This window comes from Hyperolius riggenbachi, chromosome 8, assembly GCF_040937935.1.
Source record: "Hyperolius riggenbachi isolate aHypRig1 chromosome 8, aHypRig1.pri, whole genome shotgun sequence".
Taxonomy (NCBI): domain Eukaryota; kingdom Metazoa; phylum Chordata; class Amphibia; order Anura; family Hyperoliidae; genus Hyperolius; species Hyperolius riggenbachi.
Window position 1 is genome coordinate 77695799 of NC_090653.1, and position 144179 is coordinate 77839977.

Here is a 144179-nt window from a genome sequence, read left to right on the forward strand (position 1 = left end):
CACTCTAACCCTGTATTTACTTTCATGCTGTGCCAGAGTGACAGCATATCTGTACAGTACAGATAAGTTGACACTCTGGCGGTCCATGGCAGTGTCTGCTGTATTTTGGAGTGGATGCTACTCTTTGGCGACGCTACTGCTGCCTGAAAAAAGTCACTGTTTGGGTTTTTGTGGGCTAGACGCAGCTTTTTTATATATGTTACGGCCAGAACCCGAAGTGTGGCCATTTCTAGTTCTGGCCGGCCACTTCGGGTTCTGGCCGGCCAATATGCGAAGTGGCCGCAGCGCAGCGGCCAATGTGAGAAATGTAATGTTTACGCCGTCTCGCTGCGGCCAAATTGATGATAAAACTTGCTTAATTGAATGAAATATTGCCGGCGGCAATGTAATAGATGAAGCCGCCGGCTTTCGCACTGCCTCTCCCCGATCCCCCCTTCCCTCCTCTCCCCGCCTCCCATACAATACGTAGCAGCCGGCAGGGACATGCAGCTGGAGAGTCGTTCTTCGCAGCAGGGGCAGCAGAGCGGGGGAGGCTGCAGACATCGCTTCTGCCAGCACCCGCTCTGCAGGAACGGCAGGATTCCCCTGCCGCGATAAACGACTCTCCGGCTGCATGTCCCCGCCGGCTGCTACGTATTGTATGGGAGGCGGGGAGAGGAGGGAGGTGGGATCGGGGAGAGGCAGTGCGAAAGCCGGCGGCTTCATCTATTACATTGCCGCCGGCAATATTTCATTCAATTAAGCAAGTTTTGTCATCAATTTGGCCGCAGCGAGACGGCGTAAACAAAACATTTCTCACATTGGCCGCTGCGCTGCGGCCACTTCGCATATTGGCCGGCCAGAACCCGAAGTGGCCGGCCAGAACTAGAAGTGGCCACACTGCGGGTTCTGGCCGTAACATATATAGAACTCAACATTAAGCCCGTCCTCACAGAGGCGCTCACACGCTTTATGGACCTGAACCAGGTAAGAGGCTACTCTTGGCAGAGAGCCCGCTGATTGCTATTTTTGTGTCTGCAAAGGATACATGACATAGCACTTTAGATCCCTTCTATTGAATGTGATAAGCACTGCACTTTTGCCTATGGACAATCTTTTAAGCATTGCACTTTTATCTTATAGTCTAGTTCTTTGCACAGTCCAATTACTCCAAAAGGCAAAATGATTCACGTGATACTTTCTAGTTGCTTCGCATAAACTTGTATTCGCATTTCTATATTTTTTGAGCTAATGGTCCATATCTGTGGCTTATTGATATGCATGCTTGTAGATGCATGCAGTTTCCACAACACAAGGTTTTTTTATCTTAAAAATACTGAGTTGCTTCGCATAAATTTGTATTCGCATTTTTATATTTTTGAGATAATGGTCCATATCTGTGATATATTGATTTGCATGCTTGTATCTGTTACAGTTTTATATGCGCCTGTATTGCCTGATGAAGCGGGACTGTTGACTGCGAAACGCGTTGCGATTTTATGGAGCTGTGCATAAATTGTATATTTTTTACTCTGCATTTGAGTATATGTCCACTACCAGAAGGAGGTAAGTCCACCTTGACTTCCCTCTTTTTATCATTTTTAGAACATTGTTTTACTCTGCTTTGAGCCTCTGTTCGTACATATTACAGCACTGTTTGAAGATGCGGAGGAACTAGTGGGGAAATCACCTAAGCAGCGCATGTTTAAAGTCTCCTGTAAGTTCATCTAAGCTGTGGTAAATACGTAAAATGTTAAGAAAGACTAATAGATTCAGAGGGAGCAGAGGTAGTATAACAAACATGTACATCTAAAGGAATGTCGGAAAGCCCTCACAACATGGAAGAGAATGTAACAAAATACCTTACTCCACCAGTCACTGCACCTGTTCACGGTACCTGTGTGTGTGACAGTTGCACATTTGTAATACCAATCACTGCATACCTACCTGTTCAGTACACCTACCTACGTGAGCGCACGCAGTGTTATATACCACCAGTCATTGCACCTGTTCACGGTACCTGTGTGTGTGTGACAGCTGCACATTTGTCATGCTAATCACTGCATACCTACCTGTTCAGTGCACCTACCTACGTGAGTGCACGCAGTGTTATTTGCCAGTCACTGCACCTGTTCACGGTACCTGTGTGTGTGTGACAGCTGCACATTTGTAATACCATTCACTGCATACCTGTTCACTGCACCTGTTTGACTGCACATTGTATTAGTCAAGTCAGTGCATACACTTCATCCCCCCCCCCCCAATATGGGCAAAACGGGCAGAGGCAGGCCACCCGGCAGGTCTGTTCGAGGTCGTGCTGTCGTGATTTTGTGCGGCCCTGGACCAAAGTACAGTGTTCAGAAGGTGCGTGCCATCAACCCCCAAGATTGTCAGGACGTAGTTGACTATTTAACACAGAACACCTCATCTTCCTCAGCTTCCGCTCAGAAGTGTGACATATCTTCCTCCTCCTGCTCTGATTCTGGCACCTCACTTAACACTCAGTCGACCGCCACCATCAAAGTGCCATAACCCAGCTCAGCGGCGTGGAAATTTTTGTGTGTGACTGCCTCAGATGAGAGCAATGCCATCTGTACTCTCTGCCACCAAAAATTGAGCCGTGAAAAGACCAAGACCCGCGTAGGGACAACTTCCTTACAAAGGCACATGATGACAAAGCACAAACTGCAATGGGATGACCACCTGAGGAAAAGCAGCACACAAAAGCCTTTCTCATGGGAGATTATCAGTATTTTATTTTCGAAAGCCCTCCTTGCTAGGGATGATCAAAGATATGCAAATTCATCTGAGTTGATTCAAATTTACGCAATTTTTTTTTAAAAATGCAAATGTATACAGTTTGAAAATGGACCAATCAATTTAAACCCATGTTTAAATTGATTGGTACTTTTTCAAGCTGTATATATTTGCATAAAAATTTGCATAATTTCAGAAGTATTTGCATATCAATGATCATCCCTACTCTAGTTAACTGCCAGAATAATGTGCTCGAAAGTGCGCAAGGATCAGAGCTGTCAGATCATAATACCTAATGTAAGTGACAGCTACACAGGAAGTAAAAAAACGACAGTCCATTTAATCTGGGACAAGTGTGTGTATGTGTACAAATTTTTTTTACATTTTAAAATTTTTCGGCATAGTGCCATTTTAACCACTTGCCGACCGCACACTCATAACGTGCGTCGGCAAAGTGGCAGCTGCAGGACCAGCGACGCAGTACTGCGTCGCCAGCTGCAGCCTAATTAATCAGGAAGCAGCCGCTCGTACGAGCGGCTGCTTCCTGTCAAATCACGGCGGGGGGCTCCGTGAATAGCCTGCGGGCCGCCGATGGCGGCTCGCAGGCTAGATGTAAACACAAGCGGAAATAATCCGCTTTGTTTACATTTGTACGGCGCTGCTGCGCAGCAGCGCCGTAAGGCAGATCGGCGATCCCCGGCCAATCAGCGGCCGGGGATCGCCGCCATGTGACAGGAGACAGCCTGTCACTGGCTGCACAGGACGGATAGCGTCCTGTGCAGCCCGGCTTACCAAAGGGGGCCAGGTAGGAGAGGGAGGGGGAGCATTTCGCCGCGGAGGGGGGCTTTGAGGTGCCCCCCCCGCCAGCCACTCGCAGGCAGCAGAGATCAGACCCCCCCAGCACATCATCCCCATAGGGGGGAAAAAAGGGGGGCAATCTGATCTCCCTGCCTGCACCCTGATCTGTGCTGGGGGCTGCAGAGCCCACCCAGCACAGATCAATCAAACTAGCGCTGGTCCTTAAGGGGGGGTAAAGGGTGGGTCCTCAAGTGGTTAAAGGGGCACTACAGCGAAAAACTGTAAAATTTAAAATATGTGCAAACATATACAAATAAGATGTACATTTTTTTCCAGAATAAAATGAGCCATAAATTACTTTTCTCCTATGTTGCTGTCACTTACAGTAGGTAGTAGAAATCTGACAGAAGCGACAGGTTTTGGACTAGTCCATCTCTTCATTGGGGATTTTCAGCAAGACTTTTATTCTTTATAAAGATATTCCTGAAAAAGGATTTAAACAATGATGCTGGCCAGCTTCCCTGTTCCCTACACTGTTTTTTGGCAGTTGGACAGAGCAACTGCCATTCACTATGTGCTTTTGAAAATAAATATATCCCTGAGAATCCCCTATAAAGAGATGGACTAGTCCAAAACCTGTCACTTCTGTCAGATTTCTACTACTTCTGTAAGTGACAGCAACATAGGAGAAAAGTAATTTATGGCTCATTTTACTCTGGAAAAAATGTACTTCTTATATGTATATGTTTGCACACATTTTAAATTTTACAGTTTTTCGCTGTAGTGCCCCTTTAAAGAGACTCCGTAACAAAAATTGCATCCTGTTTTTTATCATCCTACAAGTTTCAAAAGCTATTCTAATCTGTTCTGGCTTACTGCAGCACTTTCTGCTATCACCATCTCTGTAATAAATCAACTTATCTCTTTCTTGTCAGACTTGTCAGGCCTGTGTCTGGAAGGCTGCCAAGTTCTTCAGTGTTGTAGTTCTGTGATGCATCTCCCCCATCCAGGCCCCTCTCTGCACACTGCCTGTGTATTATTTAGATTAGAGCAGCTTCTCTCTTCTCTCAAGCTGGATAAATCCTCCTCTGAGCTGGCTGGGCTTTCACATACAGAGGAATTACATACAGGCAGAGCTGTCTGCACTCTGCAGGAAGAAACAGCCTGACACTTCAGTGGAAGATAGCTGCAGGGGGAAAGAAACACACAAATGATCTCTTGAGATTCAAAAGGAAGGCTGTATACAGCCTGCTTGTGTATGGATGCATTTTCTATGTGTGGACATACTGTACATCAACCTACTTCCTGTTTTGGTGGCCATTTTGTTTTTTTATAAACAAACTTTTAAAAACTGTTTTTAACCACTTTTAATGCGGCGGGGAGCGGCAAAATTGTGACAGAGGGTAATAGGAGATGTCCCCTAACGCACTGGTATGTTTACTTTTGTGCGATTTTAACAATACAGATTCTCTTTAAGTGCACTACTACACAAATGTGCAGTAACAAGATCGGTTCCACATCTATTTGTCCCACATCTCACTGCCAATCCATGATAAATATTATTAAGGCAGGGAACACACTTGCAGAGGAGTTTTTCCTTGCTATTCCCAGGACTCAGTCTAGGGCTCAAACCCACTAGAGCGATTTTCTGAGCGTTCAGGGAGCGATTCAAACCGCTACCGATTTTCCTAAACGTTCAGCTGATGTTAATGGATGGTCAAAATTCCACTGGAGCGATTGCAATTACCAAATCGCAAAACGCAGGACATGCAGCATTTTTCGCGTTTAGCGTTAGCATTTCTGCAATGTAAAGTATATAAACGCTGGCGTAATCGCTCATCAAAACCTGCACAGAGCGATTTTGCTAGCGTTTTGAAGTTACTGCACACTGTAACAAAATTAAAATTAATTGAAAGGACCAATCAGAATTAAAACGCTAATCGCTACACAACTGCTGGCAAATAGAATACACTTTTTAAAATCGCTCATACAAAACGCTCATGAAATCGCTTGCAAACCGCTCATACAAAACGCTAGCGTTTTGTAGTGGGGTTCAGGCCTCAGTGTGGTTGTGATTTTCTTGCACAAGTTTTTGCAATCGTTCAGTGATTTTTTTTTTGGGGGGGGGGGGTGATGTGGCAAAATATATTGTAATTACAAAGGCGCAGGTCGTGCAGAAAAAAAAATCAAAGAATTGTGCGATTGAAAAATGTAGGATACAATGTGAACACAAAACGCAAACAAACGCTAATGACGCGCATATTGACATCAATAGCCAGTGCAGCTGTGTGTGTTTTGCTGTCAGCGGCAAAACGAGCGTAATTCCAGGAAGTGTGTTCCCTGCCTTAATAACAAAGGTTTCAAGACACGATTGATCAGATCTTAGCGTTTCAGAATTTTGCCCTATTTAGCTGAACTAAAAATAATAAGTAAAAACTGAGTACTCCTAGTGTGACTAATGTGATTTGAGTTCCGAGGCAGGTAATAAAGTGGACTGCATAGACTTTTTCATTTTTATTTATGGTGTTTCTTAAAGCACACCTAATCTACTGTATATGGATGCTGACATACTTATTTGCTTTTAAACAATGCACATTGCCTGGCTGCCCTGCTGATCCTCTGCCTCTCAGACATTTAGCCATAGACCCTGAACAAGCATGTAGACATAGCCGGCCTTTGATATGAGCGACCGGAGCGGTCGCTCAGGGCGCCGGCTTCCAAGGGGGCGCCTATAGCTGGTTACCTATACTGAGGGCACCTACACCTGATTTCTTATACTGGGGGCACCTATACCTGGCTACCTTTACTGAGAGCGCCAACACCTGGCTACCTGGAGGTACCTACGCCTGGCTACCTATGGGGGGGGGGGGGGATGGAGACCTTCAACTTACTTCCTATACTGGGGGCACCTATGCTTGGCAACCTATATTGAGGGCACCTACACATGAGATCCTATACTATGGCACCTATGCCTGGCTACCTACCTATACTGAGTCTGGGGGCGTTTATTTATTTATTTTTTTTTTTTTTTGGGGGGGGGGGGGGGGACACTGCGGCTATAACGCGGTGCAAATTGTCTTTCTTTGTCATTCTAAATGGTGGTGGTGGTGGTGGTGGTGGGGGGGGGGGCTAACTGTCCAACTGATTGTTTTTATTAACATTCCTGAAAGGTTCTAGCCTTCATTTTTAAGTATATTTAAGATAATGCACTCTTTCCATCCATTTGTGGTTATTAGTAGTATTTTTTCTATTTTACATATGTGACGTGTCACAGAGATCTGAGCAGAGCATTTGGTGTGATGTGTAACAACGTCAAAAAAGGTTGGAAGCCGCTGTCCTAAGAGATATCTCAGGAGAAAAGGAATTTCATATGGGCGTGCGTGCGTGCGTGTGTGTCTGCACGCATGCACGAAGAGGATGAAGGGGGGCACAAAAATCAGGTTTCGCTCAAGGTGCTGTGAAACCTAAGGCCGGCCCTGCGTGTAGATCAGGTGCACGGAGGTCTGGAACCCAATAGCAGCGCTTTTCTAAGTATTAGTGAATGATTTGAAAAGTTCTTGCTAATATAATGCTATTTGTGTGATCCCACTTGAAGGATGTTTTTTTTTAAACACACATCCAAGTTCATCTAAAAAAAAAAAAAACTGCTCTCATTTATTCAGTACTACAGAGTACCATGATAGCTGATGTTGACCCACAACCACTAGGACGGTATAAGGGGCTTAAAGAGACCGAAAAGCCCTCTAAGGCCTCGTTCACATTGTGCTCAGATCGCTTTAGCACTTTTTTACGCTTTTTTTCCCCCTTCCCGGTGATTACTGATCGTGCGCACAAATCGATTTTGTAAGCGTTTTGCGTTTTACCTACACCTTCCATTGCGGCAAATCGCCTCAAAAATGGCCCATGCCTTGCTTCTCTGAGCGGATCGGAAACTAACTGCTCACATGTGAACTCTCTCATAGAGAATCATTGCACAAGCGTTTTGAGGACAATTTTTGAAAATCGCTTGCGCTTAAAAAATGGCAAAAGCGCCTCTAATGTGAACGAGCCCTCATTATAATTTTGCCTTCTTAAAACAGAAGCTGTTTGCAATAATTCAGCTTTAAGTGAACAAGTAAGGTATATTCAGTCACTTTTTATATATTTGTATAAAAATTACAAAAACATTTTACAAATGTTTTTAAAATGTACTATAACGTCACTTTCTAGGTTTTCTAAACAAACGTTGGTTGTTATTGGATACATGTCCTCAAGGTGGCAGTGTGGTTTCTTTTATACTTCTAGTCTGTGAGTGTGTGAGGGCTGGTGCACACCAAAAACCTCTAGCAGATCTGCAAATGCTAGAGGTACTTGAAGCATTCTAAGCTATTTTCTGAACATGCCTAGTGTTTTTTGGAGCGTTTTTGTGTAGCAGATTTTATATTTTGTCACAGAAAGGACCCATTCACACTAGAGCGTTTTGCTGGTGATTTCGGCAAAACGCTCAAGTGCTAGCGCTTTTTAAAGCACTAGTGCTATAAAACCCTATAGGCCCGTTCTTGGGCGATTTGCATTAATCGCCAGCAATTAACGCAAATCGCCAAACGTGTAGCCTGCATAATTTCCCCCCACCTCTTGCTTCCACCCCATTCCTTTAGATTGTAATTTACCAAGGGCAGGGCTCTCACCCTTTTGTGTCATGGAATGTTATGAATTTAATTGCTTGCACTCTGTTAGACATTTATACATTTTAGTCATCATGTTAAATCAAATTGTAATCAGCAGTGCTGTATTGTGTATCAGTGTTCATATTTGATGTATATCATTGTCTGTATCATTATGTATCCCTTGTTTGTTTTCTTACATTGTACAGCGCCACGGAATATGTTGGCGCTTTATAAATAAATAAATAATAATAATAATTTTCAGGCGATTTCCCGGCAATCGCGTTTCAGTGCTAAACGCGTTCGTGGAAAAATTGCCGCAGTGTCCAGTGATTTTTTCCGCGTGTAATCGCAGAAAAATCACTCCCACAAAACGTTTTGCGCTTTTAAGTGTCAATAAGGCCTAAGGGCCCTTTTCCACCAGAGGCGATTGCGATGCTGAATCGCAAAAGCGCAAATCACTAGCGGTTTTTAAAATCGCTAGGGTTTGCTACACAACATAGGAATCGCGGTAGGTAATTTCCACTACCACGATTCGTTTTTTTACTAAAGCGTGATTGCACCGCGGATCGTTTTTTGCCGCGATTTTGCTATGCAGTGCATAGAAAAATCGCAATTGCCAGGAAAAATTAGGACTTTGCAGAATCGCAATCGCTAGCGTTTAGCGCAAATGCTAGCGATTGCTAGTGGAAAAGGGCCCATACACACTTGAGCGGGAATCGCGCAATTCCCGCTCAGCGCAAAAAGCTATCGGTTTTTAAAAACCGCCAGTCCATGTTAGCCTATGGCAGTGTTCTCACTGCCTCGTTTGCGGTTAGCGTTAACCGCAAACGTGTAACATGCAGTGTTTTACCGGCGATTAGCGATCGCGATTAGCATGCATAGCACTGCGCGTCATGCGCATGGATATACTACACACCAGATGCCCTAAAATGGGCTAAATGTCAAAAAAGAAAAAGCATAGAAAAAAATATATTGGTTCCATCTTCTAATGCAATACATGCAAAATCGACCAGGGGGACCAAATTTTGTGGAATGAATCCTGATGGTTAGAAAGGTCATGTGTGATCTGTTCATTAAGATATATTCTGTTTATGTTGTGAATCACTAATGAGCGGTCTATGCTAGGGGGCCTCTACAATTTTGCAATCACAGCTTTAGTGGCATTACAAAATTGCACAAGAAGACAATTCTGTGTCTTATTCAGCTGGGAGACATTCTAATAGAACAAGGCCTCCCAAGGTTCCGGGGAGACAAAAGTTCCAATAGCCTTAAGGTCCGTACACACACCGGACTGGAGGAAACAACGGGTCCGTTGTCACCTCCTGCTGGGCGTGTTTTCAGCAGACAGTCCGGCGTGTGTACAGTCTGTCGGGAGACTGATACGGCTATTTCTGAGCGATCCGCCTGGCGGATCGCTCAGAAACAGCTGTATCGGTCTGCAGACAGACTGTACACACGCCGGACAGTCGCTGGAACGCCCGCCCAGCGGGAGGTGACGACGGACCCGCCGTTTCCTCCAGTCCGGCGTGTGTACGGACCTTTAGATGCTAAACAAAAATTTGACCTACAAATCTCCCGAACAGAGGGACAGGAGGACCACCAACAATGGGCCTGGTCCCCTGGCTGATCACTATACATCTCTCATAGTGGTGAACCCCATGAAATGTATGTCCTTGGATTAGGCATAGAACAGGAATAACATTTGTTAGTTACACCTTTTAAAAATAAGTTGTCTTTCAAAAGCTACCGGCAGCAGAAGTGATAAATACTCTCTCCAGCCAGCTGGACCATATTCATCTTTGTAGAGGAAGTTGGAGAAGAGGTGGAATTTGCTAAAGCATGGGTTCACGAGCAGTGAGTTTCCATCCCATAATGCCCAGCATGACCTCTGAAGTCAGCTGAACACTGGCATTTGTGAGGCAGCATGTCCCCATGTGAATGCGCATTCATGTACAGCAATATGGGATGGACATTCACCATAGTGATTCCATGCTTTGGCAAATTCCATCCACTAGTCTAGTAATATGCAGAGAAACAGGCTATTAGCATTACAATGATGCAATGACAAGTGAGTTATCTCTAAAGACACAATAATGACTAGTTCATATAAATATGAATTTTAATAAGCACAGGCAACGTGTTTTGTGGGTCTACGCCCACTTTCTCAGGTAAAATACAGTGTCATAGGTGTACTCGAGCCAAGAAAGGAGCACCTGTGTTATCTCTAAAGATAACAATTGTGCCCAGTATAAGCTACTCACCAGTGTTTCCACAGCAGGGTGTGTGAAATTAGCCTCAGAAAATCCCTTTAAAGAGACACTGAAGCGAAAAAAAAATGATGATATTATGATTTGTATGTGTAGCACAGCTAAGAAATAAAACATTAAGATCAGATACATCAGTGTAATTGTTTCCAGTACAGGAAGAGTTGAGAAACTCCAGTTGTTATCTCTATGCAAACAAGCCATTAAGCTCTCCGACTAAGTTAGTCGTGGAGAGGGCTGTTATCTGACTTTTATTATCTCAACTGTTCCTGGACTATTTACTTTTCCTCTGCTAGAGGAGAGGTCATTACTTCACAGACTGCTCTGAAAGACTCATTTTGAATGCTGAGTGTTGTGTAATCTGCACATATTATAGAATAATGCAATGTTAGAAAAAACACTATATACCTGAAAATAAAAGTATGAGAATATTTTCTTTGCTGCTAATCTTCTATTAATTATTCATAGTACACAACCAATTCACTATATTGTCACGGACGGTTGCGGGGCCGCAGGCGCGTCCTGTAACCGCCCGTGAAGAAAAAGCGATCGCACTCGATTCCCTGCATCGATTGCGCTTCAGATCGATAGAATCTGGGTTGATTGTGTAGGAGGTCTGCAGTCTGTTCTCAGCAGAGAGAGAGCACCAGCCTAAATGCTGGATGGCTCTTTTGATATGCTAATGAGCCTGAGCCTAATCTGCCCCGGAGAGTCCCTGGCTTCAAGCTGTGCTGATGGCCCATCCATCAGGTATAAGGTGACAAGCACCATGGCAGAAGCAATCTAGTTGGGGGGAAAACCAGACCCGCTGGCTCCCTCCCAGCAGGGGAGGTGACACCTAGCTGGCTGCCCCAAACTTCAAAGAGCCTTTGCCTGGGAATAACCTGAGTCTCATAGCATATCCATAACTTCCCAGATCTGTCATATTTCTGGGGTTCCTGAGATGGCAGCTTCGCCAAACGTGGGGGAAGTGTAGCATGAGCCCCGGTGCTGGTTCTGAGGAAGTTTCAGAACATTCTGAGGTAAGGACTGCCAGTTAGGCAGTTTGAAAGTGCCCTGATGATACCACAGGGGTCCCACCCCTCATGTCTGGTATCAGGGCGCTGGGTAAATCGAGACAGACCTGAAAATGCTAATAAATCTGCCCTGACCTGTACGGTTCTGTGAGATAGAGCCCATATATGGGTAGATATGATTTCTAGTCCCCAGGACAAGGGGAGGGCTCATCTCATCTTCTAAGGGGGTGTGTGGCTCCCCGCCCTCACTCCCTCCTACTGAATCAGGGGCATAAGAATGGCAGAGGACCCAAACTCAGTGTCCTCCACCCTGAAAACATCTTGAACTCATCGGTGCCAGCTTGAGGATATGCTGGCATCCACCTGGTCTGAACTTTGATTGAAACCCAGAACTCTGTTTTTCCCACAAAAAGGACATCTTTCCAGGAACTAAGTATTTTTCTCCCTTCTTTTATTTTTTATATTGGCTATTACTGTTTTAATAATTGTTGATTTTAATAATTGTCTGTATATATTAATTATTTATATTGTGTGAATAAACGACTTTCTCCAAGTCATTCACTGTTCCGCTACCCTGCTTATCAGCACACACAGAACTGATCCCGGGTCTCTGAAGATACGCTACTGTTTGTTTGTTGTTGGCTAGACAGAATACCGTGTGTTTAACCGTTTTATTCGCAGGGCTAGTCAGTCAGTTAGTGGGCTCCACGGTCCCATGGTAACCGCGGTGGTGGCAGTTTACTCTGAACCAGTGGGTGAAGTTGTAATCACCCGTGTCTCACAGGCTCCCTTCTGAGTTGTCTGCGGCTAATTCTTAATGGTTCCTGCGCATTGACTGCGACCAGAGTTCGCACGATCTGTGCGCTGGCACTGTTTAGAAGGCTAAGTGCGGTCAGCCACTAGGGCTCCTGTGACAGTATATCATATTTTTTTTTTCGCTTCAGTGTCTCTTTAAACTCATCCCGTGATACACAGTGTATTCAGCATCAGAAATACTGTATTCATCAGCACTTTGCTTCTGGATCGCATTGGTTGAAATCTACATCCTGCAGGTGGCTGTGCGGCTCTGAAAAGACGTAAATTCCAATTTCCCCGCCGTGCACTACCACAAATCGCGTCGCTCCCTCCCCGCCGCAATTCACTTTACTCTGCCGTCTATATAACGGCAGAGCTCTGTGAGCTGGTCAGGAGCCGATTTCATTGGTTCCTGACTGCGAGATCCCTGTGAGCCAAACCCATTGGCTTACATTGATGGACAGGGTCAGGAGCCAATGAAATCAGCTCCAGACCGGTGCATAGAGCTCTGTTGCCATAGTGACGGCAGAGAAAGGGGCCTGCGGCGGGACCGGCGAGAGCGGCGATTCATCAGTAAGCACCGTTTTGTGGTACCAGCAGTCTCTTGTCCTTAAGGTGGGTACTAACGATCCAATTTCTAGTGAAAAATCATTTGAGCAATCAGATAATTCTGATAGGAAGGGAAATATTGTAATACATTGTTCACTACAGCATCAATGAACCAATCTTTGCTTCCTATCTATCAAAATCAAAATTTTGGTTTGACGAAAATCCAATCGGACGACGACAAATGTTTTTATAATTGTCCGTATTCAATTGTGCCCATTAACGGAGATTATTTACAACCAATCCTATCAGAATTATCTGATTGCTCAAATTATTTTTCGCTAGAAATTGGACCGTTAGGTATGCAAGGGGTTAAAGTATATTTTAAGTAAGGGAAATACACATGGGGGTACCTTTATTTAGTACATCCCAGAGTGCTGCTTTAATCTGATTTATAACGAGAGATGGCCAGAACGGTTCCCGGCGAACTTCCGTGGATCGCGTTGAACCGCAAACTTTTTCGGGAGTTTGATTCGCCCTCATAGTGCATCATTAGGGTCAACTTTGAACCTCTACATTACAGTCAGCAGGCACATTGTAGCCAATCAGGCTACACTCCCTCCTGGAGCCCCACCCCCCTTATAAAAGGCAGGCAGCGTCAGGCATTGGACTCACTCGTGTGGCTGCAGTAATTAGAGAAGGGATAGCTGCTGCAGACCCTCATAGAGAAAGCTTAGTTAGGCTCTTGTAGGCTTGTTAGCTTGCTCCTTGCTGATTCTTATTGCTAAAAAAGCACCCCTCAACAGCTCTTTTGAGAGCTAATCTTGTTCTTGTGATTTATTTATTTATTTTTTGTGTATGTGGCCCACTTGCATTATATACAGCCAGTGGTGCTCAGCAGAGCTCGAATATTCGAGTAGCTCGAACATTCGAGCTCTTTTTCAGCTATTCGAGCTCGGTATTCGAGCTCCGAATAGCTGCAGCTATTCGAATGGGCTATTCGAGTAAACGCGAATAGCCCATTCACTATTCGAGCTATTCGAGCAAACGGCGCTATTCGAGCTCGAATACCGAGCTCGAATAGCGTCATAGCCCAGATTGATGTCCTTAGAGCCAATCAGAGGGCTCCCAGGCCCTCTGACGGCAGCCAATCACAGAGGGGGACCCTGGCCAGCCCCTACTCTATAAATAGCGGCCGCCATGTTCCGTTTCTCCGTCCTTGCCTGAGACTTGCATAGAGAGAGAGTTGCTCCTTTGTGCTTTGGCTTAGCAAGAGCTCTATTGTGGTCATTTACCTAGCGTTTTTGCTCACATACACCTCCTATACACACCTATATTGTTGTTAGTTAGATAGACATTGTATTTTAGTTAGTAGCTTTTGTGTTACATAGAGAGAGACTCAGACAGCTGCTGCAGGCTTACAGCTTTAGGCCTCAGGGCCTTGCCTGTGTGGGCAGCTGTCCTCCTGTCCTCTGTTAGTTTATTTCTCATTGGTATTTAGACAGTATTAGATAGTATTAGACAGTATTTCTGCTGTCCTCTACTACTTAGTGATTGTATTTTGTATTGTAGTTATATACTGTAACTGTACTAGGACACTCACTGACTGTCACTGTTCATAGGCTAGCTCCTGCGTGTGCTTGCACTCACTGTCTGTGTACACACACTCTATTTCCTTCTGAATAGTTATATACTGTAACTGTACTAGGACACTCACTGACTGTCACTGTTCATAGGCTAGCTCCTGCGTGTGCTTGCACTCACTGTCTGTGTAGTACACACACTCTATTTCCTTCTGAATAGTTATATACTGTAACTGTACTAGGACACTCACTGACTGTCACTGTTCATAGGCTAGCTCCTGCGTGTGCTTGCACTCACTGTCTGTGTACACACACTCTATTTCCTTCTGAATAGTTATATACTGTAACTGTACTAGGACACTCACTGACTGTCACTGTTCATAGGCTAGCTCCTGCGTGTGCTTGCACTCACTGTCTGTGTACACACACTCTATTTCCTTCTGAATAGTTATATACTGTAACTGTACTAGGACACTCACTGACTGTCACTGTTCATAGGCTAGCTCCTGCGTGTGCTTGCACTCACTGTCTGTGTACACACACTCTATTTCCTTCTGAATAGTTATATACTGTAACTGTACTAGGACACTCACTGACTGTCACTGTTCATAGGCTAGCTCCTGCGTGTGCTTGCACTCACTGTCTGTGTAGTACACACACTCTATTTCCTTCTGAATAGTTATATACTGTAACTGTACTAGGACACTCACTGACTGTCACTGTTCATAGGCTAGCTCCTGCGTGTGCTTGCACTCACTGTCTGTGTAGTACACACACTCTATTTCCTTCTGAATAGTTATATACTGTAACTGTACTAGGACACTCACTGTCACTGTTCATAGGCTACTAGCTCCTGCGTGTGTGTGTGCACTCACTGTCTGTGTACTGTACACACACTCTATTTCCTTCTGATTACTGATTGATTATTGTAAATTCTACTTCCTGACAGTTACTACTTACTTACTGTAGTAGGGACACTCACTCAGTCACTGTTCATAGGCTAGCTCCTGCACGTGTGTGCGCGTGCGTGCACTCACTGTCTGTAGTGTACACACACTCTATTTCCTTGTGATTACTACTGATTATTGTAACTTCTAGTTGTACTTCCTGACTGTTACTACTTACTTACTGTACTAGGGACACTCACTCACTCTCTGTTCATAGGCCAGCTCCTGCGCGTGTTTGCGCGTGCGTGCACTCACTGTCTGTAGTGTACACACACTCTATTTCCTTGTGATTACTACTGATTATTGTAACTGCTAGTTGTACTTCCTGACTGTTACTACTTACTTACTGTACTAGGGAGTCGGGACACTCACTCAGTCACCTCACCCACCAACCCACTCCATTAAAGTACCCCACTTTTCACCCGCCCTTTTCAAAAACGTTTGTGTTTACGCCCAAAACATCGAAGAAGTGGCAGCCAGCGCGGTTTGGGCAAGGGGAAGGGCAGCAAGGGAATCAGGAGGAGAGGGAGCAGCATTGTGGCAAGCCGCGGGCGCGCCACCATGCACAGTTCCGCAGCAGCAGCAGCAGTGTCAGTGGCTAACATTCCTCCCATAGCCACTGGCCGTGGACGCCTTGGGCGCCGCCCAGCAGGAGCATCTGCAACTCACGCTGCAGAGACACAGCAGCAGCAGCAGCGTGTAGCACCTGCTCCGATTTTTCTCCAGCCGGGTCGGAAACGTCCCTTTGAGGAAAAGGATGCAGACACTGTGGTGCAACTGATGACGGAGGATGAGCAGCCCGCCATCAGCTCTGCATCCGAGGCCTCCACCCTCACCACCACCACCACCACCACCCCTGTTCGCAGCAGCCGCCCAGCAGGGCCTGGGGAGGAGGCCAGTTCACCGTCACTCGCCGACCTGTCATTCAGCAGTCTTTTGACCCCAGGCATCATGAGTAAATTGTCTGCTGTTGTTGGCGATCTTGAGGAGGAGATGCTGATGGGCACTTTGGGGGATGAGGGATTGGACAGCAAGACTGTGGAGACAGTCAAGCAGCCCATCCATGCATCAGGAGAGGAGTTTGGGGGGTCATCATCCCAGCAGGACATGTTTCAGGAGGGGGAGGATGATGATGACACGGTGACAGACAGAGACTGGGTGCAACCACCTCCAGGGGATGTCGTCCTCAGCAGCTCTGAGGAGGAGGAGGAGGATGCGCTTGTGGGCCTTGCAAGGAGGCGCATCATTGCAAGCATTGGCAGCAGTAGGCAGGTCCCACAGCCTGCTGGTGTCTCAGGCTCAGCAGCAGCAGCAGCAGCATCTGCCAGTACCACCACCAGCCGCACCCAAGCCCCCCCCCAACCACCACAGGGAGACAGGCAGCAGCGGTTCCATGCCGTAGGGGGTCGTTTTTGTCACCAATCTGGCGTTTTTTCACCATGCCCACAGTGTACAGCAAGTACGCCACTTGCAACCACTGTCAGCGGAAGTTGAGCAGAGGTGCAGATCCCTTAAAGTTCAGCACCAGCTCGCTCATCAACCACCTTGCTGCGAAACATTTCCACCAGCATGAGGAGTTCCAGAGGCTGAAGGCATCTGGTGCTGGCAGTGGCACCACACCCATCACTGCACAGCCTTCAGGAGCAGCAGCAGCAGCAACAGCAGCCACCCGCCCTCCTGCTCCTCCAGCAGCACCAGCAGGAGTGCGGAAACGCACTGCTCCTCCCCCCTCTGCAACTCCTGCCGCCGACACTGAGGCCTGTTCTGGCAGCCAGTCCTCAGTGGCCTCCTCTGCTGTGTCTGCTGATTCCCGTGCCAGCAAAAGGCCACGCCAGAGCCTTTTGAGCGAGTCCTTCCAGGGGGTGGTTAGGGCTCTGCCTCCCAGCAGCCGTCGCGTGCGGCAGCTGAACGGCTTGCTGGCACGGGCCATGTGCTCCCAACTCCTGCCTGACACGCTTGTGCAGGAGGGGAGCGACATGCGTGCGCTGCTTGCTTGCGCAGCCCCAGACTGGCAGCTCCCCAGCAGACACTTCTTCGCCCGCAAGGCCATTCCTGCACTGCACCGCTTTGTGATGGCCAATGTGGAGCGAGGGCTGGAGCACGCGGTTGGTGAAAGGGTCCACGTCACCATGGACTCCTGGAGCAGCCGCTTCGGGACAGGCCGCTACCTGTCCTTCACTGTCCACTGGGTCAGCTTGGTGGAAGGGGGTGAGGATAGGAGAGCAGCAGCGGGCACAGCAGCAGCAACACAGTGGGTGGTGCCCCCCCGCAGGGTCAGGGGAACTGCAGCAGGTTCCTCCGATCCTCTGCCATCCTCCGGCACACCTGGCCAAACCCCCCGCCTCAGCAGCAGCGTGAAGGCCCGCCACTGCCAAGCGCTGCTGCACTTGGTCAGCCTTGGGAAGACCAAGCTGATGGCAACCCATGTGTTGGCCAAACTCCAGGAGCAGGAGAGGATTTGGCTGACCCCCAGAGGCCTCAGAGTCGGAGAGGTGGTGGCCGACAATGGGGCCAATCTGGTTGCCGCAATAGACAGGGGAAACCTGACCCACATCCCCTGTCTTGCCCACGTGCTGAACCTGGTGGTGCAAAAGTTCTTGCGCACCTACCAGGGGATGGGCGAACTGCTGGAAACGGCAAGGAACGTTGTGCGTCACTTCCGGCGCTCGGCTGCAGCCTGTGCGAGCCTGGAAGACGTGCAAAAGGAGCTGGACCTGCCACGCCATCGGCTGATCCTTGACGTTCCGACTCGCTGGAACTCCACCCTGGCGATGTTGGAGCGTCTGGTTGAACAGAAGCACGCTGTCAACCAGTATCTTGCCCTGGCCACTGTTTCCGCCGCTCGGAGAAGGGACAAGACCAGCAACATCCCGTCCATCGTCCCCAATGATGACTGGAGGCACATGCAGCAGGTGTGCTTAGTGCTGGCTCCCTTTCTGCAGGCCACTAACATGGTGAGCAGGGACCATGCTATGGTCTGCGAGTGGGTGCCCCTGGTTTGTCTGCTGAACAGGGCCCTCGATGCTTTGCTGGAACAGGGAGCGGCAGCCTTGGACCAGCAGGAGCGGCAAGCAGCTGCACAGTCCACCTCTGAGGGGGAGGAGGAGGAGGACTTGGTGGAGGTCCCTGACCTTGCTGCTGATGAGGGGGATCAGCACAGCGCAGCTGAGTTGGTGCGGGGGTGGAGAGAGGATGAGGCGGCAGAGGAGGAGGATGAGGAGGACAGCACTGCCGTCGATGTGCCAGCACACGTGGCCCGCCTCTTCCCAATGGCAGCGCACATGCTGGCGTGCCTGCGCAAGGACCCCAGGGTTATCCAGATGAAGCAGAGGGAGGACATCTGGATCAGCATGATGTTGGACCCACGCCTCAAGGGGAAGTTGAGCCAGTTCCTGCCGCCTGCAGGAGGAGACCCAGCGCAACAAATAAGGAGCTTGCAGCAGGCCCTTGTTGAGCGCTTGGAGGAAGCCTTCCCCCAGCCTTCCACCCCCACTGTCCAGCAGCCAGCACAGAGGCAGCAGCAGGTGCCTGCATCCAGCAGCAAGCGCCCCACAGACCTGCTGTCTCTCAGCCACGAGCTCTACAGGACTGTAGAGGCTCCGGCAGCAGTGACTAGAGAGGAGGTGCATGATGCAGCAGCATCCTCCTCCGGTCACAGCCAGCGCCTGACCCGCATGGTGGCTGACTACATGGGGTCCTACAGCGGGCTTGACAGCGATGCCCCTGTTGATCCCATGGAGTATTGGGTCAAGCGCCTAGAGATCTGGAGCGAGCTGGCGCAGTACGCCCTGGAAGTGCTGTCCTGCCCCCCTTCCAGCGTGCTGTCCGAGCGCTGCTTCAGTGCAGCTGGTGGCGTGGTCACCGAGAAACGCTCACGTCTGTCTCACAAGTCTGTGGACAGACTGACGTTTCTCAAGATGAACCAGGCGTGGGTGGAAGGCGAGTTCCTGGCCCCTGTTGTCGGCGAGAGGGGGACATGAACTGGCTAAGAACCATCGTTAATGTGCCTTACCACCCTTTACCACCTCCTGGCTCCTGCTCACTAAGCCAGCCTGGTTCAGTTTGACTATTACGTCGCCTGCAGCCACACATTTTACACCTACAGTGGGCTGCTGTGTACTGCCCTTCTGCTGTCTGTCTGTGTTTCCCACTGCCAGGGTACACAGAATTACATTCTGCTGCCACTCTGCCACCAGCTATTACGTCAAACAATAGCTATATATCTGTGTAATTGGTTGTACAAACAAAACCAAAAAACCATAAAAAAAAAAAAAAAAAAGGTTTAATTTTTCTGAGGTGCCCGGGTTGAAAACTGTGTTGTCCCAGTTGTGTATTGGACATGATGTGGGCTGCACGACCGCTGTCTGGGACCTCCTGTTGTGTTTATTTACAGCCCTGGTATCACCGCTAGGTACCAGGGCTATTATGTCACGCTGCCTGCTTGCTGCCACACTCACACTACTCCTCCATTCCTCCTGCTGCTGCTGTCTGTCTGTGTTTCCCACTGCCAGGGTACACAGAATTACCTTCTGCTGCCACTCTGCCACCAGCTATTACGTCAAACAATAGCTGCTCACATTACTCCTCCATTCCTCCTGCTGCTGCTGCTGTCGGTCTGTGTTTCCCACTGCCAGGGTACACAGAATTACATTCTGCTGCCACTCTGCCACCAGCTATTACGTCAACCAATAGCTATATATCTGTGTAATTGGTTGTACAAACAAAACCAAAAAACCATAAAAAAAAAAAAAAAAAGGTTTAATTTTTCTGAGGTGCCCGGGTTGAAAACTGTGTTGTCCCAGTTGTGTATTGGACACGATGTGGGCTGCACGACCGCTGTCTGGGACCTCCTGTTGTGTTTATTTACAGCCCTGGTATCACCGCTAGGTACCAGGGCTATTATGTCACGCTGCCTGCCTCATTGACTGCCTGCTGCCACACACTCATCCTCCTCCTCCTGCTGCTGAATTTACCTCCTGCTGTCTGTGTGTTTCCACTGCCAGGGAGCACATACAATGGCGCTTCCAACATGCGTGCGCCACCAGCTATTTGTTACGCTCAAAAATAGCTGCATTTCTGTAAAAAAAAAAAATTGAAAAGAGAAATAAGTGAAGAAGAAGACGATATAGAAGAAGATGAAGAAGATGAAGAAGAAGAAGAAGAAGATGAAGAAGATGAAGAAGAAGAAGATGAAGAAGATGAAGAAGATGAAGAAGAAGAAGAAGAAGAAGAAGAAGAAGAAGAAGAAGGGGAAGAAGAAGAAGAAGATGAAGAAGAAGAAGAAGAAGAAGAAGGGGAAGAAGAAGAAGAAGATGAAGAAGAAGAAGAAGAAGAAGAAGAAGAAGAAGAAGAAGAAGAAGAAGAAGAAGAAGAAGAAGAAGAAGAAGAAGAAGAAGAAGAAAAAGAAGAAGAAGAAGAAGAAGAAGAAGAAGAAGAAGATGAAGAAGATGAAGAAGAAGATGAAGAAGATGAAGAAGAAGAAGATGAAGAAGATGAAGAAGATGCAGAAGAAGATGAAGAAGATGAAGAAGAAGAAGATGAAGAAGATGAAGAAGATGCAGAAGAAGGTGAAGAAGAAGAAGATGAAGAAGATGAAGAAGATGAAGAAGAAGAAGAAGAAGAAGATGATGATGAAGAAGATGAAGAAGATGATGATGAAGAAGATGAAGAAGAAGAAGAAGAAGAAGACAATATAGAAGAAGAAGATATAGAAGAAGAAGAAGATAGAAGATAAAGAAGAAGATAAAGAAGAAGAAGAAGAAGATACAGTACTGAACAAAATTCTGGACACAACTTCTCTTTTCACCTTTTTTTTTTTTTAAGGAACATCCCCACATAATCACTTGCTGTTGTTACTTGGAAAAAAAGATGTTTCTTGCATCATTCACCCTCAAAACAAGTGTTGGAAGCTATTTAAGGCCAATTCGAATAGTCAGCTCGAATAATGAGCTCGAATACCGACTCGAATAGTGAGCTCGAAGTCCGAGGTCGAATCGAATAGTAAAAATTATTCAACTCGAATATTCGACTGACCTCGAATAATTTACTATTCGAATTCGACCAAACTCGAATTTTAAAAAGGGGTATTTGAGCACCACTATATACAGCACTGTCAGTCAGTCGCAGCTGGCCTTTGGCACTTTAATTCCAACTGTGCCACTGCCAGGCCCAGCACATTCAGTGACTACCTGTGTGTGTGACAGGCAGCTGCAGATTTGTAATCCCATCCCAATCACTACACCTGTTAACTGTTCAGTACACCTACCTACCTACGTGAGCGCACGCATTGTTAATACCACCAGTCATTGCACCTGTTCACAGCGGTACCTGTGTGTGTGTGTGTGAGACAGGTGCACATTTGTAATACCCATCACTGCATATACTTACCTGTTGTGTTCAGTGCACCCACCTACCTACGTGAGTGCATGCAGTGTGATATTTAATACCACCAGTCACTGTACCTGTTCACGGTACGTGTGTGTGAGAAAGGTGCAAATTTGTAAAACCCATCACTGCATATACCTACCTGTTGTGTTCAGTGCACCCACCTACCTACGTGAGTGTGATATACCACTCCGTGCATACCTGTTAACTGTACCTGTGTGACTGCACATTGTATTAGTCAAGTCAGTGCATACCTTTCACTTCATGCCCATGATATGGACAAAATGGACAAAACAGGTAGAGGCAGAGGTAGAGGCAGACCCAGAGGAAGGCCACCCGGCAGGTCTGTGCGAGGTTGTGCTGATGTGATTTTGTGCAGCCTTGCACCAAAGTACAGTGCTCAGAAGAAGGCACGTCCCATCAACTCCCAAGATTGTCAGGTCGTGGTTGACTATTTAACACAGAACACCTCATCTTCCGCAGCCACCAGCGCTACTACAAGTACCACATCCGCTGCATTTGACTCTTCGCAGGAGTTATTTGGTGGGAAAATCACTGATGCACAGCCATTATTGTTACAACAAGCTGAAGGCGCTAAGCAAGTTACACCACCTCATATGTCTGAGTTAGGCGCAGAGCTGGGACAAGGTCCTCCAGCACCCAAGGCTGAGACACCAAAGTTCGCCCCTCCATCCCTCCCATCCCAGCCATCACACACTGATTGCTATTAGACTAAGAGGGCCACAGGGCCCACAACCTCCCCAACACCTTAATATCTAGTTATCTGGCTTGCAGTCACTGCTATGTATCCCCTTTTCTTATTTCTTTCTGCTTCATACACAATTAGGAATAACAGCTGAATGAATTGTGCGCCCCCTCCTACACTGCGCCCTGAGGCTGGAGTCTCTCCAGCCTATGCCTCGGCCCGGCCCTGGTTAGGCGACACTATAGGCGTAACGTGTGAGGAGGAGGAGGATGAAGTACCTGCTGTTGGTGCAGTTTATGAGGTGTCTGAGGCAAGCGAAGCTGGGCATGATGATTATGATGATGACGATGGTACGGATGCCACGTGGGTTCCCAATAGAGGAGATAAACAAGTGGACAGTTCAGAGGGGGAGTCAGAGAGGAGTAGGAGAACACGAGTTCCTGAAAGAAGCAGGGGGAGCTTGTTGTCAGAAACAGCTGGTGGCAGTGTCTGGCGCCATGTATCGCCACCTATGGACAGCCAGCCAACATGCCCTTTAACGTCAGCTGCTGATGCCACCATAGCGCCATCACCCCAGGGGCGCTCAGCGGTTTGGAAATTTTTTAATGTGTCTGGTTCAGATCAGAGCAATGCCATCTGTTCTCTCTGCCTCCAACAATTGAGCCGTGGAAAGGCCAACACCCACCTAGGGACAAGTGCCTTACAAAGGAACATGCAGAAAAGGTACAAACTGCAATGGGAAGAGCACCTGAGCAAAAGCAGCACACAAAAGAAAAGCCACCCTGCTTCTCCTCTTCCCCCTTCAGGTGCAGCATCTTCAGCCGCTTTCTCCCTTGCACCTTCACAGCCAGCCTCCTCCACTCTGCCTCTGACCTTAAGCGGTTCCTGCTCCTCTGCCCGCATCAGCCAGGTGTCTGTGAAGGAAATCTTTGAGCGGAAGAAGCCAATTTCTGCCAGTCACCCCCTTGCCCGGAATCTGACAGCTGGCTTGGCGGAACTGTTAGCTTGCCAGCTGTTACCATACCAGCTGGTGGACTCTGAGGCCTTCTGTAAATTTGTGGCCATTGTGACACCGTAGTGGAAGATACCAGGCCGCAATTATTTCTGTAAAAAGGCGATACTCAAACTGTACCGTGAAATTGAGAGGCAAGTGGTGTCATCTCTGGCACACAGCGTTGGGTCAAGGGTCCACCTGACCACAGATGCCTGGTCTGCAAGCATCCCATTGGGTCAACCTGGTGACCGCTGACAAGCAGGGAGTACGTGGCTGTGCAGCAGACCAACTTGTGACACCTCCACGGCTTGCAGGCAGGTCTCCTGCCACCTCTTCTCCTGCTACATCCTCTTCGCTGTCATCAGCCTCCTCCTCCTTGGCTGAGTGGCAGTTCAACTCTACTGGTGCTGCGATCTCTCCAGCTACACAGCCCCAGCTCCCCAGGGCCTATGCTGCATGCCAGGTATGATGGCGTCACGCCATCTTAGACATGTCTTGCCTCAAAGCGGAAAGTCACACTGGAGCAGCTCTCCTGGCTACTCTGAACAAACAGGTGGATCAGTGGCTGACCCCGCACCAGCTGGAGATCGGCAACGTGGTGTGTGACAACAGCGGCAATCTCATTTCCGCTTTGAATTTGGGAAAGCTGACACATGTATCCTGCATGGCACATGTGCTAAATCTAGTCATTCAAAGATTTGTGTCAAAGTACCCAAGCTTAGAGGACGTCCTGACGCAGGCCAGGAAGTTGTGTGGGCATTTCAGGTAGTCTTACACGGCCATGGCACACTTTGCCGATATTCAGCGGAGAAACAAGTTGCCGGTGAGACGCCTGATTTGCGATAGCCCGACTCGCTGGAATTCGACCCTTCTTATGTTCTCTCGACTGCTAGAACAGGAGAAAGCCGTCACCCAGTACCTCTACAACTACAGTAGAAGGACACACTCTGGGGAGATGGGGATGTTCTGGCCCAACAACTGGACACTCATGCGAAATGCATGCAGGCTCATGCGACCGTTTGAGGAGGTGACCAACCTGGTGAGTCGCAGTGAAGGCACCATCAACGACTTGATCCCGTACGCTTACTTCCTGGAGCATGCCGTGCGTAGAGTGGTGGATCAAGCTGTGGAGGAGCATGAACAGGAACAGTTACAGGAGGAAGCGTTGTGGGATCAATTCTCATCAGAACCAGATGTTTCCTTAACACCTGCGGCAGCACAGAAGAGGGAGGAGGAGGAAGAGTCGTGTAGGAAGAGGAGTCAGGCTCGGATGATGAGGAAGGTGTTTCTTTGGAGGAGGAGGAGGAGGCGGCGGCAGAACAACAACCGCAGCAGGCGTTGCAGGGGGATTGTGCTGCTCAACGTTCCTGTGGTATTTTTCGTGGCTGGGGGGAGGAGGAGGACTTACCTGACGTCACTGAGGAAGAGCAAGAGGAGATGGATAGTACGTCTGGATCCCAGAGGGCTACTGCCCGCCTGAAGACTAAGTCAGTCCCCACAAACAGCATCTCTGCCTGCACGCCGTGTGACTGCCTGCCCCAAGACTAAGTCGCTCCCCACACAGCACCTCTGCCCACTCCAGGTGGATTCCTATACTACTTTTTCTGGTGCGTGTACATGCCTGCCTAATTTTTCTGGCTGCACTGCAGCTGCAACAACAAAAGAAAAGGCATGTACATGTGCCAATTCCCCTTCGTGATCATTACCTTGCGATAGCCCGACTCGCTGGAATTCGACCATTCTTATGTTCTCTCGCCTGCTAGAACAGGAGAAAGCCGTCACCCAGTACCTCTACAACTACAGTAGAAGGACGCACTCTGGGGAGATGGGGATGTTCTGGCCCAACAACTGGACACTCATGCGAAGGGGCTTGCGTTTCATAATGAAGCAATGACCGACGGCGATATGAGTGTCTCTCTCTCTCTCGCGCGCGCGGGGGGGGGGGCGCACCCAAGATAATAAGGTCGTTGTTTCATTGTGGACAGACCAAATTTGATCAGCTGGACAGTCACTGTTCTATCATTGAGCTCCCACAGCCCGGCGACCATATGGGCTTGAAAGCCTGCACTCTCGCCATGGTGCGCACCAGTCCAGCATGGCCGTCACTACACAAACAGCTGTTTGCGGTGCGTTACACAGTGAGTTTGGTGTGTCAGTGCGAAGCAGTACTCTAATTACACTCCCTGATTGATGTATACACATGCAAGATGTTTTAGAGGGGAACTGAAGAGATAGGTATATGGAGGCTGCCATGTTTATTTCCTTTTAAGCAATACCAGTTGCCTGGCAGCCCTGCTGATCCTCTGCCTCTAATACTATTAGCCATAGCCCCTGAACAAGCATGCAGCAGATCAAGTGTTTCAGACTTTAAAGTCAGATCTGACAAGACTAGCAGCATGCTTGTTTCTGGTGTTATTTAGATACTACTGCAGAGAAATAGACCAGCAGGGATGCCAGCAGCCAGGCAACTGGTATTGATTAAAAGGAAATAAATATGGCAGCCTCCGTATACCTCTTACTTCAGTTCCCCTTTAAAGCACTTTAGGTTTGCAATTTAGCATTCAATGTGATTTCTGCCCTTAAAGTGAACCTAAAGCCGATAAAAAAAAATGAGATTAACTCACCTGGGGCCTCCCTCAGCCCCCTGCAGCCGATCGGTGCCCTCGCAGCTCCGCTCCGATGTCCCAGGACCCGCCGGCGAGCACTTCCGGTTTCGCCGTCACTCGCCGTCACCGGCCGACAGGCATGGGAACGCGAGTGATTGTTCGCGTTCCCAGCCTGTATATCGTCCCCTATGCTGCTATTGCGGCCTCCTGGCCGCAATAGCAGCATAGGGGGCGATATACAGGCTGGGAACGCGAACAATCACTCGCGTTCCCATGCCTGTCGGCCGGTGACGGCGAAACCGGAAGTGCTCACCGGCGGGTCCTGGGACATCGGAGCGGAGCTGCGAGGGCACCGATCGGCTGCAGGGGGCTGAGGGAGGCCCCAGGTGAGTTAATCTCATTTTTTTTTATCGGCTTTAGGTTCACTTTAATACGCTGCTTTGTATCAAATCCAGATTTTCCTCGGGACTTTTGGTGTCTATCCCACTCATCCATGCAAAAACTCAGATGTTAGACCCCCTTAAACATCTTTTCCACCACTTTAGTGGCCAGCATAAGTGTCTCTAGTTTTCAAAGTTCGCCTCCCCATTGAAGTCTATTGCGGTTCGTGAAAGTTCGCGCGAACCGAACTTTTGCGGAAGTTCGCGAACCAAAAATCGGAGGTTCGGGCCACCTCTATTTATAACTAATACGTTTTTCTAACTGGGAATGTAAGAACGGCACAAGTTTCCCTTCACATCATAAATTAATACATCTCTGGAGGAGAGCACAATAACATCAGTGTCTTATCTGTTATTGGGAGCTGAGAATTTTATGGGAGGACCCAGCTGAGATCACCAAAAAAGGTTTGGAGAAGGCAGTAATTAGGGGGAGAAGCACAAAGCTAGAGAGGAGATCACAGATACAGAGCGGAGGAGAAGCCAGATAAACGAGGAAATTATGAGCACAGGGAAATCACCTTGGCTTTCTTTTCCTCTAAAATTTATGGGAATTTTCATAGAACAGAATGTCCCTCCCATGGAAAAGAGTTTAATTTTGTCTCCTGACCTCTGACTCTGGGGATTATCCGGCTCTGCCGCTTATATTAACTTCTTGTGTACATGACGAAAGTTTTAGATTCTCTAGCTAGATACATTTTTCATTAAAAAAAAAATTCTGTTAGGGTTCTACATTCATTATCTACTCCTTTAATGACCTCATAGTGTCATAGGGATGTAGCTTTGTCTTACTGCCTGACAGCCAGTGCCAAATTCCTCCCATGTTTATTCTGTGGTTAGGCCTTGCATTCATATATATATGCCACTTACACAGCGATGGACATATTGATCCCAGATAAGTCACCATCATACAGATGTTTCAGGGTTGATGCTTTTAAGCCTTTTGGTATCTCCTGGTCTTGGCCACATCTCATCACCCCACCTCCCCTCTCTATGGAACCGAACAGGTTGATCAGTGTCTCTGCAGGAGTCATTCTTGAAACTGTTCCTCCTATGCTAAATGGTATTATTAGCACTTTTAATTGCTGCAGGTGTAAAAAAAGATGTGGTTTTTAGTATGCAAAGGATTAGTGGTAATAAGTGCTGATAAAACAGACTGCTAAACAACTACTCTGTGTCAAATATTGCAAGGCTAGCATAGGCATACACAGGGGGGGATTACAGCTGCCCAGAATCCCCCCTCAGACCAGGGCCAGTGCAGTGTCTGGGGACAGGCACAAGTTTAGACACCAGAATATCTGCAGGTATCCTGCAGCTCACAGCACTTCCCCCTTTCTTTCCCTGCTACAGTTGACTTTGGATGCAGCAGCAGTGTGTGTACAGAGCATGGAGCAGCAGTGTGTGTACAGAGCATGGAGCAGCAGTGTGTGTACAGAGCATGGAGCAGCAGTGTGTGTACAGAGCATGGAGCAGCAGTCTGTGCACGGAGCATGGAACAGCAGCGTGTGTACAGAGCATGGAGCAGCAGTGTGTGTACAGAGCATGGAGCAGCTCTGGGGAACTTAACAGCCATGTGTGAGCACAGCCCTGTGCCCTGCTGTGTGAATGATTCACTTTCCCCTTCATTAGCAATGTCGGCTCCAAACTGCTCCTGATCGATCCCGTTGTCGGTCGGAAGCATATCGGACATTTAAAAAAAAATTGTAAGAGCTTGCCAGACGGACGGGAAATTGCATTATGTGTACCCAGCATGATGTTCTACCATACCTTTCAGGAATCCCTCACTTGAAAATCCTGGGTTTGCCCCTGGCTAGAGTTAGGCTCCCATTTCCACAGATAAATCGAGAACTATACTGTATGTTGCCTCCAGAAGATTGCTACTGAATGTTAACTGTGCTGGCCTAGTTAGGTGGTAGGGAGAAAGGGAAAAATGTGTCATCACAGGGGTCACATGCTTGTTCATACACAGACCGCTCAAGATAGATGATCCTTTCATGGGTAGAGTGTGTTTCCTACCTAGTCATTACTGATGCCCAGGATCCTGATATGGACTTTCCCACTAATCTCTGCTAGGCAAAGCAAGGCTTTTCAGCACAGCTGGTTTGCCACCAACTCAGTTTTTCATTCTCTTCTCTTCTCACTGGTCACCTCTTCTTCCTCCAATATACAAGATTTCTCTTGATCCTATCCCCTCCTCTGGAACTCCCTCCCTCAACACATCCACCACTCACCCACACTTTTTAGGGGCAACCTAAAAACCCATCTCTCTAGGCAAGCATGCTCTCTCACTTAAGACACCCGGCCACTAACCACCATTTTACCATCTCATACACAGCTTCCCTTCACCTATTCATTAATGCTTTAGGCTGTAAGGCTGATAGGCCAAGGCTCTTTTTTGCTTTTGTCTTCTAATGCTGTGTAAAGTGCGTACAAATCATCCACACCTATGAAAAGATCTATAGTTGATTTGTTCACTTCATAAGCTGTAGTCCACTTTTGTCTTGTATATAGTTTACATTGTAATGTAATATCACGGAAGATGCTGGCAGCACTAAATAATAATAATAATAATAGATATGTATTCATAGTAATCTGAATTTCTACTTGATATCAAACAAGTAAGATGAGCCTAGAAGTGCTCTTTAATTGTATTATTTTTCCATTTACCAGCTCCTGTCAGGACCCAGGTTGAAAGGGCTCTAATAAGACTGTCTATTGTTTGGCTCCGTGGTCCTTGTGGAGTTCTCCACATATTCATAACTCTTTAGTACCTGCGCTGTAATGGACTCTACATCAATGCACTTGAAGCGTTGACGACTACAGACTTGCCATTACCTTGTTAGAGAATGAGGCAGAATGGTGGCAGTAGTGGTGATGATACTATTGCGGCTACTTACCACCAAGGTCCACCATAACAGGAAAGACAAAGTGGGGCATAAAAGCTTCTCTTCCATTTAATCCAGAGAAGTCCATTCTGGGAGAAATTTCTCCAGCTATTAAAGCAGATCCGAGATGAAAAACTAACTATGAGGGCCCATTCACACCTGAGCGGGAATCGCACGATTCCCGCTCGCGGCAAACCGCTAGCGGTTCTGCAAGAACCGCTACACATTGTAGCCAGTGGCCGTGTTCTCACTGCCGCGGTTGCGGTTAGCGATAACCGCAACCGCGTTGCATGCAGCGGTTTGCCGGCGACGAGCGTTCCGCGATTTGCGATCGTGATTAGCGTGCATAGCACGCTAATCGCGATCGCTCCAAAACCGCCGCAGTGTCCAGTGATTTTTCCGCGCTAATCGCGGGAAAATCACTCCCGCAGAACGCCGGCGGTAATCGCCGGCGTTCTGCGATTGTAAGTGTGAATGGGCCCTAACAAGTAACTTGTCTATATATCTTATCTAAAGTTTAGATAGTTTACACAGCAAATCTAGCTGCAAACAGCTTCCTGTGATACAATGACAACAGCCATGTTGTTTTGTAAACATTACATAGGGGCAGGCTTATCTGCATCTTGAGCAAAAAAACTAATCCCCCTTTCCTCCTCCCTCCTCCCCTCTGCCTCTGAAATATCTGACTAGTAATACCTCCCCCTCCTCCTGCCCAGACTGAGCTCCCATGAGCCCTTGCTACTGTCTGACAGTGCCTTGGCTCTCTGAAAACCTGTGGGCATGGCTTGTTTAGTTTATAGGGAAGTAGAGTATGAAAACAAAAACAAAAAAGTATTTGGCTTGAGGAATTCCCTATAAACAATAGGAAAGGAACACAATTATGCAATGAGCAAAAGTTCATCTCGGATCCACTTTAACTATTGACCGAGGTGTCAATACAACAAAGTCCGAATCATTGGTGGTGGTCTGTATAGTTCAGGGATGTCCAACTCCAGTCCTTGAGGGTCATATCCAGGCCAGTGTTTAGGGTGGACTGAGAAATGGAGAAATGTGTTCTACTTGGTGAACCCACAAATTTCCTTACAGTCACATCAATGAATTTGAGCTGTTACAAAAATGTGTGAGGACGTCAGTCTTTCAGGACTGGAGTTGGACATCTCTGATATAGTGTAATCCAGGGGCGTAGCAATAGGGGGTGCAGAGGTAGCGACCGCATCAGGGCCCTTGGGCCAGAGGGGCCCCAAAGGGTCCTCCAACAACTGCAGTATTAGCTTTCTATTGGTCCTTTGCTCATAATAATCACTTCTATAGATACTTTGCATAGTGGTAATCATTAACAAACTGTTCCCCATTCCCTTCTTGCACCTCTGACACTGTAGTTGACATTGGCAGGTTTTGCTGCGCCGTATCAATTGTTATGTATAGAGTGCTTGGGGGGGCCCATTGTAAAACTTGCATCGGGGCCCACAGCTCCTTAGCTACGCCACTGGTGTAATCACATCAATCCTCTACAGTTTTTTGACCGGCCCTCTTAGTCATCACTAGGAATGGTCAAGAGATGCAAAATAAAGTGATGCAGAATTATGCAGATATTTTATGCAAATGTTTGCAGCTTGAAAATGGACCAATGGAATCCAAACTCCACTCCATCTGATTCTTTTCTTTTTCAAGCTGCATACATTTGTATAATTCAGCATCTAATTGGCGGTCTCTAGTGATCCCTCAGGTTCATCCTAGCTGATATAGCTGACTGCTAAATGATAAAGAGAAGAAGAAGTTGCCAAATGACATATTATCTAAATGGTTGTCTAAAGCAAATCTGCAAATGTGGAATTCTTACAATGAAAGACACTGGCCCTTTTACTGTATACTGGCCAAGCCGTCAGTGCAGAGGGTGCCTGACCTTCTGATCTATATTTGGACCAGCAGCTTTGTGACAGGAAGTCTGCAGGTTCTATGTGAGGATGTGCTTCTTCTGCCCTCCAGCTCTAATGTTATGCACAACATGACCTTGCAGGTCCCTGTGGGTTTAGAAAACTTGTTACATGTAGTCTGACCAAGGCTAGATTTTTACTTTTTGTGCCCCTAGGCCAACTATGTTTAGAGATGGCCTGAACCTCCGATTTTCGGTTTGCGAACCTCGAACGCGAACGTCCGCAAAAGGTCGGTTCGTGCGAACGTTCCTGAACCGCAATAGACTTCAATGGGGAGGCGAACTTTGAAAACTAGAAACACTTATGCTGGCCACAAAAGTGATGGAAAAGATGTTTCAAGGGGTCTAACATCTGAGTTTTTGCATGGGTGAGTGGGATAGACGCCAAAAGTCCCGGGGAAAAATCTTTGACGCAAAGCAGCATTTTAAGGGCTGAAATCACATTGAATGCTAAATTGCACCTGTCACACACACAGGTAGTCACTGAATGTACTGGGCCTGGCAGTGGCACACACAGTAGGAATTACCAAGGCTGTCTATGCAACACAAGTGTCTGTGGGACACACACACACACACACACACACACACACACACACACACACACACACACACACACGACTAGCTCTCAAAAGAGCTGTTGACGGGTGCTTTTTTAGCAATAAGGTAGGTGGGTGCATTGAACACAACAGGTAGGTATATGCAGTGATGGGTATTACAAATGTGCACCTGTCACACACACATACCATGAACAGGTACAGTGACTGGTGGTATTAAATATCATACTGCATGCGCTTACGTAGGTAGGTGGGTGCACTGGACAACAGGTAGGTATATGCAGTGATGGGTATTACAATGTGCACCTGTCACACACAGACAGGTATCGGACAGGCACAGTGACACTGCGTGCGCTCACGTAGGTAGGTGGGTGCACTGTGAACATCAGGTAGGTATATGCAGTGATGGGTATTACAAAGTGCACCTGTCACAGACACAGGTAGTCACTGAATGTTCTAGGCCTGGCAGTGGCACACACAGTAGGAATTACCAAGGCTGTCTATGCAACACAAGTGTCAGTGGGACACACACACAAAAAAAAAAAAGATCACAAGAACAAGATTAGCTCTCAAAAGAGCTGTTGAGGGGTGTTATTTTAGCAATAAGAATCAGCAAGGAGCAAGCTAAGAAGCCTACAAGAGCCTAACTAAGCTTTCCCTATAGGTCTCTGCACAGCAGCTTTCCCTTATCTAATTACTGCAGACACACGAGTAAGTCCAATACCTGACGCTGCCTGCCTTTTATAAGGGGGGGGGGGGAGGCTCCAGGAGGGAGTGTAGCCTTATTGGCTACAATGTGCCTGCTGACTGTGATGTAGAGGGTCAAAGTTGACCCTCATGATGCACTATGGGGGTGAATCGAACTTCCAAAAAGTTTGAGGTTCTCTGCGAACACGAACCACCGAATTTCGCCGGCGAACCGTTCGGGCCATTTCTAACTATGTTATGTCTCCCCTTTCATGTACAACAGCCCCCTCCAATTCCATATGCTGCCCCATCTATGTGTATCATCCATGTACTGCAGTCCCTCTCCTTCATGAACAGCTCCTTTGGGCATCAGTTTTCCTTTTTCATGTGTTGCTCCCCATTTTCAGCCTCCTCTTTCATATGTAGCAACCTCTTTCATTTTCAGGTGTCCCCTTAGGCTACAGCCGCCCAAGGCCCGGGCCTTTGTGGCCTTTCCAGAAATCTGTCCCTGGGGCTGACTTAAGGTGGCCATACATCTATAGACTTGTCAGCTGCTCGATCGTCATATTTAATAATTATTATTGAATCTGATGAAAATTGGTGCTGCCAAGAGCAAGCCCGTGCTGGAAAATCTAGGGCCGACATGCTTGAACGATTGCGCGGCGGTAATGGCGTGCGATAATCACAAACGATGAACACCCCAGCCGCTGTCTCCTCTAATGTTTTATGTCCCTTTTCGCCTTACTGCCTGTGCAGTTATAGGTTATCTGTCACGCCATCCACGCTAAATGTCTGTGTCCTACTTATGCATTCAGGCCCCACCTGACTGCCGGCATCCAGCACATGTGACGTGACACACGCGCCCCATGTGCTATGACGCCGGCAACTGTGGAAGTACGAGAACACTCAGCGTGGATGGAGGTAGGTGAAGTATTAGCAGCGACTGTTCCTGCAAGATTTCCTGCTGAAATCGATCAGGAATTGGCCTGCGGTTTATGGCGGCCAACAGATATCTCTCCTATCAGATTCAATCAGAAAGAGATCTGTCTCTTGGTCAATCAGTTGACAAAATCGCTAGATTTACTTGCCTGGGTTGAACCTATCAGTCATGTTATGCTAGATACACACCATACAATTTTCTGGCAGATTTACCTGCCAGATCGATTATTTCCAACATGTCTGAATTTTCGATCGATTGTTCGATTTTCTGATTTTTTTTATTGTTTTTTTTTTATCATCGATTTTCATTCAGTTCTATGAAAATCAATAAAAAAAAACATCGAAAAAACTATTAAAACACGATTGGGAAATCGAAAAATTGATCGAAACTCAGATCGGACATGTTGGAAATAATCAATTTGGCAGGTAAATCTGCCAGAAAATTGTATGGTGTGTATCTAGCATAAGACTTGTATGACCTTTTGTCCATATCTGTTCATTTGGACAAAGGTATACTGACCTATCTGGCAGCCCAGAACACATATGTCATTATGATGACACGTTCAGTATCAGTATACATTATCTGTTTACTATTCATTGACATAGCTACAGAGCTCTGGGCCCAAGTGCACATTTCACAACAGCCCCCCCATCAGCATTGTATGTTAAAAGAATCACATGATACCGACCACTAATGCTTTCCAAGGGCAGGCACTGTATGAGTGAGGTGTAAGCAGAAGAAAAGGAAATGGTGATGTGTGAGGGCTCGTTTCCACTGTTGCGACGCGATTTCGGCCGCATTCCGACGCTTGTAAAAACGCATGCGGATGCGTTTCCACATGCGTTTTTACCCGCGATTTCGCATGCGATTTCGCATGGCAGGGTGCCATGCGAAATTAACCATGACACTGCCAGGGCTAAATAAAATTGAAAAAGGTGCGAAATCGCACGCGAAATCGCGGGTAAAAACGCATGTAACAAACGCATGCGTTTTTACTATTAAATACATTAGCGGCGATTCGCACGGATTCCCGACGCAGGCGAAATCGTTGGCTCTTTTGTGCGTTTTTTTCACGCTGAAAAAAACGCACCTCAACAACGCTACAGTGGAAACAGGCCCATCCACTTGTATTACATGTGCGGATCTGCATGCGTTGGACGCATGCAGATTCGCGATAGTGGAAACGAGCCCTCAATGATTACCACTATTTAAAGCACATAGGTGGCTCAGCTTTTTGGTCCGGATCAAAACCGGAGCCACCAATACTAATGTTTAAAATGGTGTCCATCTTCACACACTTTAAAAAACATATTTACACAAATCCTGGGCTCTAGTAAATTTCAGTTTTTAAGAAATATTAAAACACATAAAATACTAAAACATAAATGGAGGCCAATTCTGGGCGAAAAAAAAGGTTTCTGATTCTAAAATCTCTACTTTAAATAAGTTTTTCCAACTTAAGTTTGATGTTATGTTTACTTCCTACTTCTATTTTTTCACTTGCTAGGTGTTGAAATGGCATTTTGTGTGCAAAATGAAAAAACATCTCCTGGGACAAAACTCAGTAGAAAAGTTAATTGAAAGAATTCCTCTATGTACATCCCTGAAGAGATCCAGGATGCAGTTCAATTGCAAATGTAGACAAAAACTCACTCCAAGCAGGTAAACTATCACCCTGCGCCATACACAGTTTAATTGCTTATATAGTTGACAAATAAAGGCTGATGAAAAAGCAAATTCTAACTCTCCTTGTGCATTAAAATAATCAGCCTGAGGCCTCTTTAAAGCAAACCTGGAGTGTTTTTAAAAACAGATACTTACCTAAGGAGGGGGGGAGCTCTGGGTCCTATTCAGCCTTCCCTTAACTTTCCTGGTCCCCTCGGGAGGCTTCAGAAGTCTTTGGAAGTCCGAGTGCTCCTGAAGATGGGCAGCTCCATACTGTGCATGGCAAGTTAGCGAGAGAGCGTGCTCACACATGCACACTATGGAGCAGCCTGTCTTCAGGAGCACTTGGGCTACCGAAGACTTCTGAAGCCTCCTGCAGTGGAAGAGAGCAGGCTTCGACCCATTGGTTGGAGACTGCTAAAGGGGGAGACATCGCTGGAACGAGGGGACCAGGAGAGAAACTGGAAGGCTCTATAAGACCCAGAGCCTCCCTCTCTGTTTTCTTATTTCAAAAACACTTCAGGTTAACTTTAATGTGGGAGGCTGAACACAGAGAATTCACAGCCCATCAGCTGCTCCCTTGCACTGGCCGAGTGCTTGCTAGCTGTTGGTACCAGCGGTGAAGGAGCAACCCCCCCCCATGGAGTCACATCTGAGAGTGGCCACGGTTGTGCTCAGAGGAGACATGTTACAACGAGTTCTCTTTTGTCTGACAACGCTACCGCGTGTCATGTGCTCACAAGTGTGGTGTTACAAACATCGACAATCGGCTGCATTTTAATGGCGTTCCTGGCTAGTAATGGTCATGTCCAGGAGAACTTTGGAGAAGCATGTGGTTTGTTTTATCAGCTGATAGATTTGCAAAGCTCTGATGTGCTGTGATCACATCCTGTTTTAGCACATGATCATGACTAGCAAATTAAAGACTCACATATTTATCACCTGACCAAACCGATCTTATGCTTCTCCATGAGTTCTCTTAGACATGACCATCACTACTCCTGGCTGGCAGATGGAAGACTGAACTGCTCAGTTCTGTCCCCCATTTGGAAACAGTTGCATTTAGGTGTATTGGTGGGTAAGTCCTTTCCTTAGTTCCATGCATCCTTTATCGCCTACTACCTTTCTTTATCTTTATATCAGTTTCCGATCTTCTTTGTATTTTATTTTTTTAGCTTTCTAAAATTTTCATTCTGATATTTTTCAATTTAAGTCACAGTGGCTTCAATTCTAAGCATTTTCCTTACAGTGAATTCTAATTGTTCAGTCCAATAGACCAGTGTTCCTCAACCCTGTCCTCAAAGTCCACCAACAGTGCATGTTTTAGGTAGTTAATCAGCTCTGCCGAGACACTAATTACCTCACCTGTGCATGTTTGTGGTTTTCTGCAAAACATGTACTGTTGGTGGGCCTTGAGGACAGGGTTGGGGAATTTTGCAATAGACCAATTGGAAACCCCAGCAAAAAGATTCTAAGAAATTTCGATGGGGTGCTCTGTATTATTGCACAGTGGGTTCTAGACTGGCAAAAAAGCATTTTGTATTAGTTGGGGCTTCTCATTGGTTCATTGATCTCACCAGTCTCTGTTGTATTTTTTCAAATGTAAAGGTGCCCATACATCTAGCGATGTATGGGCAGATTTGACCAAGAGAGTAGAGACAAATCTCTTTATAATCGAATCTGATAAGCTTCCCATACACCACAGGCCGATATCCCAATCAATTACATGCTTAAGAATCCATAATCAGCCTTGTGCGCCACCTCGCCGATGTGCCTCCCTAATGCAAATGTCCCTCGTGCCCAGTGTAAATGTATACATTACCTCTCCGCGCCCTCCGCTTGTCCACCGCTGGCTTCTGGGATTATGTCTCTGCATCCAGTGAAGTCACATGCACGCCCTTACTAGGAATCCACGTGGGGTGTGCATGTATGCAGGGACGGAATCCCAGAACAAGCGGAGGCCGCGGAGAGGTAATGTATACATTTACACGCGGCACGGGGGACATTTACATTAGGGGGGACAGCGCCGGGGCTTTCGTCGCACTCGCCGATCATCGGGGAAATTGCACATCGTTACCACCACACACCCGATCGAGCAACAACTTGCAGCATGCGCGATCGAGAATGCAACCAATTTTCGCCCCCAAATTGGTCACATTGTCGGTCGGCATGTACTTGGCAGCACTGATTTTCATCCAATTCGATTATAATTGAATTGGATGGTCGATCGGCCGCCAAGTCGCCTGATATATGGCCACCTTAACACTATTGTGTCTTTAACTACACAGGGAGGCGCTCCTGCTTCTTGCAAGCCACTGTTGCCAGATTGACTTGAGGAAGCGGGCAAGACCCTGTGAAACATGTTGTCTATTTTAAGTGCTTGAATAAAATTTCTTTCCAGTTAACACTAAAGATGATCAATGATATGCAAATACTTCAGAGATTATGCATATTTATGCAAATTTGTATGCAAATATATGCAGCTTTAAATTGGACCAATCAGTTTAAAGCGGATCCGAGATGAAAAACTAACTATAGCAAGTAACTTGTCTATACATCTTATCTAAAGTTTAGATAGTTGACACAGCAAATTTAGCTGCAAACAGCTTCAATAGTTTGATTATTTATTCCTATGATGCAATGAGGGCAGCCATGTTCCGTTTGTCACAGGCTGAGGGCTGGAGATGCTATCAGCTTGCCTGTGTGTAATGTGACAAATTCAGTCCCCTCTCCTCCTCCCTCCTCCCCTCTGCCTCTGAAATCTCTGGCTAGTAACCTCCTCCTCCTCCTGCCCTGACTGAGCTCCCATAAGCCCTTGCTACAGTGCTAAGGCTCTCTGGAGAAGCTGTGGGCGAGGCTTGTTTAGTTTATAGGGAATTAGAGTATTAAAACAAAACAAAAAAAGTATTTGGCTTGAGGAATGCCCTATAAACTATATGAAAGGAACACAATTATGCAATGAGTAAAAGTTTATCTCAGACCTACTTTCAATCTGGGTGGGACTTGATTGGTCCATTTTCAAGCTGCATATATATGCATAAAAAATTACATACATTTGCATAAGTTAAAGTATTTGCATTTCTTTGATTATCCCTAGTTAACATTGGTTTGTTTCTTCTAGAGAGGTAAGACCAATGTGCTGATTTTTTTCGGGGGGGGGGGGGGGGAACCTCTCCTGATATGCACTAGCGGCCGGAGAAGCATCATCTCCTAGCACACACTAGCGGCTGGGGGCACGGTGGACATCGCAGGCCCTTTGAACCACAGCTTTGCAGCATTGGCAGCTACAAGATGGAAGCCCTCGTAGAGATGGGGGTTACCTAGCTGCCCCCGTAGGTAAGTTAATTTAACGCTGTCCCCCTCAAAGCACTCATTAGGTAAGTGAGGTTCGTTTTAAATATTTTTACATAAGAGGAGGTGCTCAGGTTACTTTAAGTTATAACATACCTCATTTGGGAGTTTGTCATTTTTTCATCTAGTCCTAAAGTACCTCAGAGGAGTGCAATCAACCAGTTGCTGTCCAGTAGATCCGGAAAACTGATCGGGGCAGTTCTCTCACCGTAGGCTCTGATGGTGGTTCCAAGTGCAGCCCACCTTTGTAAGTATAAAAAATGTATTTATAATTGCTCATTCTTTTGTTTCAATCATTTTTTATTAAGTTTTATAAAATAAAGAACATACAAGAAATAATATATGAACAGAATATCACATGAGATCAAATAAGAACTATCTTCTAAACAAGAATAGACAATGATCAACGATATTAAGAAAAATAACATTGGTGAAACACATTGATAACATATAACTGTTAAACACAGATACAATTGGCAAGTCAATTAACCAGGAAAAATATGTAAATGACAATTGTATTTCCGTGAGGATTAAAGCTAATAGAGATGCGATGTTTAAAAAAATATCTCTTACCCATTTGCTAAACCAAATTTGGTTGGGCAAGAGCATATTTCTGCTCATTTTACAGAGATAGTGCACCATTGGGCTCCTGGTTTTTCTCTCTTTAATGCACATCATTTGTATTTATTTGTACTTGTGTTGCTGCCGGTCATCCTGGTTGTACAATGTGCTGAACTGCAGCCAGTCAACGAAGAACACCTGATCTGAACGCTCCTTGTTCATTGAACTAGACGGTACTAGAGGATGAGGATTTTTTTTTATAAAATGGAAGATGGAAATGGTCCTTCCCATGTTCATCTTGCCTTTCAGACTCATTATGGGTTAACCTGGAGTAATATGAACCCAGTGCATAGTGCTGCCCACATATTTTTTTACATTTAAAAAAATGACACCACCCTTTAAGCTTGCAATACATCCATGGCAGCTATTCAGAAAAACAACTGTTTTTTTTTTTAGAATGCTTGCCAAGGCAGTGGGCTGTGCATAGTGTTGGGCGAACACCTGGATGTTCGGGTTCGGGCCGAACAGGCCGAACATGGGCCAGATGTTCGGCATGTTCGGCCTGAACGCCGAACTCAATAGAAGTCAATGGGACCCCCGAACATGCCCATTTTTGGGGCCCTATGGGGTCGCAGGCATAAGGGGGGAGCATGCCCCGATCGCGGGGGGGGTCGGAAATTCCCTGAAACTTTTTTTATGGGGAAGCGGGCAGAGGGGGGAGCGCTAGCGGAGGGGGTGGGGGGAATTTCCAACCCCCCCCGCGATAGGGGCATGCTCCCCCCTTATGCCTGCGACCCCATAGGGGGGCCGTATTGCGGCATGTTCGGGCGAACAGGGCCCTGTTCGGCCGAACAGGGGCCCTGTTCGGCCCTGTTCGGCGGCCATTCAGTAGTTCGGGGCGAACCCGAACTTAAAAGGCCGAACACCATCAGGTGTTCGGCCGAACTCGAACATCACCCGAACAGGGTGATGTTCTGCAGAACCCGAACAGTGGCGAACACTGTTCGCCCAACACTAGCTGTGCGCTCCAATCACACCACTCTCCTTACAGAATGCATGTTTTCTGTGATGTGTTTGATGCAACGTTTTAAGTGTAATTACTATAGCTTATGCTGCCAGTATTTAGCACATCTACTTATGCAGTCTTGGCTGTTATATTATTTACATCAAGAAATGCCTTAGCAAGTTGCCAGAATTTAACTTCCACCCCATGGTAATTTCAATGCAAAAAGGTCGGGATAATAAAGTTGTCATCGTTTAGTGTCCTGATCCTCCTTTATGTGGCTAAACCTAAGCTCACTCCTTGGTCTAAACCTAACTCTATCCACTCTCCCCCTATTTTGCCTAGCACTAACCTTAAAGCGGATCCGGTATGAAAAACTAACTATAACAAGTAACTTGTCTATATATCTTATCTAAAATTTAGATAGTTTACACAGAAAATCTAGAGCTGCAAACAGCTTTAAAAGAAAATGATGATTTCTTCCTGTGATACAATGACAGCAGCCATGTTGTTTGTAGACATTACACAGAGGCAGAAGTAATGCCCTAAGGTAACACCAAGCTTTCTCCTAAAGGTGGCCATACATCAGGCAACTTAGTGGCCGATCGACCATCCGATTCGCCCGGAGGCAGCGGAAGACAGTGGAGGACATGCGGTTGCCACGGATAGGTAATGTATAGTGCACTGGGGGAACATTGCACATTAGGGTGGACAGCGTTGGGCCAGCGAGGCGGCCGAATGCGGTGTGACAAGGCCGATTGAAGATCGATTTCAGCATGAAATTGATCAGGAATTGGCCTGCGGTGTATGGACAGCCAACAGATCTCCCTGTAATCAAATTTGATCAGAGAGAGATTTGTCTCGTTAATCGAATCTGCCCATCATCGATAGATGTATGGCTATCTTTAAATCATAGACTAACACAAACCTAACACACCCAAATATGTATCCCTAACATCTAATGGCCAGGCTGTTTTTGGGCATAAGCAATGCAGGCAATTAGTTAGGCCTCCGTCTGCTAGAGAGAGTGTTAAAGGGAACCAGAGACGCCGGAATCCTAAAAAGAAAAAAAGATTTTATACATACCTGGGGCTTCTTTCAGCCCCATAAGCCTGGATCGCTCCCACGCCGCCATCCTCCGCTTCCTGGATCGCCGGTACCGGGTCCCGTCACTTTCGGCCAAATGTCCGCATGAGCAGGGGCTCCGTCCATACCCTTACGCGTGCGGCTGCGCAGTATGCAGCTGCACGCATACGGGTATGCCGGGAGTCCGCGTGCTGCCGCCGACTGGCCGAAACTACGGGACCCGGTACCGCCGGATACAGGAAGCGGAGTAGGGCGGCGTGGGAGCGATCCGTGCGTATGGGGCTGGAGGAAGCCCCAGGTATGTATAAAATCTTCTTTCTGGGGCCTCTGGTTCCCTTTAAGAACTTCAAATAACGACACGAAGCACACTACTCTTTGTGGAAGTATTATATGAAGCTCCTTAGTCTATCTAGAAAAATATGTGATGGAACTGTGGGGCAAAATGTCAGGGTATATGCCAATGCCTATCCAGCCTGGTGATTTGTTGCATAAGCACTCACAAGTAGCATAACAATGGTACCCTCATTATTATAACAGTGCTGTGGCAGGTTCAGCTAATGCACCAATAATTCTATCATCTCTGTTTTGTATTGATTGTCTTGTTATTTTGCAAACAAAAAACAACTTTGAAATGAGGGAGAAAAGACAGGCTTGGCACCACTGTGGCTTTATTTGCCAATGATAAGCAGTCAATGCAAAAACAATTCAATACAAATAACTAGTGCAGTTATCATGGGGTCTGCCATTTGCATGTGGAACTGACCCTGGTGGCTTAGAGCAAACTACAGACATTTGAATGGTCATTTGAAGAGTGCCTTTACTGCATGTCTCCACCTGAGTGCCTACCCATCTCTTTTTCTGCTTCTCCCCAGACAAAAAACAACTTTTTCTGTCCCTGCCCATGAGTTTACAAAGTCCAATGTTACTTGGTCTTTATAGCAGATGCGATGGATCAATTAATGGACCAATATGTTAGGCAGAGGGATCACACTTATTAAAATCTGCAGCATTTGGGCCCCCGGAATCCAAGCAAGGGCACTATCTGTAAGGAGTTTGTATGTCCTTCATATATATATATATATATATATATATATATATATATATATATATATATATATTTATATATATAGCTTATTTTCAGGGGTTGTTACATAGTTACATAGTTATTTTGGCTGAAAAAAGACATACTGTGAGAATCTGCTCAGCTGCCTGTGCAGACAGGCAGCGTTTTGACCACTGTTCACGTCTGCATTCTGCAGGTCTCTTTAAGAGAGACTTTCTGTCAGTTCTGCAGCTTGTGTTGCTGAGGAATTTGCATACATTAGTCATGCAAATCCGTTACCTGCCTTCTTTTGATGACTGGCACTATAAAAGCATTCTGCTCCCAGAATGCTTTGCTGGACATTTCCCTTCCATGGTCTGTTCCTGATGGACACTGCTGGAGTGTCAGCCATTGCTATCTAGTATAGTTAATTCCTGGGGGTTGCTTTAGGCTCCCCTTCTAGTCCAGTCAGGTTGTATTATCTGTTTTGCCTGTTCCGTCTGTCTTGTGTTTGGATCGCACAAGCCCTAGCGTTAGCGGCTGTGGATCCTTCTGATTGAGTCTGTAGTGTAGGTTGGAACAGCGGTTGTTTCTGCCTACCTCATCTGTTCTGTCTGCCGTGTGTTTGGATCCTTCTGTTCTGTCTCCTGGGATCGCGCTAGCCACTTTTCGCTAGCGCTGGGGATCCTTCTGTTCTGTCTCCTGGGATCGCGCTAGCTACTTTTCGCTAGCGCTGGGGATCCTTCTGTTCTGTCTTCTGGGATCGCGCTAGCTACTTTTCGCTAGCGCTGGGAATCCTTCTGTTCTGTCTTCTGGGATCGCGCTAGCCACTTTTCGCTAGCGCTGGGGATCCTTCTGTTCTGCTACTCTGTACTTGGATCGCGCTAGCCACTTTTCGCTAGTGCTGTGGATCCTATCTCTCGCTTGTCCCTGTTTTCGTGTGTCTGTCTTGTCTGATTCGAAACGCTTGCTGTAGGCTCGGTGAGGTAACCGTTAAGCAAGCGCTCGCGTTCTCTGTTTCGCGTTTGTCTGTCTTTGGTTAGTTAGGCATGCTTGTCTCTGTTGTGCGTAACACGCGGAGACCGCGCACGAACGCGTGCACTGTTGCGAATGAGTGCGGTGTTCGCGTTCAGCTAGCATTTGTTATTTTCTTTATCTTTCTCTTTGTATGATTTGCTGTGCCTTTGCTACCCTTGTGCTTTGTCCTGCTCAGTCTTGTGTCGCTATTGGCAATCGCCATTCTTGCGATTGCGTTTCCTACTTCGTTTCCGCCGTTGTGTGTTCGCCGTCGCTGGGTGGCGACTAATTTGGTGGGCACACATTGGTTCTGTTCTTTTGCTCTGTTCCCTGTGGGCTATCCAGCCCTGCCTGATTGTACCTTGTCCCGGATCTGTACAATTCCCATTTGGCATCTGTGTCTGTGCAGCGGCTGTGTTCGCCTGCACTCCACAGCGCCATCTGCCGGTGGGAATTGCCCTCTGCGGGTGCATAGCACCTAGCCTGGGTGTCCGCAATAATACGCTTGTGGAGGAAATCCGCCGCGTCAGCGCACGTCTGGTGCGCTGACCACGGAGACGATTCCACAATCGTTACACATACGTCCATCGAGTTCAACCAGTACAAAGTACAACTCCAGCCGTCCCCCACATACCCCTGTTGATCCAGAGGAAGGCGAAAAAAACCCCACCAGGCATGGTCCAATTAGCCCCAAATGGGAAAAATTCCTTCCCGACTCCAGATGGCAATCAGATAAAATCCCTGGATCAACATCATTAGGCATAACCTAGTAATTGTAGCCATGGATGTCTTTCAACGCAAGGAAAGCATCTAAGCCCCCTTTAAATGCAGGTATAGAGTTTGCCATAACGACTTCCTGTGGCAATGCATTCCACATCTTAACCACTCTTACTGTAAAGAACCCTTTCCTAAATAAATGGCTAAAACGTTTTTCCTCCATGCGCAGCTCATGTCCTCTAGTCCTTTGAGAAGGCCTAGGGACAAAAAGCTCATCCGCCAAGCTATTATATTGCCCTCTAATGTATTTATACATGTTAATTAGATCTCCTCTAAGGCGTCTTTTCTCTAGACTAAATAAACCCAGTTTATCTAACCTTTCTTGGTAAGCGAGACCTTCCATCCCACATATCAATTTTGTAGCTCGTCTCTGCACCTGCTCTAAAACTGCAATATCTTTTTTGTAATGTGGTGCCCAGAACTGAATTCCATATTCCAGATGTGGCCTTACTAGAGAGTTAAACAGGGGCAATATTATGCTAACATCTCGAGTTTTTATTTCCCTTTTAATGCATCCCAAAATTTTGTTCGCTTTAGCTGCAGCGGCTTGGCATTGAGTACGATTATTTAACTTGTTGTCGATGAGTACTCCTAAGTCCTTCTCCAAGTTTGATGTTCCCAACTGTATCCCATTTATTTTGTATGGTGCTAGACCATTGGTACGACCAAAATGCATGACTTTACATTTGTCAACATTGAATTTCATCTGCCATGTATGTGCCCATATAGCCATCCTATCCAGATCCTGTTGCAATATGACACTATCTTCCTGAGAGTTGATGATTCTGCACAATTTTGTATCATCTGCAAAAATAGCAACATTGCTCACTACTGCATCTACTAGGTCATTAATAAATAAATTGAAGAGCACTGGACCCAGTACAGACCCCTGTGGGACCCCACTGCTAACAGTCTCCCATTTTGAGTACGATCCATTGACCACAACTCTTTGTTTTCTGTCAATAGCCAGTTCCCTATCCATGCACACAAACTCTTCCCCAGTCCTTGCATCCTCAACTTTTGCACCAGACTTCTGTGGGGAACAGTGTCGAAGGCCTTTGCAAAGTCCAAGTATATCACATCTACAGCATTCCAAATATCCATATTAGCATTCACTACCTCATAAAAGCTGAGCATGTTAGTCAAACAGGACCTGTCTTTAGTAAACCCATGTTGATGCTGAGAAATAAGATTATTTTCTACTATGAAGTCATGTATAGTATCTCTTAGTAACCCCTCAAATAGTTTGCATACAACTGATGTTAAGCTTACAGGTCTATAATTTCCTGGATCAGATTTTTTGCCCTTCTTAAATAATGGGAAAACGTGGGCTGTACGCCAATCCACTGGGACTCTGCTAGTTGCAAGAGAGTCACAAAAGATAAGATAAAGGGGCTTAGCTATAACTGAACTTAATTCTCTTAGGACCCGAGGATGCATGCCATCCGGGCCAGGTGCCTTGTCTATTTTTAATTTATTTAGTCTTGCCTTTACTTCTTCCTGCGTTAAGTATTTAATATTATAGTTAGAAGATTGAGACTCTTCTGCCTCTGTAATTTGCAACAGTGCTGTTTCCTTTGTGAAGACAGAAGCAAAGAAAGCATTTAATAACTCTGCCTTACCTTGGTCGTCCACCATTGAGTTCCCACCCTCATCCTTTAGGATTCCTATACAGTCAACCTTTCTTTTTTTAGAGTTGATGTACTTGTAAAACTTTTTTGGGTTAGATTTGATATCCCTAGCGATTTGATTTTCAGCTTCGATCTTTGCCAGCCTAATTTCTTTTTTTACAATTTTTATTGCACTCCTTATAATTGCTTAGTGCAGCCTCAGTCCCCTCCTGTTTTAGGACCTTATAGGCATTCTTTTTCCTCTTCATTTTATCCCTAACCTTTCTATTCATCCATAGAGGCCTTTTTTTATTCCTAGACATTTTATTTCCATATGGGATATACATACTACAATATTGATTGAGAATACGTTTAAAAGCTTGCCATTTCCCTTCAGTGTCGTCCCCTTGTAATACATTATCCCAGTTCACCAAACTTAGTGCCTGCCTAATTTGATTGAACTTTGCTTTTCTAAAATTCATAGTTTTAGTGGTCCTGTTGCCCCGTGGCCTATCAGTCACCAGTTCAAACGTTATCATGTTGTGATCACTATTTCCCAAATGTTCTTGAACCTGCACATTTGATACATGATCTGGTCTATTAGAAATGATCAGATCCAGTAACGCATTCCCCCTAGTTGGTTCCGTTACCATTTGAGTCAAGTAATTGTCCTGTAGTGCTGCCAGAAATCTGCTGCTTTTACCAGAATGGGTAGCCTCAATACCCCAGTCAATGTCTGGAAAGTTGAAGTCGCCAATAATTATGACCTCGTTTTTACTTGCAGCTTTTTCAATCTGCTGTAGTAATCGCAGTTCTGCAGCTTCATTAATAAGAGGTGGTCTGTAGCATACCCCAATAAGCAATTGGCAACTTTTATTTCCACCATGAATATTTACCCAAACGGACTCCACATCTTCGCAATCTTCATCTCATCGTTGAGGACAGCTGTAAAAGAATTCTTAACAAAGAGACAAACCCCTCCACCTTTTTTCCCTGTTCTATCCCTCCTAAACACATTGTATCCTTTTAAATTAGCTATCCAGTCATGGCTTTCATCCATCCATGTCTCGGTTATTCCCACAATGTCATAGCCTTTGTCATTCAGAATGAACTCTAGTTCGTCTATTTTATTTGCAAGGCTCCGAGCATTGGTTACCATGCACTTTATATTTTTACCAACACATTTACCATTTTTGTTTACACGAAATGGGCTACTTGAAGTTTTACCAACCTCCTTAATCTTTACACTGTCTCCACCCCCCCTCTCCACCCCCCATAATGTTAGGCTCCCACTGTCTTTTTACCTTATCTTGTCTACATATTGAGACTTTATCCTCCCGCCTCCCCCCAGATCCTAGTTTAAAATCTCCTCCAACCGTTTAGCCATCTTCTCCCCCAATGCAGCTGCACCCTCCCCATTAAGGTGCAGCCCATCCCTGCTGTAGAACCTGCAGCCGACTGCAAAGTCTGCCCAGTACTCCAGGAACCCAAACCCTTCCTTCCTACACCAATTTCTCAGCCACTTATTTAACTCCCTAAGCTCCCTCTGTCTCTCAGATGTAGCGCGTGGCACTGGCAGTATTTCAGAGAACACCACCTTGGAGGTCCTTGCTTTAAGTTTATCTCCAAGTACCTGAAAATCATTTTTGAGGACCTTCCATCTCCCACTAACTTTGTCATTGGTGCCAATGTGTACCATGACAGCTGGGTCTTCCCCAGCCCCACCCAATAATCTGTCAATTCTTTCCGCTACATGCCGAACCCGAGCACCCGGGAGGCAACAGACTGTACGGCATTCACGGTTTCTTCGACAGATTACCCTATCTGTGCGCCTAATAATTGAATCCCCTACCACCAGTACCTGTCTAGCCTTAGCTGCACTCCTATTCCCTTTCTCGTTACAGCAGTCTGCCCCTTGGTTGCTAAGGAGCACATCCTGCTGCAGCATTGCTACTCCAGAATCATCCTCCCCAATATTACGCAAACAAGCATACTTATTAGTGAGGGACAACTCGGGACTAGCCTCCCTGTCACTTTTTCCCCTACCCCTTCTAACTGTGACCCAACTAGCGGCTACCTCTGCTTCTTGCTCCGGCTTTACTCCACCCACCTCATCTTCACCGATTCCATCCAGTGTCTGGATCGTGAGATCCAAGCTCATCTCCATGTTGTGTATGCGTCTCAGTGTTGCGAGATGCTTATTTAGCTCTGCGACTTCCGCCTCTAACTGAGCAACACGCACACACCCAGGGCAACAGTAAACACCCTCAATCCGCTGATCAAGGCATGCATACATGTCACAGGATGTACACTGTACAGCATAGTCCAACATGATGACTATTGTGTGGGGAAATTTTATTTAAAGTAAACTGTGGTGGTAAAAGTTGAAACGGGAGAGGGAGTGAAGTTCGGGAGTGAGTGCAGCTGGGGTGGAAGAGGGGGAGGGGTGGAGGGGGAGTGAGTGAAGTTGGAGTGGAGGAGGGGGAGTGAGTAAGGTTGGGGTGGAGGAGGGGGAGTGGAGGAGGGGGAGTGAGTAAAGTTGGGGTGGAGGAGGGGGAGTGAGTGAAGCTGGGGCGGAGTCCTCAAAACTTAAAGACTACACCACAACGTGTTAGCACATCCTAACCAATGCAAAGAAGCGCAATATTGTTTAAATTTTTTTTTTTTTTTTTACCTGCTTTCTCTCACCTCTCTCTTTGTGCCTGTGTTGTAACGCCTGTTTTTAACGCCTATGCCACTTGTGTCGAAGCCACTTTTGTCGAAGCCACTTAGTGAGCAAGCCACAGACTGAGCAAGCTCAGTACTGAGTCCTGAAGCTGACCAAATACCTCCTGTTACAGCTAATCCCTCCCCCTAGCTAATTACCTGCCTGTTGCAAGCACACTAGAGGAAAAAAAAAATGTACTTTTAAAAACTTTTAAAACTAACACTTGCGGCTAGATATCTGATGAACTGCAACGCACAAGCCCACCAGATATCAAAGCAGCAAAACACAAATTTACAAACAACAGCAATATAATATAATCAGAGCTCACAATTCCCAGCAGTGAAGTGAAACAGCCCACCACCACTATTACGAAGTGTCTCTCAGCAGAACATTTCCTGTTCCTTTGTACTGTGATGTTCATGGATTTGAAAGTATGGTAATGTACTGATCAGGCACCTGCACTGTCTTCCCTGCACACAGCTCGCTGATAACCTTGCTGTGTGCTGGGATGACAGGATCAGTGCCCACTTGGCACTGTACTACTGTGTCCCCACTTACTGGCTGCCTCTTCCTCCTCTTTAACTTCCGCTAGGGCTTATTTTCAGGGTAGGGCTTATATTTCAAGCATTCTCAAAATTTCAGCTAGGGCTTATTTTCAGGGTAGGTCTTATTTTCAGAGAAAGAGGGTATATATATTGAAATTTGAATTTGGGGCCCCCAAATCCCAGCAGCATGATCTCAGCCACCAAAAAATTCTGTTTGTGAGCATACTGTCTTCTCACAGCTCCACTGACTGCTGCTATTTGTTGTAAAGTACAAGGACTTACGGCTACAGGTCAGGGATGGCTACTTAGGGCTAGTTCACACTTAATTTAAAAACGTATCCGTAGCTACGTTTTTTGTCCCGGACGAAAAACGTAGCCACGGATACCAATGTTAAAAATAGGAACAGCACACACTCAAGTTAAAAACGTATCCGCGTGCGATCCGCGGAATACGTTTTTAAACCCGGAACGCTGAGTCCGGACTTGCAGCATTTTTCACGGACCCGTATACACGTACGGGTAGTGAAAATCAATGGGGAAACGGGCCTCCCTCTTCACTGACATTTTGGGACACTGGAAACGGATCAGTTTCCAGTGTCCCATGGTGAAGGAGGGGGCCGCCATGCTGAAGGGGGTAGCAGCCAGGACGGGGGGCTGCGGGCAAAGCGGCGGCCAGGGGGGGTCACATCCACCCCCCCCTTGCTCACCTGGGTGCCCCCCTCCCCGCTCCCCCTCCAGCTCGCATATAATGTAATAATTTGTACCTAATGAAGTTCGGCGAGCCGGGCACTTCCGCCCACACCGCTCGCCGTCACTTCCTGCGATGCCGCCCACTGAAATACAGAGGGCGACATTGCAGGAAGTGACGGCGAGCGGTGTGGGCGGAAGTGCCCGGCTCGCCGAACTTCATTAGGTACAAATTATTACATTATATGCGAGCTGGAGGGGGAGCGGGGACGGGGGGCACCCAGGTGAGCAAGGGGGGGGGGGGATGTGACCCCCCTGGCCGCCGCTTTGCCCGCAGCCCCCCGTCCTGGCTGCTACCCCCTCTAGCAAAAAAAAAAACAAAAAACGCAAGCGGATCCAAAACGTGTGCTGCAAAAAAGGCAGCACGGATCCGTTTGCGTTCCGGGTTTTGAAAATCGGAGCCCGGACCGCGGATGCGTCCCGCACCCGGAGCTAGTGTGGCCCAGGCCTAAGGCTAGACAAGCAATTACAGTCAAGTAGGAAAGGCAGAAACTGGTATTGAATAGGATACATGACCCTTATATGGTAATCTGACGATCAAAATGCAAGGACACCATGAAAATAATTTTCTAACAATAACAGACTATTGGATTTCAACTACTATTGGATTTAAATTTTCCACATGAAAAGCAATATTGTCCTATTTCTGACACTGAAGGCAGTTATTTTTAAATCCATATGTGAATGCCAATAATTTAAAGTAACATGTATACCAGTAAGAATTGCATAACACCTAAAAATCAGTAACACGAATATATTTTCCTTTTAAACCAAAGAGAGAAGTGCAGCCAGTCTGAGTTTGTCTGAAATCTGATTGGATGATCAGAATTATTTTACATTTTCAGTGCTCCACATACTGCTTGATAAAGTGTATATTTAGCAGGCAAGAAATCCCTACAACTAAATATAGCAATCACTGTCTCTTTAAGAAAGTTCTGGGAAAGGGTTTAATTAGTGTGATTGACTGAGTATTAATCCCAGACAAGTCACTTATCCTCTTAGCTTTAAATAGGCGTATAAATCTCAGGATTACCATGACAGGAAACACACACTTCTTGGTCACCCTGGGAAACAAGTGCATAATAATCATTACCCGCTGTCATGTCACGAGATGTGATGGCTGTCATGAGCTAATGATGAGCTGGAGATTGGCCTGTATGAAGTAGAACACCGGCCTCACTACACAGCATTCAGTATTCTCAGATTCACACAGCAGCAGACAAAACTTGCAGGCCCATTTTACACTAGCAGGGTAAACCTGCGTGGCCTTACTCTATTTTACTGCAAGGGGCCACAAAATCAATGAAAGCCTATTGAGACCTTCACACTTATTTCGGTCCTTTGCTGTGCGCCGGAAGTATCCGATCCAACACAAGAGCAGCAGCGCGTTATCACAATTACGCAGTCCTTAGGGTAATGGAACTCTTTGGGTGACACACTTTGTGTAAACGATGAAGTGTGGTGTCTCACGGAGCGCATTCACTGTCCAACGGGAATCCCACTGATGAGATTCCTGCCCAGCAGGGAGTAGGTCACTGAGCGGGGGGCGGGGCTATGGATATGACCCTATTGGAGCATTCTGCCGCAGGGTCATATGAGTGTCATTTTTTGCGTTGTGGTGGAATGCGGCAGGGGCTTTGCATCCCACCACAATGCAAAAAATAGGTGTAAAACCGGCCGCAAGGTATTGTTATCTAAATACTAATAATCCAAATAATCCTTAGTGCCTCTGTGACTATATTGAGGCCTAGTGCACTGCAGTGGCGTAGCTAAGGAGCTGTGGGCCCTGATGCAAGTTTTACAATGGGGCCCCCCCATGCACTCTATACATAACAATTGATACGGCGCACTAAAAGCTGGCAATGGCAACTACAGTGTCAGAGGTGCAAGAAGGGGATGGGGATTAGTTTGTTAATGATTACCACTATTCAAAGTATATATAGAAATGATTATTATGAGCACAGGAGCAATATAGAGCTCATACTGTAGTTGAGGTAGGGCCATTCGGGGCCCCACTGGCCCAAGGGCCCCGATGCGGTCGCTACCTCTGCACCGCCTATTGCTACGCCCCTGAGTGCACACCAAAAACCGCTAGAGGATCCGCAAACGCTAGTGGTTTTTGAAGAGGTTTTTCAGAGCGATTCCAGGTATGTTTAGAGAGATTTTCTAAGTATTCTAGCGTTTTTTGGAGCGTTTCTGTGTAGCAGATTTTATATTCTGTTACAGTAAAGCTGTAACTGAACAGCTTCTGGAACAAAAATGCCTGGAAAACCGCTCTGATCTAGCACTTTTCAAAGCGATTTTCCTATACTTTACATTGAGGCAGAAACGCCTCAGAAAACCACAAAAATGTGTTTGCGTTTGTGGAAAAAACGAACCGCTCTGGTGTGCACCAGCCCATTGACTAACATTAGCCAATCGCTTTTCCCCCCCACACGCTTTAAAAAACGCTCAGAACTGCTCTTCTTGGTGTGCACCAGCCCTAATATCTATGTAGTGAATATACTTTTCATGGATACTTGAGGCAGTTCCTCATATCACACAGAAGTGGTAAGCTTGTACAATCAACATTTTTATCATCAGTGGGCACCTTTAGTGCTGTATACCATTCTCCATTCAGTTGTTACCTAGAAATGATGAGCCAGTGTGTTGGTGGGCACAGGCTGCAGCAGATTCTGTGAGCTTGCCTATGTCTCCGCCTCTCGTCAATGCGCTGCATGCTGTACTATGTCTTCCCAACACTTCCGCTTTCATAGCTAGAAGTTCAACCATGAAGGCGGAAGTGTCAGGAACAGGGCCAGATTTTTACTCTTTACCTCCCAATGGGACTGTCATCAGCCGCCCCCTTCAGTATAGGTTAGCGAGATGACCCCTACCCCCTTCCCTCCAATATAGCTAGCCAGATGACCACTCCTCCCATTATAGGTACCCAGATGACCCCTCCCCCCTTCCCTCTACTACAGGTAGCCTGATGACTCCCTCCCACCCCCCCTTTCAGTATATCTATCTAACCATCCTAGGCATTCTTCTACTTAGCAGGAGATGACCAGAAGACAATGCACCAGAGATAATGACCAGTCTCTACAGAAAATAATCGAATTATTCATTCTAATGCTGGGCATACATGGGTCGATCCGGCGGTCGATTAGCCGCCGGATCGACCCCCGCCGCGTCCCCGCTCGTCCGCGCATCGATCCCCGCAGGCGCTTCTAATCAGCCGCTCAATTCCTCGCTATTGTCCGCCGGCGGGGATCGAGCGGGGAATCTATCCGGCAGGTCATCGAACCTGTCGGATATTAGCCTTGCCAGAATGCCGTGTATGCCCAGCATTATGCTGGGCATACATGGGTCGATCCGGCGGCCGATTAGTCGCCGGATCGACACCTGCCGGGTCCCCGCTCGTCCTCGCGGATCGATCCCCGCTTGTCCCCGCGGACGCTCCTAATCAGCCGCTCGATTCCCCGCTATTGTCCGCCCGCGGGGATCGAGCCGGGAATCTATCCGGCAGGTCATCGGACCTGTCGGATATTATCAATCGAGCCATCAGGCTCGATTGATAAGCCTTGCCAGAATGCCGTGTATAACAGAAAAAGGCTCGTATACACGGCGGATTTTTTTAAACGACCCGTCGTTTGGACGTCCGGTCGTTCAATTGTCCAGACGTTAAATCGGGCATGTGTACAGTCCGTCGTTCAGCTGATAAGACTGGACTTGAACGATCCGCCAAACGAAGGGTCGTTTAAAAAATTCCGACGTGTGTACGAGCCTAAAATCTAACAGAAGAATCTAAAAGAAAATTGTATGATGTATTCCCAGCGGCCGCCCGGATCGATTCCCGCTCGTCCCTGCGGGCGCTTCTTTATCTTACGCTCGATTCCCTATTGTCCGTCCGCAGGTATCGAGCGGGGAGTCGATCCGCGCGGTCATCGGACCTGTCGGATATTATCAATCGAACCATCAGTGGCTCGATTGATAAGGAGCTATCGCTCCCTTTATTCCCAGCATAAGTAGGCTTAGATATCGGTATTGAATACCAATATTTTACTATCGGTAGTACTGGGTGCCCACATTCCATGCGCCTTTTTTCAGTAGATGCCATCATCACCACTCACTCAGTTTGTGATCAGGCGTAATCAATCACTCGCAGTATCGGTCTGTTGAATGGCTAAATTCCTTACTGAATATATGAACGGCTAGCAAAAAGCAATACTGAAAAATCTTATAAGAGCTGTGTCACCATCCTGAGGGTAATATCAGTCAGTATATCTCTGTATTAGATAAGAATTTCCAGGATGTGATGAATGTGTGCACAATATTCCTGCATGTAGCCATGGAGGGGTTACTGGCGATGTGACGTCAGGGTCTTTAGGGATTGCATAGTCAGGGCAGGGGAAGGTGAATGGCTCCTCCCTGCCTCTCTCTATCCTCTGCTGCATGAGTCAGAGCTGGCTGGAGTCTGCTGTGTGTGTGACAGGCAGGGGAGGAATCTGGAAGCGCTGTAGACGGAGGTGTCTGGCTGAGGACATCGCGCAGGTGACACAGGAGCGCTCAGTTCAGACAAGGCAGCTCCCATCCAGGTCAGTGATCGTGCTCCATACTGCTGCAGCTAGGCTGCATTATTCTGTCTGCATGGCTGTCTAGGGAGGGATCAGAGATGAGGCTATAGTCATGGCAGCAGTGGGATAATATATCTCTATGCTTTGGGTACTGTGTCTATGCAATGTATATATTTATGAATGTGTGTTTTTTTGTATAAATAATTGTGAGCACCATGGCCCCTCCCAGCATTGACTGCAGAAGGCTGGGCACATTCAATACATATGATCGATTGCAACTGAGAAATCTGGACCATGTACAGGTGCCCAATAACCTGTGGCATATTAATAGGGGATGCAGAGGTTGTGACCACCCGGGGCCCATGGAATAGAGGGGCTGCCCTTCATCCATCATATTAGCTTTTAATTGATGTTACACTGGTAATGAACACCTCTATGTGCATGGAACAGAAGTAATCCTTAACTTTAGTAATTTAAGTCCTTAAAGTAGTAATCCTTAACTGTCTTAGGTGTGTTTTGGGGATTAATATCAATAAGCGTGCTCGGGGCCCCATGTAAAACTCACACTGGGGCCCCAAGCTCCTTAGCGACGTCACTGTCAGTAACTGTACAGTTTTTGGCGCTAGTATGGTTTGAGACGAGCCAGTGTTGAAGTCCATCCAGGGGCGTAGCAATAGGGGGTGCAGAGGTAGCGACCGCATCGGGGCCCTTGGGCCAGAGGGGCCCCGAAGGGTTCACCCTCTATCACAGTATTAGCTCTCTGTTGGTCCTGTGCTGGTAATAATCACGTCTATAGATGCTTTGAATAGTAATAATCCTTAACAAACTGTTCCCCATCCCCTTCTTGCAATTCTGACACTGTGGTTGTCCTTAGCAGGTTTTGGTGCCCCATATCAATTGTTATATATAGAGTGCTTGGGGGGGCCCCATGTAAAACTTGCACCGGGGCCCACAGCTCCTTAGCTACGCCACTGAGTCCATCGGTAAATTCCGCTAATGTGATTGGGTGGGCAGCACTTTTTCCAACTTCAAGGCTTCGGATAGGTTGTTCAAATCATACACTCATACTATTTGGCCAATTAGAATGCTTCAGGTTGTAGACGTTGTTGTGATTGGCGGACTGTTACCTATGGACTTTCACACTAGCTCACCTCAACCATACTAGCTCCCAATTTTTAGCAAACGATTATATTTTTAATGAGATCATTCAAATTGAAAGAAAAGATAATATGTAATCTATCCAGACTAAAGAATCTAACTTGCCAACAAATACACACCAACAAAGATTGAATCTATGAAAAAAATCCACCAAGCGGAACAATCTGTTTCTTTAAAAAAAAAAAAAAAAAAAAAATCGATAATGCTATCGTTCAGAATCAATTGGGCCCATCAGCTTTCTTTGTTTTCATGCAATACAGTCTGAATAATCTGATTGAAAATACAATCGTTCACCAAAAATGTTGCCATTAATAGGCACCTTATGGCCGGTTTTCAGTTCCCTCTTTATGGTATCCATACACCATACAATGAGATTATATGTTGTTTGATCCAATTTGAACACATGTAAAGGTGCATACACACCTGTGACTTATGTCGCCCGTTGGGGATTGGGATCTGATTCCTTGGGGGCCAGCACTGTGCTGACGCGAAGTTAGCTGACAGTGCGTTCTGTTTCTATGCGGGGTAGGAGGGCTGATGATGCGTTGCATGCGTGACATCATATGGTGAGTGGGGGAGCAGCGTGCACAAAAATCTCCCGCCACTCGTCCAAGTTGATCCGTCTGACAGATCGCTTGCAGGTCGAGGGCTACTGTAAACACGCCGGATTATCAGGTGAGATGGTCGTTATTGGCCATCTCAGCTGACTTTAATCAAATGTGTGTATGGGGCCTAATTACGATCAACCTTCCAATCGATCGGATTTGATAGTATTGATTGTGCCAATTGACAACAGATGATCATTTCATAGCTCCCAACTGTCCCTTTTTCGGAGGGACAGTCCCTTTTTGGGAGCCCTGTTCCTCTTTCACCCTCATTTGTCCCTCTTTCAGGACTTTGTCCCTCTTTCTATGTAAATATATATATTTCTATACTAAAAATGTGTTTGACTCTAAATTGTTTTCCCAACCTTTAAATTGATATATTACTAATTTTAAAATGTTATTATAAAGGAAAATGAACCAGGATAGAAAGGACCAATGTGGTTTGAATTATAAAACAACATATTTTTCTTATGAAATCTTTATGGTATGCGTGACTATAGGCGTGGTGAGTGTGTGGACAGGGGTGTGGCTTAAGTGTCTCTTTTTCTCATCTCAAAAAGTTGGGTGGTATGTCATTTTATCAATCCATTTTGCAGAACGAGTCTATCTGAAATGATCAGATTGGTGCGCTAGTCCGGTATAGGGGACCCAGCAGGAAACCTCATAGGGAAAAGTTCTCCAATCACTTCACCTTCTAAAGCACGAAATGTTGTGATTGGTTGAATAGTGTGGGCATAGTTAACTACAACTACAGCCCTAAGGGCTGGAACCAGTGTGACCCTTGCATATTTATGGTCTGGTCCAATGTGACACATGCTGCTTTGTTTGTATGCACACTATATTGCAGAGCTCTAGGATTATGGATGGATGTCTAATAATAAGGATGATGACATGCTTGTGTGGAATCTCTCTACAGACTCTGTACTATGTGCATGCTTGCTTGACTTATTTTATATATAACCGCTATGTAATGTGATAACATGAAGAGCTGGACTGGGTTGACTGCGAGCTCTTTGGTCTGCCCCATTCTTTTCAGTACCCTGGCACTGTGTACTCGTCTGCCATACTAGAAATGAAGAATCTTAAAACTGAGGATTATACAAATTCTGCATTGACTAAAGCCTGCTGCACACCTTCAATTTTAATTGTCAAATGTTACCACCTCCATTTAGTATGCAGGATTTGGAATACAATGAGCCGATTGTGTAGGTAAACTATGCTGGGAATACACCATACAATTTTCTGTTCTTGTATTTAAAATTTTCTGTTAGAATGCATAATTAGATTATTTTCTGTAGAGAATGGTCATTATCTCTGGTGCATTGTCTTCTGTTTCTCTCCTGCTGAGTAGAACAATGCCTAAAGGTAGCCATAGGTATGCCTAAAGCCGCATCTACACGCTAGATGCGGCCGCGATGCTCCTTATCAATCGAGCCGCTGATGCGGCTCAATTGATAAGATCCGACAGGACGGATCTCCGCACCGCCGATTCCCTGCTCGCTCCCCGCTAGGGGACAATGGCAGGGAATCGAGCGGAAGATAAGCGGCGCGGGGACAAGCGGGAATCGAGCGGGTATTGACGCCGGCGGGGACGCGGAGGGCACGCGGAAGAGGCGATCCGGCGGCTAATCGAGCCGCCGGATCGCTGCAATGTCCCATTGTGTAGATGGGGCTTAAAGGTAGCCCGGCGGATCGCTCAGAAACGGCCATATCCGTACGCTGACAGACTGTACACACGCCGGACTGTCGCTGGAACGCCCACCCAGCGGGAGGTGACGACGGACCCGTCGTTGCCTCCAGTCCGGCGTGTGTACGGACCTATACACTGGTCGATTTGCCATCAGATTCGACCAACAGATAGATCCCTCTCTGATCGAATCTGATCAGAGAAGGATCGTATAGCTGCCTTTACTGCAAACAGACTGTGAATCGATTTCAGCCTAAAACTGATTCACCATCTGCTGAGCTGCCGCTGTCGCCGTCCCCCCCCTGCCCCGCATACATTACCTGAAGCCTGGTCCCGGGCATCTTCTCCGCATCACCTCCTGGCTCCCGGCTGGCATCTTCTCCGCATTACCTTCCGCATCACGACATCCGGCATCCACGTATAACTTTCTGTCACTCCAGTGACAGCGGAAGTTCAAATAGAGCGCCCTCTATTTGTACTTCCGCTGTCACTGCAGTGACACAGGAAGTTATACACGGATGTCGTAATGCGGAAGGTGATGGGAGAAGACGCCAGCCGGGAGGTGATGCGGAGAAGATGCCGGGAGCCAGCTTCAGGTAATGTATACCTGCGTCGATCGTACGCCGCTAGCGATACGCTCCCTACCCGCGGGCTATCGACGGTAATTTCCCGCACGGAGCGATCGATCTATTTCAGGACAAAATAGATCGAAATTTAGCGTTTAGCGTGAACTATGTGACAGCAGATTCGATCCCAGTGATCGAATCTGCTTCTGCTGTCAATCGGCGGGTAATCTGTCTAGTGTATGGCCAGCTTAATTGTTAGGCAGATAGATGGTAAGATAGATACATTTCCAACATGTTGAACTTTATCCATCTGGCAGGTAAATCTAACAGAAAATTGTATGGTGTATTCCCAGCAGTATATATGCCGGGCATACACGGCTGCGATTATGCGCCGGATTGAGCCGCTGGCTCGATGCCGGCGAATCGATCCCCGCGGGTGGCTGCTAATCAGCCGCTCGTTTCTTCTATTGTTCTTCCCACCGGTATCGAGCACACTATCAATCCGGCGGGGTATCGGACACATCGGATATTATCAGGCTCGATTGATAATCCTCCCCAGCAGCCGTGTACGCCCAGCATTAAACCTGGTACATGCTTTCCGTTATGATTGATTGGACAATCACTGAACAATTTTACCACCTCCATGTAGTATGAGGATTTTTACCTATGCAATCTGCTCATAGTATTCAACAGGGGCTGGTGCACACAGAGCGGGTTTATCGTCCGTTTTTGCAGCCGCTTGCGGCTGCGGATACGCTTGGTCAATGTATCTCAATGGGGTGGTTTACACCAGAGCGGGAGGCGTTTTGCTGAAACGCATACTCCCGGGGTGAGGCATTTTTTGGATTGCGGAGGCGTTTCTGCCTCCAATGTAAAGTATAGGAAAAACGCAAACCGCTCTGAAAAATGGCAGTTCAGAGCGGTTTTGCAGGCGTTTTTGTTACAGAAGCTGTTCAGTAACAGCTTTACTGTAACAATATATGAAATCTACTACACCAAAAATGCTTTACAAAACCGCAAAATGCTAGCTGAAACGCTACAGAAAAATAAGAAAAAGCGTTTCAAAATCTGCTAGCATTTTGCGGATCTGCGAGCGGGTTTTGGTGTGCACCAGGCCTATCTGTTGATCCTCATACTACATGGTGGTGGTAAAATTGGTCAGTGAAAGGGGCACTATGGCAAAAATGTTTAAAGAATAAATCTCGCTTCAGTGCTTATATTCAGCAGGGGCATGTGTGCCCCTGCTAAAATGCCGCTATCCCGCGGCTGAACGGGGGTCCCTTCACCCCCAAACCCTCCCCTGCCAAATCAACGACCAACTTGGTCGTAGATTTTGCTGCTCTTCAGGCAGGGCTAACGGCTGCAGCCCTGCCTCACAGAGCCGTCTATCAGCGGCGCATCGCCGCCTCTCCCCCGCCCCTCTCAGTGAAGGAAGACTGAGAGGGGCGGGGAGAGGCGGAGATACGCGCTGATAGACGCGCGTGAGGCAGGGCTGCAGCCATTAGCCCTGCCTGAATGCGGAAGTGATCCCCCACTGCACGGAGGGGATTTAGGAGGTAAGGGACCCCCGTTTAGTCGCGGGATAGCGGCGGTTTAAGCACTGAAGCGAGATTTATTCTCGCTTCAGTGTCTCTTTAAATATGTGCAAACATAGACAAATAAGAAGTATGTTTTTTTCCAGAGTAAAATTAGCCATAAATTACTTTTCTCCTATGTTGTTGTCACTTACAGTAGGTAGTAGAAAGCTGACGAAGTGACAGGTTTTGGACTAGTCCATCTCTTAGGGAATTCTCAGCAAAGCTTTTATTCTTTACTAGCCAACCTGCGTCGTAGCATACGCCGCATCTAACTATCTAATAGAGTACGTGCCTCAACCTTGAAGCAAGAAGAAGTAGGCTTTCCATGAGAAAATGTATGCGTGCTCAAACACCAAGTTTAACCCTAGCAAGTCTGGCTTTGCAAATCCGGCCTAATTGGCTATTCATGAGGCAATGCTCATGCAAATATGCATTTGCTTTCGCATGCCAAACTATGCAGGGTCCAAAAACCAATACCGCAAAGCGATCGCCCTGCGGGTATTAGTTCATGCTACATTAGCACTATCCAGGAGCGGCACGGGGAGAATTCGGAATGCCCCCATACAACCGGGGGACTGCGGGGTCCCAGGCTCTTACTGCCTGGGAACCACAGCGGCACCCCGGAGGGGGAGGCTGGGTGGCGCAGCTGCAACCCCCCCCCCCAAGTGTGGTCAGCGCCGGGGAGAGCCATCCGCACCCACCTCACAATATTAAAAACAGGCACTTACCTTAACGTCCATTGCGTTCTGCAACATGCACATTAACTTGGGGGCACCACATGAGAAAGGAGTGAAGCATGGGTCACCCCGAGCTTTAGAGCTCAGGGATGACTCACATACAACACTCCGGGGTGGGGGGAGGACAGGCGCAGACAACTCACTCCAGGGCTCACACCACCAGAGCAAGCCATCCACCACCTGCCTCCAAAGGATACAACTGCAAAAAATGCTTTCCATGAGAAAAATTTTGCGTGCTCAAACACCAAGTTTAACAATAGCAAGTCTGGCTTTCCAAATCTGGCCTAATTGGCTATTCATGAGGCAATGCTCATGCAAATATGCATTTGCTTTCGCATGACAAACTATGCAGGGTCAAAAAACCAATACTGCAAAGTGCTCTCTCGCTGCCTGGGAACCACAGCGCCACCCCGGAGTGGGAGGCTGGGTGGCGCAGCAGCCCCCCCCCCCCCCAAGCGTGGCCAGCGCTGGGGAGAGCCGTCCGCACCCACCTCCTAATATTAAAAACAGCCACTTACCTTAACGTCCATTGGGTTCTGCTACATGCGCATTAATTTTCTCATGGAAAGCATTTTGTGCAGTTTGTATCCTTTGGAGGCAGGTGGTGGATGGCTTGCTCTGGTGGTGTGAGCCCTGGAGTGAGTGCGCCTGTCCTCCCCCCCCCCCCCCCCCCCCCCCCCCCCCCCCCCTGGAGTGCTGTATGTGAGCCAGCCCTGAGCTCTAAAGCTCGGGGTGACCCATGCTTCTCTCCTTTCTCATGTGGTGCCCCCAAATTAATGCGCATGTAGCAGAACGCAATGGACGTTAAGGTAAGTGCCTGTTTTTAATATTGGGAGGTGGGTGCAGATGGCTCTCCCCGGCGCTGGCCACACTTGGGGGGGGGTCGTCCACGCCACCCAGCCTCCCCCTCCGGGGTGCCGCTGTGGTTTCCAGGCAGTGAGAAAGCCTGGGACCCTGTGGTCCCCCCAGTTGTATAAAAAGGGGCATTGGGAATCCTCCCCGTGGCGCTCCTGGAGGCCTGGAGCACACCAAAAACTGCTAGCAGATCCGCAAAATGCTAGCAGATTTTGAAACGCTTTTTCTTATTTTTCTGTAGCATTTCACCTAGCATTTTGCGGTTTTGTAAAGCGTTTTTGGTGTAGTAGATTTCATATATTGTTACAGTAAAGCTGTTACTGAACAGCTTCTGTAACAAAAACGCCTGCAAAACCGCTCTGAACTGCCGTTTTTCAGAGCGGTTTGCGTTTTTCCTATACTTTACATTGGAGGCAGAAACGCCTCCGCAATCCAAAAAATGCCTCACCTCGGGAGTATGCGTTTTAGCAAAACGCCTCCCGCTCTGGTGTGCACCAGCCCATTGAAATACATTACCCAAGCGTATCCGCAGCCGCAAGTGGATCGCAAAACGCTGCCAAACCGCTCTGGTGTGCACTAAGCCGGATAGTGCTAATGTAGCATGTAGCAGGGTGACTGCTTTGTGGTATTGGGTTGTGCATGCATTTGCATGAGCATTGCCTCATGAATAGCCAATTAGCCCAGATTTGCAATGTCAGACTTGCTAGAGTAAGGCCTCTTTTCCATGGACTGTGAATAGGCAGTGAAATGGCTCTCAAACTCTCACAACTGCTCACTGCTGCCTGGTAACTGCTTGCTGCTGCCTGGTAACTGCTTGCTGCTGCCTGGTAACTGCTTGCTGAGCACACAGCTCAACAGTCTGTGGAAAAGAGGCCCTAAACTTGGTGTTTGAGCACGCATAAATTTTCTCATGCAAAGTACTTCTTCTTCTTGTTTGAAGGTTGAGGCACTTAGTCTATTATATATAGATAGATAGATAGATAGATAGATAGATACAGATACTAGTCACCTTAGCCTGTTTAAAAACGGGCTAGGTCAGTCATTACTTCGCCACGCGCGCCTGTAATGCCCGCCACGGGCACACACGCCAGCTCCTTCTGGTCCCGTCCTCCGGCTCTCGGCACCGTCTGCAGTGTCTCTGCGTCTTGTCCTTGCACATGCGCAGTGCTAAAAAGCACTGACACAGGGACAAAAACGGACGCAGAGATACTTGCCAATTATATATAGAGATTCCCTAAAAGGGATATAAACAATGATGCTTGCCAACTTCCTTGCTCCCTACACAGTTTTTTGGCAGTTGGACAGAGCAACTGCGATTCACTAAGTGCTTTTGAACATAAATAAATACCTGAGAATCCCCCCATGAAGAGAAGGACTAGTCCAAAACCTGTCGCTTCTGTCAGATTTCTACTATCTACTGCAAGTGACAGCAACATAGGAGAAAAGTAATTTATGGCTCATTTTACTCTGGAAAAAATGTACTTATTTGTTTGCACATTTTTTAAATGTTACACTTTTTAGCCATAGTGCCCCTTTTTTAAAGGTGTGTGTTTAGGCTTAACAATGAAACCAGTTAAATCACATGTGGGAATTACCGGATAGCTGGCAGCTGATTAACAACTTGCATCCCTTTTTATTTAATTTTTTTAAGTACTGGCGATTTTCAAAATCGCCCAGAAAGCGCTTGTGCAAGGATTCCCTATCAGAGTTCACATCTGAGCGGTTTGTTTCCGATCCGCTCAGCAAAGTACTGCCTGTACCATATTTGAGGTGATTCCGCCTCATTGGAAGGTATAGGAAAAACTCAAAACGCTCACAAAATTGCTTTGTGCAGCAATTGCGTTCATATTTGTAAGAATAAATACATTGTATTTATTATTTTCCTGGTCAAAGAGTACACTTCCTGACTTGCGTCAGGGAGTGAATTAAAAAAAACGCCTGGGAAAAGCTCTAAGAAAAGCGCTTTTAACAAAACTGCTTCGCCCACCAAAGCTCCGGGAGATGAAAAAAAAGCCTCTAAAAAAAGCCCAACGTGGACGGATATGCGAGCGGAAAGCAATGAGAACAAGGCCTTAAGGTCTGTACCCATTACACAATTTTTGAAATGATTTTTTGAGCGACGAGTGATCGTTTTTCTGCGATCTTGCAACATGGGTACAGTTATGCGCTTTTGCAAACAATGTGTGGTCGGCGACGATTGTCACGGCGGATCTTTAAGACTCTGACTCCCGCACAAAGTGGTGCGATCGCCTGAAGTCGTTTGTGTCTGTCATGTGCAGTTGTGTAAACCCACCGGCAGGAAAGTAGATCTGGGAACGCTCATCGTCGCGGGACGTTGCTGGGATCAATCTTCCTGCCTTGTGAGGGGAGTATTCAGCTTCAGTTTCCTAACAATTTCGGCTGTGTCACTATTGATACATTAATAACTTTTTATTACTTATGCCACCAAAGTACTACATATATTTTTTTATTTTTTTTTTCCCGGGACAAACTACCCTTTCTTTGGGTCATAATTTTTTTCCAACAACTGTTTGGAAAGGAAGGTTAGGTGTAAATGCAAAAAATACACATTTTTACATGTTTCACTCGCCCTAATTTTCACATGACAAGTGCCACAGTTGTTAAACACCTCAAAATACATTATATGGCTCATCCTGATTAAAAATGACACCAGGGGCTTGATTCACAAAGCGGTGCTAACTGTTAGCATGCCTGTGAAAACCCCCTTAGCACGTCTAAACAAGCTTTTCGCGCGGTAAAACTTTATGCGCGCAGGGCGCTCCGCGCGAAGTGCCCATTTACCTCCTTAGCGGTAACCCCGTGTGTGACACTGGGTAAGCCGCCGGAGGGCGCCGCTCAGGCCCTGCTGGGCCGATTTGCATAATTTTTTTTTTTTTTTTTTTGCTGGACGCAGCTAGCACTTTGTTAGCTGCACCAGCACACTGATCGCCGCCGCCCCCTGCCCGATTGCCGCTATCTGTTGCGGCGCGCGGGTCCAGGAGCCAGTGGTGGAGAGCAGAGCTGCGGCGAGGGACATAGCGGCTGCCAGGTACTGGAAGAAGGCCCGAGTAAGTAGTACTCTGGATAGCATTACTTTCTTGATGACTCCTTTAACCAAAGCAGATATTATGCCTCCAACACAGCATGTGCAAATACTATGCCCCCAATGCAGCATTTCCAGATAGTAAAAAAAAGACCTCTTCGCGCCAGACAGTGAAGCATACCCAGGGGACAACCTGTCGTCCAATTGGACAGCAGTGTCAACTGATGCAGAATTGGATTGGAAGCTAGCGAATGACTGATTGCTGGCTTCCCTGTGGATTGGTGGTGCCAGCACTGCTATTCTATATGTGAGCCACCGATATTTTAAGATGCAGTGGACTGCATCAATACATTGTGAGTGGAGGGTCGGTGAAAAAGCCTCAGGGGGCTGCATTCGGCCCGCGGGCCTTAAGGTGCGTACACACATGCGACTATAGTCGTTTGTAACGATCGTTCCCCGATCTTTACCAACGACGATCGTTACAAAAAACGAACCAACGACTATTAAGGCAAACGACGAACGAGGCAAATCGCTACAAAACAAAGTTCTGTCTTGGCGGATTTTTACCACCGACGATCGTTAGCAAAAGTGGTACATCGTTGGAAACGATCGTTCGTACCAGGCTGGACATGCGTATTTCACTTTTTCTCCAAGGAACTTTACAATTTTATGCGCAGGCGCATTAAGTGCTTTTACGTGGTGTAACGTTCGTTCTAACGATGTGATCGTTACACACTTTTTACAACTAACTTTACTTCGGTCGTTCTTTCGTCAATTAAAAGTTCGTTCGTCGTCCTCAACGAACGATCGTTGTCGCATGTGTGTACGTAGCATTAGTTTGAGGACCACTGGGCTAAACACTCTAGATACATACAGGGTGCATTTCTATGTGTTTTCCTTCTGTCCTGTGCAAGAGTTCAGGTCCACTTTAAGTTAAAAAAATGTTTTAGCTCAACACTTATTACAAGTTGAATCACATGAAGCTGTATTTATGATAATGGAGCAAAGTTTTATATAAGTTGCTGATTCTTGTAACCACTGCCCAGAATGTTCCATAAAATCGTGAAATTTGATTTGCCTGCCTGGGTATCTTCTCCGCATTCCAAATAAAGAGACAGCAATCACATGTCTTGTGTGATGAACGGATTGGAGTCCATTTCAGGGATGTGACATAGATTGTTGTTATACGGAAAGCATAGCAGCTACTTGGAGCAAGCCGCTGTCACATGTGGTTGTAGTAAATCAAATGAGAAACCCTTAAGGGCAAGCACAAGAATGTCACAGGATAAACCATTAACTACATGGAAAGCTTCTGAGCTTGCTTGCTTGTCTTTCTTCCAATGTAAAGTTTATATTTACTTTATTAGTTAAAGTTCATGGCTTAACAGTGGGGTGCAGAAGGTACATTTGCATCCAGATATTGTCTACTCTTCATATAGATAGGATACATTGACCAACAATCTTTTGAGTGAAGGACCTTTTGAATTGCCCAACAATTGATTGTTTACCTCCGAAACCCAACCCTCTAGAGTGGAAATTTTCTGTGAGCATTGGAAGGGAAGGGTGGTAACCATGGCAATGAATTAAGAAATTCCATCATTAACACACAAAATGTTCAAAGTTTGCTGGCTGAATCAGGGCAAGTAGATTTAGTCCTGTTGAGTCTGTGGGCGAGGGCCCATTCACACTAGAGAGATTAGCGGGTGATTCCCGCTAATCGCCAAAGAGCTAGCACAATTGTACCCCTATGGCAGTGATCTCACTGCCGCAGTTGTCGCTGCAGTTGTTGCGATTAACGTCAATTGCAAAACTTATTACCTGCAGCATTTTCTCGCAATTCTGGAGTGATCGCGATACAGTGCTTATAGGAGCGCTGATTGCGATTGCCCTGAACCGCCAGTGTACAGTGATTTTTACCGTGCTAATCGCGGTAAAATTACCCGCGCAAAATGGTAGCGCGTGCAAGGCCTCGTTAACCTCTTGAGCCCCTCCGAGGGAGCCAAGACTATACTCTGTACAGCGCTGCATAAGATGTCAGCGCTATATAAATACTATTATAAAGAATTACTTAAAAAAACAGCCTGTCAGTGCCGATCATTGGCTGGCAGGCTGATGGCTGGATCCTGCTGTGCACGCTGACCGAAGCTCGCTCCTGTCAAGTCTTGTTCCTCGCGAGATGACGCATATATACGTCACGGAGGAACAGAGCCGCAGACCTGCCGCCATTCTGCGTTAGGCGGTCTGCAACAGGTAAAAGCAGGTGGTTTAAATGTTTTGGCTGGTCAATGTAAAAGCACAAACATGATCACTGGTTACAACAATGTGGTGTTATGTGAGTGTTTCTCAGTCCAGCGAGTTGACAATGGTACACGACAAATGATCTATAGGCACTGTTAAGTACTTGTTAGCATATAGTGCCTTGTTGTGCCAGGTGATCTTGTTCCTGGAATTTCTGAGGTTACAGGGGCACATTTTTTCCTTTACTGAATCACAGAATAATCAGACAGCCTGTGGTATTCTACAGTAAATACTGTTAACTCTTGTCTTCGGTAAATAATAGGCATGTATGTTCATAGTTACATACATCATTAGTTGAAATAAGTTATTGTTAGAGTCAACAGTTTATCAACTTCAGCTGTTCTGATACAAAGCAGGGAAAACTATTTCCCCTCCCCGATGGACAAACCTAGCAAATGTTTTGTAACAAGTGGTAAAAAGTCAAGCACACTCAAACTTGGGCTATGGGCTGACATATTTATTTCCTTTTAAAAAATACCAGTTGCCTGACAGTTCTGATGATCTCTCTGGCATCAGTAGTGTCTGAATCACACACCTGAAACAAGCATGCAGCTAATCCAGTCAGTTGTCAGTCAGAGGCTAGGCAATAGGGATGATCAAAGAGATGCAAATTCTTCCGAGTTTATGCAAATATATGCAGCTTCAAAATGGACCAATCAATTTTAACCTGGGTTTAAATTGAGTGGTCCATTTTCAAACTGCATATATTTGCATAAAAAATGCATCAACTCGGAAGAATATGCATTTCATTGATCATCCCTACTTAGCAATTTCCTCGCCCCTTCCATAGTAACAGAACGCATCACTAGCCTTCAGATCTGTCCTGAAATTGGCCCTGAAATTTCGCCTGAGGGATCGAGTCCCGACCCCACAAAGCAGCAGTAATTGTGCAGGTGTACTATTCACCTTTAGGCCTCTTTTCCACGGACTGTTGAGCTGTGTGCTCAGCAACCAGCAGTTACCAGGCAGCAACCAGCAGTTACCAGGCAGCAACCAGCAGTTACCAGGCAGCAACCAGCAGTTCATCAATTTTTCAAAATACTGCGATCGCTCCTTCTAATCTCAAAGCATCAATCTCTGCCAGCATTACAAGGAAACACCTTAGGATGGGGAAAAAAAAACATATATGGTGTAGCCTGTTAAAATATCTATTCTATCACCTTTATGTGGCAGGCATTCATAAACATACAAGGTGTGAGAAACACAGAAGGGGATCCACCACCTGCGGGCTCAGGCGCCCCCCCCCCCCCCCATATATCCCCGCTCACCAGAAATTCGCCTTTAGTCAACAACCAATGTCTGCCACCTGGGCATTTCCTCATGGATAAATCTGCAACCAAACTTAGAGAAATGCACTATGTGTAAAACCAACTTTAATACTTAGATTAAAAGTAAGTAATGCCCGTACATTAAAACAAAACAATAACAGCATTGTATATCACCATCCCCTCGGGTAAGGCAGGATTCAGCGTCTCGCGTCTCCCCAGCCTTCACGCCACCTCATAGACTCAGCTCGTATGTCCTGTAGCTCCGCCCTACCAGTTTCGTCATGTCACATGACTCATCAGGAGCCCCTGTAAGGCAGGATTCAGCGTCTCGCGTCTCCCCAGCCTTCACGCCGCCTCAAAGACTCAGCTCGTATGTCCTGTAGCTGCGCCCTACCGGTTTCGTCATGTCACATGACTCATCAGGAGCCCCTGTAAGGCAGGATTCAGCGTCTCGCGTCTCCCCAGCCTTCACGCCGCCTCAGACTCAGCTCGTATGTCCTGTAGCTCCGCCCTACCAGTTTCGTCATGTCACATGACTCATCAGGAGCCCCTGTAAGGCAGGATTCAGCGTCTCGCGTCTCCCCAGCCTTCACGCCGCCTCATAGACTCAGCTCGTATGTCCTGTAGCTCCGCCCTACCGGTTTCGTCATGTCACATGACTCATCAGGAGCCCCTGATGAGTCATGTGACATGACGAAACTGGTAGGTCGGAGCTACAGGACATACGAGCTGAGTCTATGAGGCGGCGTGAAGGCTGGGGAGACGCGAGACGCTGAATCCTGCCTTACCCGAGGGGATGGTGATATACAATGCTGTTATTGTTTTGTTTTAATGTACGGGCATTACTTACTTTTAATCTAAGTATTAAAGTTGGTTTTACACAGTGCATTTCTCTAAGTTTGGTTGCAGATTTTTCCATGAGGAAATGCCCAGGTGGCAGACATTGGTTGTTGACTAAAGGCGAATTTCTGGTGAGCGGGGATATATGGGGGGGGGGGGGGGGGGGAGCGCCTGAGCCCGCAGGTGGTGGATCCCCTTCTGTGTTTCTCACACCTTGTATGTTTATGAATGCCTGCCACATAAGAGTGATAGAATAGATCTTTTAACAGGCTACACCATATATGTTTTTTTTTCCCCATCCTAAGGTGTTTCCTTGTAATGCTGGCAGAGATTGATGCTTTAAGATTAGAAGGAGCGAATGCAGTATTTTGAAAAATTGATGGACTGTTACAGATTGGTAATCTGCAAATAAAGCGATCCACAGAGGAAGGGGAATCGGTGGATATATGTACTGTGGTATTAGTGAAGGGTAAAGCACAGCACAAGATACATTGTATTTTATTTAGCAACCAGCAGTTACCAGGCAGCAACCAGCAGTTACCAGGCAGCAACCAGCAGTTGTGAGAGTTTGAGAGGCATTTCACTGCCTATCAACAGTCCGTGGAAAAGAGGCCCTACTGTCCCTAGCATTTATACCCATGAATACTATACATTGTGAAGAACGGAGCTGTTGAGATTCTACTTGTTCTATTGTCAAGTGGTGAAGAACAGGGCAACCAACCCTCATTAGCCATCATGGTCCCAGGTTATCTGCTTGATACTGTCAGACAACACTCACTGCTAAGGATTATGGGAACTGTAGTCCTGTGTCGCTCAGACAATTGGTATGAGCAATATGATAGGATATTGCAGTGTGGTTAGAATTATGACATCAGGACATTCAAAACTGGTCTGAAGTATTTGATCTAATTTTTTTTTTTTTAAGTATATGTCAGGAATGTGTATGGGGTATTTTTTTTTTTTTTTTACTTTCCACAAACTATTCCTGGATTCAGTTAATTCCCCCTAATCCTTAATTACAAGTGAGACCTCCCATCCTCTGCATCACTTTCATCTCCAGTCCAGAAAACACAATGGTTTAGGAAGTGATGTACTTTACTAAATCGTGTTATCTGGGAATATTTATTGTAGTGTGTTTCCTGATATGACTCACCATACGCTGGCAGTGATGCTGCAACCAAACATTATGAGCTGTTAGTGATGTCACCTCTCAGACGTCTCCTCCAATCACAGTGCTGCCAGCAGTAGGGAAATAGGGGGTTTCCACTTTCATTTAATTTTGAGTTGCCCATTTCTCTGCAATAATAATGAAATATACAGTGGGTTGCAAAAGTATTCGGCCCCCTTGAAGTTTTCCACATTTTGTCACATTACTGCCACAAACATGCATTAATTTTATTGGAATTCCATGCGAAAGACCAATACAAAGTGGTGTATATGTGAGGAGTGGATCGAAAATCATTCATCATTCCAAACATTTTTTTACAAATAACTGCAAAGTGGGGTGTGCGTAATTATTCGGCCCCCTGAGTCAATACTTTGTAGAACCACCTTTTGCTGCAATTGCAGCTGCCAGTCTTTTTAGGGTATGTCTCTACCAGCTTTGCTCATCTAGAGACTGAAATCCTTGCCCATTCTTCTTTGCCAAACAGCTCCAGCTCTGTCAGATTAGATGGGCAGCGTTTGTGAGCAGCAGTTTTCAGATCTTGCCACGGATTCTCTATTGGATTTAGATCTGGACTTTGACTGGGCCATTCTAACACATTGATATGTTTTTTGTTTTAACCATTCCATTGTTGCCCTGGCTTTATGTTTAGGGTCATTGTCCTGCTGGAAGGTGAACATCCGCCCCAGTCTCAAGTCTTTTGCAGACTCCAAGAGGTTTTCTTCCAAGATTGCCCTGTATTTGGCTCCATCCATCTTCCCATCAACTCTGACCAGCTTCCCTGTCCCTGCTGAAGAGATGCACCCCCCGAGCATGATGCTGCCACCACCATATTTGACAGTGGGGATGGTGTGTTCAGAGTGATGTGCAGTGTTAGTTTTCCGCCACACATAGCGTTTTGCATTTTGGACAAAAAGTTCCATTTTGGTCTCATCTGTCCAGAGCACCTTCTTCCACATGGTTGCTGTGTCCCCCACATGGCTTGTGGCAAACTGCAAACGGGACTTCTTATGCTTTCTGTTAACAATGCCTTTCTTCTTGCCACTCTTCCATAAAGGCCAACTTTGTGCAGTGTACGAATAATAGTTGTCCTATGGACAGAGTCTCCCACCTGAGCTGTAGATCTCTGCAGCTCGTCCAGAGTCACCATTGGCCTCTTGACTGCATTTCTGATCAGCGCTCTACTTGTTCGGCCTGTGAGTTTAGGTGGATGGCCTTGTCTTGGTAGGTTTACAGTTGTGCCATACTCCATTTCTGAATGATCGCTTGAACAGTGCTCTGTGGGATGTTTAAGGCTTTGGAAATCGTTTTGTAGCCGAAGCCTGCTTTAAATTTCTCAATAACTTTATCCCTGACCTGTCTAGTGTGTTCTTTGGACTTCACTGTTGTTGCTCCCAATATTCTCTTAGACAACCTCTGAGGCCGTCACAGAGCAGCTGTATTTGTACTGACATTAGATTACACACAGGTGCACTCTATTTAGTCATTAGCACTCATCAGGCAATGTCTATAGGCAACTGACTGCACTCAGATCAAAGGGGGCCGAATAATTATGCACATCCCACTTTGCAGTTATTTATTTGTAAAAAATGTTTGGAATCCTGTATGATTTCCGTTCCACTTCTCACGTGGGCACCACTTTGGGCTCCATTCATAAAAAACTTGTGGCGTAAATACTCGTAGAGGTAAAATACCGCAGCAGTATTTTACACTTCTGGGTGGTCATTCAAAAAAATCTTGCCAGCTGCGATGCAAGAGCGGAGATCTCCCACTGAAAGCTGGCGGTAAGCTGTCGGAAGGCATGCGGAAACACTTCAGCCGGCAGAGTCCCTCCGTGCACTGCTCTCTCTGGGAGGTCTGTCCCATTCACTTGTATGTAATCCGCAAAATCAGAGGAAGCGGTATTTCCCGTCCACATACCGCTTCCTCTAAACTTTATGAATGGCCATTTTGTTACTTTTTTCTAGATAAATCTAGAAAAACACTGGAGAAGGTGGAAATTTCTCGCTCTGCTGGGGGATTGTAGATTGTCATGCGGGAACAGCTTTTATGAATGCCCACTTTGCTAAATGGTCGGGAAAATCCGCTGTTTTGAGCGGAAAACTTGCGGTAACGGTTTATCAATAGAGCCAATTGTATTGGTCTTTCACGTGGAATTCCAATGAAATTGATTCATGTTTGTGGCAGTAATGTGACAAAATGTGGAAAACTTCAAGGGGGCCGAATACTTTTGCAACCCACTGTAATTTGTAAAGCGCTTTTCTCCCATAGGACTCAAAGGTCATAGATACAGTATGTAAAAGACAAGATGTGGAGCAGATTAAAGGACCACGCCAGAGAATAAAGTAAGCAGTTAAATCCTGACAGAACCGACAGGTTTTGGACTATTCCATCTCCTCATGGGGGATTCTCAGGGTTTTCTTTGTTTTCAAAAGCATTTCCTCAATCGCAGTTGTTAAGTCTAACTGACAACATAGGGCTCTATTCTCAAAGACTTCCCGCATGCGGTAAAGTACATGCGGGAAGTTTGCACCCAAAATACCGTAAAGTTTGCATTCTCTAAATTTTCCGCATGTTTTTCCCGCATGCGGAAAAAGTGTGGTAAAAGTGCGGGATTCATGCGGAGAACTTTCCGCAAAAGTCGGTATTTTCCGCAATAAAAGATCAATTCTCAAAAATGTTCAGGCGCATCATTTCGTCGTTAATTACCGAATTTTTATCACCTACAAGTAGTAGGTGATATATTCCGCATCCCATTGACTTTAATGAAGTGTGGAGGCTTAAGGGCTGTGCTTGGTGGACTTTAACTTTTTTTTTTTAAACACTTTTTCATGCAACCTTTTTACCGCATGATTCCCGCATGAATAATGGCTGTTTCCGCATCTTTTTTCCCGCATGCGGCAAACATGCGGAAAATGTTAGTGAATGCTAAAAAAATGCGGAGTTTACCGCTGGCGGGAATTTACCGGTAAAATTTTGCGGTACTTTTGGCTCTTTGAGAATAGAGCCCAATGTGTGCAAGTGAGTCGGGAGGCTGGCTGATATGTTACTATTTTTGCAGTTTAAGTGCCATTGAGGAAATGCTGTTAAAAAAACAAAGAAAACCCTGGCTAGTCCAAAAGTTGTCGCTTTTAACTGCTTACTTTTTTTTGCTGGAGTGGTCCTTTAAGAGAGCTGCAGCCCAGCTTGGGTTTGCTCAGTAGCCTCCTACCGCTAGTAAATTAGCTGTTCTGAAACTCATACATGCTGCTGTTTTACCAGTAATTTATAATTATTTTCCAGCATTTATCTAGTGCTGACATGTCTTCTAAGGCCCTGTTCACACTTGCGTTTTGGCAAGTAAACGGACCGGATCCTGATCGGATCCTGACCTGATCCTGATCAGAACCGTACGGTTACGATCCGGATCCGGTCCGTTTGTATCAGGCATGCATCAGGCTGCCATCTGGATCCGTGGGCAAAAAATAGTTAAATTTTAAATAAAAAAATTTTGGGGTCAGCAGAAGGTGCACCTGGTGCACCTGTAGAATCAGGTTCCTCCGCTGTAGGCCTCACCTCCGACATTCTGCCAAACAGCTCCAGCACGTCTGTCACTGCTGCTCCACTCCAGACATGCTTGGCCCATGTGTCCCCATCCGAAATGGCCGCTTGGATACGCCTAGGAAGTGGGGTAGAACGTCAGGTTTTTGTAGGAAGTGTGTTCTGTGCCTTCCGTTCCCCATTGGTTTCTGTGTTCCGGATGGTGCAGTCAGGCTCAGGTCCGGCTCCGGTCCGGGTGCGTGGGCCGGAGATCCGGACCCAAAAAATAGTGCATGTTGGAAAAGAGTCCGGATCCGTACTGTATGGAACGGACACGTGTGAACGTCCGCATAGACATTACATTGCTATGCGGAACGTACGTTCCGTTTGTACAGTATGCGGTCCGGATCAGATCCGGAAAATCCGGATAGCGAACGCTAATGTGAACCGGGCCTAAAGGGACTCGCAGAGGTTCCTGTCAGGGATGTTACTACTGCTAGGGTTAGGTAATGGGCGGTCCAGATATGCCAAGCTGATTGATTCCTATCTGATTGGAATCCGATTGGGTGTTGATCAATTCGTACAGCACATGGCAAATTCAATTTCAATAGATTTCAGCGGAAATCTATTGAGCATCAGTCAACCCGAAGGTGTTGTATTGCAGTGCAGCACTGTGGGCCATCAATGCCCCACTAATCCTACCACGCCCCATCAGACAGACAGACAGTTTTTACCACTATCAAATATGTTGAGATAATTGATCACTGGCATATTTGATCAAAGTGATTGAATTGGCTGAAAAAAATCAATGTGTGTATGGCCAGGCTTGTGGGGGTTGAGGTAAGTGTTGAACAAAAGGGAATGGGGACGTTTTGGGTGAGGCTAGGTTGGGGAGTACATTTTAAAAGGGCGTAGAATAACAGTAGTAGAATATTGTTACATTTACAGATTCTCTACTACAGTCATATGGTAAAATATCGGTAATATTTACAAATATTTTATTAAGCCCTAACCTCTCTCTACTCTTGCACAGAACCCTCCGCTAGGGGTGCCTAACCCTTAAATCCCCTACTGGTTGGTGCCTTAACCCAAACCCCACCCTTGATCAACTAACCTTAAAGGGAACCTAAACTAAGGGATATGGAATATTTCCTTTTCAACAATACCAGTTGCTTATCAATCCTGCTGATATCTTTGGCTGCAGTAGTGGCTGAATCACACACCTGAAACAAGCATGCAGCTAATCCAGTCTGACGTCAGTCAGAGCACCTGATCTGCATGCTTGTTCAGGGGCTGTGGCTAAAAGTATTAGAGACACAGGATCAGGAGGACAGTCAGGCAACTGGTATTATTTTAAAAGGAAAAATCCACATCCTTCTCAGTTAGGTTCTCTTTAATCTCTCTCACCTAACCTTAAAGTCGACCTGAACTCTTGCACAAGACAGAAGGAAAACCTAGAGAGATCGACCCTGTATGTATTTAGAAAGTTTAGCCTGTCTAAATCTCCCTCATCTGTGACTAATCACCACAGTAATTTGATCTCTTAACTGTGTCAGCCCAGGAATCTCCTCTGCCACAGCAGAGCAGCTAATTTGTAAACACAGGATGTTACCAGGGATATGTCTACTTCATATTAGTAGATACACTGCAGATTTATTGCAGCATTTGTATAAGCTGTAATAAACGTTTTTCTTTAAGGCTGCTTTCACAGTGGGACGTTACAGGCTGACGTTAGAGCAGCCTGTAACACAGCCCAACTCACTAATGAAAAATCAATGGGCTGTTCACAGTGCCCACGTTGCGTTACATTGTAATGCTCCACGTTCTATGAAAGTGCAGCATGCTGTGCGTTATACACGGTTTTAGCAGCGTTAGACTGTTTGCAAATGCTCAGTAATGTTGTTTTATTGTTTTTGTGTGCAGGAGAGGAGGAGGGGAGAGTCCGCTATTTTGCCCAGCCACATGGCTAATTAATATTCACTGCAATGCCTTCTCTTCCTGCTAGCAATGATTCATATGAATCATTCTCTGCCTGCTAGCAATGATTCATATGAATCATTGTCGGTTCTATCGAACGAAAACGGCGCACCAAGAGCCGCATAACGTGGCTCTATGTAGCGTCCACCTTTAGCACCACCATGCGTTGTGTTAGGGGAACGTTATACGACCTTTACGTCCCCTGCAACGCAACGTCCTACTGTGTAAGAGCCCTAAAGGTCATTATGCTGTTGCGTATCTTTTATTGCAGAGAGGAAATTCTAAAAACAGATCCACTTTAACACCCCCTTCCTAGCCATGATCTGCATGGTGGGCAGCCCCGACACTCATTATAGCAGACGCCCTTTTCAATGGCTCCGAGGCTGGGGGCTTGGCGTCTGGTTAGGCTATCATAAGTAGGGATGGTCAATGATAGTCAAGTTTATGCAGGATTATGTAAATCGAATCCTGCCAAGGTAGAATTTGATTGCTCTATTTTCAAGCTGCATACATTTGCATACAAAATGTGGATAATCTTGGATCACCTCGTTGACATCCCTAATCAGCTGCAATAGCTATCGGGGTTTATTTTTACATTACTCTTATCAGACTGTTTACAGCTTGAGTGCTACTCCTTATTGAAAGATTGCCACTGTCTCTCCTGTTCTTCCATCGCTTATTGTGAGTGCTTCCACATTGTCAGTTATCTCTGTTTTGTGTCCACTTCAACACATTCACCTTTCCTGATGGTCAGAATACTGGACAACCTGATAAGGAGCCAACAGTGGTCCAAGAAAGAAAGAAACAAGTGCAATGAATACAATGATTGCCCAAACACTTTTGCTATGTAATCTGCTTGTCCTTGTCCACCCAATACAATGACAGTATAATCTTTGCTCTGCTGGTCCGCAGTGATGTGGCTGGAGCCTGGGGCAGATGCGCTCCCTATAGGCTATGTGGGGAACGCATCCACCTGGCCTGGGATTATCGCGAGCTGCACAGAAGTGGTATCTGCATATTGTCACGGATCCCATGAATGATCCGTTGCAGCCTGACAATTGTGAATGGCTCCTATATATAACATAGTAGCCGTTCACTCTCCGCTTAGCTCAAGTGGGAGCAGAGCCTAATGCTTATGGGCTCTTTTAGGGCTTATTTCCACGGGCAGTTAAACTATGTGCTCAGTAAGCTGTTACCAGGTAGCAGTGTGCAGTTGCCAAGCAGCAGCAAGCAGTTGTGAGCGTTTGAAAGGATTTTCACTACCTATCAACTGCTCGTGGAAATGAGGCCTAATGCTGGATACACACGGTGCGTTCGTGCACTCGATTTTCCCGTCGATTCCCGTCGATTAGTTTATTTCCAACATGTCCGATTTGGATTTCGATGGATCGTTAGGTCGATTCGGCATACTTTGCATGCGAATCGACCTAACGATCCATCGAAATCCAAATCGGACATGTTGGAAATAAACTAATCGACGGGAATCGAAGGGAAAATCGAGTGCACGAACGCACCGTGTGTATCCAGCATTAGGCCCATTTTATGGCCCCTATGGCTAAGGGCCCTTTTCCACGATCAGTTGATAGGCAGTGAAATGCCTCTTACACTCAACTGCTTGCTGCTGCCTGGTTACTGCTCACTGCTGCCTGGTAACTGCTTGCTGAGCACACAGTTCAACTGCCCATGGAAAAGGACCCTTAAAGTATTAAAGGCTTTAATACTAGCGGATTAGCGGTACAGCCAGGCAACTGGTTTTGCTTAAGCCCTCTTTTCCATGGATATTTGAACTGTGTGGTTTTTAAAAACCACTAGCCAATGTAAGCCTGTGGCAGTGTTCTCACTGCCACGTTTGCGGTTAGCGTTAACCGCAAATGCGTAACATGCAGCATAGCATGCATAGCACCACTAATCGCGATCGCTCCCAAAACGCTGCAGTGTCCAGTGATTTTTTTTTTTTTGCTGCGTTAATCGCAGAAAAATCACTCCAGCAAAACGCTAGTGGTAATCGCTGGCGTTTTGCGGTTTTAGGTGTGAATGGGGCCTGAGGTTTTCAAATCACAAATCGCTCAGAAAAGCGCTTCTAGTGGGTTCCAGGCCTGAGAAATGTCTTTTCCAGTTATAACAGCTTTTTAAAGAGAACCAGAGACGTTGGACAAAAGATTTTATACATACCTGGGGCTTCCTCCAGCCCCATAATCCTGGATCGCTCCCACGCCGCCGCCGTCCTCCGCTGCCTCTATCCGCTGGTACCGGGTCCCGTACTATCGGCCAGTTGAGCCAGTCGACGCAAGCGCAGTGCGTCACTGCCGGCGGACGTGGCCAATTGTACGCAAGAACTAGGACTCCCTCCATATCCTTACGCATGCGCCTCCATACTACGCAGGCGCATGCGTAAGGATATGGAGGGAGTCCCTGCTCTTGCGTACAATTGGCCGCGTCCGCCGGAAGTAACGGGACCCGGTAGCGGCGATAGAGGCAGCGGAGGACGGCGGCGTGGGAGCGATCCAGGCTTATGGGGCTGGAGGAAGCCCCAGGTATGTATAAAAGCTTCTTCATTTTTTTAATACAGTTCGTCTCTGGTTCCCTTTAAACATGAAGCATAGCTTAAAACAAGTGTCTTGCATCGATCTACGGGTATCTTAGCCCAGGGGTCCCCAACCTTTTTGAGCCCGGGGCCCACTATCCTGACCAAATTTTTCCCGGGGCCCCCCTTGTGGGGTGGGGGGCAGCTCCCCCTTTTTTTCCCCCGATTTTGAGTGTAGTATATAGGTAAGTAGGTATCTAGGTATAGTTGCCCCCAGTATAGGAAGCTAACAGTTGCCCCTGTATAAGGACTATAGTTGCCCCAGTATAGTTAGTTAGGTAGTATAGTTAGCCCAGTACAGCCAGTACAGTTAGCCCAGTACAGCCAGTACAGTTAGCCCAGTACAGCCAGTACAGTTAGCCCAGTACAGCCAGTACAGTTAGCCCAGTACAGCCAGTACAGTTAGCCCAGTACAGCCAGTACAGTTAGCCCAGTACAGCCAGTACAGTTAGCCCAGTACAGCCAGTACAGTTAGCCCAGTACAGCCAGTACAGTTAGCCCAGTATAGCTGCCCCAGTGTAGCTAGGAGAGGTGCCCTCCCCCCCGTGGCTGCCGCTCCTGTTACCTTATGAGCGGGTGGTCGCTTCCTTCCTTATATTCCCCATAGCTCCTCTCCTCTTGCAGCATCTCGTATTACAGCAGCGCTTCCCGCGCGGCTGCTGTAAGGAAGGAAAGGAAGCAGGGCAGCGGCTTCCTGTAGCGGCGATCGCCGTTACCATGGGAACCGCTGCTCTGCCTCCTTCCCTCCTTACAGCAGCTGCACAGGAAGCGCTGCTGTAATAAGAAATGCTGCAAAGTGGAGAGGAGCTATGGGGAATATAAGGAAGGAAGTGGCCGCCCGCTCATAAGGTAACAGGAGCAGCGGCCGCCAGGGGGGGGGGCTGGGGAGAGAGGCCAGATCCGCCGCAGCCCCCCAGAAATCTGCCCGCGGGTTGGGGACCTCTGTCTTAGCCCATTCTTCAAGGGCAAAAGGCTACAGTTCAGTCACATTCTTATGGCCCATACTCACGGGCTACAATTGTCGCCGCAACACGCGGCGCGTGCGTGTTGCGGCGACAGGTCGCCCGTGAGTATGCGCCGTTGCACGGGCGCGCACCCCGAACTGTCGCTCGTCGCTGATGTCGCCAGGCGATTGGACTGCTCAATCGCCTGGCGACAGTTGCAGCCGCAATTCAGCCGCAACTGTCGCTAGTCTGCGTGAGTACGCGGACTAGCGACAGCAACCTCCATTGAGGAATACGGAGCTTCCGGCGGGGGGAGGAGGAACGTCGGCGACAGCTTCCATCGCGCCGCTGGTCCCTCTTCCGCGTGTGTACGCGGAGGGACCTGGCGAGGAGCTGTCGCCGACCTGTCGCCCACACGCTCACGTGTGCTGGCGACAGGCCCAAAAAGTTGCCCGTGAGTATGGGCCATAAGGCTTGCGTGCTGCAATTGCTTTCTTTAAGTCCCACCAGAGGTTCTCAACCGGATTTAAGTCTGGTGACTGCGATGGCCACTCCAAAATGTTCCAGCCTTTAATCTGCAACCATGCTCTAGTGGACTTGAAGGTATGCTTGGGATCATTGTCCTGTTGAAAGGTCCAGCGTCTCCCAAGCCTCAGGTTTGTGACGGGCTACATCACATTTTCATCCAATATCTCCTGGTATTGAAGAGAATTCATGGAACCTTGCACACGCTGAAGCTTCCCTGTACCTGCAGAAGCAAAACAGCCCCAAAGCATGATTAACCCCCCGTCATGCTTCACAGTAGGCAAGGTGTTCTTTTCTTCATAGGCCTTGTTCTTCCTCCTCCAAACATAGCGTTGATCCATGGGCCCAAACACTTCTAATTTTGTTTCATCAGTCCACAGAAAACTATCCCAAGACTTTTGTGGTACCTTAGGACTCCTACGCATGCTAGCCAATCTCCAGCCGAGATTGTTGTTCATGCCTTCTTGGCTGAGAATCTAGTGTGTTTACAGCTGCTTATGGTATTGTTTAGTAATTCCTCCTGTGCGATCGCTTAACAATGAGCAATAAACAAGCCTATTGTGCCTATACTTACCTTGAATCTGCTCTCTTAGGCACCCCCCCCCCCCCATTATCTGTTCCTACACTGATTGGCTGTAGGTTAGCAGCGTGTCTGTACAGTGCTTGCTCCCCATAATGCCTCCCCGCATTCAAGGTAGTTAAGGTTGACATACATCCAGCGTGCATACTCTGCATACTTTTGTCCAAGGTCACACAAATGACTTCTGCTCTAAATCACTTGTTACCATCTATTTCAACCATGATTACAAAGACTATAGTGTTCATATCTATGTAAAATATTTGCTTTTTTTTGTAAGTATTTGTCAAGCGCTGGGTAGGAATGTAAAGCATAGAGGGGAACTGAGAGCTGCTTTTTAATGATCATACTAAGTATTTCTGGTAATGTGCTCATATTAGGGGGGGAAATCCCGTACTGGGAAATCCTGTTCCCAAAAATGTTGCAATAATCGTGTTTGTCCCAGCAGCCTTTATCATCGGATTAACATGAAGACATCACTATTTAGTAACATAATCCTGGGTAAGCCCTGTGTGTTTTTTCTGGTGGTGATACACCGAAGTGCACTATAGTCTAATCACATGACGGATGATTTAAAGCATACCTGAACTGACATGGACGAAACTTTGTTAAAGTTGATGTGGGCAGGTAGTGCACAGCAATTTTACCGTTACTAGCACGGGGGCAACCCATTAGCTCCATACGCGTTACTGGGTTAAAGGAGACCTGAACTCTTGCACAGGACAGAAGGTAAACATGGAGAAATGCACCCTAAGGGCTCATTCACACTGCGTTCCGCTCGCGTTGGGCTTTTTGTTTGTTGTCTTGTTTTTTGTTTTTTTACACTATATATTTTTATTTTTTTTATTCCCGGCGCTTAGGTGGGTGTTCTGTTTTTGTGAAAAGCGCTTTTCTGAGCGGTTTTGTAATTCATTCCCTGATGCAAGTCAGGAAGTGAACTCTTTGACCCGGAAAAGAATAAATACAATGTATTTATTCTTAAAAATGTGAATGCAATCTCTGCACAAAGCAATTTTGTGAGCGTTTTTCCTATACCTTCCATTGAGGCAAAATTGGCCCAAAATAAGGCACCGCTTTGCTGCACGCTCAGCGCACGACCCGCGCTGATATGAACCTTCTCATGGAGATTCATTGCACAAGCGTTTTTTTGGGGGCGATTCTAAAAATCGTCTGCGCGGGAAAAGAGGCTGAAAACGTCCCTAGTGTTTTTTTCTGTGTAGGTAGTAGGTTTAAATAACCAGATCTCTTTCAATTATATACCAAAAATCTATAGAGTTGTTTTAAAAGTGAAAGTTCACTGAAAAAAATGCTATGCCATTTATTGGTGTTAAACACATCATTCTTTCATTTTCTTTTAATTCCAGTTTACAGAACACTGTGGTTGCATAAAGGGCAATTCATTTTAAGCAGAAAATGCAGAAAAATGGTTTTCATACTATTTTTTTTAATGCCCAATACAGTAGTGATTCTCTCTCAGATGACATTACTTAAGGACAAAAGCAAGTTCCTCCCAGGTCATAGAGCAGCATTACTAGAAGCTGTCATTGCTTGGATATAGTACATAGCTAAATAAGTAATTTATTAATTATGTTTTTGGGAAAAAAATAAGCTCTTCTGTGGTAAAGTTTACCCTAAATGGATTTAAAAAAAAAGTTAACTACTGACATCAGTAGAGGGAAGCCTCTAGACATTCCAGAGGCTTTCCCAACCTTTTTACGCCTCTCCAATCCTGCACTGGGACCCTCTGAAAATATTTAACATTAAAGTGTACCAGAGACAGGATAATTGGGTGCATTTATACTTACCTGGGGCTCTCGCCAGCCCCATGAGGTGTGTGGGCTCCTCCGCCATCCTCTCCGGCTGCTCCATTCTCTGGATATCCCTAATCTGGCCAGTTGCGGCCAGTCGTGTGCTTCTGCGCATGCATGGCCGCGGTAACGCGACAGAGTGCACGTGCGGCCGGACCACGCATGTGCAGAAGAGTGCGGCTGGCCAGATTACTGGGAGGGATATCCAGTTCACGGAGCAGCCAGAGAGAACAGCTAGGGAGCCCAGGCACCTCATGAGGCTGGAGGAAGCCCCAGGTAAGTACAAATGAACCCAATTATCCTGTCCCTGGTTCCCTCTAATGTCGAATGTTGCTTGTGGCTGCTCTCTCTCCTTGTCTGTATGGTATCCTCCATCTTTCCCTGGGAAATCCACACATGCTGCAATTTTGTTTTCAGCAATCTTCCAAAGCATATTATAAGCAAGGGAAAGACTGTATCCAACCATTACAATAACTGATATAACTGAGGGGTTTATTTTGATCACACTGAAGATGTACTTCAACTTCTTGTTTCCTGGATTGACATACACTGAGGGAGGGAAGTAGAGGTCCATTTCTTCTCTGTGTATCACTGCTGTAAGATCAGCCAAGCCACACAGAACCAGCAGTAAGTGGCTATTATTCCTGTGCGTCTCCCGTCAGCATTTCCGTGCAGGAAGATGGGTTACATTATATGTATTGGTCTCCAGTCTCCTGTCTCCTCTTCCAGATCCTCCAGCCAAGAATGTGTCAGCGCTGGGTGAGGCCCACCATCTGTCAGACCATCCCTGGTGCTAAACTCCAGCTGACTCTGTGGGGAAGGTCCAGGGTGAAGATTGGAAACAGAACACTAGCGTTCTGTCTGCTTTCTTACAGCTCTTTTATTGCAGCAATCTGTATGAGTCTTATAATGTGTGAGTGATCTTGACTTTCTCTTCTATAGATGCTGGTGGCTGGCTGATGCTCACTTATGTCATTACCTTGTATAGTCCAGTTATAGCTACTGACCAGTAATGTAGTAGGAAGGTATAACCTGCTATTAGAGAAGTTACAGTGTGGCAGTTATACACTGCAATGAAACCACTGACAGGTGAAATGAATAACAATGATTATCTCCTTATAATACCACCTGTCAAGAGGTGGGACGTTTATTGGCCAACAACTGACCAGCCAGTTCTTTAAAGTGGATCCAAGATAAACTTTTACTCATTGCATAATTGTGTTCCTTTCATATAGTTTATAGGACATTCCTCAAGCCATATACTTTTTTGTTTTTGTTTTAATACTCTAATTCCCTAGAAACTATACAAGCCTCGCCCACAGGTTTTCAGAGAGCCTTGGCATTTTTAGACAGTAGCAGGGGCTTATGGGAGCTCAGTCTGGGCAGGAGGAGGGGGAGTTGTTGCTAGCCAGAGATTTCAGAGGCAGATGGGATAAGGGGGAATTAGGTTTTCACAGGCTGAGGGCTGGAGATGCAGAGCAGCTTTCCTGTGTGTAATGTTTACAAACAGAACATGGCCGCTGTCATTGTATCACAGGTAGAAATACGGTAATCATTTTCTGTTGAAGCTGTTTGCAGCTAGATTTGCTGTGTAAACTAATCTAAACTTTAGATAAGATATATAGACAAGTTACTTGTTATAGTTAGTTTTTCATCTCAGATCCGCATTAAAGTGTGCCTGAAGTGACATGATGAGATAAACATGGGTAAATATAGTACCAATCCTAGTAAGAACTTTCCTGTGTTTCCTACATCAAAGTGACGGATATTGTTGCTATGGGGAGAGATGATGGTGATGTGCACAACAGAACGGTTTCCAACGGGCAGGGCAAGGAGGGGAACAATGCGCTCAGCACATGTGTTGATCTCACTAAAGGTACGTACACACCTTTTGACTCATGACTCCCTCCTGGGATTGGGATCTGATCCCCTTGAGCAACATCGCTGGTCCGGCCCATACAGACATGTGTCAGCTGTGTAGCTGACAATGCATTCTGCTGCTATGCTGGGGGGAGGGATGACGGAGCAGCACATGCGTAACCTCACGAGGCGGGCAGTGGATCAGCGTTTACAAAGAAGTTGGCCATCGCTCTGCCAAGTTAATCTGCTCAATGGATTGCTTGTGGAATGGTGGTCGGGGCCGCTGTACACACGCCTGTACATCAGCATGTACAAGGCTTGAAACATCCGGAATATTAACCACTTGAGGACCCACCCTTTACCCCCCCTTAAGGACCAGCGCTGATTTATGTGATCTGTGCTGGGTGGGCTCTGCAGCCCCCAGCACAGATCAGCTGGCATGCAGAGCGATCAGATCGCCCCCCTTTTTTCCCCCCTATGGGGACGATGTGCAGGGGGGTCTGATCGCTCCTGCTGGTGGCATGTTGCGGGGGGGGGGACCTCAAAGCCCCCCTCCGTGGCGACATTCACCCCCCTCCCTCTCCTACCTGTCCCCCCCTCGGTGATCGGGGCTGCACAGGACGCTATCCGTCCTGTGCAGCCTGTGACAGGATGTCGGCTGTCACATGGCGGCGATCCCCGGCCGCTGATTGGCCGGGATCGCCGATCTGCCTTACGGCGCTGCTGCGCAGCAGCGCCGTACAATGTAAACAAAGGAGACAAATGTCTCCTGCGTTTACATTTAGTCTGCGAGCCGCGATCAGTGGCTCGCAGGCCATTCACCGAGACCCGCTCCGTTATCTAACAGGAAACGGCCGCTCGCGCGAGCAGCCTTTCCTGATTAATTAGGGAGGCACCTGGCGACGTAGAGCTGCGTCGCTGGTCCTCCAGCTACCACTTTGCCGCCGCACGGTATGAGTGTGCGGTCGGCAAGTGGTTAAAGAGTACCTCCAGCCAGGATCTGGGGGTTGGGAAATGTCTGTCGCACGGTTAATGACTTTTTTCCTTCAAAGGACATCCGTTACTGTGGTCTGCCCCAGCTCAGAGCTGGACCATGATTGGTGGCTGCCGAGCTGGGGGCTGGCTGCGGCAATGAGGGGTGGCTGCAGAGCTTCGGATGTCTTTGGAAAAATGGCTTCGACTGGTATGACAAGACAAATAACATTTATGTCGTGCTTTTCTCCTGATGGATTCAAAGTGCCAGAGCAGCAGCCACTAGGGCGAGCTCTATAGGCAGTAGCAGTGTTAAGCTGGCCACTAACAGTCCAATTTCTAGTGAAAAATCGTTCGAGCGATCAGAAATTCTGATCGGACGAAAAATCGTTCACTACACCATCAACTAACCAATCTTTGCTTCCTATCTATCACGACCACCAAGAAAATCCAAATTTTCGTTCGACGAAAATTCATTCGGGCGACATTTTTTTCACTCGTTCATAATTGATTGTGTCCACCAATAGAGATTATTTACAACCAATTCGATCAGAATTTCTGATCGCTCGAACGATTTTTCGCTAGAAATTGGACCGTTAGTGGCCAGCTTTAGGGAGACTTGCCAAAGGTCTCCTTCTGAATAGGTGCTGGCTTACTGAACAGGCAGAGCCGAGATTCGAACCCTGGTCTCCTGTGTCAGAGGCAGAGCCCTTAACCATTACACTATCCAGCCACCATGCAGTCTTCAATGTGGTTTTTAGGTGCAGGACTCCAGTAGCCCCCTTAACTGCAATGTTCAAGTAACTGATTCCCCTTTAAATGAATTGTATACTTTATATAATGACCCATATGATTCTACATCCAGACTTTTCCAGACGGTGACTGAACTCCAGTGCAGAGCCAAATTCCAGACTGTACCATCTATCACTGAGATTCTGTGTCTGTTAAATGCACTGCTAGGCTCCAGTTAGTGCAGTCATCCCTAAACTGACATTAAACTGTGTAATGAAGTTATGCAGCTATAACAGTTACAGTATATTGCTTCTTATTTGTTCTGCGCAGTTGCTCTGTCACTGCAACTACTGTGCATGATCATTTCTTGTTTTAAGCCTACGATGTATGGCTTGGCATTTGAGGGGTTAAAGTTCCTGGCCTCCTCCATCTGCTTTCCTAATGCATAGGGCCTATTGGGGGTCTGCTAAGGGGTCTGAGGTGAGAGTTCAGTCTCTTCTCACAGTCCCCTGGAAGCTGCATTCTTATTAAGCCATCTATCAGCAGCTCCTCTCCACAAGACAAACATGAGGCACCCCATTGGAGCAGCCTATGAGGCGGCAGCACAGGATTCTCTCCGCTCTCTAATCATTCCAATCCAGGAGGAAACAGGAAGTGCTTGTTTACTCCCTTCTGTAGGGACAACATCCAGCTTCCAGTAACACACAGTTACTGGTCTGAGGAATGTGTAGCAATAAATTTAAATGTAAACTGTATGAATACTGCAAACCGTTTGCTGGAGATTTTTCTGTAGTATCCAATAGGATTCCTACCATCTTCTCTTCTATTTTCATTCCTATCTGAGATTCTACATTGTGGTTTTGAGCAGTTGCGGAGCTAAGGAACTTTGGGTCCCAGTGCAAGCTTTACATTGAGCCCCCCAAGCTTTCTACATCAAAGTCCCCAGTATCTGGCACCGGTGGGAGTCGCCTCATGCTGTATACATGTTATTGCTGAAATAACACAACACTCCCCTCTCATGCAGCATAAAATACTTAGTGGCTTTCCGGCATCTTCTGTGCATGGTTCCGGGCGTCTAACCTGATCCGTGTTGGGTTATGTGACACACCGGGAGCCGTGCATGGACGCCAGAAAGCTGCTTGGAGCTACAGGAAGATGGCGCTGGAGGCTCGGTAAGTATTTTTCTCCCCCCCCCCCCCCTTCCCAAAACGCAGTTCCAGTGATGCCCTCAGGCATGCCGGTTAGTTGAGAATTCTGGTTGCATGAGTTCCTGATAAGGGGGACTTCGCTGTATACGTAGCAATTCATATGGAGCAACAAAACCTACCAAAAGGTGCCCATACACTAACGCGATTTCCTGCCGATAGACAGCAGATTCGATCACTGTGATTGAATCTGCTGTGAAATCGATAACGCAAATGGGGACCGATCGACAGATTTCCATCCAAAATCAATCGATTCCATCGATCTGCCCGGGGTAAAATTTCGCTCTATTGCCGGCGGGTCAGAAGCACGTCGTTAGCGGCGTTCGATGCGGTGACGACCGACGCAGTAATACATCACCTCTCTGGCCAGCACCTCCCAAAAATATTCTGGCAAGTGTCGTGTTCAATCTTCATCTTATATCACACACAATTGTCACATAGTTACATAGTTTGGTTGAAAAAATACATCTGTCCAAATCCAACCAGGAGAAAATAAGTTTAAAAACTAGGTACATTTCTCTCCCTCACGTATCCCAGTTGTTCCAGAAGAAGGCAAACAACCCTTACAAGGCGTGGCCTAAATAGCCTGCACCAAATTAAGTTTCCAAAATATTTTTATTGAAAGTGCATAGAAAGAGGCATCAGAAAGCATAACAAATAACATACAGATAAAATATCTGACCTTACTCAGCTGAATGCGTCATGTTATTGGCAAGAGAACATTCAGGCATATAATACAATACAATAACATTTCTATAGCGCTTTTCTCCCATAGGACTCAAAGCGCTTAGGCTCTCTCAGATTCAGTAATTAGTAGGATGAAGTATTCACACAACAAAAGTTATATTTCTGCAAATGCCAGACTGAACAGGTGGGTTTTCAGTCTGGATTTAAACACGTCCAGGGATGGGGCTGTCCTGATCTGTTGAGGTAAGGAGTTCCAAAACGTAGGGGCAGCATGACAGAAGGCTCTCGGACCAAAAGTTTCCAAGTGGACTCTGGGTATGACTAGATTATTAGAACCTGTGGATCTGAGAATGCGGGGATTGCTACGCAGCTGTAACATATCTTTCATGTATCCAGGGCCTAGATTATTCAGGGATTTAAATGTCAGTAGGCCGATCTTGAATAGGACCCTCCATTCTATAGGTAGCTTGGCATGGCAAAATACACAGATGGTTTCACAATCGTCAAGTGCAAATATTGAAAAGGTGAAAATGAACGCTGCCAAGAATGTAGTCCAGTAAATGATCTGGATGTATAGATAATGTGATGAAATCCCAGGTTGTTAACGTGGTGTCCCAGATAGAGTAGCCATAGGTCCCACGGTTTATGGAAGAAGGGCCCTCTGTCATTAATTTTAGCTGATATATTTTTAGATAACATAATTGAGTCTATTTGTTTGACGATGGCTGAAAATAACTTACACCAAATGTTTCTACACCCGAGACCTTGTAACTGTTATGATCTTACCTAGCTGGGGTTCCCACTGTGTGTCAGGGGCTTCCGGTAGCGGCATCCCCGCAGACTTATGTGCCCACCAGCAGCTCTTTAGGGTGGGCCTGTGACCACGTGACAATCTTATACCTTCCGGCACAGACGCTGGCAGGTAATGGTGGGTCTGGTTGTTGTGGCAGCCTATTGGCTGCTGAGTGGGCATTCCCTTTTGATTGGTCCAAATTGCTATTTAGCTATGTGACTGACTTGTGCACCTCGGCCATGATAGCGATTAGTTGTACTACTGCTGGGTGTGTTTTTGAATGCCATTAAGTTCCGACCTCTTGCTTGACCCTTGACCTACGCTTTTGGATTGCCGCCTATGTTGACCCATGCTTTGTCTAAGTCTTGCCTGATCTTTTTGATTAGCTGTTTGACTGCTGGAATCCCTGTGTATGACCTTTGGCTAGTTTTTGACCTCCAGTTTGTCTACTTCCTGGATTGATAGTCACCTGACCTTTGTGTATGACCCTGACTTGTGTGACCTTTCTACCTGCCTGTGTTCCATCTAGTGGGGTTGTGGTGGTACCTTTGCTTTCTCCGAGACTGAGTGGAGACGTGCCACATAGGGGGAAGAATGCGGTAGAGATTGGGGCATAGAGACTGAATAAAAAGTAGAGTATCTGCCAGGCCATACACTAAAACACTAACGAGTTACATGACCTCAGGTGTAGATAATAAATAATTCATAAGCAAATACATGCATGAATGACACTTCTGAAGTGCACGTACCCAGAATGCACCTGGCTGTACACAGCTGGGTGGGGTCACAGGCATCCAGGGAGTGCAGAGTGGGGCGGGGCATACGCCAATCCCCTTGCCTTTCATTCGACAGTTATGAATGGCACAATAGGGAGGAGCCCATGCTCAGTCTAAAACTATGTGCTGGCGTTGTGGCTCTGTAGCTCTGCCAGAGCATTCTGAAAAGAGCTCAAATCTTTAATTTGCAGAAGAGCAGCTGTGTAAATGATAAATGCTTATTTATTTCTATGGAATTCTGACCACTGGTTTTCTGAATTTGGTTAGTGGAAGCTGATGTTAGAACTGGAAAGTTATCCACCGGAATAACGAGTGTAAAACGGTTTAGCGAAATTTGGGTGCACCGTGCGCTGCCATAGGTCGTAATGTGAATCGCGCTGTTGCAGTGCTCAGAGAGTAATTTGTGTGGCGTAAAAAAATAAGACTGAGCCCAAATTACTATAAAACAGCGTAATTCGGTTGCCAGCAATAACTGGAAGCCAAATTTACGTCTCTTCCTGGAGTCCACGGCGGCCTGGAGAAAGAATAGTAATTAACGCTGCTGTCACTTTTGCAGGAGCCGGTAAGCAGTTTTTCAGCTTTGCCCTGCGCCCAAATTTCCCAGCGCTTCAGTTACATGGGTGCCTGAAATACACCTATAGTGTGAGTGAAATGATGGCAGTGTAATGGGGATGAAAATAACATACAGGACATATATATTTATAACCCAGTCAGTGCACTGTCATGGTATATTTCTGGCTGCAGAATCTGCTGATAGTGCAGTGTGACTAATCTCCCTCTCTATATATACATACATTGCTATAGTATACAGTCTGTGCCCTCTAGGCAGGTGTAATCCTCAATCACAGGCTCAGCTACAGCGCTGGAGATTATTATACAAGCCCTTTCCCTTACTGTTTACAGTTTCATTGCAGGCTGATGAGTCTCTTCCAGGACCAGCTTTAAAGCAGCAGGGTCAGCTATACTATGCCAGGAAAAAGAAACCTATATAAGTAGATAACTACTTGTTCTACTTAGATAACAGATGCATTGTACTGTCCACAGTTTTATTTCAGTTAATTTTATATAGTAAATAAAGAGAATTCTGTTTCTGGCATTTGCCATCTTGATTCCCTCAGACTGAAGCAATCCTGATGTAATTTCCTCCCTTACTTTTTTTTTTCTCTTTGAATCTGCACTGTCATAGCTTGCTTGCTTTGTAAACATGTGAGCACAGAATGGATCAGGTTTCAGCAGCTTCACAATGAACTGCCCTCAGCCAATCAGTGAGGAGCAGCAATGTGGGAGGGGTGATGACAAGCTTCCTTCTGCTCGGCAATGTACCAAATAGAGGCAGGCTGATTGAGATATGATTTTATTGCAGCAGATATGATTTATTGCAGCAGTGTTTGCAGTGCAGGGTGAGGTTCCAGGCTGCATAATGAACACAGTGCAGTGGGTAAATGGAATTTATTAGTGTGGCTGACAATCCCTCTTTAAAATGCAACTAAAGCCATAGTTCAGGCTAACCTCTCTTTAATGCATATTCTGTGGAGTATATCATAACTTGCAGTACACACAGTTTGTGCTGCACAAGAACAGTGTTTTCTCTTTTTTTTATTTTCTGTCAGGCTGGGTTTGCAATGCTCTGTTTTTGTGTGAATGTCTCTTGGGTAATCTGAATCCATCTGTAAACTGTCTAAAATTCTACCCGTACCCCACCAACGCCCAGAAGAAGTCAGGAATTGGCTGAGGGACACCAGCCAGTCATTCAGAGTGAACAGAGAGCTTACCCTGGCCACCTTCTCTGTGCTGCTGAACTCTCTGTGGCCAGCTCTGCAACACTATAGCACTGAAGAGTCTCACCATCACTTCCTGTTTAGTACCTCAGTACTCTGTGTGTAATTAAGCATTTACAATTCCCACACCCTCCCCAGTGTGCTTATTTGAGAAAAAAAGTTCAATAAAATAGCAGTGAGTTGTTGTCAGCAAAGTGGATTGGGCAGGGAACAGGGCTATGGTACGGGCATATGGAAAACCACTGGGCCTCAAAAACCATCTCACACAGGCACAGATGTTCCACCAGTATTAGGTAGCCCCCTCCCCAGTTTAGATGGCTAGATTTGCCCCCAGTGTTATGTAGTCCCCTCCCAAGTATTGATAGTTAAATTTACTCCGTGTCTGTAGCCCCCTCTCCCCAGTTAGCTAAATGTATCCCCAGTGTTCTGTATCCAGGTTAGCTAGCTAGATGTGCCCCCAGTGATCTGAAGCCCCTCTCCCAGGTTAGGCAGCTAGATGTACCCCCAGCCTTCTGTAGCCCCCCTCCCAGGTTAGCTAGCTAGATGTGCCCCAGTGATGTGTAGCGCCCTGACCCCCCCCATTCCCCCCCCCCCCCCCCCAGGTTAGGCAGCTAGATGTAGCCTCCCTCCCCCCATCCCCAGTCAGCCTTAACACCCTGGGTCTGGCATCTTCTATTTCCTTTCAGTTGAGCAGCATGCAGCAGGGTTTTTCAGCACAGAGCTGTTCAGAGGAAGCACAACTGATGTTGAAAAATATGCCTATCTTATAATAGATATAGTAATTTTATTAGGTATGAAGAGTTGACTTCAATCATAATGGACTCTAGTATGTTGCAGGGGTATCAAGCAGTTGATGAGATAGCCGGTGCACAATTGCAGCCATATGACGGCATCTGTAACAATAATGTTTAAAAAAAAAAAATGAAATTACCTGTTAGAGATAAATGGGTGATTGTCTACTCCTCACTGACCTCTCTACTTCGGCTCCACTCCCCCTTTCGTCACCTTGCTTGCACCCATCACATGGATGCCGGAATAACACTGTTTATGTAGAAAAAGGAAGAGAAACAGATTGAATACGGAGATGTCCACCACCTCATTGGTGCAGCTATAGTGCTGGAGTGATTAAAGCGGGATTGTCACCATAAAAATCAAATTTCAACAGCAACTGGTCTGAGTGTATTAAGTGATAAAGATGCTAATCCTGCATTCAAAACTTTTTCTGCTGTGATGACTTGGAGTTATCACATACTTAAGGAGCACTGGCCCTTTAGTAGTCAGTGCCAAACAGTTGTATGCTGGGGGTTCTTTTTATCTATAATCTATTCCTCCTCTTCCCTTATTTCCCTGCCAGCTGCCTATCTGAAACCTGACCCCCTGCTCACTTGTGTTTACAAGCAAGGCTGAGGAGACTCAGCGATTGGAGGAGAAAAGAAAAAAGTAAAGGGCAGAAATGACATCAGTATTTAGCCTAAACTGTGGGCAAAAGACATGGCCCCACCAGGAATAGAATTCTCTTCATTTACTATATAAAATTCACTGAAATCAAAACGTGGACAGTACAATACATGTGTTATGTAAGTAGATCAAGTATTTATGTACTTATATATATGTGTTTTTTTCCCCTGGCATAGTATGGCTAATCCTACTGCTTTAAAGAGAACCAGGGACGAAGCACCCTCATGTATTTTATTACATTTATCAGTGGGAACATGACAGTAAACACCTACCCTGCTTTTAGTTTAAAATCTTCTCTGCTTAATCTGTCTATAATCAGCTGTGATAAGAATCCCTGACTGAGTCAGTCGAGGTTTGACCTGGAATCATTATAGCTGAGTCACTCTTTTGTGGAGTCTTTTCAAGCCCAAGCCTTCCCCCTCCTGGATCAGATTTCCTGCTTTACATACTGAGAGCTCTGATGACATGGGAGGGGCTGCTGCTGCAGGAAAAATCTCTGAAACAGACAAGTGTGGCTGTGTGATCTGTGTGCTCTGTCTGTGCAGCCAGTCATCATTATTATCTACTGTATGCAGTTTCATTACTATGAGAGACACTTCCTACAGGCAGCCACACAGCATACCAGAATATGAAGTTGAAAGCACACAGATGAAATGCTGCAGCAGCAGCTCTGCTTGTCTATAGTCTCATAGAGGCTAGACAGCACATCCAGAATACCTCATAACCTGGAAGCAGATGGGATATGAGCCGGCGGCCATATTGGATATTTCCTGGAGCAATAATGGATAAAAAGCACTCAAAAAGGCACACCAGAGTGGCAAAATTATCGGGTAGAGCATTTATTCTTTACAAGCTATCAACTGATATATTTATTTTGTGTGAATTGTTCATCTCTGGTTCCCTTTAAGAACTAATTATTTTTATGGTCACATCCTGTTTATAGAGGGAAGGAAACCAGCAGTGATTAGGAACAGATCCTCTCTAAAATTAAACTTCCACCTGAAAAGCTAAGGTGATGAAAAGCACAGGAGATATGTCTGTGAATTCCCAGTCTTGGAACGGTGAGGTGGAGGGGGACAGGGAAGCTTCTGGTAGTTCCAGAGGCTTTAAGTATCTGTTTTTTTTCCCCCCTAAATATCTCACAGGTTTGCTTTAAAGTGACACTGAAGCCCCCCCAAAAAATAATTATGATATAATGAATTGGTTGTGTAGTACGGATAATTAATAGAACATTCGTAGCAAAGAAAATAGTCTCATTTTTATTTTCAGTTTTTTTAATAACATTGCATCATTCTCTAATATTTTTTTCAGTTTACACAGTACGCTCAGCATGCTAAATGATTTCACAGAGCAGGCTAATGCTCTTTTGAACTTTCCTCTGCAGAAAAAACAAAATACAGTGACAAAATGTTGAGATAATAAGCTTCAGAAGACAGAGCTCTCTGCTTTGAGCATTTGAGCATTCAGTGAAAATCTTTTGCATAGATAACTGGAGTTTCTTAAAGGGAAGATCCACGGAGTTGTTTAAAAAAAAACAAAAAAATTCGAATCCACTTACCTGGGGCTACCTCCAGCCCATGGCAGGCAGGACGTGCCCTTGACCCCGCTCCGCAGGCTCCCGGTCTTCTCCGGTGGCTCACCCGACCTGGCCAGGCCGGCTTCCTGGTCGGGCTTCTCCTTGCGCTCTAACGTGCGTCTCACGCGGTCACGCTGACGTCATCGGACGTCCTACGGACTGTACTGCGCATGCGTACAGCCTGGAGGACGTCCGATGATGTCAGCGTGACCGCGTGAGACGCATGTTGGAGCGCACAAGAGCCCGACTTGGAAGCTGGCCTGGCCAGGTCGGGTGAGCCACCGGAGAAGACCGGGAACCTCCCGGAGCGGCATCGAGGGCACGTCCTGCCTGCCACGAGTTGGAGGAAGCCCCAGGTAAGTGGATTACTATTTGTATTGCTCCGTGAACCCTCCCTTTTAACTCTTCCTGTACTGGAAACAATATTAGACTCCTATCTCTGCTGCTAATGTTGTATTTCTTAGATGTACTACACATACAAATCATTATGTCATAAGTTTATTTTCACTTTAACTGATGTAAGCATGACTGTTGCTTCAAGATCCAAATAATGTAATATTTTTTGTAAATCAGGTGCTTCTCAAACTGGGTGCTGCAGCACCCTGGTGCACTGCAAGCACCTCGTAGGGGTGCCCTGGCATTCATCCCCATCCTTTATGCACTGACATCAGGTAATGCATCTGCACATTGATACACAAAGTGCGGGTTAGTGACCACATCGAGGGGGGGATGCCGCCTAATGGGGGTCACTAACTACTTAAAGAAGATGTAGTCACTGGCCCCTAGAGTGACAAAATAAACATCACTAGCTACTTGGAAGGAGGGGAATGCTGCCTAATGTGTTTCACTAGTTGCAGGGGAAAGGGGGGGGGTCTAGCTTATTGGTAAGGGGGGGTCATAATAGCATTTCAGTAGTTGTTTTTGCCGGGGTGTCTTGAAAAAATTTCAAAGCCATCAAGTCGCCCTAAAAGAGTTTGAGAGCCACTGGTATAAAGTATTCCTTGAAAAGTGGACCTGAACTCTTGCACAGGACAGAAGGAAAATACAGAGAAATGCACCCTGTATGTATTTAGAGAGTTCAACCTGTCTAATTCCCCATCATCTCTGTCTAATTACCACTGTAATTTGATATCTTCAGCTATGTCAGCTCAGGAATATCTTCTTCCACAGCACAGCTGCTAATTTGTAAACACAGGATGTTAACCCCATGCCTGCTCCCAAGAAAGCAGGAAGTTGGCACACTACAGATTTATTGCTGGATTTGTATCAGCTGTAACAAATGTTTTTCTTTAAAGGTTATTATGCTGTTGCGTATCTTTTAGAGCAGAGAGGAAGTTCTGAGTTCAGGTACTGTCATGATATAGCAGCTAGTTATGATGTTGGGATAATACAGAAACATATTTTCCGTTTGCTGTGTATTGTGTCAGATGTGTATGGCAGCTGGCTTCAGGGTATAATTGGTCACCTGGCTGATGGAAATGGGAGTTTCTGTATGTCAATATAAATCCATTCAGTGTCCAGCAGGGAAGCTACCATTGTCTGCATTGAATAGACCAGTTACATTGAATAGGCAAAGGAACCTGGACATTTAATTAGGAAATTACTACCTAGCCTCTAACAAGGTAACTCTTCATTAGACAATTACCCGACCACTTTGAAGCCTATACAGGTGATCGGCTGCCTGTTGGTCTGAATATTGGGCTGGAAGTGTTTGAATTGCTTTGAAGTCTGTACGTGTAAACAGGATACTTGTTGTTCTGAAAATACAATCGGACTAATTGAGTCTGCAAAGTTCACAGTGGGACAGGAAAGCCTTGGAATCTGCATGTCACAGCTAGCCCAGATGTGACAGGGGGCTCGGCAGATGGTGATATCACACTTTGGGGAAAATTGCATTAGTTGTGGGACTGAACATCAATTGCCCCGGGCAACAAATCGGTCTATAAGAGCCAGCATAAGACCTTCACAAATCATGTTCTCTTGGAGGTAGCGCATAGCTAGAGATGATTCTGAGCGAATCAGAAATTTGTGTCTTCCCACGACCAAGGTAGACCTCGTACTGGTAACGTTTATTCCCGTTTTTATTTTTATGCAAACTGTCTTGTGTATCTTTGTAATTTTTACTTTGCTTTGTAAATCCTTCTGTATATATTCTTGTCTGCGCTGTTCCACTTTTTGGAATATTAAATATTTATTTAATAAGCCTGACTTCTGATGTACTAACGGCTCATAGCCTGGAAAGAGACTGCAGTGTAATTTGTGCTACAAGTTCAGTGCCTGATTGTGCCTTGCTACTGTACGATTGTATTGTGTGGGTGGCGTTCCCGTATTTGGCCTAAGCGCGAAGCTGACCCAAATATGAAAACGCTGGAGTGCAGAACACTCGACAGCAGAGTGGGAATTATCGAAGTCTAGCAGCAGTTAATGGTGGCATTGAGAAGTGTTTCGAGGAGCAACAGCCTTGTGTTAGCTTGAATAAGGCTGCTTCCCCTCTCGATCAGGTCAAACCGAATCTGCAGACGTGCCGCGGGGCCGGTTCCTGACAGGTACTGTTTAAAGGATACCCGAACTGACATGTAACATGATGAGATAGACATGTGTATGTACAGTGTCTAGCACACAAATAACTATGCTATGTTCTTTTTTTTTTCTTTCTCTGCCTGAAAGAGTTAAATATCAGGTATGTAAGTGGCTGACTCAGTCCTGACTTAGACAGGAAGTGACTACAGTGTGACCCTCACTGATAAGAAATTCCCCTTTTTTACCTCTTTCTTGCTCTCAGAAGCCATTTTCTGCTAGGAAAGTGTTTTATAGTTGGAATTTCTTATCAGTGAGGGTCACACTGTAGTCACTTCCTGTCTGAGTCAGGACTGAGTCAGCCACTTGCATACCTGATATTTAACTCTTTCAGGCAGAGAAAGAAAAAAAGGAACACAGCATAGTTATTTGTGTGCTAGGCACTGTACATACACATGTCTATCTTATCATGTTACATGTCAGTTCGGGTATCCTTTAAGGAAAAGTCTGATCTGAAACAAAATAATGAATTTAGGAGGAAGTAAATGTTTTTAATTAAAGACAGAGACAGAACTGGGGCTAATGTGTTAAACAAAAACGTGTTAAACACAACTGGACATTCACCAGCTTCTCATTCTCAACCGCAGATATGAAATCCTGGCTGGTTTAGTGCGGTCGCGTATAATCTGCAGTGATTCTGGTCTATTCATGCTGGTGTAAAATCCGGACTATTGCTGATCGGTGTGACAGGCGGGAGGGAAGCCATACTGCAGCCAGGTTAGGAGGGGAAGGAGGAGGCAAAGGGTGGAGTGAGATCGCAGCTCTGTGAGGCTCAGCTGAGCGCAGAGTGCATAGAGTGATGCTTTTTATGAGCTGTCACAGGAAATATGAAGTTACAACAGATGGGAGTGTGTTTTACTAAATGCAGCCACCTGGGCTTATGTCATTCCAATTCTCCAGGCCTGTCCCACTTAAGGAAGGAAAAGGACATATATGCCCTGAAATGAGTCCTTCATGTTGATGGAAGGAAGCATCTGGGAGGTTAGTGCCATCTAATATAATCTGAGATCAGCCCTACAGCCATCTGTCTGCCAGGGCCTTCCAGGTCTTGTAGGAGGAGAGATGTGTACAGCTGTCTTCAGCAGCCCAGCACTGGCTGATAGTCTTTTGTGTAGGCTAGCAAGCATGTACAATGTAGTGTGTGTCATGTGACACCTTTGTTGTCAATGAGACTGGTAAACGGGACACCCCCATATCAAGACTAGCCAAACTGTACAATATAGGGGGTGTCAATCAAATACAAAAGGGGCCGAAATTGAACACACAAGGACCTAGTTGTGGTCAACCTCAATGTCTACTTGTTACCTTCCTCCCTTATAAAGTTCCCTACTGTCCAATAGCCCACCTCCAACCCCTATACAGTTCCCTGGTGTCTAGTGGCCTCCAACATGCCCTATACAGTTCCCTGGAGTCTAGTGGTCCTCCTCCCTCCCCTATACAGTTCCCTGGTGTCTAGTGGCCCCAGTGTCGGACTGGGAGGTAGAATAGCTGAGGAAATTCCCCTGCTGGCCAAGCAGTAGAAAGGGCTGGAACCCACTAAAGCGATTTTGTGAGCGTTTAGGGAGCGATTATCCCTCCTAATAGAAACCTGTAGCAAGTCTTCACTATGAGCAGCAACACCTGATTGCTGCTGATTGGCCAGCAAGTAGATTTCCTCAGTTTTTCCGCCTCACAGTCCGACACTGAGTGGCCCCCACCGTACAATTTAATGGCTTTGAGGGCCAGATTTAGCTTACGGGCCGGAGTTTGATATGTATGATCTAGCTATCCACACTGTAAAGATGCTGTTTATACAATCTGGCCAAAGAACTGTATCTTATAGCATTGCTAAAGCAAAGCACTCACTTGTCACCTAAAGCAATTGCTGGTCATTGTTTCAGATGGCAGTTTTGGACCAAGCACTTTACAATTCTGCTACTTGTCTCCCAGCCGGTCAGCACATTCTGTTCTATGGAGAGGGTAGAGCTAGTAGTGTCTCCAGGGAAATCCACAGAATAATAATGGTTGAGGATGAGCATTCCAACTTATGGTGAACCTACCCATAGGACAGGAAGTACGTCACCAGGATTCCCGTCGTTTCTCTGCCATTTTTATTTCCTTTTGGCTAGTTACACACCAGGACGTTGCGTTTAGGGGACGTTATAGGGCACATAACGTGCCCCTAACGCAACGCCTGGTGCTCTCTGGTGTGGACGTCGGAGTGAGCCGCGTTGTGCAGCTTACTCTGGCGTCCGTGATGCGTACTCTTGGACACATGCGGCATCACGTGGTCCCGCCCGGCCAATCGCCGCACAGAGCGGCCACTCCAAGAAGAAAACACTGCACGTCACTGAGTGCAGTGAATATTAATTAGCCATGTGCCTGGCCGCTCTCCCCTCCTCCCCAACATTACTGAGCATGTGCAAGCAGTCTAACGCGGCTTAGCCGCGGAGAACGCACAGCATGCAGCACTTTGCTGCGTTACAATGTAACGCAACGTGGGCAGTGTGAACAGCCCACTTGTGTTACATTGCTGTGCTTTGGGGGAGCGTTACAGGCTGCACTAACGTGCGCCTGTAACGTCCCTGTGTGCAAGAAGCCTTGAACAATACCAGTCACCTGGCTATCCTGCTGCTCATTCTGGCTGCAGTAGTGTGAATGCCACACCTGAAGCAAGCAAGCAGCTAATCCAGTCAGAAACATCTGATCTGGATGCATGTTCAGGCTCTATGGTTAAAAATAATACAAGCAGAGGATCAGCAGAACGTCCAGGCAATCTGCATTGCTTAAAAGGATATGTCAGCCTCCATATCTCTCTCACTTCAGGATCCTTTCAAGTATAGCTTTTTCTGTGGCTAATAGTGCAATCATTTTAATAGTCACAGCATTAATTGTGGCCTGTCTATGCCTATGTAAGGATAGATCTTCTTCAGTCAGTGTTATCAGAATGTGGCTTGTTGTGTAGGTGAAAGTACTAATGCTGGATAAGCGAGATGAAAGTGACTGTGACAGGCGATGGCTCTGTGACTCTGGGAGGAGCTATCCATCCTGTTTGTGTGAGGGGAAGGAAGCTTATCCCAAAGGCCCTGATTTCCCCCGGAAATCTATTAATACAAATCCCTTGTAATGAGCATGTACCGGAGTTATTTTTATCACTGTACCCATCTTCTCTGATTAAACAGAGATTATTTTGTAATAATACAGTACATTTTTTCGATAGCACAGTGGACAGCGCGTCCCTTTCTGCTCGTGTGTTTCCTCTTGGAGTTATCTGATTGGCGGCTCTGATTTGCAGAACAAGTCTCCATAAAAACAATGACTGATTTATTTATGCAGAGACCTGTAGTAATGTGCCTCACCATAAGAAGAATTCCGTTATAATCTTTCAGGGCTCAGGATCAGAGGCGTAGCTATGGATGGGCAAGGGGGAACATATGTCCCTGGGCGCAGCACTGTGAGGGCACTCAGTACAGTAACTGCACCCCGAAGTCCAGGAGAGGCGGCTCGCTAACTGGCTGAGCCACTGCTTCTCTCCCTCCCTCTACAGAGAAGTGCAGAAGCATTAATAGCAGCAGAAAAAGTGGGGCACATCTGGCTATCTAAAGGGGAGGGGGGGCTCATCTGGCTATCTGAACCGGAGCAGGGGGCACATTAAGCTATCTAAACAGGAGGAAGAGTGGCACATATGACTATACATGCATAGCATTTGTACATTTGACTCCACCCATGACCATGACCACATACTGTTTCGTGGCAATGCCCATTTTGTCCAGAGAGGGGGCGCAAAAACTGTCTATGTCCCCGGGTGCTGAAAACACTAGCTACGCCTCTGCTCAGGATGTTCTGCATGATGAACTGCAAACCTTCTTATATTGATATTTATTATTGTGGTCTGCAGGGGAGGTCTGGGTCCATTGGGTTTGGTGGGCAAACACAACTAGGAGTAGAGGCCAGAAGTGTGTGGTGCCAAATGTGTCTAGTGTGTCACTGCTTCCTATTGCCCTCCATTAGGGATGGTAAAATGCAGATTTCCGATTCCGAAGGGATTCTACATTTTGACGTGTGGCATTCCCAGTTCTGCAGAAATCGGAATTTCTTATTTATTTTCATTATTAATAAGGCTGCTTTCACAGTGAGACGTTACAGGCGCAGGTTGGTGCAGCCTGTAACGCAGCCCACCGCACAGTAATGAAAAATCAATGGGCTGTTCACAGTGCCCACGTTGCGTTACATTGTAACGCAGGACGTCAGTTGAATGTGCTGCATGCTATGGCGTTATGCGCGGCTAAGCCGCGTTTGACTGTGCAACATGCTCAGTAGTGTTGGAGGAGGAGGTCTTCCCTCCTCCTCGGCCAGGCACATGGCTAATTAATATTCACTGCACGGTGTGACGTGCAGTGTTTACTTCCTGGTGCGCTCTGTGCGGCGATTGGCTAGCGGGACCACGTGATGCCGCATGCGTCCAAGAGTACGCATCGCGGCATCACAGACGCCAGAGTGAGCTGCACAACGCGGCTCACTCTGACGTCCACATCTAAGAGCACCAGGCGTTGCGTTAGGGGCACATTATGCGACCATAACGTCCCCTAAAACGCAACATCTTGGTGTGTTAGTAGCTTAAAGTTTGTTGATTTCCAAATGATTGTTTCTGGTGTGATTCAGACACCACTGCAGCCTAATAGATCATCAGGACTGCCAGGCAACTGGTATTGCTTAAAAGGAAATATATATGGCCACCTCCATATTCTTCTCACTTCAGTTGTCGTTTAACCCATTGCCTGCCTAGCACGAACCTAGTATGCTATGACAGGCAAACGCTTTAACTGCCAAAATGTACCGTGTATGTTGGCATTTTCCCCCTCTGGAAGCTGTGGGGAGGGGGGCCGATATCATTCCTCCCTCCCTCTCCATGGGCCCGCTCCTGTGCCTCCCTGCAGAGCTGGAGCAGTGGTCGGTGTGTAATTATCTCACCCAATCACTCGCTCAATTCGATGTGTCCACGCTGGTAGCCATCTCCTCTCTTCTTCCTGTTTCCCTGTATGATGTGTGATTACTACGCGTCATACAGAGATTGGCTGGCCACAGAGGTGCCTGCTGCTGGAGGGGACACTGCATGGAGAAAGCGATCAGGTGAGCTACACACCGCACCGCTGCTCCAGCTCTGAAGGGGGGCACAGGAGGGGGGCCCATGGAGAAGGAGGGAGGATGATGTTGACCCCCCTCCCCCAGTGTCGCCTTTATCTGGCTACCTATACTGGCTGCACCTACATCTGGCTATCTATACTGTCTGGACCTATAGCTGGCTACCTATACTAGGGACTCCTATGTCTGGCTACCTATACTGGCTGCACCTAAACCTGACCACCTGTACTGTGGGCATCTATTCTTGGCTACATATACTGGCTGCACCTATATCTGGCTACCTGTACTGGCTGACGGCACCTATTCCAGGCTACCTATACTGGCTGCACTTGTATCTGGCTACTTGTACTGGCGGCAACTAGACCTGGCTACCTATACATATTTTATATCGTTGGATTCAGCAGAATCCGGGCTTTTATAAACGGTAACAATTTGGCAGTAAATGTAATTTTTGTTTAACCCATTCGTGTTCCGTCGTTTTCACTTGAGAAATGTTAACCTCCCATTCATTAGCCTATAACTTTATCACTACTTTTAACAATGAACTGATCTATATCTTGTTTTTTTCGCCACCAATTAGGCTTTCTTTGGGGGGTACATTTTGCTAAGAGCCACTTTACTGTAAATGCATTTTAACAGGAAGAATAAGAAAAAAACGGAAAAAAATTATTATTTCTCAGTTTTCAGCCATTATAGTTTTAAAATAATACATGCCTCCATAATTAAAACTCACGTATTGTATTTGCCCATATGTCCCGGATATTACACCATTAAAATTATGTCTCTATCACAATGTATGGCGACAATATTTTATTTGGAAATAAAGGTGCATTTTTTTCCGTTTTGCATCTATCACTATTTGCAAGTTTAAAATAAAAAAAATATAGAAATATTTCATCTTTACATTGATATTTAAAAAGTTTAGACCCTTAGGTAAATATTTACATTTTTTTTTTTTATAGTAAACCTTTTATTTGGGTAGTTTTGGGAGGATGGGAGGTAAACAATAGGTTTATAATGTAAATGTGTGTTAATTTTCATTTTTTTTTTTACTTTTAGTTGTAGTATTACTTTTTGGCCACAAGATGGCGGCCATGAGTTTGTTTACATGACGTCACTCTAAGCGTAACACACGCTTAGAGCGACGCATGGGGGTGGTAACAGCCAGAAAAGGCGCAGCTTCCGAGAGAAGCTGTTGCTTTTTCAGCGGGGGAGAGCAATCAGTGATCGGGCACCATAGCCCGATTCACTGACTGCCTGGCTAACAAACCGCGGGCCGGGAGCGCGCGTGTACGCGCGCGATCGGCCGCGGGAGCGCGCATGGTTCCTGGACGTAGTTTCTACGTCCAGGAACCAAAATAGGTTAAAAAAAAAAAAATTGAAAAATATTTTTTTTTACTTAGCTTTTTTTAACATATTTCACTCAAATTTTGTTATATCTCCAGAAAAAGTAAAACATTTTGTTTCAGTGTTCAAGCCAATTTATTATGTAAAAAACAATATATGTTACCTATTTCAAGTAAACCTAATGAGTGCAAAATGTCTCAAAATTGCTAGGCAGTAGATGTTCGCATTTAGGACAATCTGCTGGCAGGGAAAGGGTTAAAGGACAACTGTAGTGAGCGGTATATGGAGGCTGCCGTATTCATTTCCTTTTAAGCAATACCAGTTGCCTGATCATCCTGCTGGTCTATTAGGCTGCAATAGTGTCTGAATCAGACCAGAAACAAGCATGCAGCTAATCTTGTCAGATCTGACAATAATGTCAGAAACACCTGATCTGCTGCATTCTTGTTCAGGGTCTATGGCTAAAAGTATTAGAGGCAGATGATCAGCAGGACAGCCAGGCAACTGGTATTGTTTAAAAGGAAGTAAATATGGCAGCCTTCATATCCCACTCACTACAATTGTCCTTTAAGGCAAATGTTTGTGATGACATGGTCTGAATTGAAGTATTGTTACCCTAAAGGATAAGGACAGCTACACACAAGCACATATCCATAATTAAACTGGTGCCAGACAAGAGGATGGAAGTGACCACCTCACCATTATGGTAGATTTTATTTAAAGAGGACCTGAACTCTTGCACAGGACACAAGGAAAAACATAACAGAAATGCACCCTGTATGCATTTAAAGAGTTTAGCCTGTGTAATTCCCCCTTATTTGTGTCTAATCACAAGTTGTAATTTGATCCCCCCCCTGTGTCGTATGACTGCCTATGGCAGATAAGCCCATTTGAAAGTACAGGCTGTAAACAATATGTGTGCTTCCCTAAAACAGGAAGTAGAAACGGTGCAGATCTTTTAGGATTTGTATCAGCTGTAACAAAGAAACGTTTTTTTGTTTTAAAGGTTAATATGCTGTTGTGTATCTTTTAGAGCAGAGAGGAGTTCTGAGTTAAGGTAACCTCTGGCTGCCCTGGATTTATGTTCTTAAGAAGACATGTATGCTATGTGCATAGTGGTGTTTGAACCTGGAAATTTTTAGAAGGATTTAGGATTCGGTATATTTAGGACATGCCAAGATTAATGTATGCATTTCTCTTTCAGATTCAAAGGAAGACGTTTTAAAAAAGATATTTTATTCCATTGAAGACTGCATCCATCAATGTATTTGATCACTTTGCCAATACTTCTGGTGGAATTAATTTAGCAGAGTTAAACTTTAGTCATCCCTGCCACTAAAAGATGCCAGCAAAAACGCCAATTTATCTGAAGACCTCCACTCCAAAGCGAGGAAAAAAGCCAAAGCTGCGAGATGTTTTGTCGAGGGAGATGATCAGTCCTCCTCTTGGAGATTTCAGACACAGTGCCCACATAGGTCCTGAGGGACAAGAGGACATGTTTGGAGAACTGTCCTTTTTGCAAGGAAAGTATGATTTGCTTCCAAACTTGAGCCGCAAGACCGATCTCAGTCTGGACCAAGAGTTTCACTCTCATGACGGAGATGGCAGCTTCCGCCCATTCCTCAAAAATGCAATGTCTCTTCCGGTCTTCACTGGAACTCAAAGTTCAGAAAGAGCCCCACCAAAACCTCCAAGGCTCCACCTGGAAGAAGTTCCAAGCCAGCGTTCCATGTCCATCAGCTATGGGGAAGGATGTTTTCGTAGAGAAGAAGAGTTGTCCTTCTCCTCTATCTCACAAGAGGAAAGCAGCAGGAACCTGGGAACCTCAACTTGCTCTTCTGAGGGTTCCATCACTGGAAGCAGCATGTTTACCCAAACACACGGGACAGATGAATCTCAAAACCAGACAAACTGTGCAGACAACCAGAACTCAGAGGCTCCATACGAGTCCTTGTTTGGGCTTGAGCTGGACCTTGGACCATCCATCTTGGATGATGTGCTGCGGATAATGGATGACTATAAGGCCTCATGATTGTGGAAATGCCATCAGTTTTATATAGTCATGTATGGATGCTATTTATTAGTACAAGGATGCTACACAAAGGACAAGGGGGTAAAAAAACAACAATAGAGAAGTATCAGTATCTGACATTGCCTATTATTGATCTTTACCATGACTACAGTATTTTATATCCGCACAAAGGACATTGCAATATATAATATAATTAACTCATTGCTGATATGGACATAAAAGGTTATTATTTATGATCGTTTCTTTTTTTAACAGCTGAATGAGAACTAACAGTTGATACTTTTAATACTATGGGAAAGGTGTTACTGAAGAAGTTAAAATACCCATCAGTCACCTGATCTGGTCACATTTGGCTGGACCAGGCGATGATCTCATGACTGTGGTTACCTGGATAAACAGCTGGCCATCTCACTGACTCGGCAGGCTTTATGCTCTGTGTTTTACATTTCAGTTCAGCTGAGTTCATAATAACCGAGATATACATATGTAATGTTGTACAGCAGGTCATGCAGACTGTTATTTGCCAACCGACAGTAATAAGATCATGTACGGAAATGTATGGCACATGCTTCAAATTTAAAGGCCAGCTTCAGGCAAACCAGCCCATATGCAATTAACTTTTTCTCCTGAGTTTTCTCCTAGGTGATATTATATCATACCATGTAAATATAAGGCCTTTTAAGTCACCAGGAAGAAAGAAAAGCCTCAAAATGATTTTAACAGTACTTTTCGTCTACTTTTTGATAGTTGTTGAAAAGTTATTTTAATGGGAAGATGAAACTGTATCTCCTAGGAGAAAACTTAGGAGAAAAAGTTCATTGCATATGGGCCTCAGTCTTAGAACCTAGAAAACCGGGTGCTCGGATGTTGCCTCTGTGTGTGTGAAATGAGGCTTGTTTTAGGAATGCAGTGTTGATATCAAGCAGCCCATCACAAGGGGGTCTATGGTGCAGAAAACAAACGTGCATCTGACCCAGGTACTTTTTAGGTTAAGGCTGCTTACACACCAAGACGTTACAGGCGCACGTTAGTGCGCCTGTAACGCTCCCCCAACGCACAGCAATGTAACACAAGTGGGCTGTTCACACAGCCCACGTTGCGTTACATGTAATGCTGCACGTTCGGTGCAAAGTGCAGCATGCTACAGCGTTGGAGCGGCTATAGCCGCGTTAGACTGTTTGCACATGCGCAGTGGGGGGCGGAGAGGAGGCGGGGAGAGCCAGCTACAGTAGCCGCGCACATGGCTACTTAATATTCACTGCACTGGCGGCAGCTGATTGGCCGGTGGGACCACGTGATGCGGAGTGTCTCGCTCCGCATCACGTGGTCCCGCTGGCCAATCAGCGCCACTCTGGGAGACATTATAGGAATCGAGCCGCCTAACGCGGCTCACTCTACCGTCGGCTCTTGCAGCACCATACGTTGTGTTAGGTGCACGTTATGCGACCTTAACGTGGCACCTAACACAACGTCTTGGTGTGCAAGAAGCCTTAATTTACACATAAATCTGTACATTTCTGGTCCAGGCCAGTCCTGTCCAATTCTGTCAGTTTTGGATCAGTTTTTTGTTAGTTTTACCTGACTGGACCGGAAATGTACATCTTTTTTGTGTTAACACACCCATAAAAAACCAATACAGAACGGACAGGACCGAACCGCAAATGTACAGATTTATGTGTGGACGCAGCCATAGAAACGCATGCAAAACTGTTGCCAACTGTCAAAAACTAACAGGACAGCATTGGACACCTAGTGAACCCAGCCTAAAAGGGACTCTGAGTGCCTACACAGAACTAGGAAGGCATTTTGTGCCTGGATACTGGGTCTAAAAGAAAATGACCTGTGCATGGCCTTCAAACTAAGAAAACGTCTGTTCTAATTAGGGATGGTCAATGAGATGCAAATAATGTTGAGTTGATGCAGCATTATGCAATTTTTTTATGCAAATTGTTGTGGCTTGAAAACGGACCAATCAAATCCTGCTGAGGTAAAATTCGATTGGTCAATGTTTAAGCTGCATACATTTGCACATACAATTTGCATAATCCTGCATCCACTTGTAATTATTTGCATCTCGTTGACCATCCCTAGTTCCAGTTATACTGTGCAAGCCTGTGTTTTCAATTAACCCTTACTATCTGAGAGTGCATTGTCCACTGTAGCTCTTGATGTCCAATATATGTATGGTATGTGATATTTTCTGACGTGGCATCAGCCTCTTCATACTAAGGGCTAGTGCACACCTAAAAGCGCTAGCAGAATCGGAAACGCTAAGCGTTTTTTGGAAGCAATTTTTCTGAGCGGTTTCAGGCATGTGCCTAGCGATTTTCTAGGTATGTCTAGCGATTTTTGGAGCATTTTGGTTTAGCAATTTTTAATTTTTTGTACAGTTTGAGCTGGAAGTGAACAGCTTTTTCAAAACAATTTGGAAAAATCGCTCTGTTCTAGCGTTTTTAGAGCGATTTTTCCACTTTCCTATACTTAAAGAGAATCTGTACTGCCTGATTTTGTACAGTAAAAAAAACATACCAATCGAGTCACTGTGATCTCCTGGATCCCTCCTTGCTATTGCCCCCGCTCCCTGCCGCAATCCTGGCTTTTAATCGCCAGTTTAGGCAGTGTTTACAAACAAAAAACATGGCCACTAACCAGGAAGTGATGCTCGTGTGTGTGTGTGTGTGTATATATATATATTATGTTACAGTATACTACAAATTTTTATTACATTGTGAATTATATGCAATTCAGTCTGGGATTAGCATGTGACAGGCAGCAGCTCCTTCCCCCCTCAGCCTCACAAACTCAGAAAACTGAGAGCAGAGACCTGTCTGTGAGGGATAAACAAAGCACACACACAGAGCCTGCAGGGGGCTTGGAGGAGATGTGCATAACTTCTCCCTATCACAGCAGAGGCAGCACACTCCTCTCTGGGCCAACAAAGCTTGACAAAGAAAAGATTAGATATATTACAGAGAAAGTGCAGCTAGAAAAGGCTGCAGTAAGCCAGACCACATTAGAACAGGTATAGGAACTTCTAGGATAGAAGAAATAAGGCTGAAATTTTTGTTACAGAGTCTCTTTAACACTGAGAGTGAATCACCTCAGAAATACTGCAGGACCCGCGTTTGCGTTCGGGAAAAAAAATGGTGTGATCCATCCCATACAAATACATTAGCCAAGTGCTTTTCAAAGCACTGGCGTCAGAAGCGCTCTTGGTGTGCACCAGCCCTCAGTCTGTTTTCAAGTTCAAAGTGTCTTTGAACCCCTCGAGCCCTGTGTTGCGCCATGTAATATAAATATTACATGGGTGCCTTTGGGCTCCCTGTGCTGCCGGGTCCATTCCTGCAGTCAGGCCCTTAAGCCAGACACTTTTTTATCCTGATTAACACCATGCTGCTCTGTGTGATTATCCCACACACTTTCGTTGTGGGGTGGAGCTACAGTGCACAAGCCGGAGCCTGCCCCCTAGCTGATGGATGAGTTGCACTAGTGTGAGGAGGTAGAGATGCTACCAACTCCCCCTGCTACAGCACACAAAGATCACCCCTTCCCCATGTCAAATTAAGAGCTGGTGGGGGGAGGGGGGGGGGTGGTATTGTGTTCTTGGAAAAAGTTTGGCAAGGGTTAGCACAATACAGAGAGAGGATGGTAAAGAAAGTAGTGTCGCCGGAAGATGAAATGCTGAGCAGGTTATGAATCGGGAAGGTCCGTTAGATGCAAAGAATTCTGAGTTGCTGCAGCTTAAACACAGACCAGATCAGGTCAGATGCTGCTGCAGCATTTGATTGGTCCATTTTCAAGCTTCATATAGTTACATAAAATTGCATCAACTTTGCATTACTTGTATCCCCTTAGTTATGAATAAGAAAGTAGTGTGGTACCGTATGTTGGTTGCTTAGAATGTTATGTTGGGCTTAACGGACAACTGAAGCGAGAGGGATATGGAGGCTGCCTTATTTATTTCCCTTTAAACAATACCAGTTTCTTGGCAGCCCTGCTGATCTATTTAGCTGCAGTAGTGTCTGAACTACACCAGGAACAAGCATGCAGCTAATCAACTCTAAGGAGTAACTCTAGCCATAAATACTAGAGATGGTCAGTGAAATGCAATAATACTAGCTTGTGTACTAGCAGTATGGTGCATGTACCTAACAGCGGTGCAGCTAGAGACCATGGGACCCCATTGCAAAACTTTCATGGGGACCTCAGATATAGGCACTCATGCATAGGGCAGAGGCAGGTGTCATTGCTTGTATGAGTTAATGGGGCAATTTCCATTCTCATGCAATTAACACTGCACATAGTTCATGGGCACTGAGACAGTCAGAGTACCACCTGGGCCCCTTCTGCTCCTGGGCCCCATAGCAGCTGCTATGGCTATTGCTATGCCCCTGGTACCTAACCATCCCTATATCAGTTGTTCTGAGTTTTACAGTGTAGGTTTATTTTACAAGGGACTGTACCCTAAAAACCCATTTGAAGTTCGGGTCACATGACCCTTTGTTTTGTACGTGCAGAAAGGTAATTCTGAACTCAGATTATGTGCGCACACAAAGCAGAACTTATTCAGTTCACAATCCTGATCATTTATGACGGACTAGAATTCAGATGTAAGGGTAGTGCCTTTCCTGCCGATGGAGGAGGAAGCGTGATCTGAAATGGAGGCCTGATTAATAATACCATTGTGTTGCACTATAGAATTTGCCCCATTTCACACGGCTGCAGCAGGCGTTGCATTCAGGTAAGCTGGCTGTCAGGACATGGCTTCATGCTCGGATCTGGTGCAGATCAGTGAAATCTAAAACCGCATTTCTGCATGTCTTCTGTTCTTTGCAGTCGTGTCTGGTGCTTCAGTCACATGTCAGGAGCAAGCAGATTATGTCACATGACTAGGAGAGGAAAATACATTTTGAGTTGATGCAGCATTATGGAACTTTTGTATGTACATTATTCCAGCTTAAAAATTAACCAATCAAATCCTGCTAAGAAAAAATTCAATTGGTCCATTTTCAAGCTGTATACATTTGCATACAAAATTTTCATAATCCTGCATCAACTGAAAATTAATTGCATCTCATTGATCATCTCTACTTAGTACATACATAGGTTATACGGGATTGTTCCAGGCACAGCTGAGCACATGTAATCAGCGTCTTGTGTAGTGCAGTATGATCTAGACTGCGGATACTGGGGTGGCAAACACCAATATCACAGTATGTGCTTTACACACCCCACTACACTAACCCTATCCTTCCTACGTACCCTAATGATGACCTTTACCCTTTTATGCTCAATGCTAACCTTTACCCCATATTAACCGCTTGACGACCACAGTGCTAACCCCCCCCCCCCCCCCCCCCAACGACCAGGCTGTTTTTTGCAGTACTGGTTGTGCAGGCTTTTCAGCCTCCTGCACAGCCCAGCTATGGAGCCCAGCGATCGGACTTGCCTTCTTTTTTTGTCCTTAAGGGGACATGCCGCCGGAGGTGTCCGATCACTGCGGCAGTTTATTATTTTTTTCTTCAGCCTCATCGAGGTTCTGTCTCTCCCCATCCCCCTCCCTCTTCTTTCTCCCTCCCCTCCACCTATAGAATTGAACAGGACGGCGATCTGTCCTGTTCCACCTCTCCTAGGCATTGGCCTATGAGCGGACGGCGCTCCCCGGCCAATCAGAGGCCGGGGATCGCTGATCTTGTACAGCGCTGCCGGAGACCGCAGCACTGTACAGATGTAAACAAAGGGGATTTCTTTCCCCTTTAGTTTACAAACCGCCTGCTAGCAGCGATCGGCGGCTAGCAGGCTAATCACAGAACTCCGTTCTGTGAAGTGGCAGGGAACGATCGCGCCCGGGAAACTGCAGCCCCAGGACTTGACGGCAATCGGCGTTAGGCGGTCCTGAGGCTGTCCCCGCGGCCACGCCCATCGTTGTTAGGCGGTCCCCAGGTAGTTAGAGGCACTGTAGTGACATATAGTACAATGCAGTAAGCTATTCCTAGCTCTATATACTTCTGTATATTATGTAACCCCAGCTTCCCAGTGATGCTTAGCCCAGGCTTTTTAGCCATGCATAATTCTCCTTGTACAGCATTCTGGGAGACCAGCAGTATGTTTTCTGGCTTCATAATTCTCAATAACCAAACATTCCTCAGAGATCACCTGACAGGACTAAAGATGTCACCACCTGTGATAAATGTCACATATAAATCATGCAGAGGAAAGATTTCACAGTGAGCAAACACTGACTAAATAATCTATAAATGAATATCGTGAACAAAAAAAAGCAATTTCATTCATTAGGTTATTTGCACTACAGTTAATTCCTAACCAATAAACACCACACTTTCCCAGTAAACCTAACTATATCTTTCTCCTAAACATCTTCACTGACAAAATGTTAACTCTAACCCCAACCTTTCACTGGAGTCTAAGCCCAACCTTTCACTGGAGTCTAAGCCCAACCTTTCACTGGAGTCTAAGCCCAACCTTTCACTGGAGTCTAAGCCCAACCTTTCACTGGAGTCTAAGCCCAACCTTTCACTGGAGTCTAAGCCCAACCTTTCACTGGAGTCTAAGCCCAACCTTTCACTGGAGTCTAAGCCCAACCTTTCACTGGAGTCTAACCCCAACCTTAACCCATTAAACATTCCTTAACACAAACCTTCACGTTGAACCTATACTATATTGATTCTTTTACCTAACTGTAACCAATAGTCCTAGATTAACCCTGACCCAACTCTAACAAACACCTTGATCTTTACACTACGCTTTTCTGACCACAACACACTAAAGCCCCAACACTAATCTCTGACCTAAAGGCCAGGGTCACACTTAGCAGAATTGTATGAGTTTTCCCCATAGAACATAGTGGAAAACTCATGCGAATCTGCTAAGTGTGACCCTGGCCAAACACTTTCCAAGACCCTAACACTAACCTCTCAATAACTTTAAAGGGAAAAGCAAGACCGATACGCAGGACAAATAAAGCAGGAAGCTGGTACATCCAATATGTATCTTTATTCGTTTTGTGTATAACAATGCCAACATTTTGGAGCCACGTTGGACCCCTTTATCAAGGCAACATTTGACAGGTCTGCTGCCTGTCAGAATCTCATTGCGTCCTGCAAGTGCTGAGAGGAGCTGACTCCCATTCTTTTCAATTTGATATTACATATTGAGTGACACAATGCAGTAGACAGATGATTGCCTACGAGCAAATGTCGCCTTGATAAAGGGGTCCTACGTGGCTCCAAAACGTTGGCGGTTTTATACACAAAACAAAAAAAGATACATATTGAATGTGCCAGCTTACTGCTTTATTTGAAGAGTTACAGAGGGCATTATCCCTTTTTTTTCACCTGTAGCACTCCAGTAGTGAGTGCGAGGCAACACTAACTTTTTGATGAGATCAGCAGGACAGCCAGGCAACTGGTATTGTTTAAGAAGAAATAAGTATGGCAGCTTCCATGTACAAGCTCACTTTAAAATGAACTTTGCCTAGTGCGGGGAGTGCTGATATTTTAGTGCTTTGCCAAGGCTGTTAAATTTTCTACATTGCATAGTAACATGGCATTGTGCTACATTGCTTGGGTTTAAGGGCGTGTTTCTTTCCACTAGCCGCAGCCGCGGGTGTCTTCCGATTGTCGTCCAGATGTGGTTGTCACTGGATGCTAAGGGGAATCTGATGCGTGCTACAGCAATCCATTTTTAACCTTTGAATTGCACATTGAATTGCAGCGCAATGGCTCACCCACATTCAATGGAAACTACTCCATTGAAATACATTGGTTGCAGTGCCATTGCGGAAAATTGTGATACGAATCAGCGTCTAGTGGAAACTGGCCCTAAACGGGAATTAAATTACCCTTGTAGTAAAAAGATAAGTGTAAAAAGAAAAAAATCACGACTTCCTGGTAAAATAGTCAAATCACCTAGTGTGTATATAAACATTTTTGCGCATGCAGATTTTTAGATGAGCGACTAGTAGAGTCAGGCTGAAGATTAACCAATATAAATGAAGCCTGCTCAGGAAAGTGCATTTTATCCTGAAAATAGATGTGGCAGGGGTGATAAGGAGGAATAGTGCTATACTCCTATAGAATGTTAATAAATGTGTAATCTGGATGTGGACAAGGTTGTAAAGCTGATCACTGGTCTCTGATTGGCGGATTGATTTTATCGACTTGAGTATCGTTATCCTTAACCTAACATATCTGATGAGGTGAGGCAGGAAAATGTCCACATATTTAGAAGGCAGATGAAGTTCCAGCGGTACCACAAATGTGTAACTTTAACCCCGTGTATCTAGAAAAGGGCACAATGACTTTTTTTGAATTGTGTATTTTTGTTTTGTTTTTTTTTGTCAGGGGAGCACTTTCAGTGAATTTGTAGCAGAATGATTTTTGTTTCAATTTTGGATGGGTGAAGGAAGAAAGGGAGGAAAAAAAAAATCCATTTTACGTGTTTCCATTTCTGAAGTGATGGAATCGCGCCATCCAAGACAGAGAGAAAAAGACACTCAAAGGCCCAGTGCACACCGAGCGTTTTTTGATGCGATCCGCCGGCCGCATCCGCCTGTCAAACCGCTCGGTTAATGTATCTCAATGAGATGGTGCACACCGGAGGTTTGAGGATTGTAGCAAACCGCAAACGTGCCTCCTGCTGCACGTTTGCGGTTTGCAGAAGCGTTTCTGCCTCAATGTAAAGGATAGGAAAAACGCCAACCGCTCTGAAAAAACGCTACGGAGCGGTTTACCAAGCGTTTTTATTACAGAAGCTGTTCAGTACAGCTTTTACTGTAACAATTTGTGTAACATGCTACACAAAAAATGCACCCAAAACCGCTAGGCATGTTTAGAAATCCGCTCTAAACATGCCTAGAATCGCTTTGAAATCTGCTCCCAAAACCGCTAGCGTTTTGCAGATCTGCTAGCGGTTTTGGTGTGCACTGTGTGTGTTCCTCAACCCTGTTCTCAAGGCCCACCAACAGTGCATGTTTTGTGGAAATCCACAGAGCTAATCTGCTCTGCTGAGACACTAATTACCTCACCTGTGCATGTTTGTGGTTTTCTGCAAAACCTGTACTGTTGGTGGGCCTTGAGGACAGAGTTGGGGAACTCTGCTCTAAAAGGGCCTATACACTGGTTGATTTCAGCGATCAATCAATTCCATAGAATCGATCGATCGATCAAAAATCGATTCTATCAAATTCCCCATTCGATCGATTTGATCTATCTGACATGATGGAAAATCTAGGTTGATCTACTGCTGGCAGCAGATCGATGGCCCATAGAGTTGCAATTGGATCTAATCCGATCGTCGAATCTGCTGCAAATCTATTAGTGTATAGCCACCTTTAGGTTGTTTGCAAAGTGTTAAACACTTTCTATTGCTGTTGTGGCCACAGTACCACATTAAAAAAACGTGTTTTCTTGGTTTGGCTACAAAGATGAATGTTCTGTTCAGTTATCGCTGTTTTGCTTCAGACCCTTTATTATTTTAATGATAACCACATAATCCTTTGGGATAACGCCTCATTTCCTCCCGCTATGAAATAGAACTAATGGTTTCAGTCACCGTCAGATGTTGGGTTGCAGAGCTCACTAAGCATTTATGGAAACCAGTAATAGTAGTAGCTGGCTGATATCAAAATATTTATTTTACATTCTCGCACATCCTTTAAGACTCCCTCATCATCAACGTCATTTAGCAACCACAACATCCTCTATGTGTTTTCACCATGGCAACTGGTCCGGTCTCCATTTCATACTGCCCTCTGTTGGGCTGCATTGGTAATGCTCCAAGTTTCGTCTTGTAAATAAACATTACTTTTTCTAATTTTACATTCTATGGATGTTCAGGCAGAATCAAATCAAAGTTATTCTTGTTTTGCAATCTTTGTAATGATGATTTTATATCCAATGCATTTTTTCTATGTTCTGGTGAGTTGGGGGGAAACAGAGGTTTACTACCCATTTGGATGTATAAATGCTAAATGATTACTTGTCTGCCAGTTGCAATAAATAGTCATGATTTTCTATATACTGTTGTATTTATTGTTTATATGGGTTTACGGCCCTGCCTTTATCTATAAATCCTGATGGGACTATGCACAATTCAACTATGCATCCACAGGGATGGATTTCTGGAGAGGCCACAAAGGGCCGGCCTTGGGCGGCTGCAGCCCGAGGGCTTTCATTGTCACCTTCTCAAAGAAACACTTTAGGCTTCTTTCCCACCAAGACGTTGCGTTTTAGGGGACGTTATAGGTCGCATAACGTGCCCCTAACGCAACGCCTGGTGGTGCTGGACGAGGACGCTGCGTTATGCAGCTCTTGGTGCGCCTTTTTTGTGCAATGTGATGCGGAGACCACGTGATCCGCATCGTGGTCCTGCCGGCCAATCGCCGCACAGAGCGGCCGCTCCAGGAAGTAAACCCTGCACGTCACTGAATGCAGTGAATATTAATTAGCCATGTGGCTGGCCACGGAGGAGGAGGGGAGACCTCCTCCTCCAACATCACTGAGCATGTGCAAGCAGTCTAACGCGGCTTAGCACAGAATGCAGCACTTTTTTAGAACGTGCTGCGTTACAACATAACGCAACGTGGGCACTGTGAACAGCCCATTGATTTTTCATTGCTGTGCGGTGGGCTGCATTACAGGCTGCACTAACGTGCGCCTGTAACGTCCCACTGTGAAAGCAGCCCAAGTCATCTCTGTTTATATCACTAATTGGGCTTGATTCACCGGTTCACACGGATGCTTGGCGGCGTCTACTGCCAAGCGTTCGGGACCCATCGGCTAAACACTACCATGCAAGTGAATGGGAGCGTTTAGCATTGCGCGGTTACCGTTGATTGCATAAACGAGGCGTTCCGATCCCGATTTAATGTGTCGTTTCGGCCGTCCCTAGAAGCCGCATGCGATGTCCAGGGACGGCTAGCCGACGCGGCTTCATGTCCCTCTGCGGGGACGAGAAGCGACGATCTCCGTACTGCCGCCACCGAACGGGACCTCAGGACGACGCGACTTCCTGGCCGCCCCAACGCCGCCTGCCGTCCGTGTGAACTGGCCCTAAGTCAAATAGCATGCCCTTTAGAGTTAACACACCTTAGCGAGCGCTATGAACTTTGATTGGCCCAATAGGCTGCCTGTCACTTGACAGGAAATGTGACAGGCAGCCTATTGGACCAATCAAAGTGCGGGGATAACGTCCTTTAAAGTGAATGGACCTGCAGGGGCTCAGGGCAGGACGAGTGGAGCTCTCGTCATTGCCAATTAACAGGCATAAGTTCATAGCGCTCTTTATGCTACTCTGATAAGGCACCTTAACTCTGATAAGGCACCTTAACTCTGATAATGCATGCTATTTGTCTTAGTGAATCAAGCCCATTGTGTTTTGTAAACTTAATCATTTTTTTAATAGATTAAAAATTAAATATTGAAGCCCTAGTTGATCCAATCTGATTTTTACATTGTTGGTGAAGATGAACTGGCAAATAAGCACTTCCTCTCACAGCGTTTATATTTGAAGCAGCAGTTATAGAGAAATTAGCTATGGAAATGTCAGTTATGTGACCCAGAGATCCTTCCTACAAGCATGGAGCTAGCAGCAGAGTGGGTGTTCCCAGATAGCGAACAGCTCTCTGAGGCCTGGAACCCACTAAAAAAGTGCTATCACAATTGCTAGCGATTTGTGATAGCATTTTGCAAGGGATTTTGTCTTCCTTCCACCTATACAATTCATTAGAATGAAAATGCTCCCAAAATGCTGCATGTCCTGTGATTTCCTTAAAGTGTACCAGAGCTGTAAAATGACAAAGATTTATACATGCCTGGGGCTTCCTCCAGCTGCGATCGCTCCTACGCCGCCGTCCTCCACTGCCCGCAGCTTCGGGAGCCGGGTCCCCGCACTTCCGTCAGTCGGAGCCAGTCTGGCGTAAGAGAAGCGCTTCCTCTACGTATCTCAGCATCTGCAGGAGAGATACGCAAAGAGCGCACTTCTCCTGCGTAGCTGGCCTCGACTGATGTCAGTGGCGGGCAACAGAGGACGGCGGCGTTGGAGCTGATGGGGCTGGAGGAAGGCCCAGGTATGTATAAAATCTTTGTCATTTTACAGCTCTGAGTCCCTTTAATCGCAATCGCTCCAGTGGAATCTGTCTCATTCATTTACATTGGCAGAGCGTTTAGGGAAATCGCTAGCAATTGAAAGCGCTCCCTAAATGCTAAAAAAAAAATAATGCTGTAGTGGGTTCCAGGCCTGTGTGCTGCAAGATTTAGGCTGTAGACACTTTGAGCGCTTTCTGAAAGTTTTTCTTATCCTTGGCACTTTCTGAGAATTAAAAAAAAAAAAAAGCCCTCCCATTGACTTACATTAAAATTGCCGCGAACGCGATTTTTTTAAAAAAGCGCTGAGGGTCAGAAAAGCTCTTAAAAAGCGCTTCCAGTGTGTCTACAGCCTTACTCTTTGTGGCCAGCACTGTAGCTCAGCAGGTTTTTATCATGTGACAGCTGTAGCTACAGAGCAGGTCACAAAGTGTTAATCTATCAGCAGAGGGAGATGGTGGATGGGAACAGGTGATCTGTGCTCATAACTTCTCACTGGTACCTTTGTGTGGGTGATGATGTTAGGTATATGCGATGGCGTGTAGACAGCTTTGAGTAAGTTCACACTATATGCATTGTGTTGCTGCATGTGAATACATCGCTCATACAATGGGCATATTCACATCACTGTGTCGTAATGGATCACGATAACCTAACCTACTTCCTACATGGCTTTTCTGGATGACTGGCAAGAATGTGCACAATAATATGAATAGCAATTATTCATGCAGATTAAAAAGGCGTGTGCATTTTAATCTGCAGCGTATGCCTTGCATTATACCAGCATCATAGGGCGAGTGTCATACAATGCAAAGTGAGAAGGTAACCTTTTTCTCCAGAAAATGTGCACTGTTATCTCACATGAAGCCACAGGAGCAGGCCAGAAGGCATTTTAAAGGGAACCTAAACTGAGAAGGATATGGATTTTTCCTTTTAAAAGAATACCAGTTGCCTGAATCTCCTGCTGATCCTGTGTCTCTAATACTTTCAGCCACAGCACATCAACAAGCATACAGATCAGGTGCTCTGACTGAAGTCAGACTGGATTAGCTGCATGCTTGTTTTAGGTCTGTGATTGAGCCACTGCAGCTAAAGAGATCATCAGGACTGCCAGGCAACTGGTATTGTTTAAAAGGAAACATTCATATCCCTCTCAGTTTAGGTTCCCTTTAAATCTATTTCACGCAAAAAGTACAGATGTGCCATGCACAGAACATTGCAACTCCTATATGGCAAATGTAACTTGTCATATATGAGTTGCAAAGCAGAAGGTATTTGTGATTATTTAGGTTGGAGTGAGCATATTATTATTATTATTATTATTATTATTATTATTATTATTAATTATTGTATTTATAAAGCACCAACATATTACACAGCATATGAGGTCTCCCACAATGCATCACTGCTGAATATGCTAATGTGTCCCCCCTTTGTTGTCCCTGAAAGTTAACCACACCTCCAGAACTGCTGGAATGCAATGATGTGTCAGCTTGTTAAGATTAATGAGCCAAACTAATCCAACATGCATACTGAGGGCTGGTTCAGATGGACGTCTGTGTGGCGTCGCGTTTGGGGGCGTTGCAGCGGCTGCGCGGTCAGGCTTTCAGTAGCCTTCGCGTCGCGTTCTAATGCGGTCACGTTTTTTCTTCCCCTAGGGCAGCCTTTCTCAACCTTTCTACAATGGAGGAACCCTGCAAATACCTTTTGGATCTCAAGGAACCCCTGCAAACAATTTTTTGATCTCGAGGAACCCCTGCAGTTATTTTGCAGGAGGCATGGTCTTTTAAAAGTATGTGTGGCTGTTTATTTCACTACCCCTATTACACTGCCACTCATTATACTGCCTCCTAAGCCCCTAATTTAGTGCTTCTTGTTACAGTACCACCTATTATAGTGTGCTCTATTATACATCCCCACGATGTGGGAAAATGCCAAGGAACCCCTGCAGAGTACTCAAGGAACCCTGGGGTTCCAGGGAACCCTGGTTGAGAAAGCCTGCCCTAGGGGGACATTAGCCATCACGGTTGGCCGCCCCCTGGAAGCTACATGTCGCTACCAGGGGCAGCTCGAACGCTAACGAAAATCGGGACCCGTTTACCGTGACGTTCCGAACGCTTGCGGTAAACGCTCCGCAAGCGTCCGTCTGAACCAGCCCTGACTGTTTCAGACTGGTTGGTACTCATCAGTCCATTGCATGTATTATTTGGCTCTAAACTAAAACACACAGTCCACCCTAGTGGCGGGAATTGCGAAAAAAATTGTGTTAAAAAAAGCCCAAAGCTAACGCGATTGGAATGCAATGTGGACAAGGCCTAACAGAGCAAAATATAGAAGAATCTTGCCTATTTATTTATTTATTGTATTTATAAAGCGCCAACATACTACACAGCGCTGGACAATAAATAGGGATACAGACAATATTTAGGGGTGACATACAGCAAAATGACAATACCTGAATACAAGAAAGACCAGATCATGCAGCACAGTATGAGTACAAGGTAATGCTTAGTCAGTCACTGGAGGGGAGCATGGAGATTAGGCAAGTTAGGGAGTACATTTGAAATCGGCGCTGGTAGACTTGGGCGCAGGATCCAGCTGTTATATGGCTGATCCTGCTTCTGCACAAGTCCGGGCCGATTTAATTACTATTCCCCCTCCAGGCCACCATGGATAGTGGGGGAATGAAATAATTCAGCTTCCAGCGATTGCTGGAGGCCGAATTATGTTCTTAAGCAACCTCGGCTTCCTCTTCTGATGGAGCAGACGTTACTCACTGAGCGCTGCAATAGGAATGATTCCTATTGTAGTCTATGGAGGCGCCGGCTGCGCCCAAATCTAGCAGCGCTGAAAAGCACTACTCCGAAGTTAGGTTCACTCAGATGCATAGCATGGGTGCACAGTAATGGAGGTGCATGATCAGGTAGGACACAAAGTGAGGAGGACCCTGCCCAAAGGCTTACAATCTAGAGGGAAGAGGTAAGGACACCGAAGGTAGGGGACCAAAGTTTCAGCTGCGGGTTTACAGCACTTGTGAGGGGTAGTAGGCCAGAGTGAAAAGGTGATTTTTGAGGGCTTTCTTGAAGATGTTGAAGGAGGGGGCTGCCCTAATGGGTGGAGGTAGGGAGTTCCATAGTGTTGGAGCAGCTCTTGAGAAATCCTGGAAGCGTGCATGCGACCGGGTGATGCGGGGGGCGGTTAGGCAAAGTTCATTGGTAGAGTGGAGTGAGCGGCTGGGTGTGTACCTCTGAGTAAGATCGGAAATGTAGGTTGGACAGGTTTTGTGGACGGATTTGTAGGTCAGACACAGTATCTTGAATCTGATTCTGGACTGGATAGGAAGCCAGTGGAGGGATTCTAGGAGGGGAGCCGCCCTGGTGGAGCGATGGGAGGAGTGGCTAATTCTGGCTGCTGCATTCATGATGGACTGCAGTGGGGCCGTTCGGGTCATAGGGAGACCAGACAGCAGGGCATTGCAGTAGTCAAGGCGGGAAATTATGAGGGCATGGATGAGGAGTTTGGTGGTGGCAGAGGTCAGGAAAGGGCGAATCTTACAGATGTTATGAAGGTGGAAGTTGCAGGACTTTGTGAGGTTTTGGATGTGGGAAGTGAAGGAGAGTGCGGAGTCCTGGGTGACACCCAGACAGCGGGCTTGAGAGGTAGGGCGAATGGTAGTGTAGATACAATGAAGATACAAAGTCGGCACTGCTGCTTGTTGTGCATTTATTGCTGGATGTTGCTGTCATCACATTTCGTGCAGGATATAAAAAAAAAAAAAAAAAAAAAATTTCACATACCGTGCAAAAGAGGCTTGTAGCTGTGAGCTGGTGGTGGGCGCTGGGTGTAGGAATAGCCTTCCTACACCCAGCGCCCACCACCAGCTCACAGCTACAAGCCTCTTTTGCACGGTATGTGAAATTTTTTTTTTTTTTTTTTTTTTTTATATCCTGCACGAAATGTGATGACAGCAACATCCAGCAATAAATGCACAACAAGCAGCAGTGCCGACTTTGTATCTTCATTGTATCTACCTGAACTTTGTCTATCCCAGTCAGAGCACGCTGGACGTGCCATAAGAGTCTAACTCACTACAGCCCTGCAGGTCCTTCACAAGAGCAGATGTAAAGTCTATGCAGTGCCGACCCCTCTCTTCTCCCCCTCCATTGCCCTCTCAGCGAATGGTAGTGTGGTTAAGCGACAGTGGCGTAGCTAAGGAGCTGTGGGCCCCGGTGCAAGTTTTACATGGGGCCCCCCCAAGCACTCTATATATAACAATTGATATGGGGCACCAAAACCTGCTAAGGACAACCACAGTGTCAGAATTGCAAGAAGGGGATAGGGAACAGTTTGTTAAGGATTATTACTATTCAAAGCATCTATAGACGTGATTATTACCAGCACAGGACCAACAGAGAGCTAATACTGTGATAGAGGGTGAACCCTTCGGGGCCCCTCTGGCCCAAGGGCCCCGATGCGGTCGCTACCTCTGCACCCCCTATTGCTACGCCCCTGTTAAGCGACATGCACATCTGGGAGGTTTATGGATGTCTGGGGTGGGAAGATCATAAATTACGTTTTGTCTAGATTTAGTTTCAGGAACCTAGCGGACATGCAGGAGGAGATGGCTGATAGGAAGGAGGAGAGCTTGTCCATGGTAGTGGGGGATATGTCAGGGGTGTGGAGGTAGATCTGGGTGCTATCTGCATACAGATGATAGTTAAAACCCATGGAGGAGATAACCTTGCCAATGGAGGATGTGTATAGGGAGAACACATAGGGTGCCTTGACAAATACTGCATATTCATTTTAGTTAAGACACTGCCTGAATTAATAAATACTGTTGGGTCAACAAAAGAGATTCAACCAACACAGCTGTCTGAGTTTAGACATAATGAGGAGGTAATCTGGGAAGGGAATGTAAAATAAGCGGGGTATGGAGGCTGACATTTATTTCCTTTCCTGAACAAGCATGCAGTTCAGATTTTCTGACCCAAGTCTGACCTGATTAGCTGCATGCTTGTTTCAGGTGTGTGATTCAGGCACTACTGCAACCAAAGAGATCAGCAGAATGGTCAGGCAATTTGCATTCACTTCAGATTGCCTTTAAGATTGGTGGACGGGAAACTAAAGCGATCAGGTTTCAAACAAGGCTTTTGCTTGTCCTCTGAAATGGAACCTGAAGTGAGAAGGATATGGTGGCTGCCATTTTGATTTCCTTTTAAACAATACCTGTTGCCTGGCAGTCCTGCCGATCTCTTTGGCTGCAGTAGTGTCTGGTGAGTAACACTTCATAATTTTGTGGAAGAACCGTATGCATAACCTCTTTAGCTTTCACTTTCTCTTTAAGGTGGTCACACACTATACAATTTTTTATATTTCAAGAATTACAATCAATCTTTCCAATTGTAACATTTGAAAAATCTGACCAATGTATCACAAACACGCGCTCTTCATATTAATACACACACACAGCACTTGGTCCTGTTTATCGGAAATTATATATATACTTCCAGAATAGTCCAGAGGGGGGCAGCATTGCTTCATGACAGCTTTATGTCCATCCTGGTGAAGTGACTGGATGTTTTCCTGGACGGTTCCTAACCACAAGCATAAGGAATATTTATAGTGTCAAGACATTTTGCAGAGCTCTAATACAAAACTTCAGACTTGATTATTAAACCCGAAAATGTCTGGAGAGGATTATTGCCCCTATAAATGTGCTGAGACTAGAAGAGGGGGATAGGAGGCGGCAGAGTCTTATATCTGTGAACTGAGAGCCTGGTCATTTTATCATGTCAGCCCAGGTCAGCTTAATAGTTCCCTATTGCTGTATGCACGGTCTGTAGTGGATTACTAAACTTATTTCTGAGGAGGAGAGGCAGACTGTGTGATGGGAAGCAGGAAATTTGGGCGCATGAGGCAGGTGGACAAAAAGGGCGCCGCCATTCACTCCCATAATAAATATCGTTTAACCACTTCCCAACTGAGGGGTTTTACCCCCTGACCACCAGAGCAATTTTCACCTTTCAGCGCTCCTTCCATTCATTTGTCTATAATTTTATCATTACTTATCGCAATGAAATAAACTATATCTTGTTTTTTTCGCCACCAATTAGGCTTTCTTTAGGTGGGACATTATGCCAAGAATAATTTTATTCTAAATGTGTTTTAATGGGAAAATAGGAAAAAATGTGGGAAAAAATGTATTATTTTTCAGTTTTCGGCCTTTATAGTTTTTAAATAATGCATGCTACTGTAATTAAAACCCATTAAATGTATATGCCTATTTATCCCGGTTATAAAACCGTTTAAATTATGTCCCTATCACAATGTTTGCCGCCAATATTTTAGTTGGAAATAAAGGTGCATTTTTTTCAGTTTTGCGTCCATCCCTAATTACAAGCCCATAGTTTATAAAGTAACAGTGTTATACCCTCTTGACATAAATATTTAAAAAGTTCAGTCCCTAAGGTAACTATTTGTTGTTTTTTTTATTGTAAATTTTTTATTTTTTTTTTAATTACAAAAAAAAAAATTGGGGAGTGTGGGAGGTAAGGAGTTAATTTTTTGTGTAAAACAAGTTTATTTTTGTGTAAAAAATGGTTAGGGTGTAGTTTTACTATTTGGCCACAAGATGGCAACATTACCAATTTGTTTCATGCGACCTGCAAGCGTCCTTCCGGACGCTTGCAGGAAGTAGAAAGAGGCTGGGACTTTGTTATTTTTTCACAATGATCGCGCTGCTCAGCCGAGCGGCAGCAGATCATTGCGGGGCTTAGATCAACGAACGGGAATGGATTTTCCCGTTCATTGATCTCTGAGCGGGCGGCGGCGTGTTTACTAGCGGCGGGCGGCGTGTTTACGAGCGGGAGCGCGGACAGCGGCGGGAGTGCGCAAAGTACGGATTTCTCCGTCCCTGGGGGTGAAAGGATGGAAAAAGGGGCGGAGAAATCCGTACGCGCGGGGATAAAGTGGTTAATGGGCGCCCAACAGGAAAAAAGGGCGCCAGAGAAAAATAACGTTTTAAAAGCGGCGCCCGGAGACTTTTAATGTTTTATAACTGCTTCTCATGATTACACATTATTTAATGATTTATAATTTTTTTAAACATTATTTTTAAACGAAAAACCGTAAATTTTTTTTAAAACATTATTTTTAAACAAAAAAATGCACAATATTTGTTTACAACGTTATTAATGCTTATCACAGGGGGGTCTTAGGTTTAGGCATCACCAGGAGGGTCTTAGGTTTAGGCACCACCAGGGGGGTCTTAGGTTTAGGCATCACCAGGAGGGTCTTAGGTTTAGGCACCACCAGGGGGGGGTCTTAGGTTTAGGCACCACCAGGGGGGGGGTCTTAGGTTTAGGCACCACCAGGGGGTCTTAGGTTTAGGCACCACTAGGGGGGGTCTTAGGTTTAGGCACCACCAGGGGGTCTTAGGTTTAGGCACCACCAGGGGGTCTTAGGTTTAGGCACCACCAGGGGGGTCTTAGGTTTAGGCACCACCAGGGGGTCTAGGGGTTAGGGATAGGTACAGGGAGGGTTCTGTGTGTGAGTAGGGTTAGGTATAGCTTTAGTAACATTCTTATTAATGTTTTATAAAACGTTATTATAAATTTCACTTTTTAAACAGGGAAGATTAACGTTTTTACAATTGCCGATTTCATACACATTATTTAATGATTTATAACTTTATAAAACATTATTTTTAAACGAAATATAGCACAATTTTTTTTAAATGTTATTCATGCTTATCGTTTAAAACCCTGCGCCCTTTTTTCCCGGCGCCCTTTTTTAACGTACGCGTGTGATGTTCTCCCAATGACGCAGGTCTAGTGCATGTTGAAAGTGCAATATTAAAAAAGTAACTCAATTTTCTTAATTGATCAAGTTTATTTCAGGGCTATAAATTTTAGAATGTAGGGCTAGTTCACAGCGCTCAGTTGCGCTGCAGAATAATTCTGCATGTCAACTTACTGCCCATATGATTCTATGAGCCTGTTCACAGTACTGATTACGTTATTCTAACTCACTGCATGCAGGCTTTGTATTTAAAGGATACCCGAAGTGACATATGACATGATGGGTATGTACCGTGCCTAGCACACAAATAACTAACTATGCTGTGTTCCTTCTCTGTCTGAAAGAGTTAAATATCAGGTATGTAAGTGGTTGACTCAGTCCTGACTCAGACAGGAAGTGACTACAGTGTGACCCTCACTTATAAGAAATTCCAACTATAAAAACGCTTTCCTAGCAGAAAATGGCTTCTGAGAGCAAGAAAGAGATGAAAGGGGAATTTCTTATCAGTGAGGGTCACACTGTAGTCATTTCCTGTCTGAGTCAGGACTGAGTCAACCACTTACATACCTGATATTTCAGGGATCGTTTCCACTATCGCGAATCCGCATGCGTCCAATGCATGCGGATTCGCACATGGTATGCAAGTGGATGGGCCTGTTTCCACTGTTGCGTTGGTGATGTGCGTTTTTTTCAGCGGGGAAAAAACGCACAAAAGAGCCAACGATTTTGCCTGAGAGTGGAATGCATGCGAACCGCATGCAATGTATTTAATAGGGAAATCGCATGCGTTTTCCCCATGCGTTTTTTGCCGCGAATTCGCATAGGTACGATGTAAATTCACACAGGCAGTGACATGGTTAAAATCGCATTTACCCTCACCTATGCGAATTCGCATGCGAATTTGCGGCAAAAAACGCATGTGGAATCGCATCCGCATGCGATTTCATCAGCGGTGGAATCCAGGCGAATCTGCACCGCAGATAGTGGAAACGAGCCCTCACTCTTTCAGACAGAGAAAGAAAAAAAGAGCACAGCATAGTTATTTGTGTGCTAGGCACTGTACATACCCATGTCTACCTCATCATGTCACATGTCACTTCGGGTATCCTTTAAGTTTATGTCCAGTTTCCATTGCAGTCCGCACACATTATAATGCGTGCATTATGCAACTGGCCACTGTGTATCCAGCCTTATGGCTGGCGCACACCACGCAATTTTCCTCTAGATAGGTGGATCCAATCGATAATTTCTGACAGGCTCCGATCTGATTTAATATTGTTTTTCTGATCGATTTTCTAATCTCTTCTATACAAAATCGATCAGAAAACCTGTAGGAAATTATCAATTTGAGCTGTCTATCTGATGGGAAATTGCATGGTGAGTACCAGGTATTATAGTGATACTTAAATGAAAACAAAGTGAATAGATAAACAATTGTATCTATCCTCCTACTCCTAAAAATGACTTTTAGATATCCCACAGCTTTGTTATTGTTAATACACGTAAAAAAACAGATTTATTGTTTTGTCTCAGCTGAATGTAGCAGTCTGTCTCGGAGGGCTCAAATATATCAACTATTAACCTTTTTTATCTATACTCTCCTGCCAGGGAACTGGGCTTCCTAGAATAAAGTAGTTTATGGCTGTAATTCCTTATCAGCAGTCCAACTCTGACTGGAGAAAAACAGTCAGTAGAACATTGACTCTTTCAGGCAGAGAAAGAAGAAAAGCATAATAGCATATTTGTGTGCTATGCACTGTACATACACATGTCTATCTCATTATGTCACATGTCACTTAAAGCAGTAGGATAAGCCATACTATGCCAGGGAAAAGAAACACATATATAAGTAGATAAATACTTGATCTACTTGCATAACACATGTATTGTACTGTCCACATTTTGATTTCAGTAAATGTTATATAGTAAATGAAGAGCATTCTGTTCCTGGTGGGAACCATGTCTTTTGCCCACAGTGTGAGGCTAAATACTGATGTCATTTCCTCCCTCAACATTTTTTTTTATTTTCTCCTCCAATCGCTGAGTCACCTCTGCCTTGCTTGTAAACACAAGTGAGCAGAGGATCATGTTTCAGCTAGGAAGTGAGGCAGGGAAATAAAGGGAAGAGGAGGAATATATTATAGATAAAAGAACCCCCAGCATGCAACTGAATGGCAATGGCTATTAAAGGGCCAGTGCTCCAAAGGTATGTGATAACTCCAAACCATAACAGCAGAAAAAGTTTTGAATGCAGGATTAGCATCTTTATCACTTAATGCACTCAGACCAGTTGCTGTTGAAATTAGATTTTTATGGCGACAATCCCGCTTGAAGGTTTCCTTTAATGTTGTTATAAACCGCTTGCATTAGGGCTTATGGAGAGGTCTCCACGTATCAGAAAGCATCAGTGGCGTAGCTAGAAATTATGGGACCCCATAGCAAAATTTTTATGGTGCTCTCAGAAGTAGGCACGCTTGAGCAATGCCACCTATCTCTACCCTATGGATATAAGTGTATGGCTACCTTTACATTCCCGTGCAATGTAGATTGAGTATAGTCTTTGAGCGAAGAGACAGAGAGTGAAGAAACAAAGTTAATAGTCAACACATCAAGTACAAGCTGAGCCCCCTCTGCTCCAGGGCCCCATAGCAGTTGCTATGGCTGCTTTGGCTATTACTACACCCCTGAAAAGCATCATTTCCAGCAAGGGGGAGGGGGGTGGTGGTGGGACATATGTCCCCAGGCGCAGCGCTCAGCATGGGTGAGAGGCAGCTCGCTTGGCTGTCCGAAGTTCAAATGATCTCTTTTTGCCCCTGAAGCCAGGCAGACATCCAGAACTGCTGGTGTATAGCAAGACTATAGATTATAATTTTATTATATGAGCCTGATATCATGGTAAAAAGACAATCCTATATAATAAAATCTCATCCTCCTGTGTCCATGTGTTTTGCTTAGCGCGCATGGCAGACTTGAGACAGCAGGCGTGTGCGGGAGTGCGGCTGTTGGGGGGGGGGGAGGGGTAGCGGCAGAGCCCTATGCTTATTTCTAGTGGATAGATAAGTACGTAAATTCTATTCATAGCGATGCTATAATTCTAGGAAAGGCGAATGGTTGTATCTGGCAGAGACACAGCAAGAATAAGTCTTTTGGTAGTCAATGGCTCCTGTGTTTCACATACAGTCCTGGCCAAAAGTTTTGAGAATGTCAAAAATATTAGTTTTCACAAAGTTTGCTGCTAAACTGCTGTTAGATCTTTGTTTCAGTTGTTTGTGTGATGTACTGAAATATATTTATATGCACTTCATACGTTTCAAAGGCTTTTATTGACAATTACATGAGATTTATGCAAAGAGTCAGTATTTGAAGTGTTGGCCCTTCTCTTTCAGGGCCTCTGCAATTCAACTGGGCATGCTCTCAATCAACTTCTGGGCCAAATCCTGACTGATAGAAACCCATTCTTTCATAATCACTTCTTTCAGTATCTCAGAATTAGTTGTTTTTTGTTTGTCCACCCGCCTCTTGAGGAATGATCACAAGTTCTCAATGGGATTGAGATCTGGGGAGTTTCCAGGCCATGGACCCAAAATTTGCGTTTGGGGGAAAAACGAACCGCTCTGGTGTGCACCTGCCCATTGACTAACATTAGCCAAGCGGTTTTCTCCTCGAAAGCGTTTTAAAAAACCGCTTAGAACCGCTCTTGGTGTGCACCAGCCCTCAGAAGAGTTGAGTTCATCCCAGCTGCTCAATTCTGGACCTGGATTGTACAGTTCTGGCCAACAGGGTGGGGTGTGACACTGTCCATGTAATTCAGCTATGTAGATATGCAGGGACGGATCAAGACCAAATTGCGCCTAGGGCAAGGTCAGGTTTTGGCGCCTAAAGGTCAGGTTTTGGTGCCTAAACGGCCATTGATTTTGCCGCCTTTTTAAGAATTCAACAAACTGCGCCTGGGGCAAGATACCCGCTTGCCCCCCCCCCCCCCTAGATCCGTCCCTGTAGATATGTACGCCCCCAGTGAGCTGGGCGCAGGGTGAGTGGAATGACGGCTTCCCCTGCTGCTGCTCAAATTCTTGGCGGTGTAAAATACTATTCCCTCTCTGAGACGTTGTAACAAATTAACCTGATGCGCCCCACGCAGTGTACCATTACTGCTATGGAGCGTCTTTCTGCGCTCAGAGTTGCATCGAAACCACCTTTGCAGGCAGAGATGGGCTCCACTGAAGAAAAATGTAATTCTAGCTTGTTGTAATTGGCTAGTAATGATTAGATTCTACACTAATTTCCTGTGACTTCAAACTCATTCTAAAAGGACACCTAAACTGAATAGGGAGGCTCACATATAGATTTCCTTTTAAACCATACCAGTTGTCTGGCTGTCTTGCTGAACTCTAAAGGTAGCCATACATCTAGCGATGATGAGCAGATTCGACCACAAGACAAATCTCTCTCTAATCGATTCTGATAAGAGAGATCTCTCAGCTGCCCATACACCACAGGCGGATTCCTCTCGGGAATCGGCCTTGTGTGCTGCATACATCCGCCTCGCTGCCCCAACGCTGTCCCCTAATGTCAATGTGTGACGCCACAAGCGCGCCTTTAGTAGGAAACCATGTGGGGCATGCGTGTATGGAGAGGTGAAGATGATCTAGTGAAAGCCACTGCACCAATGGGAACAAAATGATGTGCCAAAATCTCCTCTGGAGTCACAAGTACAATGCAGAATGCTCCATATGATCCGCACCATCAAAGTAATTTCTTTATTGTTGCTCAATTAAAAGAATTAAAATCCATATGTGGGTTTCGGGCCATAATAGGTCCTTTCTCAAATCATGACCAGCCCACAACGTGCGTCATCCTTGTGTACAAACCCACATATGGATTTTAATTCTTTTAATTGAGCAACAATAAAGAAATTACTTTGATGGTGCGGATCGTATGGAGCATTCTGTATGGAGAGGTGAGGGTGCCCAGAGCAGCGGAGGGACAAGCGTAGGCCACGGACAGGTAATGTATACACTTTACATGGGGCACATTGACATTGGGGGGGGCACAGTTTGGGGTTTCATCGCATTTGCCGGCCTGGAAATTGCACACAGTTACCGCCGCACAACTAATCGAGCAACATCTTGCAGTATGTGCCATTGAGAATGCAACCAATTTTCGTCCCGAAATTGATTGCATTGTCGGTCGGGTCGGCACTTGACAGCACCAATTTTCATCCAATTTGATTATAATCAAATTAAATGGTCGCTTGGCCACCAAGTCGCTTGATTTATGGCCACCTTAATACTTTATTGCCTTTAGTTGCCTCTAAAGGCTCGTTCATCGGGAGGCATCGCTGTGAAGTTCCCCAATCCATCTTCGTGGGTATTGAGCTTAATACCTTTTAGCTAAGTCAGATGTTTCTGACAGAAGTCTAATATATATATATACACTGTACAGCACTGCGTAATATGTCGGCGCTATATAAATACTAAATAATAATAATAATAATAATAATAAAGTCAGACTGGAATAGCCCCATGCTGGTTTCAGTTGGGTGGTTTTCAGGCATTTTTATATACAAAACTATTAAAGATACATATTGGATGTGCCAGCTTCCTGCTTTAATTGGGTGATCTGCAGAAAGCCAGGCAACTAGTATTGTTTAAAAGGAAATAAATATGTCAGCCTCCATATCACTAAGACAGAAGGAAGGGAGAACCGTTCCAATAAGAGAATGCAGCGTGCCTAGGGCCTCTCCCCAGTGCCTCCTGGGGAGTACAGTCTATTGAGCAGTTTGATAAAGGTTGTGTAACCGAAACAGCAGTCTGCCACTGCTGCCACTTGGGGCTATTAAAGAGCTTTAATACAGTCAGCGGTGCCGGTTCTTTTTGTTCTACTTAGCCTCTATATCACTCTCAGTTCAGGTGTCCTTTAATGCAGGACAAGAGACAGAGAAACTCCCTGCAATTAGTCTCCTCGATCACACTCCTGTAGCCAGAAGCGTTTTGTGCGCATGCACAGAATGCTCCCGGCTTCACAGTAGCCCAGGACAAGGCTCAGTAGGCCAGCTTTCGAAGGAGGTTTTCAGGGATGACAGTGAGGTACCTGAAGGACTACGGGAGGCTGGAAGAAGCCCCAGTTAAAGGATACCTTAACGTTCCTAAAATTAAAAAAAAGGGGGGGGGGAGCAGCCATGTGTAGCAGTAGGTACTTATCCCCACTGCTTCCCCCCTGACACCCCGACTACGTAGCGAGCATGTACAGAATGCTCCCAGCAACGGGCACGCGAACAAGGACACGTGTCACCGGGCAGCACCTGCCGACCCTGGCCACCCCGGAAGTCGGTCAGGCAGTCTGTACAAGGTAACGGAGGGGGACTTAGAAGAATGGGGGAACAGTGGGCATGAGGACTGCCTGCTACACATGCCTGCGCCTACCTTTTTTTTAAAATTTAAGAGTGCTAAGGTATCCTTTAAGTTAAAGAGGAACTTCGGCAAAAACAAACATACTGTCATTAAGTTACATTAGTTATATTAATTAAAACAGATAGGTAATATAATCTCTTACCCACCCTATTTTAAAAGAACAGGCAAATGTTTATGATTTCATGGGGGCTGCCATCTTTATGGTTGAAAGGAGGTGACAGGGAGCGTGAGACACAGTTCCAACTGTCCTGTGTCCTGATAGCCCTCACAGCTAGGCAACGAGAGCAACATCAGAAATCTCACCATGCTTTGCACAGCATCAGGGGAAAAAAGCCTGGGCAGATTTTTGTTTGGGCGGAGCTTAGCTACTGTGCAGCTAATAATGAGGCTTGGGTAAGAAAAACAAAATTCTGATGCTGTGAAGCGGTTAAAGAAACACCAAGCCTTTTCAGCGCTGCTGAGTAGATTTCTAGTCTGGAGGTTCAATTTAAACTGCACTTGTTCAGTAAATATTTCCTTTAATGGATTAGCCACAATAAAAAGTCCCTGTTTATATCAGGCTGTTACACATAACTACCCAGTTTCAATGAGTTCACAGCAAAGGACAAGTCAAGCATGCTCTGAAGATCACTCTAAAAATTAATTTGTTTACTGTAAATGTTTTACATTAATTTTGTAAGCATTTCCTTGTTCCTTCTCAATACATGACAAGATCCACGCACAGATGTACTGCCTCTGCCCTAGCCAGTCATTAACTGCAGACTCATCTTCCAAAGAAAACTTTTGTTGTTAACCCAACTAAACCCCCCCAAAAGAGGCAGAAAGTAATGTTGATTAGTGTAACTTGTAAGCATTTCCTCTGGAACCTTTTAAGCTGAAAAAAAAAACTCTTTATGAAACTCTGCTTGCTGCAGCATGATTCTACTGGCTAAAGACCTCTCCTGCCTGTTATCTCCTGTTAGAAAAGTCGAGCTCACGGGCTACAATTGTCGCCGCAACACGCGGCACGCGCATGTTGAGGCGACAGGTCGCCCGTGAGTATGTGCCGTCGCACGGGCGTGCACCCCGAACTGTCGCCAGTCGATTGAAAGTTTCAGTCGCCGCCGCAACTGTCGCTAGTCCGCGTGAGTATGCGGACTAGCGACAGCAACCTCCATTGAGGTATACGGAGCTTCCGGCGGGGGGAGGAGGAACGTCGGCGACAGCTTCCGTCGCACCGCTGGTCCCTCTTCCGCGTGTGTACGCGGAGGGACCCGGCGAGGAGCTGTCGCCCACACGCTCACGTGTGCTGGCGACAGGCCACTTTTGCATCCCGTGAGTATGGGCCATTAGAATTATTCATACCGACTTCCTGTGAAATACAAATGCCCACCTTCTCAATGGGCTTTATGCAAAAACAGTAACGCTGCAGTACTAGTGTCATAGCTATCAATTTTCTGCTGTTCAGAATTCAGCTCTTAAATTGAAAATAAGAATATGAGACTCCAGGAAAGTTTTATTTACCATTCCTCTACAAATACAGTTAAGTATCTCATACATTTATTTTTAAGTCAGGTTTGCTTCAAGAAGCTTTTCATGATGCTGATATACTCAGAAGTTCAGGAAAAATTAGTCTTAGCCCTTTGCAAAAAGATCTGAGGGAATGGTTTAAGTAGAGGCATCATTGCTCTCTGCTTAGCTCTAGAAGACTAAACGGTATGTCTGGCTTGCCTTGAAACACATATCAGCCCGGAAAAAAAAAAAAAAAGGCTGACAAAAAGAAGAAGAGTCCAGGCAACTAATTGCAGTTTCATGATTGGCTGGCTGTGAGTTATTACATCCAGTCACAAAATAATGAGGAGAGGGCATTCACCAACTGTAACCATAAACGGATGTCAGGAGCTTGGTGAAATTTACCTTCTCAAAACAGAGGGAAATTTGCAATAATTCAGCTATAAGTGAACATTTGTGGTTACCCACAATGCTCCACTACTGTATATGCAAACTATGCCTTTTCGCCGTTGTAAGCAAGGCAAGCATCCAGAACCGCTGGTGTGTAGAAAGCCTATAGCTTTAAATATTACACAGCCACTCCAACCCCACATGTAGACAGCCTGTTTCGGGCTTTTGGCCCTCATCAGTACATGACAGGAATTGATATGGCTGTATGGGATAGGGCTTGGACCAGTACAACAGTACACCAGAGAAACCAAGCAGCTCAGGGTGACCCAAACCACTAGGAATGTATAGGGGGATAAAAGAGACCGAAAAGCCCTCCTACTAATAAGCAATGCTTGGTGAAATTTGCCTTCTTAAAACAGAAGGAAATTTTCAATAATTCAGCTTGTCAGGATATATCTTGTGTGTACAGCACATGCTTCAAGACCTAGTTCAATGTAGAAGCTCAGCCAATCCGTTTTCAGCTTCAGACAGGATATGAAAACATAAGAACTCCTGTCAGAATTTGTCTAGAGTCCAGCTGGTGACTGTGAAACGTTAACAGATCACCGTTAACACACAGTTAACGGTCAGGTTCCAGTAAGACTGGTGGAACCAGTAAGAATTCCTTGCATACCAACATCTGACTGCTATTAGGGATCCTATAAATAGACAATGGCACATGGGGAGAGCAGAGGAAGAAAACACTTCTCTTACCTCACAGAAATTTCCAGGAAGACTTGCTCCACAATTACCTTTGGAGGCTCTTATCTCCATGTTGTTACGCACATGGAATATGCAATGAGCATATTATGCGTCAGTACACAATGTTAGTCATTGTTATGATTGTAACATTTACAAGCAAGTCTTGATGATGATGTCGGTTACATTTTTACTTTCTTCCATAGGTGACTGACAAGGCGGAGCACTTTTTCATGTAAAAACATAGGGTTGTAGTTCAAGATATGGCTGCCACCAAATACATACAGTTCAAGGCAAGAAAATACCTTTTCTTCCACAGGAAAGGGTTCTGTGTGGTCCTGAAAAGAGGTACTCATATTTTCCCCATGAATGGTCAAAATAAACTGATACGATAAACTATTGTATCTATTTTCCAACTCCTGAAAAAAATCCTTTTTTTTTTTTTTTTTTTTAAATCCCACAGTTTTATGCTTACCGTAAATCTATTCTAAGTTTTTAGGCCCTGTTCACAGTGGTCAGTTGCGTTGCAGAATAATTCTGTCAGCTCACTGCCCATACAATTCTATGGGCCTATTCACAGTAACGGATCACGTTATTCTACTCCGCTGCATGCAGGCTTTGTATTAAAGTCTATGTCCAGTCTCCATTGCAGTTCACAGTCATTTTAACGCGTGAGATATGCAACTGGCCACTGTGAACCCAGCCTTAATGTTTCATTGTCTCTGCTCAATGACATTGACACAATCTGAAGTATGCAAGAGCTAAAATCTATGAACTAATACCCTTTATCTTTTCCCTGCTGTCAGAAACTTTTCTCTGCTAGTAAATAGGTTTATGACTGTGATTCCTTATCATTAAGGATACACTATAGTCCAACTAGGTCCCAAATGGAGGGAAACTGTCACATGCACACCTAAATGTTAACTCTTTACCCTAGAGAAAGAAAAAAGGAATACAGCCTTAGTTATTTGTATTGTTGGAGCGGGGAGAAGAAGGGAAAAGGCCGGCACTACAGTACACCATGCATAGAGGAGGGATCTTGGCAGTAACTGCAGCCTCTTTCCACGAAAACAGCGTGCTCTGGCTTGTAAATAGAGTCACTGTAATGTAGATGGAGAGATGCACATAAGTCGGCACTGCTGTACAAATCGTGTCTTTAATCTTCACAAGTGGCATACATCAGAAGAGTTCAAAATTAGAACAAGTGAACATACCATATTCTGGAGGCTGTGAGCTGACGGTGGGTGCAGGGCACAGAGTAGCCTTACAGCCGTTTCGCGCTGGCAATGCGCTTCTACGGAGGCTGTAAAATGCAGGTGGGCTGGCCAGGTACATATACCCTTCCGTGCGGCGTGTTTCCGCCTTTCGGGGCCGCCCTTGACACTTCCTGCGAGCCTATTACGTGCTGGGACGCATCATGCGTTCCAGCACTGTCTCGAGAGGGAAATGACGCCTTAAAGTACGGATGGCTATGCAGGCCAAACTCGTATTAGCTGGCTGCAATGCCATTGCAAGATATGCCATCCGCATCGTTGTTGGCGCCATCATGTGGCCAGAAACTAAACTGCTGCTTATGTGTAAAAATGCATGAAAACACAGTGAAATTAATATTATTAGACTAGAAATATCTATACATAGGATATTAATATAAATATATATGACAAAAGGTAAAAAGTTGCCCTGAATATGGAGCAACGTGTTATAGTGATGTGAGTAAAAATGCACATACATAATGGGCATAGTTAGGAGGAGAAGAGTGAAATTACTGGAAGTATTAAATCAGTTATATAATCATATAAGCATATGCATATGCATATATATTGTTATTCTCGTTGGACAATTATTTAGTTAATGAATCAAGCTTCTGCTATTATTAGGAACTATCCCTAGGGGTTCTGAATTGTGGGCTAAAAGGGAAGGATGGGGAAGGGGATGATGGGGATGGGGAGTGAGGTACGGGGAAAGGGCAAAGGGGAGGGAACGGGAAAGAGGAGAGGGAAAGGGAAGAGGAGAGGGACAGGGAAGGAAGAGGGGAGGGAAGGAAGGTGAAGGAAGAGGGAATACGGCAAGGGCTTGTCTGGGCAGGACTAAGGAAGAGGGAGGTGAGGAACCACCCAACTCTCCAACCGTAGCAAGCCAGTATGATTTTTAGGGGTCAAGAAAACATGACATGTCCGTATAATCATTCAGGCCTAGTGAGCCCATAGCATCAGTCCTCAAAATCAGGAGCACTTCTTCTCTTTTGAGTTTTTTCTCTCGATCGCCCCCTCTTCTTAGTGCAGGTATGTGAAGGATTCCTGCAAACCTCATGACTGTGGGGTCGCCATTGTGTGTATCCCGAATATGTTTAATCAATCTAGGAGATCCATGTCCCGATTTAATTGAGTTAAAATGCTCCCTAAAGCGTCTGGTCATTGGTCTCGTAGTTTCCCCCACGTAAAATCGGTTACATGGGCACCATATAGCATAAACGACGTATTTCGTCTGACACGTAAAAAAAGTGCTCGCTTTCCGTCGCACTGATCCTAATTGAAAACTGTTGCCGACGTTCATCTGATTACATGAGAGACAATGACCACACTTATAATTCCCGTGGGGTTTGAGTTGGTCTAACCAGGTATTTTTGTGTGGAGTATTAAATTCACTTCTACTGATGAATGAGCCCACTGTAGGGGCACGCCTGAAGGAGAAGAGGGGCCCCTCGATTACCATAGGTTTAAGCAGAGGGTCTCTTAGAAGAATATCCCAGTTCTTAATAATTGTTGATTTAATTTGATTAGCCATTGCTGTATAGTCGAAGGATAGTGGTATTTTTCTTGACGTCATATTAGACTTCCTTTTTGCATTCATCAGCAGCGATTTCCTGTCTTGGGAGTTCGCTTTTTTAAAAGCCTGCTGGATTAGATCCTCTCTATAGCCTCTTGCCAACAATCTTCCGCCCAGCTCCTCCGACTGCCAACGAAAATCGTCGTCGAGTGCGTTGTTGCGGCGTAGTCGGAGGAAATGGAAGTATGGAAGGGTACGGGTAACATGCTCTGGGTGGAAGCTGGTATGGTACAGCAACGCATTGGATGCTGTTGCCTTACGGAAGCCTCTTGTGATTAAGTTACCGTCTTGAATTATCAGTTCCAGATCTAGGAAAGCCATCCTATCATGCGCTATATTGGCAGTGAAGGCCATATTTGCCTCATTAGCATTAATATAATGCATAAAATCCTCAAAGGTGGCACAAGTCCCAGACCAAAAAACCAGTACATCGTCCACATACCTGGACCACGCCCCAAGCTGACCGCAAAAAGGGTTGATGGGGGAGTGTATATACTCCTCCTCCCACCATGCAAGAAACAAATTAGCATAAGTACAGGAAACTGCTGTCCCCATAGCGGTACCCGATGTCTGCCAGTACCATTTCCCGTTGAAGACAAAGGAATTGTGAGTTAATACAAACTCTAAACATTCACATATGAAATTTTTGAAGTTTTCATTTTTGTCTGTGCGATCCAGGAACTTCCTGATCGCTACAAGACCCAGATTGTGGGGAATTCCGCTATACAGACTCTCCACGTCGATGGCCGCAATATAGTCACCTTCATGCCATGGATAATCCTCGACTCCTTTCAGGACATCCATGGTGTCTACCAAATGGGAGGGGACCAAATTAAGTAGTGGCCTCAGGATGTGGTCCAGATACCTGGACAACCCTTCCGTGATCGACCCCATCCCAGAAACGATGGGGCGACCCGGAGGGTTGGTCTGGGACTTGTGCACCTTCGGTATATGGTACCAGATAGGTTTAATAGGAAAATTGGGAAGTAAATCACTTGCTAATTTGGGTGTGATAGTTCCCTGTTCGGCTCCTTTTCTTAAGAGGGATCTGAGCTGGTTCTGGTACTTAATTGTTGGGTCGGAGGATAGATGCTGGTACGTTGTGGTGTCTTGCAATTGTCTCAGGGCCTCTTTCCGATATTGATCCGCTGACATCACTACAATAGATCCTCCTTTGTCAGCCCGGCGTATCTGCAAGTCTGTGCGGTTTTGTAGCCATTTCAGAGCTCTTGTTTCTTTAGCAGAAAGGTTGCGGTCAGCTTTAGGGTAGATCTCGGCTTTGAGATCTTTCTCTACGATTTTGTGAAAAATGTCCAGGCTGGAACCTGCCTGAACAGGAAATGGTGCTAAGGATTTGCAGGGTCTAAAACTCCCTTCCATGTTGAGAGTTTCCTCTAGATTTTGTTCTTCTAGATCCTTTAGTATGTCCAGATTCTGTTGATCTTGTTTAGTCCATTCAATCCCTGGGCTGAATCCCAAGGGACTAACTTTGGTGTCTCCCCAACACATGGTGTGTGGTTGCCTGATTGGTTGATCTTTTTTAAGGAACTGTAGTCTGATATTCAAACGTCGGATATTTTTATATAAATCCACTTTAAACTTGGCAAGTTTAAAGTGGATTTATATAAAAATATCCGACGTTTGAATATCAGACTACAGTTCCTTAAAAAAGATCAACCAATCAGGCAACCACACACCATGTGTTGGGGAGACACCAAAGTTAGTCCCTTGGGATTCAGCCCAGGGATTGAATGGACTAAACAAGATCAACAGAATCTGGACATACTAAAGGATCTAGAAGAACAAAATCTAGAGGAAACTCTCAACATGGAAGGGAGTTTTAGACCCTGCAAATCCTTAGCACCATTTCCTGTTCAGGCAGGTTCCAGCCTGGACATTTTTCAGAAAATCGTAGAGAAAGATCTCAAAGCCGAGATCTACCCTAAAGCTGACCGCAACCTTTCTGCTAAAGAAACAAGAGCTCTGAAATGGCTACAAAACCGCACAGACTTGCAGATACGCCGGGCTGACAAAGGAGGATCTATTGTAGTGATGTCAGCGGATCAATATCGGAAAGAGGCCCTGAGACAATTGCAAGACACCACAACGTACCAGCATCTATCCTCCGACCCAACAATTAAGTACCAGAACCAGCTCAGATCCCTCTTAAGAAAAGGAGCCGAACAGGGAACTATCACACCCAAATTAGCAAGTGATTTACTTCCCAATTTTCCTATTAAACCTATCTGGTACCATATACCGAAGGTGCACAAGTCCCAGACCAACCCTCCGGGTCGCCCCATCGTTTCTGGGATGGGGTCGATCACGGAAAGGTTGTCCAGATATCTGGACCACGTCCTGAGGCCACTACTTAATTTGGTCCCCTCCCATTTGGTAGACACCATGGATGTCCTGAAAGGAGTCGATAATTATCCATGGCATGAAGGTGACTATATTGCGGCCATCGACGTGGAGAGTCTGTATAGCAGAATTCCCCACAATCTGGGTCTTGTAGCGATCAGGAAGTTCCTGGATCGCACAGACAAAAATGAAAACTTCAAAAATTTCATATGTGAATGTTTAGAGTTTGTATTAACTCACAATTCCTTTGTCTTCGACGGGAAATGGTACTGGCAGACATCGGGTACCGCTATGGGGACAGCAGTTTTCTGTACTTATGCTAATTTGTTTCTTGCATGGTGGGAGGAGGAGTATACACACTCCCCCACCAACCCTTTTCGCGGTCAGCTTGGGGCGTGGTCCAGGTATGTGGACGATGTACTGGTTTTTTGGTCTGGGACTTGTGCCACCTTTGAGGATTTTATGCATTATATTAATGCTAATGAGGCAAATATGGCCTTCACTGCCAATATAGCGCATGATAGGATGGCTTTCCTAGATCTGGAACTGATAATTCAAGACGGTCACTTAATCACAAGAGGCTTCCGTAAGGCAACAGCATCCAATGCGTTGCTGTACCATACCAGCTTCCACCCAGAGCATGTTACCCGTACCCTTCCATACGCCCAGTTCCTCCGACTACGCCGCAACAACGCACTCGACGACGATTTTTGTCGGCAGTCGGAGAAGCTGGGCGGAAGATTGTTGGCAAGAGGCTATAGAGAGGATCTAATCCAGCAGGCTTTTAAAAAAGCGAACTCCCAAGACAGGAAATCGCTGCTGATGAATGCAAAAAGGAAGTCTAATATGACGTCAAGAAAAATACCACTATCCTTCGACTATACAGCAATGGCTAATCAAATTAAATCAACAATTATTAAGAACTGGGATATTCTTCTAAGAGACCCTCTGCTTAAACCTATGGTAATCGAGGGGCCCCTCTTCTCCTTCAGGTGTGCCCCTACAGTGGGCTCATTCATCAGTAGAAGTGAATTTAATACTCCACACAAAAATACCTGGTTAGACCAACTCAAACCCCACGGGAATTATAAGTGTGGTCATTGTCTCTCATGTAATCAGATGAACGTCGGCAACAGTTTTCAATTAGGATCAGTGCGACGGAAAGCGAGCACTTTTTTTACGTGTCAGACGAAATACGTCGTTTATGCTATATGGTGCCCATGTAACCGATTTTACGTGGGGGAAACTACGAGACCAATGACCAGACGCTTTAGGGAGCATTTTAACTCAATTAAATCGGGACATGGATCTCCTAGATTGATTAAACATATTCGGGATACACACAATGGCGACCCCACAGTCATGAGGTTTGCAGGAATCCTTCACATACCTGCACTAAGAAGAGGGGGCGATCGAGAGAAAAAACTCAAAAGAGAAGAAGTGCTCCTGATTTTGAGGACTGATGCTATGGGCTCACTAGGCCTGAATGATTATACGGACATGTCATGTTTTCTTGACCCCTAAAAATCATACTGGCTTGCTACGGTTGGAGAGTTGGGTGGTTCCTCACCTCCCTCTTCCTTAGTCCTGCCCAGACAAGCCCTTGCCGTATTCCCTCTTCCTTCACCTTCCTTCCCTCCCCTCTTCCTTCCCTGTCCCTCTCCTCTTCCCTTTCCCTCTCCTCTTTCCCGTTCCCTCCCCTTTGCCCTTTCCCCGTACCTCACTCCCCATCCCCATCATCCCCTTCCCCATCCTTCCCTTTTAGCCCACAATTCAGAACCCCTAGGGATAGTTCCTAATAATAGCAGAAGCTTGATTCATTAACTAAATAATTGTCCAACGAGAATAACAATATATATGCATATGCATATGCTTATATGATTATATAACAGATTTAATACTTCCAGTAATTTCACTCTTCTCCTCCTAACTATGCCCATTATGTATGTGCATTTTTACTCACATCACTATGACACTATAACACGTTGCTCCATATTCAGGGCAACTTTTTACCTTTTGTCATATATATTTATATTAATATCCTATGTATAGATATTTCTAGTCTAATAAAATTAATTTCACTGTGTTTTCATGCATTTTTACACATAAGCAGCAGTTTAGTTTCTGGCCACATGATGGCGCCAACAACGATGCGGATGGCATATCTTGCAATGGCATTGCAGCCAGCTAATACGAGTTTGGCCTGCATAGCCATCCGTACTTTAAGGCGTCATTTCCCTCTCGAGACAGTGCTGGAACGCATGATGCGTCCCAGCACGTAATAGGCTCGCAGGGAGTGTCAGGGGCGGCCCCGAAAGGCGGAAACACGCCGCACGGAAGGGTATATGTACCTGGCCAGCCCACCTGCATTTTACAGCCTCCGTAGAAGCGCATTGCCAGCGCGAAACGGCTGTAAGGCTACTCTGTGCCCTGCTCCCACCGTCAGCTCACAGCCTCCAGAATATGGTATGTTCACTTGTTGTTCTAATTTTGAACTCTTCTGATGTATGCCACTTGTGAAGATTAAAGACACGATTTGTACAGCAGTGCCGACTTATGTGCATCTCTCCATCTACATTTTAGTTATTTGTATGCTTGACACTGCACATACATGTCTGTCTCATCGTGTCAAATATCACCTTCAGTATTCCGTTAACACAATCATTTTTGGACTGTTAGGACAAAAGTCTGACCACACTAACTGCATGGTAAGTTAGGTGTGTGTATAAACCACCAATGAACCGGTTAATGCACAGGTTTTGCAGTAATGCACTGCATTACCATACTGCACTCCGTTGTACCGCAACGCACCCATCACATTGCAGTGCAGCAAGCCATGTTACATAATGGCCATTATGCCGCACCACTGTGAACTTCCAAGCTGCAAAAATTCTAAAATTTATTCTCACCACAATTCCTGCTGCAAATGACCCGGATCCTATTCCCAGCATTATACACTTTAAATTAGTTGATTGTAGTTTTTTTTTTTTGCACATGCTTCCTTAGGACCCATTCACACTTTCTGATCACAAAACGCTAGCGATTTTGCTAACGTTTTGCTCTGGTGTTTTTTGGCGATTTTAACGGCAAAAAAAAAAAATCATTCACACCTGGCGATTTTTTAGTGATCGCATTTTGCACTTCTATAGCACTAAAACGCGATCGTCGGGAAATCGCCTGACAGTGGTGCAGGCTACACATTTGCGTTCTTGAGCAATTTGCGGCGATTAGCGCAAATCGCCCAAATGTGAACGGGCCCATAGACTTTTATTACCCTAGCGCTGTGAAAAGCACTAGCGTTTGAGCGTTTTGCCGAAATCGCCGGCAAAACGCTCAAGTGTGAATGGGCCCTTATACTCAACTGAAGACACATAGGCTGAGCTTCCATCAATGTAAAAATTCCAGCTTTTTTTTTTTTTTAAACAAAACACATGCTACTGATGGTCAATGGGCTGGTTTTCATGTAATGCAAAATTTCATTAATGATGTGCTGTGTGTGGGGAAAAAGAAAAAAAAGGGACAATGCTGTATTTTCCACATAACGCATGCGTCTGAATTGCACATGGATCTTGCCTTCTTTTCTTGCCACCAACAGAGCTTTCTGTTGGTGGCATCTGATTGCTGCTGTGATTTTTTTTTTTTTTAAAGATCTATTTTCTTTTTAAAATTTATCCCTCCCTCCCCTGAGATCCAATCCCTGCGATTGCCTCTCATAGGCATCAGCCTATGAGACGAATCGCTTTGTGAGCCTCTCCTGAGGACAGCTCAGCATCAGAGTTGTCCCCCGTACAGCGCTGCACTAGATCGCAGCGCTGTACAAGCATTTGTGGCATTTTTGTATAGCCTGCCAGCTCCGATCGTGGCTGGCAGGATGTTTATGGATCCGTAAATCAGCAGGGATGCTCGCACATCCACGTACACGATTCCCCCTAATTTCCACCCCAAGGACTTGACTTGATCAGCGTTAGGCGGCCCTGGGGGAGCCACTCAGTGGCCGCCGATTGGCGTTAGGTGGTCGTAGAGTTGTTAAAATTCTAGCTGCATATAGGCTGTGGATTTGGTATCATCCAACTCCTCAGTTTATGAAACCACCGACTCCAGGTACCCAAAATTGTTTAGACTCCACAGCCCTCGCAGGACTATGGAGTGGGTACAAAAATTACTCCGACTCCTCGACTCTGACTCCACAGCCCAACGAAAACTTGAATTGCAAATTCTCACACATAAAACTCAAGCATGTAATGGAAAGTCATATTGTAAAAATGCTTTTGTGTATGTGGCCCATTCTGTTCTGCCTGACTTTACCAAGCTCCTCAATTCTTCACATGAAATGCTCTCTGCAGCCTGCAGGGTGACTGAAGAGACTAGAAGGAGGGGATGGAAATCCACTGGCTGCATGATCATAGGTCCATGCAGTGGTGTAGCAATAGGGGTTGGCAGAAGTTGCGATTGCATTGGCGTCCCGTCGCCTCCCTTCTTTGCAGTATTACGGTAGCTCTTTATTGGTCCCGTGTAATAATCACTTCTATAGATGCTTTCATTGGTAGTGATCATTAACAAACTGTTCCCGGTCCCCTTCTTGCACCTCTGACCCTGTGGTTGTCCTTGGCAGGTTGTGGTGCGCCATATCAGTTATTATGCATGGAGGGGTAATGTAATACTTGCACTGGGACCCATAGCTCCTTAGCTACACCACTGGGCCCATGATTAGGTTATTTTTTTTTGAGGCAGGGAACACACTTGTCAGTTTTCTGCTCACGCTTTTCTGCACACCAAGTGTGTTTCTATGCAGGAAAATGCACGCGGTTTTTCACAGCAGCTGATGTAACTGATAAACTGCCAAAATGTGCAGAACCATGATGCAGAATGTCAGGTTTTTTTTTCTGCGCGTGAACAACATATTAAGTGTGATCTAGCCCATTGATTAACATGGAGTTCTCAGTTTTTCTGTGCAGAAAACGCGCACAAAAACAATCAAGTGTGTTCCCTTTCTAAAGAAGAAACCTAGTACAGTGATGTGAAAAACTACTTGCCCCCTTCCTGATTTCTTATTCTTTTGCATGTTTGTCACACTAAAAATGTTTCTGCTCCTCAAAAAACGTTAACTATTAGTCAAAGATAACATAATTGAACACAAAATGCAGTTTTAAATGAGGGTTTTTATTATTTAGTGAGAAAAAAACCCCTCAAAACCTACATGGCCCTGTATGAAAAAGAAATTGCCCCCTGAACCTAATAACTGGTTGGGCCACCCTTAGCAGCAATAACTGCAATCAAGCGTTTGC

The 144179-nt window shown here is 45.7% G+C and overlaps 1 protein-coding gene across 2 annotated transcripts; it reads left to right on the forward strand.

The window, feature by feature from the left end:
- The first annotated feature begins 54011 nt into the window (after positions 1 to 54011).
- LOC137528216 (cdc42 effector protein 2-like) lies at positions 54012 to 106034 on the forward strand. Of its 2 annotated transcripts, none has more exons than XM_068249487.1 (2): positions 54012 to 54145; positions 103944 to 106034. In XM_068249487.1, exon 2 carries the CDS (start codon positions 104082 to 104084, stop codon positions 104769 to 104771), a length of 690 nt encoding a protein of 229 aa, XP_068105588.1. In that variant the 5' UTR covers positions 54012 to 54145; positions 103944 to 104081; the 3' UTR covers positions 104772 to 106034. The 2 variants fall into 2 exon arrangements, with proteins under 2 accessions (XP_068105588.1, XP_068105589.1); XM_068249488.1 differs by lacking the exon at positions 54012 to 54145 and adding an exon at positions 82440 to 82484.
- The last annotated feature ends 38145 nt before the right edge of the window (positions 106035 to 144179 follow it).

Excerpts from the sequence above, each read along its gene's own strand:
- LOC137528216 (XM_068249487.1), top strand. The coding sequence starts at position 104,082 with ATGCCAGCAAAAACGCCAATTTATCTGAAGACCTCCACTCCAAAGCGA.